This window comes from Oryza glaberrima, chromosome 4, assembly GCF_000147395.1.
Source record: "Oryza glaberrima chromosome 4, OglaRS2, whole genome shotgun sequence".
In the NCBI taxonomy this organism is placed as follows: Eukaryota; Viridiplantae; Streptophyta; class Magnoliopsida; order Poales; family Poaceae; genus Oryza; species Oryza glaberrima.
In genome coordinates, this window is record NC_068329.1 from 25,944,407 (window position 1) to 26,054,876 (window position 110,470).

At 44.6% G+C, this 110,470-nt stretch overlaps 18 protein-coding genes, 1 long non-coding RNA gene and 1 pseudogene across 23 annotated transcripts in view; 7 read left to right on the top strand and 13 right to left on the bottom strand.

Moving 5' to 3' along the window:
- LOC127769863 (helicase sen1-like) overlaps positions 1-1,444 on the bottom strand; it is a 3,861-nt gene extending 2,417 nt beyond the window's left edge. The window contains 4 exon segments of the mRNA XM_052295526.1: positions 1-326; positions 912-1,142; positions 1,145-1,174; positions 1,253-1,444. The exon segment at positions 1-326 is cut by the window's left edge and continues 666 nt beyond it. Coding sequence (XP_052151486.1) covers positions 1-326; positions 912-1,142; positions 1,145-1,174; positions 1,253-1,333 — 668 coding nt within the window. The 5' untranslated portion in view covers positions 1,334-1,444.
- Positions 1,445-4,912: 3,468 nt separating this feature from the next.
- On the bottom strand, positions 4,913-9,612 carry LOC127769936 (uncharacterized; annotated as a pseudogene).
- A 6,378-nt stretch (positions 9,613-15,990) lies between these two features.
- On the bottom strand, positions 15,991-19,803 carry LOC127770919 (uncharacterized ATP-dependent helicase C29A10.10c-like). Its single transcript, XM_052296690.1, has 6 exons — positions 19,681-19,803; positions 19,075-19,584; positions 17,820-18,986; positions 17,358-17,676; positions 16,677-16,854; positions 15,991-16,472 (listed from the first exon to the last, which is right to left on the bottom strand). The coding sequence occupies exons 1-6, from the start codon at positions 19,801-19,803 to the stop codon at positions 16,202-16,204; spliced, it is 2,568 nt and encodes an 855-aa protein (XP_052152650.1). The 3' UTR covers positions 15,991-16,201.
- A 611-nt stretch (positions 19,804-20,414) lies between these two features.
- On the top strand, positions 20,415-25,493 carry LOC127771032 (pentatricopeptide repeat-containing protein At5g13770, chloroplastic). Of its 2 annotated transcripts, XM_052296835.1 has the most exons (4): positions 20,415-20,753; positions 20,993-22,338; positions 22,412-22,506; positions 22,599-25,493. In XM_052296835.1, exon 4 carries the CDS (start codon positions 23,317-23,319, stop codon positions 25,141-25,143), a length of 1,827 nt encoding a protein of 608 aa, XP_052152795.1. In that variant the 5' UTR covers positions 20,415-20,753; positions 20,993-22,338; positions 22,412-22,506; positions 22,599-23,316; the 3' UTR covers positions 25,144-25,493. The 2 variants fall into 2 exon arrangements, with proteins under 2 accessions (XP_052152795.1, XP_052152794.1); XM_052296834.1 differs by having other exon boundaries at positions 22,412-25,493.
- Positions 25,494-25,606: 113 nt separating this feature from the next.
- On the bottom strand, positions 25,607-27,102 carry LOC127771034 (uncharacterized). Its single transcript, XM_052296837.1, has one exon. It carries the CDS (start codon positions 26,858-26,860, stop codon positions 25,856-25,858), a length of 1,005 nt encoding a protein of 334 aa, XP_052152797.1. The 5' UTR covers positions 26,861-27,102; the 3' UTR covers positions 25,607-25,855.
- A 6,006-nt stretch (positions 27,103-33,108) lies between these two features.
- LOC127769877 (protein OXIDATIVE STRESS 3-like) lies at positions 33,109-34,262 on the bottom strand. The gene is made up of 2 exons (XM_052295538.1): positions 33,842-34,262; positions 33,109-33,718 (listed from the first exon to the last, which is right to left on the bottom strand). The coding sequence occupies exons 1-2, from the start codon at positions 34,051-34,053 to the stop codon at positions 33,385-33,387; spliced, it is 546 nt and encodes a 181-aa protein (XP_052151498.1). The 5' UTR covers positions 34,054-34,262; the 3' UTR covers positions 33,109-33,384.
- Positions 34,263-40,264: 6,002 nt separating this feature from the next.
- On the top strand, positions 40,265-43,833 carry LOC127771100 (expansin-A10). Its single transcript, XM_052296924.1, has 3 exons — positions 40,265-40,529; positions 40,804-41,119; positions 43,105-43,833. The coding sequence occupies exons 1-3, from the start codon at positions 40,382-40,384 to the stop codon at positions 43,412-43,414; spliced, it is 774 nt and encodes a 257-aa protein (XP_052152884.1). The 5' UTR covers positions 40,265-40,381; the 3' UTR covers positions 43,415-43,833.
- A 211-nt stretch (positions 43,834-44,044) lies between these two features.
- On the bottom strand, positions 44,045-44,630 carry LOC127771101 (histone H4). Its single transcript, XM_052296926.1, has one exon. It carries the CDS (start codon positions 44,539-44,541, stop codon positions 44,230-44,232), a length of 312 nt encoding a protein of 103 aa, XP_052152886.1. The 5' UTR covers positions 44,542-44,630; the 3' UTR covers positions 44,045-44,229.
- A 4,176-nt stretch (positions 44,631-48,806) lies between these two features.
- On the top strand, positions 48,807-54,019 carry LOC127769642 (PH, RCC1 and FYVE domains-containing protein 1-like). 2 transcript variants are annotated; one of them, XM_052295247.1, is made up of 9 exons: positions 48,807-49,037; positions 49,389-49,475; positions 50,051-50,140; positions 50,232-50,318; positions 50,418-50,612; positions 50,927-52,954; positions 53,083-53,229; positions 53,395-53,798; positions 53,890-54,019. In XM_052295247.1, the coding sequence occupies exons 1-9, from the start codon at positions 48,990-48,992 to the stop codon at positions 54,017-54,019; spliced, it is 3,216 nt and encodes a 1,071-aa protein (XP_052151207.1). In that variant the 5' UTR covers positions 48,807-48,989. The 2 variants fall into 2 exon arrangements, with proteins under 2 accessions (XP_052151207.1, XP_052151208.1); XM_052295248.1 differs by lacking the exons at positions 48,807-49,037; positions 49,389-49,475 and having other exon boundaries at positions 50,222-50,318.
- On the bottom strand, positions 49,483-53,972 carry LOC127769646 (uncharacterized). The gene is made up of 5 exons (XR_008016827.1): positions 53,870-53,972; positions 53,594-53,762; positions 53,314-53,402; positions 49,934-50,583; positions 49,483-49,769 (listed from the first exon to the last, which is right to left on the bottom strand). It is a non-coding gene; the product is annotated as an uncharacterized LOC127769646 (long non-coding RNA).
- Positions 54,020-54,402: 383 nt separating the features above from the next.
- Positions 54,403-56,017, top strand: LOC127769645 (organelle RRM domain-containing protein 6, chloroplastic-like). Its single transcript, XM_052295253.1, has 4 exons — positions 54,403-54,758; positions 54,916-54,984; positions 55,082-55,188; positions 55,325-56,017. Exons 1-4 carry the CDS (start codon positions 54,533-54,535, stop codon positions 55,379-55,381), a joined length of 459 nt encoding a protein of 152 aa, XP_052151213.1. The 5' UTR covers positions 54,403-54,532; the 3' UTR covers positions 55,382-56,017.
- Positions 56,018-56,040: 23 nt separating this feature from the next.
- On the bottom strand, positions 56,041-58,895 carry LOC127769644 (uncharacterized). The gene is made up of 6 exons (XM_052295252.1): positions 58,602-58,895; positions 58,279-58,407; positions 58,069-58,180; positions 57,910-57,971; positions 57,366-57,728; positions 56,041-57,128 (listed from the first exon to the last, which is right to left on the bottom strand). Exons 1-6 carry the CDS (start codon positions 58,614-58,616, stop codon positions 56,421-56,423), a joined length of 1,389 nt encoding a protein of 462 aa, XP_052151212.1. The 5' UTR covers positions 58,617-58,895; the 3' UTR covers positions 56,041-56,420.
- Positions 58,896-62,744: 3,849 nt separating this feature from the next.
- LOC127769643 (probable L-type lectin-domain containing receptor kinase S.5) lies at positions 62,745-66,645 on the bottom strand. 3 transcript variants are annotated; one of them, XM_052295250.1, is made up of 2 exons: positions 66,190-66,645; positions 62,745-64,796 (listed from the first exon to the last, which is right to left on the bottom strand). In XM_052295250.1, exons 1-2 carry the CDS (start codon positions 66,219-66,221, stop codon positions 62,903-62,905), a joined length of 1,926 nt encoding a protein of 641 aa, XP_052151210.1. In that variant the 5' UTR covers positions 66,222-66,645; the 3' UTR covers positions 62,745-62,902. The 3 variants fall into 3 exon arrangements, with proteins under 3 accessions (XP_052151210.1, XP_052151211.1, XP_052151209.1); XM_052295251.1 differs by having other exon boundaries at positions 62,745-64,791; positions 66,190-66,643; XM_052295249.1 differs by lacking the exon at positions 66,190-66,645 and having other exon boundaries at positions 62,745-65,634.
- A 6,372-nt stretch (positions 66,646-73,017) lies between these two features.
- Positions 73,018-73,572, bottom strand: LOC127770920 (probable L-type lectin-domain containing receptor kinase S.5). Its single transcript, XM_052296691.1, has one exon. The coding sequence runs from the start codon at positions 73,570-73,572 to the stop codon at positions 73,018-73,020; it is 555 nt and encodes a 184-aa protein (XP_052152651.1).
- Positions 73,573-74,124: 552 nt separating this feature from the next.
- On the bottom strand, positions 74,125-77,255 carry LOC127769684 (probable protein phosphatase 2C 43). The gene is made up of 5 exons (XM_052295300.1): positions 77,047-77,255; positions 76,500-76,948; positions 75,236-75,600; positions 74,623-74,859; positions 74,125-74,535 (listed from the first exon to the last, which is right to left on the bottom strand). Exons 2-5 carry the CDS (start codon positions 76,810-76,812, stop codon positions 74,284-74,286), a joined length of 1,167 nt encoding a protein of 388 aa, XP_052151260.1. The 5' UTR covers positions 76,813-76,948; positions 77,047-77,255; the 3' UTR covers positions 74,125-74,283.
- Positions 77,256-80,982: 3,727 nt separating this feature from the next.
- Positions 80,983-86,359, top strand: LOC127770048 (putative E3 ubiquitin-protein ligase LIN-2). The gene is made up of 7 exons (XM_052295713.1): positions 80,983-82,590; positions 82,694-82,788; positions 82,869-83,495; positions 83,587-83,734; positions 85,030-85,266; positions 85,352-85,664; positions 85,824-86,359. The coding sequence occupies exons 1-7, from the start codon at positions 81,274-81,276 to the stop codon at positions 85,931-85,933; spliced, it is 2,847 nt and encodes a 948-aa protein (XP_052151673.1). The 5' UTR covers positions 80,983-81,273; the 3' UTR covers positions 85,934-86,359.
- A 3,663-nt stretch (positions 86,360-90,022) lies between these two features.
- LOC127770716 (calcium-dependent protein kinase 13) lies at positions 90,023-94,465 on the top strand. The gene is made up of 7 exons (XM_052296529.1): positions 90,023-91,139; positions 91,666-91,809; positions 91,898-92,050; positions 92,197-92,312; positions 92,788-92,955; positions 93,435-93,659; positions 94,080-94,465. Exons 1-7 carry the CDS (start codon positions 90,413-90,415, stop codon positions 94,200-94,202), a joined length of 1,656 nt encoding a protein of 551 aa, XP_052152489.1. The 5' UTR covers positions 90,023-90,412; the 3' UTR covers positions 94,203-94,465.
- Positions 94,188-97,450, bottom strand: LOC127770715 (pentatricopeptide repeat-containing protein At3g26782, mitochondrial-like). Its single transcript, XM_052296528.1, has one exon. The coding sequence runs from the start codon at positions 97,386-97,388 to the stop codon at positions 94,728-94,730; it is 2,661 nt and encodes an 886-aa protein (XP_052152488.1). The 5' UTR covers positions 97,389-97,450; the 3' UTR covers positions 94,188-94,727.
- An 87-nt stretch (positions 97,451-97,537) lies between these two features.
- LOC127770717 (uncharacterized) lies at positions 97,538-100,796 on the top strand. The gene is made up of 6 exons (XM_052296530.1): positions 97,538-97,737; positions 98,132-98,192; positions 98,321-98,456; positions 98,609-98,936; positions 99,718-99,846; positions 100,052-100,796. Exons 1-6 carry the CDS (start codon positions 97,650-97,652, stop codon positions 100,564-100,566), a joined length of 1,257 nt encoding a protein of 418 aa, XP_052152490.1. The 5' UTR covers positions 97,538-97,649; the 3' UTR covers positions 100,567-100,796.
- Positions 100,797-100,888: 92 nt separating this feature from the next.
- LOC127770718 (protein MULTIPLE CHLOROPLAST DIVISION SITE 1) lies at positions 100,889-103,430 on the bottom strand. Its single transcript, XM_052296531.1, has 4 exons — positions 103,123-103,430; positions 102,471-102,637; positions 101,460-101,847; positions 100,889-101,304 (listed from the first exon to the last, which is right to left on the bottom strand). The coding sequence occupies exons 1-4, from the start codon at positions 103,327-103,329 to the stop codon at positions 101,107-101,109; spliced, it is 960 nt and encodes a 319-aa protein (XP_052152491.1). The 5' UTR covers positions 103,330-103,430; the 3' UTR covers positions 100,889-101,106.
- Between the last annotated feature and the right edge of the window lie 7,040 nt (positions 103,431-110,470).

Sequence of the window (110,470 nt, forward strand, 5' to 3'; positions counted from 1 at the left end):
CAGGCACTACCATCTGAACATCCCCTAACAAGACGGACAATTCGAGATGCTACCTCCAATATGGAAGTATTGGTAGGTGCACAAGTAAGTGTCTTTCGGCCTTTGATGAGCATTGCCCACAATATAGTGCTGATGGTTTTGGTTTTACCCGTCCCAGGAGGGCCCCATATCAGTTTTAGGGAAGACAATTGGTTCTCCATTACTGAGACACAATCTGCTACTGCATTCAGCTGTGAAGCATTTAGGTTTAACTTCTCAAGGCCAAGGAAATCCACTGATCCATGTTTCAAGCACTGAGATACTTGGGATGAGTTGTCTTCCACTACCTTCATAGGGGAATTGGACAAAGGGTAAATAAATCAATCATCATGATTAACGAATAATGTAAATGAGTAAAGTACTCCCTCCGATTCAAAATAGGCACGTTTTGGGTGAGCACAAAGATGTAGGAGGGCACAAAACCAAGAGAAAAGGGAGGTTAAAATAAAATGACAATGCCACCCATACTTAAATACTGTGCAAACAGCTAATGAGATGGTTAGTGAGAGGCTATGCAATAATTTTGCTTCTTATGTTTTGCAACCCAAAAAAAAAAACTGTAGGCCTTATAAAAACAAACAGCGGGAGTAATACATGAAAAAACATCAGCCGGCTATCCCATTCCATATGCAACAATATATGACTTCTATTATTAGCATATACAATATGGGACAAATTGCATGAGAAATGTAAATTTCAAGGAAAATCTACACAGAGAGCCAGAATGGATTTTTTCCATATAAAAAAAAAGTTGCCCCAGCAAAATGAGGAAGCTGAAAGCACATCTGTACATATAGTAATTCCTAAGACTTTGAATGTAAATAAAGTATTAGATATCCTGGACTTTCTTTGCATTTAAAAGGCCAACATACCTTTGGTTTGTATTGCCGCACAAGATTGACCATATTAGTACTGCTTTTGTTCTGAAGATTGGCAAGATTACCATCATTTGCTCCCAATCGAAGGCATTTCCATATACGATTGTATGTCTTCATATTTATGAGAAACACAGCAAATATTGCTCCTTTAGGCATTTTGGTTTCAGGATCTGCCTCAACAGGAATAGAAGATGACAGCTGAACAATGCAGCAATCAGTTGGGAAATCTTCATCATCTCCACATTTGAGAACCGAACCTAAAACATATGATGCTTTATTTTGTGTCAAATCAGAAACATGCTTTGGCTTTTGAGTGGACACGACTATTATATCACCTTCTGTCGGATCATATGTCTCCCTCGATTTCTCATCCTTTGATGGTTCTGAAACCTCAAAACCAAATATAAACTTCTCATTATCAAGCTTCTCCATCCGAACTACTTCTATAAAGTTTGCATGGGCATAGCCATCCAATGACAAGAAGACATCGGCATGCACTTCCTCGATCAGAGGGCAGGTAAATGAATCCAAGTAACTCTCCAATGATGAAAAGGTATCTGGTATCCTCTTGACCTGTGATGAATACCCAGATGGTTGGTTAGCCCTCACTACAGCAAGTAAATAAGCATAACCACCCTTGTGAAAAAGATGCAATGTAATAGACTGTTTAGCTAAAAAATAAAGATGGTATGACACAACACATATTGCTATCATATAACCGAAGTAGAACTAATAATAGTGTTGGCTTGTGAAACAGACTACTTAGTTATTAGCTCCAATACAATATTAGGTTAATGCCTGTTTCTCAAAAATCTGAGCTTGCCGCTCGAATTATCCCAGAATAATAATTTACCAAAAAGATTTGAAACTGAAGCGCACATAGAACCTATTATCCCCTATCTGTGCGGTGTCTAACATACTGTAATCCTGTCATCTATAAATAATTTAGTGGTTCATCTTGCTTGGCAAAACAACAAACACTTGGCGTGCGAATATACAAGCCGCCACCCCCTTTTAGAAGCATAGCTCTCCGCCAACAAAACAAACATAAAGAAGAGACGATACATGGATGGCGGCGAAGCTGGTCGCCGGCCGGGAGCTCATCCCTGTGCCAGGCAGAGAGTGGGGCGGCCATCGGAGCTCGTTCCGCGGCTCCGCCTGCTGCCGGTTTCCGCGGCGACACGAGGTCTCGCCGTCGCCGTCGGAAACGGGTGCGGCGAGGGCGTGGGACTGTGGAGTGGGCCGTGCCGAGTTTGGGCTAGAGCCTAACAGAAGAATCAGATAAGATGGGCCAATGACTCGATTAGACGGAGCTACGCGAGACCATGAGCTCAAACTTGGGCCGTCCAGGGTAGACCGAGTGAGATTCAATTGCTGAACGTTTGGGCCGTTGTACAAAAGAAGGAATAATTATCTTGGAAATAAAAAAAACAAACAATTTCAAATACTCCCCATTTATTTTACATGAAATAGTTTGATTTAAAAAAACAAATTGGTCAAATACTCTTGAAGATTATTAGAATCAAAGTATGACTATATATATAAATTTAATCTCGAAGTTATTATTAAGCTTAATCTCAAAGGTTTTTTAGAATCAAAGTATGACTATATAAATTGAACGGAGTAGTCCCAAATGCATCCCGGACCAGGTTGTTTATCTACCTTTATCATTTTCGCAATGATAATCCAAAATATGAGTTATTTTTTAATATATCAGATCATGTTTATCCGGGTTTCAGGACGAAGCCTGCCGCAGAATAAAATAGGAGTACCCACGAAGAAATCTGTAACTAGCAGAAGAAAAACAATAATACCAGTACAATGCAAAAAAGAAGAAGCAAACCAAGAACATCTCAAAAATCAGAATACATGCATGATGCATCGTCCAGGAGTTATAGGGACAACTAACATTGTTATCAGAAGATCATACATATATTCAGACACCCCTGAACATGCATGGAGAGTTGGAGACTATGAAGTAAACAAAACCATATGGGGACAGACACAGTTTGCATGCAGCTTGATGGCAAACAAAAGCTTGGGATTTGGGACTGGATCGTATCATGAGCAGTCGATCGACGACGGTTTAATTACCTGGTGCTTGAGCAGGTCCTTGTTGAAGATGTCCCTGATCGACCAAGAGAACACCTTGCTCTCCAGGTTGCTAAGAGCGAACCTGTTGAGCGTCGGGTCATCTTTCTTCACGGCAGCCCAGTAGGTCGCTACGGCCTCCATCTTCGCCGCGGCGCTCTGGAAGTCGTCGTCGCTCTCGCTGCTGTCACCCATGGCGCTAGCTTCTCTGTACTCCACTCCGAAATGAAGCAGCAGGGGTGACTGGTGAGTGAGTGGAAGTGGCTCTGGAAATCGCAGGGCAGGTGCATGATATTGGCAGCTCAGTCTTAACACGAGGCCGTTGGCCTTCCCGAGTCGTGGTAGTGTAAAAGTCGGCTCGGTAGCAGACGCTGGAACGGCTGGAATCGTGTGGCTCGAGTAGGCTCTTTGGTTATTGTCCATGACGCATCGGTGCATACACCCCGCCCGGTGATGCACACGTGTACAGCGTGTGCCCAGTGATACAACTGGTTGTCGCAAAGACGCAGACTATTTCAGCAGGGAGAATTTTTACTCACCAGGGCATTCTCTTTGCTAACACTTTAAATGCAATTTGAAGAAAAAAATTTGGACTAATAACAATTAATTCCTATGAGTGTAAATTTTAACTAAATTTTGTTTTTCTATAAGCTGTAGAATTTTCTATTCACTCAAACCTCTTAAAAAAAATTCCTACAGATTGAGGTGTACTACATGCGTTTCTATTCTTCCATATTTTCTATTCCTACAGGTTAAATTCCATAAGCCGAATAAGCCCTCGGAAGGCACGTAAATTTGAATTATAACAGCCTCGCTGTTTAGCTTATACTTGTAAGCAAAATTTTGCTTCACACAGAAATCACGTAAAACTCAATTTTGAAGTTGATTTTGTTTTTTTTTTCATCGCAGTTTTGAGTTATGCAATCACTCTTCCAAGAACATTCAGTTTTGAGTTTGAGTAACTAAAACTGAAGAACATCATAAATCTGACTAAGCAAAATTTATAAGGATCGGGCGAGCTACAATACTGCATTGTTTGGGATTTGGGCACCTGATCAACAATACTGCTTATATACACTCTGACGCCCTGGTGCCAACTCAAGTATAGGGTTTCAGAAATAGTGTAGAATCCTCAACGAATTTTAAGATTACTTAAGCATACGGTGATATCCTCTACATTTTCTTCTGTATCCCCGGGGAAACCACCAATGCCAGTTGAAGTTGAAGGGCTTTCATCGTTCATCCCACTTCGGGATGGCACTTGAACCTGAACAAACACCAGAATTATAAGTTTAAGAATAATTATCTGATTTATTTATCTGGTACATAAATATTTATTTATTATTAGTTGAGACACTTTAAAATTCTGCAGGAATGATCTGTCTAGACAAACAGATAATAACTACTGTATGCAAAACACTAATTACTCGTACATATACATAAGAGTTGGATAGCTGGATACTTGGATGCACTAATAATAGTTCAGCACAACTTGTGTTGTTGCAGTTTGTTCAGGTGGGCTGCCTGAGAATTGGATGTCCAACCAGTGAAATAGTATTTGAACAATGGATCTTCATGATCCTATAAGACAATAGATAGATTGAAAGGGAAAAAAACAAGTTTGGTGCAGATAACAAACAGTTAAGCTGTATATCCATCCCCTTTGGGGCATGTCACACAAAAAAAATGCTGCAAAGTGTTCCTGTCAACTAGGCAACTAGTAGAATCATGGTATCATATTTCAAGAAATACGTAGCACACGATAATGATGCATCAATCAGGAAAATGAACATGAGATAAATGATAAAATTTAATTCCACAACTCAGAGGAGATATATAAAAGTGTAATGTGAGTCAATACCCAAACCCCACTATTTCTGACTTTGAATGGTGTACTCTTTCTATCTTTAACTTTATTGGTCTCAATTTTGTGCTTAGCAAGCACACGGGATATATCCTTATCACTGTTTGCGTTGAAGAAACACTGTCGATCCTTCGCGTCACGAACTAGATCTGCCCAGATAGAGCCAGACCTAGATAAGGTTGTTGCATTTCCCAAAATCCAAAGGCAATACCTGTGATTAAATAAGGTGATAATGGGGATAAAAATAAAGGAGAAAACATGGGTCAAAAAAGGAATTTAACCTTAAATAAGTTATAGAAGATACCTTGCTCGTGTAAGTGACACATTTGTGCGCTGCCGGTTTGAAAGAAAACCTACAGCCCCATCTGAGTTGGACCTCACAGTTGATAAAATGATTATGTCTTCCTCACCACCTTGAAAACCATCAACAGAATTAATTTTTACTATGACCGGGTCAAACTTCATTTTCCCGAGTTTTTGTTGAATTGCTAGGACTTGAGCAGTATATGGACATATGACACCAACTGTAACCTTATTTTTGGTTTTAGAATGGGCTGCAGAGGATGAAAAATACTTAGATTTATGACAAATCATAAGATTGTTAAATAAGCTAGATAAATATTATTTTGCCACAATAAGCTAGATAAGAAATAACAAAATAAAATGCTACATGTTTTGGTGATAAATTAAATGACTATAGAGCGCATGCCTCTTTGGAGATTTCGCAATATTTCCTGTATGACAGAAACCTCAACCACGTTCTTTCTGCTGCGGCCAAGTTCATCAAGATCCTCCTTACCATCTTCAATATTGAAGAAAGAGTAAGGACCAAACATAAGACCTGGAAGGTACTTCTTTCGGTGTTCTTTCTGGTTGACATTAGGAGCATCTAAGAGTTTCCTATCATAGAAGCTGATGTTTGGAAAGATACTAATGGATGGGTGCATTCTGTATTGCATATTAAGGAGATGTTTTTCATGTCCCAGTGAACTCAACCTCTCGAAGAGGCTTCTCCCGAATGACGCATCCTCACAAACCTGCAAAACAGACAGAAATGAAATACGAGTACAGTATAAAAAACTGACGAAACGAATGGGGAATATGATGTTCACTGGATTAAAAGATTCAATGCACTAATAACATAGGTCAAGAATCAACCTTGCTTTTGACAGTTGCTGGCAATTGGCACTCGTCACCAATAAGAATAGCATGATTTAAAGTAGGCAAACGCAACGGGATCAATCCTTCACATTCTTTTAACTGAGCAGCCTCATCAACAACAAGCAACTGTAGTTTTTTATTACTTATTTTGGAAGAGCTAGATACAGTGCAGAAAACTATGGAGGCGCTTTCCATACAGAACTCCCGAATGGTACGTTTGGAGGAAGTTATAGGAAGTTTCAAGCTACTTAATAACATATTCAGTAGCTCGAGACATCTAATTCTGATTTTCCCGAGGCTGATTGCTGTTTTAGAAAATTTTGTCAGACTGGATACACTGGAATCAGATTGATCATCATTATACAGGAAAATTCCCTTTACTTCGTCCTCAATATTTTTGTGCAGGAATTTCTTGTTAAAATCTTCAAGCAGCTCTAGAAGTGAAATGATATTGTTGTAATTCACTTCCAAGATAATGGATTTTGGAACATGGAATAGTACTTCTTTGAAACATCTTCGGAGCTCTGGATAAGTAGCATTAAATCTTTTTCTAGTGTAAGAATAAAAGGTAAGGCTATCACCTTCCTTTTGGTCTTCCAGATATTTCTGATACTGGGAGTAACCATTCTCAAAAAGATCAGATAGGGAAGATAGGCGATGTCTCCATCCAGTCATTGGCACAAAGCATCCAAGCAGCGTCCTTACACGATCATGTAAATAGATCTCTTTGAGATTACCGTCAACACACATGCGTTGTTTATTGCCACAGAGTAGAACATCTCCTAAGCAGGCTCTATCCGAAGACTCTTTGATCACCTTCAAGAAACGCGAAGCAACTTGTTTAACAGCAAGGTTTGTGGGTGCACATGTTAGAGTACCATGGTCTATTTCTCTCATCAACCACAACAGAACACTGATTGTTTTTGTCTTTCCAGTGCCAGGAGGTCCCCAGATAAGGCTAAAACTGCTACTGCTGTTGTTGCTATGCATTGATGAGATACAATTCAAGATCGCATCATTCTGAGAATTGTTAAGATCCATCGTAGACAGTTTACTCCATATCTCCATACTGTCGATAGAATGATCCTTTTTCTGTTTCTGAACAATGTCTGCAACCTGGGAAAATCAGAAAATGGAACTAATCAAACTACCTACTTCTGTACAACCACCCAAAACCTTTCAATAATCAGTTTGGTTTTGAAGTGAATATACTCAGAATCGTTTCTTTTGCAATAACCTGGAGCTTTTCTTTTGCAATGAAATATTCTTGAAGAAAAAGGAAAATTGTAGATAGTAATTTCAAAATAGTCTCCCTTCTTTGATCACTGTCCTTTCATGTTTATTATTGGACAAAATATCAATCATAATAATGTCTTCAGATCAGTACCATTCAGTGTGTACGTACCAGTGGATAATGTGCCATCTCCTGTATGAGGCTTTGATTTCTTCTGACTGCAGTGTTGTAGTCAAGGCAGCGCCATATACGGATGTATGTTACAATATTGAGCAAATAGGCAGCAAAAAGTTTGATCTTTTTCCTATCTTGACACTTGCCATCTTCAGAATCAATTTTTCCTGATGATATGATCACATACTTAGCTGGAGGTGAGTCGTCATCTTCATCCCCTCCTTCTGTGACAAAGGCAATAATATATGGCCTCCCATTGCGAGTTATGTCAGAAATATGCTCCGGCTTCACATCAGACAGGATAATAATATCACCAACACTTGGAACATAACTTTCAGGTTGGTTACATGCCTTAGAATTCTGAGAATCAGCATCGAAAACAATGTCGTAAACTGTGTTGTTGTTCTTTTGCTCGATCCACGAAATTTTGGTAGAAGGCAAGGTGGATATGGCTTCCAAGCTAGAAGACATCTCCATCCGCATCTCCTCCAGCAATGGAGAGGTGTAGGACTCTAAGTAGCTCTTGAGATCACTGAACGTGGACGGTATCCTTTTCATCTGCATTTTTCACACCTCATATTGATAAGCAACCAGGCTAGATAAAGTGATAAACCAACCATTCTTGGTTAAGCTATAATTGTTTGAAACAGAATCCAATGCATGCTAAAATACAATGAAGAACCATGCTTTAAGAGAAACAAGATAATTTGAAATCACTAAATTCTACTCCCTCCATCCCATTTTAAGCGTAGCCATAAGTTTCCGTGTCCAACTTTGATTGTCCGTCTTATTTTTTTTATGATTAGTATTTTTATTGTTATTAGGTGATAAAACATAAATAGTACTTTATGTGTGACTTATGTTTTTTAAATTTTTCAAAAGTTTTTCGAATAAGAATGACGACCAAAGTTAGACATGAAAACTGATGACTGCGTTTAAAACGGGACGGAGGGAGTACTAGGTAAAAACACATGACCTGCAGGCTTCAGCACCTATCTCAACAATCTGATTACTATTATAGGTTGTAGAACGTTGCTCACATGTATTACTGGCTGAAATTGGAGTACTTTTAAATATTTAGAAAGCTTAGGAGGTCTTTAAAACATGAATGTTTATAGCCGAAAGCCAAGCGAATCTGCATCTAAGAGGATCTTTGCTTAAGAGAACCCTCTCCTTTACTTGTTGGCTCCCCCCGGCATTTGTAATTTGCTTTATCCCCATAGTGGATTGCTTGTCCTATCAACGCCTCCTCTCTTTTTTTCTAACAGGAGTAGCTATTCATATGAACCTTTTATTTGGAGCTTCTCCACTCATAGTATTTCAGAAGGCATGGATGAGACTGATACAGCACGTTAAGGTAGTGTTACACCTTACCGTAGCTTAATATGTTCAATGAAATGCTTCCGAGGAAAAAATGGTTTTGCCATCCGTCAGCGCATAGTAGATAGCTGGATAGTTTTACTTGCATCGTCAAAAACACATTTTTAAAGCATAAAAAAATAAAATACACCAAAATGCATTTACATTTAAATATGAAATATTTGGTTAATTTTCTTGGTAGACTGGCTCGTGAATCCACCAACCCAAGTTGAAGTCCCACTTCTAGTCTTCCACCTTGAATCTAAATTTAAGTGGGGCTAAGTGTTATCCCGTCAGATTAGAAAGCATAAGTCCAAAACAACAAAACAACTTGAAATTGGTGAAGTGTTTGTAGATTGCTCTTCTTAAAGAAACTACTACGCCACGATCTCTTTAAGAACTTAGTATTCCATGATTAACATTTGGAAACTGGAAGCAAGTGCTGAGCAAGGCATGCGCATCACGATCGTAGAACGCACAAAACCGATCAAGCACACCAACGGAGGGAGCAGTGGCACCAACCTTGTCCTTGAAGAGGTTCTCGTTCATGACGTCCTCGAGTTTCCAGCCAAGCACCAGATCCACCAGGCTCGGCCATTCCTCCTCCGCGACCTTCCCCCGCGCCGCGCCGCGCCGCCTGATCATCTCTGACGACGAGCGATCGGCCGCGAATCTAATCTAGCTTGCGCGGCGGCGGCGGCGGCGGAGCAGAGAATCGCTTATGCAGGGAGGCAGCCGAAAAAAGAGGAGAAAATTGCGAGGGAAAGCGAGGGCAAAGGCGTGGAGGCCGCCTTCGGAGTGTTCGCCGGGTACCTGCCTTCGCAAATCGCAATAACCAAATTGACCAGTGGTCGTCGTGGCGTCTTGTCGAGAGTTAAGGGCTGTTTACTGCTACTTTTTTCAACTCTACTAAAATTCGACGGTATTTGTGGTATACTGGGGTATGTTTGATTTGGATTCGGTTTAGGCCTGGTTTAGTTTTAAATTTTTTGTTCAAACTTTTAATTTTTCCATCACATTAAAACACATAAATTAGTTGGAAGTTTTCTTCATAATGCACGCACACTCACCCCTATGAAAGCACGCACGCAAACCCTACCCTTATGAGCATATTTGAAGACTGGGCCAGCAAATCTATCCTGGAGGTTGACGAAGTCACCACAGGCGCCTTGCTGTCGACGGTTACGTCGTCTACCACTAAAAGCACAAAGCCGTTAAATCATGAAAAATCGCTCCCATAAGGAGTCGAACCCAGGACCTATAGTGCTACTGAGGCTCTTGTAACCACTAGTTATTTACAAGATTAAAATGTGGATTTTACTCCGTTTAACATTGTATTTTGTGTGAAAACATTTTATATAGAAGTTGCTTTAGAATATCAGATAAATCATTTTTTAGTTTATATATAATAATTAAAACTCAAGCATACCTAAATGGTTTCTTTTTTGTTTTACACTATGTAATTGGTCTTCGTCTTTTGCTAACTCAACGGGTCTTAAGAGAAGATGCTTCCAAATTTACCAAAGTTTACTTATAGTATCATCATTGGCTATATTACGTTATGTTTTTACCTTATTAAAATTTAGATTATTTAAATTTTTTGCAGGGTCAAAAGTGAAAAAAAATTAGATGTACCCTAAATTTGAAACTATTGTGATTGAGAGAGAAGGGGTCAAGGGAACGGTGCGGTGGGTAATTTTCGCAAGTGTTTGCATTGTGCAGATTAAGAATAGCGGCTGTAAGTTCCAATGTAAATATTGGTTATGCTATTGCTCAAACTAAGGAGCCAATGGAGAATAAATTGGAAAGGAATAATGACATCCTAAAAACTCCCAAAAATTTGACAAAATGACTCTTTTAAAAAACTTATTTAAAGATTGAACCGTCCCAAAAACTAATTGCAGAAACGAGCCGTTTAAAGCGTCAATCCCGATGACGCCGAGTTATAACATATCAACGCCACTAATATTAGCGCTGAGGTCTTAAATCGGAAAGTGTAAACATGCACGTGTGTTTAGAAAAGTCATCGTAGCTCGGTGGTGTGTGACTTCAGCGTGGCAGGGTTCGATTCCCAGTTACCGCCCACTCTTAATTTCTTTTTATATATTTTATCTTTTTTTATAGATAAGGAAAGAAAATCGAAAAAAAAAACTAGATGGGAGAAGGAATTTTTTTATATAGGTGCTGGGTTCGATTTCCAGTTACCGCCCACTCTTAATTCTTTCTATATATGTTATCTTTATGTTTATATAGGTGCTGGGTTCGATTCCCAGTTACCGCCCACTCTTAATTCTTTTTTATATTTTATCTTTATAGATAAAGAAAGAAAACCAAAAATAAGCTAGATAGGAGAAGGAAAAAAAAGAGAGAAAAGAGCAGGGGATACAGAGAAAACGAAAGAAAAAAGAAAAGAAATAGAGGATAAGGAGAGAACATGAAAAATAAGCTAAACAGGAGAAGAACAAAACAGAGAAAAACCACTCTTAATTCGTTTTATATATTTTATCTTTACAGATAAAGAAAGAAAACGAAAAATAAGCTAGATACGAGAAGGAAAAAAGAGAGAAAAGAATAGGGGATACAGAGAAAACGAAAGAAAAAAATAAACAGAGGATAAGGAGAGAAAACGTAAGCTAGATAGGAGAAGAAAAATAAAACAGAGAAAAGAATAGGGGATACAGAGAAAACGAAAAACAAAAAGAGGAAGCTATACAGAGAAATCGAAAAGAGGACAAACTGGAGCTCCAACCCAGCCGGAAATGCTACTGGGCGCCTTGCTCGCCCAGGGCGATCGATTCCCCCCTCCCTCCCCCCCCCCCCCCCCCCTCTCTCTCTCCACTTGGTTTTTTTTGGCACCGTATTACTTTCTTATTTTTTTAAATTTATGCACATAAAGTTTATACACCTCAAGTTTACATATTTAAAGTTTATAAGTCAAAAGTTTATATATCCGATTCAAATTTAAATTTAAATTCAAATATTTTTTATATATAGTATTTCTATACATCTAAAGTTTATACACCTAAATTTTATAGACTTAAGCTGAATTTGAATTATATCTGATTCAAATTTCAATTTGAATTCAAATATTTTTCATATATAGAATTTCTATACATCTAAAGTTTTTAGACCTAAAGTTTATATACCCGATTCAAATTTGAATTTTGAATTATATCCTATTCAAATTTGAATTTGAATTCAAATATTTTCTATATATAGTATTTCTATACATCTAAAGTTTATAAGTCAAAAGTTTACATACCCGATTCAAATTTAATTTAAATTCAATTTTTTTATACATAAATTTTTCTAACTTTTTGTTTTTTTAAAATTTTTTTGTGGTATACTGTAATAGGAAGAAAAGAAGGGGAAGAAGTGGGAGGAGTACCTATAGGAGCGGAGGGGGGGGCTAGATCCGATCGCCCTGGCGATCGATCGCCGATTACCCCCCCCCCCCCCCCCCCCAACAACCCAGCACCTCTTTTGCCTCACCCCTATAACATATCCACCACTGAACCAAGCAAACATTTGTACCTAGAAATGCATATTCACAATTTTACCTAGAAATGCACGTTCACTGATTGCCACTAATTGGCAAATCTTTGCCACGTCGAATGGAATCTTAGCACCAATATTAGTGGCGCTGAGATGTTATAGCTCAGCGCCATGCACGATGGCACTGAGTAAAAGGCTTATTTCTGCAATTAGTTTTTGCCACGGTTCAATTTTAAAATAAGTTTTCTAAAAGGACTTTTTTTTGTCAAATTTTCAGAACTTTACTCAATCCATTTTAAATTACCTATTCGTTGTAACAAATCTCACATAAATAGACAGAAAAAAAATCGAATATCCTAGCGCTTGGTCGCGCGGGGGAGGAGGAAAAAATCAGGTGCTCCCCCCACTCCACGCACGTGCTCCCTTGGGGCCCCACCTCGTGTCACGGCCACATGCCGCGTGTCTCCACCACATGCTCCATTGCAACAAATTACCTACATATTTTAGAAACCCTTTATTAAAGGAATTCGTTTTATTTTTTGTTCCACAAAAAATGTTTCACCTAGTGTACTCATAATGTTTCACTATGTATAGATCTAATGTTACAGTGAACTGAAACATTCTTTCACTATTTGCTGAAACATTATTTTTATATAAGGTGAAACAACGCCCGATTTAAACGATTGAAACATTTTCAATCTACTTACTGAATAATTTCGATATACTTGGTGGAACAGCGTGCAACATTTAAAAGTATTTCAATAATAAGCTAAAATGTTTTTTCGTCGGAATATATACATGTGTGGTCTTGTTTAAAAGATTTAATTGCAATGAATTTAATGGTGTAATCGGATCATGATTTGAATAAATAATTTAAGAGAAAAAAATAGTTTAAAGTAGTTTTGCACGCATGCGTCATGCTGACGTCAGCGCCCGATTTTTCCACTCCTCCATCGGGCGTCCGACGCCTAGGCTCCTCCGAAAAAAATACTTACGTGGTTACCCTCATTACATACATTCTAATACTCCCTCCGGGCTGATAATACTTGTCGTTTTAGACAAGGATGATGTCAAATTTTAAAATCGTTGATTATGAATTATTTTTAAAATATTTGTCTTTCAAACATGGTTACTAGAAGAATAGTCTTAAAAAGTACTTTAATAAAATCATATATTTGTTAACACTTATATATACATTATAATAAAAAATAATGGTCAAATTTGTTTTTTTTAAGACCGTGCCCTTGTCCAAAACGATAAGTATTATAAAACCGAACGGAGTACTAACGTTTGTGTCGTATGAAAACGCTAAACTTAAGCAATCGACTACACCAAATACTCCAATTTTTTTCGAGCGCTGCTACAAAACGGGATCCCGTTGCAACGGGACAAGTGTGACATCCCGGCCCAGGGCTTAATAGAATTAATAGAATACTCATATCAACAAGTTGCAACTTCTTTTCTGGAAGCCGATCTCGAAAAAACTCTAAGGTTAAGCGTGCTTGCCCATACGTATATATGAATATGTACGCGGGCATACGGTGCATACGGGATGATCCACGATGTGGTCGTATGGCATGACGTATGTGCGTAGAAAATTATCTGTATATACGTGGTGCTAATAGGGGACATTCCTGGCCTGGGTTGACCGACGAGAACGTCGGTATCTTAAAAGGGTGAGAATGATTCTTCCCGGGTGTGCACGAGTGAGGACAAAGTGTGCAGAAAAGACTAGGCATCACAGATGGTATCAGAGCCGACCCTTGCAGCTATACGTTGACTAGGCATCACAAATGGTATCAGAGCCGACCCTTGCAACTATACGTATATATAAATATGTATGCAGGCATACGGTGCATACGGGATGATCCACGATGTGCGCCGAAAATGAAAAGACTAGGCATCACAGATGGTATCAGAGCCGACCCTTGCAGCTATACGTATATATGAATATGTACGCAGGCATACGGTGCATACGGGATGATACACGATGTGCGCCGAAAATTGTCTGTATATACGTGGTGCTAATAGGGGACGTTCCTGGCCTGGGTTGACCGGTTGACCGACGAGGACGTCGGTATCTTAAGAGGGTGAGAATGTGACATCCCGGCCCAGGGCTTAATAGGATTAATAGAATACTCATATCAACAAGTTGCAACTTCTTTTCCGGAAGCCGATCTCAAATAAAAATCTAAGGTTAAGCGTGCTTGCCTTGAAGCAATTTCGGGATGGGTGACCGACCGTGAAAATTTTCCCAGGTGTGCATGAGTAAGGACAAGGTGACCGACCGGGAAATTTTTTCCGGGTGTGCACGAGTAAGGACAAGGTGACCGACCACGTGGTGCTAATAGGGGACGTTCCTTGCCTTGGAGCAATTTCGGGATGGGTGACCGACCGGGAAATTTTTCCCAGGTGTGCACGAGTAAGGACAAGGTGACCGACCGGGAAATTTTTCCCGGGTGTGCACAAGTAAGGACAAGGTGACCGACCACGTGGTGCTAATAGGGGACGTTCCTGGCCTGGGTTGATCGGTTGACCGACGAGGACGTCGGTATCTTAAGAGGGTGAGAATGTGACATCCCGACCCAGAGTTTAATAGGATTAATAGAATACTCATATCAACAAGTTGCAACTTTTTTTCCGGAAGCCGATCTCAAAAAAAATCTAAGGTTAAGCGTGCTTGCCTTGGAGCAATTTCGGGATGGGTGACCGACCGAAAAATTTTTCCCAAGTGTGCACAAGTAAGGACAAGGTGACCGACCGGGAAATTTTCCCAAGTGTGCACGAGTAAGGACAAGGTGACCGACCAGTAAATTTTTCCCGGGTGTGCACGAGTAAGAACAAAGTGTGCAGAAAAAACTAGTGTTGGTCTGTGAGGGTAGTCGTGAGGGTAGTCTATATCCTAGGATAGCTGCCAGATGTAGAGAGGGCCCGGCCTCGGAGAGTGTAGGGCGTCACAACAAAGTATCACAGGTATCGGGTACCATGCAGCTGGTACCACAACAGGTATCAGGTACTATCTCATACAAGGGTGCCCGGCCTCGGAGAGTGTGGGGCGTCACAACAAGGTATCACAGGTATCGGGTGAGGGTAGTCTATATCCTATGATAGCTGCCAGATGTAGAGAGAGAGGGCCCGGTCTCGGAGAGTGTGGGGCGTCACAACAAGGTATCACAGGTATCGGGTACCATGCAGCTGGTACCACAACAGGTATCAGGTACTATCTCATACAAGGGTGCCCGGCCTCAGAGAGTGTGGGGCGTCACAACAAGGCATATTAACTAACTATCTCATACAAGGGTATCCTGTTCCAACGGATACCGTTGTCTAGGTTTTATGTTATTTTTCACTTCCCATTTTAGTAGGGCAAATCGACTTGCATCCAAAGAAAGGGACAAACATACTGCATATGGATATGGACTTCCAAGTTTCCGGATGATTAAAGTCTCCGGGTCAAGGTCATCGTAATAAAAAAAAATCTGATATGCCTTAGTTGTTAAGTTAGCATCATAATCTCCGAACCCAAAAGCACCATGCTGAAAATTTATTTTAGTACGATTGTACAAGAAAATGATGGTACTAAGTTCACAAAAGTATCAACAAAAGTTGGCAAGTGGATCCCAACTGGAATCTTCTCCTTTTCTTCCGTTTAGTGTTTTCGACAAAAGATGATCATAATCTTGTGAAGAGAAACCGAATCAGCAGCAAAGCACATGTAGACATCACGTTTTTTTGCCCTCAAGGCAGATGATTTTTTTTTTTTTGGAAGGGAATAAGGCAGATGAATTTGAATATACAGCATGTAATAGTAACAAGTTTTCAAGCTGCCGTTAAGCGTAAATGTGGTCTCAACTCTCAATTCTACGCTTCAATTCCGACCAAAAGATCCCCCAAAATCCACACAATCTAAGCTAGTTTCAGGGAGCCTAGCGCGTCGCAGATATCGTCTCCGACCCTGCACCCCGCTTCGTCTGCGAACGTGTCAAACGCCGTAGCGAACTCGACCGCATCGTCCGGTTCGTCCTCGTGTCCGCGCCGAGCAACGCCGAGCAAACCAGCGCCGCCGTCGTCCCAGTCGTAGAAGCACCGGCGATCCACGGCGTCCCGGACTAGCTCCCCCCAGACGGAGCCGCTGCCGAGCAACGTCGCCGCGTCGCCCAGGATCCAGAGGCAATGCCTGCAAAGAAAACCAGAGGCGCGCAAAACGAGACACCGCCATGGATGGACGGATGCCAACGACGAGTTCATGAGAGGGCGCGTTGGCGTTCATACTTTGATCCGGAAAACATTCAGACTGTGCGTTGCGTACCTTGCCCTTGTCAGGGCGACGTTGGCGCGGCGACGGTTGGAGAGGAAACCGATGGATCCTGTACTGTTGGACCTGACGGTGGACAGGATGATGATGTCCTCCTCGCTGCCTTGGAAACCGTCGACGGAGTTGACGCGCACGTCTAGCGGGCGAAGAGCGTTCGCATCTATCCCGCTCTGGATCGCCTCCACCTGGGCGGCATACGGGCATATGATGCCTACGCTAACCCCTTCCCCTGTACCGACGCAAGCTGCACGGTGGAAAAAGTATTTTGAAACAAAACTTACAGGCTACTAGTAGTAGTTTGGATTGGAGACAAAACTTGCCCAACCCATATTTGTTACCACTACTAAATTTAAGGTAGAGTCTATACTAGTCTGAGAAAAATTAGCATCAAACTGAATATTGAAATATCAAAACCGAATATTGAAATTCAAGGGTTTTTTTTTAAGGGAAAGCAGCACATGAATGTAAGGTTTATATAACCCCTAGGGCTAAAGAAAAGAAGAAAACCAAGCTATACTATGCACTATACAAGATGCGGTGTAAGGTTTATGGAGTTACGATACGATGTACTTATATCCGATTTTTTTATCTAGCAAATTCTGCTCAAATGTAGCTAAATATTGTTCAGATTTTATAATATAGTTTGAAATTTTTCGAAATTTCGGTCCTGAAATGGCTTTGCATTCCGAAATAGTTAACCAACATACAGGGATACAAGGATCAAGAGTAGTAACAGGGGATAGTTACCTTTGCATAGATTATGCAGTATTTTCTTGATGGCAGCCACCTCTGCCATGTTTCTCTTGCTGCGGCCAGGATCCTCTCTACCATTCTCAATGTTGATAAAGGAATACGGCCCAAACATGGCCCCTTGAAGGAAGCTACGCTCGTGCCTCACGTGTGTGACATTCGGCCCATCCAGGATTTTCTTGTCGTAGAAACTGAAGTTTGGGAAGATGCTAATGGAAGGGTGCATCCTGTACTGCATGTTCAGAAGGTGCTTCTGGTGTCCCAGTAGAGTTAACCTTTCAAACAGGCTCCTTCCCAGTAAGGCACCATCTGCAGCCTGCAAGAAATAAGATTACTCAAGATGAATATAAGCAACCTACATACAGGAGTACAATGGTACAAACATATGTGCAGCCCGCAAGAAAGTAGTAGCAGTTCATGAACAAAAGGGCAAAGAAATTTTAGGAGAACTGAATGGACCTTGCTTTTCACAGTAGCAGGCAGTTGGCACTCATCGCCAATAAGAACAGCATGCTTCAAGCCAGAGACTTGCAACAGGATGAGGGATTCGCATTCCTTCAACTGTGCTGCCTCGTCGATGAGAAGCAAATCCATTTTCTGCTCGTACAGCTTTGCAGAGCCCGATACGGTGCAGAAAATAAGAGAGGCGCTTCGTAGGCAGAATTTCTTTATCTTGAAAGGAGAGGTTGTTGCAGGAAGCTGCAACCCTCGCAGAAGAGTACTGATGACGCCAAGAATTTGTGTCATGCTCTGCCGAAGATTTCGAACCAAATCTGAATGTACCACTCCACCATCTGAACCATCAGGCTTCTTTTCTTTCATAAAGATGCCAACGAGCACTTCATCCCCTGCTGCACTATTCTTACTAAGCAACTTTCTGAAGTTCTCCAGCATCGTTGTGAGCAAAATAATGTTGTTGTAATTTTTCTCAAGAATCACAGACTTGGGGACGTGAGACAAGATTGTCTGAAAACATCTGCTAAGCTTCTGGCAAATGTCATGAAACCTTGACCTGACAAATGACGACTCCGGTAATGCTGTCCCATCTTTTAATGCAATGCAGGCTTGGATGTACTGACATCTGAGAGCTAACGGAAAGCTCAGAAAAACTTGTAATGAACTCAGGCCATGCCTCCAACCCGACTCCGGCGAGAAACACTTCTTGAGAATCTTAACACGATTGTCCAGGAAGACCTCCTTCAGATCACCGTCAATGCCAATCCTGTCCTTGTTGCCAAACAGCAGAAGGTCGCCGTGGCACAGTCCGCCGGCGGCAGCGGCGGAATGCTGCTTGCTCAGAGCAAGGAGCCGTGACGCGACCTGGCTGATCGCGGTGTTGGTCGGCGCGCACGTCAGGACACGGTATCTGCTCTGGCTCGTCGCCGTCGTCATCAGCATCAGCAGCAGCACGCTGATGGTCTTGGTTTTGCCCGTGCCGGGAGGCCCCCAGATGAGGCTGAACCGGCCGCTGGTGGTGCTCGCGCCGTTGCCCTGCACCGCCGAGACGCAGCTCTGTATCGCACCGGCCTGCGAGTCGTTCAGCCCGAACGCAGGCAGCCTACTGGTTATCTCGTCGGTGCCACCATTCGCCCGGTGAAAAGACGACGATCCCGCCAACGAAGTGGTCTGCTGATCAAGAGGGTCAATCACTCAGGTGAGAAATTCTAGCTAGCTGATGCAGTAAATGTACCAGAACACTGACACGTTCACTTACTAGTGCGACGCCGGCGACGGCCATGACAAGGGGAGGATTTATCTTGAGCGCGTAATCGTAGTCAAGACATCGCCAGATGCGGGCGTAGGGTATAAAGGCGAGCAAACTAGCGGCGAAAGCATACGAGTCTGCATCTCCTATTTTCTTGGCCGCTCTGATAAGGAAGGTACGTCTGTTGACGACATCCTTGACGTGTGCGAGGCAGCAGGAGCGGCCGTTGCTCGCGAGGTCGGACGGCCGTCGCGGCACGGTATCCGTGAGCACGACGATGTCACCGATGCATGGAGCGCAAGCTCCACGTTGGTCGGAAATGGTGACGCGATACAGCGGGCATTGTCGCAAGCCCGTAGGTATACGAACTAGGGATTGTATGTGTTTGGTCGACGAGCTGTTGTTCGGCAACGTCTCCAGGTTAGAGCTCATCTCCGCTCGTATCTCTTCCAGCAACGGGGCCCTGAACGAATCCAGGTAGCTCTTCAGACCGGAGAACCTGTCAGGTATGGCGTTCACCTGCAAAAGTATGCGAGTTCATATGGCCATTGCTCATGCATGTTCAGATCAGGTACGTACCAAACGAATTGAAAAGACGAACGAAATGGATGGAACCTTGTCGGCGAAGAGGTTCTGGTTCATGACATCTTCCAGGGTCCAGGAGAAGATGGTGTTGACGAGATCGTCGTCGTCCGGTTTCTTGTTCCCCTCCCTGGCTCTACCACCTTTCTTCACCATCTCCGGGGACGATCGGGCTAAACACCGGCCGGCTGGATGCTTGGCTGCTCGCGATGCTAGCGGGAGATGGCGCTTCTTCCTTTTATTTTGCAGGTTCTGAAGTCTGAACTTGGTATAGAGCTGCAGTAAATGGTGCTCGCTGCTGTCTCGGCTCTATCGTTTCCCCATGCAGAAATCTGAATGCATACGGGCTCGTCTCGCAGACGCGCATCGTGTGGGTGGCGTCGGATTGCCTGCCTAGGATACGGAACGGTGCACGAGATATCCTGTGGTTTCGCGCGCCGACGACGAGGAGGCGGCCGGCCGTTCGGTTGTGTTTCTCCAAGCATGCTGTGTTGCGGTGACGCGTCGGACTTGGTGTAAACTGTAAAGTGGAAAACAACGACCAGTCGTCTTCAAGTTGTGCAAACACGGAAACAACTCGAATTGACAGGCCTTAATCCAAAGCCGTTTGAAAGCCCAAAGTCTACTCGAATCGAGTCTTTAGCCCAACCTACGGACAGCCTCTAGACCTGAGTAAAACCTAGTGGGCCGAAATTTAGCCCATCGGACGCAGCCCAGCTCAAAGGAACAAACTAGTTGGTCGCCCCCCCCGTGAACAGGGCACCGCCGCGCCGTCGCCAACCCGGGGGATCGCCGTCGATGGCGAGTTCCCCGCCCTAGTTTGCCGCTCCACCCTACCTTCTCCCCCGGCTGCGTTGGGTGGCCATGCTCGCCCTCCACCTCACCGCTCCTGCGCGCCGCTCCCCCGTTGCTTCCTCGCCGCTGCCCTATTCCCCTATCGCTCTTACCGCATCCGGATTAACATGCGTATGTGCTACTGCTTGTATCTTACACGAGGGCTACTGCTGGGGCCTCTCGTGGGGCTTTGATTCAGAGGGCGGTGTTCGCCGCTCATGACCTTGGCCATGTGAGGTATGGTGAGCAAACATGAACGCGACGCATTTGAGGTATGGTGTGGTAGTTCGAAATTTTGTTGCTGGTTTATTTTCGAAGCAATGTTGTCGACGACAATTTACTGTTTTGCAAACGAGAACGCTCAGTAAATTGAAAACCATGGATAATTTCATTGCTAATATTAGGCTACCCGCGTTGCTTATTTTTCCAACTGATATAAGATGGCTGCATTGCATACTTTTCCAACTGATATAAGATGGCTTATGATGCATACTGCATAATTTGTTTGCAGCGGGATATTGGGATGCATACTTTCTGTCGGTGCACTCAACAAGGTGATGTTAAGATGTTTACTTCCAGTTTTTTTTCCTCTTCTATTGATACCTTTACTGGTTGTATTATGATTTGTTCGGTACCGCAAAAAGTTCCAGTTAGAAACAGACTTCCCACAGAGTAGCTGAAACTTCTGTCATACAAACGTCAAAGAGAAAAAACTTCTATCATATAGTACTATTTGTTGTTCCCCTTCTTTTGGTTTGAAGTGTTTGAAATCACTCTTTCCATTTTGTAGAGCAGAAACATTTTACTTTGACACCACCCTCAAATGCAACTTCGACCACAAATTTATATTGCAATGTACTATGAATATAAGGTATGGTAGTACTTGACAAATCTACATATATCTTTATGTCTTCAATAAAAACACCGAGACAAACACATATCCTGAATTGCCACTCTTGTGTGACTGTAGAGGTATCTAAGATTGAATGGTTATGGGTATGGAAGTTGGGATATGCATATAGTTTATTAGACTTGAGATAACCAACAAACTGTTTATATGCATATGATGTTTGCTTTTGCATATCCTATACATTTCTGAATTGTTTGCGGCTTGCAAGTTGCAACATGAAAGGCACGGTAAATTCTTCCTTTATTACTAATGTTTAGGATTTATCAGGGAGCCAGCCATGAACTGTTTACTGCTATTACAGACTGAAATAGAAGGGCCAGCTCAGTTGTGAAGTTCTGAATCTGTGTTGGCAGTAATATACCGAATTAAATTTCATTTTCTCATGGCAAGAATACATTTTTGTTGCAGTGTATCTGGAATCTTGAGTACTAACACATGATTTAGTACTTGTATAATTATTGGCAATTTGACAAGAACCAATAGCTTTGATCTTTTGATTTAACTATATACTGATTCTGCATATGTTAGAAGCTGGATATAGTGCTCATTTCTCTCATGATGTCGCAAGCAATGCCAGATGCCATTTATATGAACTCTGTGGAATGCATTTGAATTTTGAAGCATGAAGGCACTGCAATAATATGATTGCAGCATTTCTTTTCTTCCGTCACTGTATTACTTCTGCTATGGGTATTCTTTGGGTACCGACTTATCTAATAGCAGTTTTATGTGCTGAGTTGGTACAGAAGTTGTGTGTAGCTCTTGAGTAAAGTCCCATGTGAATTAAACCAACGATGTCTATCAAAATCTCAAAAGGCATATATGCCAAAGGAAATCGATATCAGATGAACCAGTTTATCTATTTAGATATAGAGGGCTGGAACGCACAGTAGGCTTCTGTTGGTCAGATGCAGATGACCAGGAAACAATGTTAGTGAGAAGAAAAGGTGAGTGTATCGAGTTTTTTTTTCTTTCCATCTATCTACTTCTCCAAGCTAAGAAAGAACTTACACAATTCAGGTCTGTGGCCAGTTTTCGTCGACATGTTACTCCACAGAAGTAGAGGCGTTTTGTTTTTGACTCGCCAGCACTACCCTGGTGAATGGCAAGTGAAGGTATCAACCAAATTTTCGTTCTCTTTTTGTGTTCTGTTCTTCTGCCTTATTTTTGCATAATGGTTTATGTAAGTTGTTTGTGGAAACTGTAGCTGCATCATCTGATCATCACCACCCTCAAAATGACACTAAAAAGTTATTCTTTTAGCTTGGCCTTCGCAAATTCCTTTCCGTCTTGGATTCTATCTGCATTTCAGTATTGAGATATTGGTATTTGGCATGAACTTTGTTGTGATCATAGAGCCCTGGTCAAGACAGGCCAGGAACGTAAGGAAAATTATTACGTTTCCAATTTCTCTGGTTACTCGGTGGCCACAACATTGCCAGAATCTTTGTGGCTCTCGGAAGAAGTTGCTGCAGTCCGTGTTGTTCCCCCTAGTGATGGTTTCATTTGAAGACAAAACTGTTGGTAGCTGTCATGCTGTCTCGCAGTCCAATTTTGCCTCCAAGCATTTCAGATCTTTTCCCTGATTGATTTGTGGCGTCACAAGTTAACTGGTGGCTGTCCGCTGGGCTTGAGCTACGTGGACCAAACCCCTCCTCCAGAAACCGAACTGGTCAGCGATTTCACCGCAATTCCCCCGAAATTTGAGCTTCTTTCACTTGCAGGGTAACTATACCTCCACGTCAGGGATCTCCCGGAATTTCTTTGCCTATCTGTGTGGCTGCATCTCACCCGTCCAAACTGGACACATCACCGCCAGAAGGCGCGGGTGAAAAACAACCCAATGGAATCTCCATGGCAGGATAAGGTGCTCTCAACCTAAACGAGAGAGGTTCTTCCACTCCCGACCTCTAGTTTCCAGAGTGATGGCCAAATGCTACTCGGAGTGGCCTCCTCTCCCCCCTCTCCATCCACCGAGACGAACACCATCGCAGACCTCGCTTTGGACGATCAGGAGGCAGCTTGCGTCGTTCGTCTTGCACTGCTCCAGGTCGTGTGCTTCCCCTCTTCTTGAGCCCAAGAATTTGCCCGATGAGTTCCATGCTGTGTCTGCCTCGACGCCGGCGCCGGTGCCGGTGCCGGTGTCCCCGCTTCCGGATGCTCCGAAGCTCGGCATATCCAACAAGTTCATCCGGGGCCTCTGCAGCGACCGGCAGACCGAGCAGCTCGCCTTCGAGTGCTACAGGAGGGCTCTGCACCAGCCGGAGTTCCTGCCGGACAAGAAGACGATGAACGCCCTGACCGTGCAGCTGCTCAGGGCTAAGCAGTGGAGCTCGCTGGAGTTCCTGGTTGAAGATTTCAGGGCCTATGGGGTGATGCCGGAGCGGCGGACGTGCGCGCGGCTCGTCGCGAGCTGCGTCAAGGCGAGGAAGTTCGGGCTCGCCGACATGGTGCTCGGGGTCCTCGAAGGCAAGAGGGGTGCACCTGCCGCTGTCGCCTTCAGCTCGGCGATGCAGGCGTACAACAAGCTGCACATGTACCGGAGCACGCTGCTGGTGTACGAGCGGATGAGGGCGGCTCGGTTGTCGCGCGACGCCGACGCCTACCGCGCCGTGATGGCGGCGTGCGGGGCGTTGGGCAAGCCGGAGATGGTGGCTTCACTGCTCAAGCAGTACAAGTCCCACAAATGGTACCCCTCTGAAAGCTGTGTCGAGACATACGCCATCGTCTGCGACGCACTCGGACGAGCAGGTAGAGCCTCGGATGCGCTGAAATGCCTGCGAGAGATGGAAGCAGACGGCATCGCGCCGAATGCCACAATCTACTCTTCGACCATCAGATCTTTGGCAGATGCCCATGAATCTTCTGCAGCAGAAGACCTGTACAACGAAGCATGGAAGAAAGGGATGCTGGGGGATCCGGACATGTTCCTGAAGGTGATCGTCATGCATGTTGAGGCCGGGAGAGTGGAGAAGACAATGGGAGTTGCCAAGGACATGAGGGAGACTGGTCTGAGGGTCACCGATTGTATCCTATCAACCATTGTCAATGGCTTTGTGAAGAGGAGAGGCCTCAAGCCGGCTATCAGAGCTTATGACAAGCTGATTGCTTTAGGATGTGAGCCTGGCCAGGTCACCTATGCATCAGTCATCAACGTTTACTGCCAGCTTGGGCGGAGCGACAGGGCGGAATCGGTCTTCTCGGAGATGATCGATCGAGGCTTTGACAAGTGTGTGGTTGCATATGGTAACATGATCTCCATGTATGGGAAGATCAGTAGAGCGTCGGACGCGATGAGGCTGCTTGCTGTGATGAAGAAGAAGGGGTGCGAGCCTAATATCTGGGTGTACAACTCCCTCCTGGACATGCACGGAAGACTCGGGAATTCGAGGCAGGCTGAGAAGATCTGGAAGGAGATGATGCGCCGCAAGATTCAGCCTGACAGGATCAGCTACACCGCGATCATCAACGCGTTCAACCGGTCGGGAGAACTGGACCGGTGCATGGATTTGTACCAGGAGTTCAGGGAGACAGGAGGAAAGGTGGACACGGCCCTGGCTGGGCTCATGGTAGGGGTGTTCTCTAAATGCAGCCGATTCAACGAGCTCATCGAGCTTCTGAAGGATATGCAAGGCACACGACTGGACAGGAGGCTGTACCTGACCGTGTTGAGGAGCCTCCGAGACGCCGGGCTGGAGGTCCATGTGAAGTGGCTCCAAACTAATTTCAGTTTCGTGGAAGAGAAAACCTGATGGATCCATGAGTTATCTGTGCTGTTCATCTTCAGCACCGAAGCATCGCGACGATCGGGTATCTGCAAAAGCATTGCTCTGTACATCGACAGAAAAAATGGGTAAATATTTGCTTGCCTCAATGCGCTTTGTCGAAACTATATGCTTATGCTGCTGGCTTCCAACCGCCACTGTAAATGTATTCTGGGAGATACACCTTTGTACCAGTAATGATCTGATTACAGATTTATTGGACAAGTTGCATTGCTTAGTAGATCTGCATTTGCCAGATTTATTGAACTCACTTGTAATATAGCCCTCTTCGGCAAATGTAACTTTTGCAGCAGTACTGAACTTTGTACATTTCTTCAGCGCTTAACATCTTTTCGAATCTCTGAGATAAGAAGTTGTCGGCGGTGTATATTTTCAGCGATTATGCTCATCTCCTTCTAGATTGATTCACCCACATCTTTCAGCCAAAACATCAGTATATTCTAGACCATCTAGTTTCTTTTGAATCTGTAGTCCGCACAGTTATTGTGGAATGGGCTGTGATCAACAAGAACAAGTAAAAAGAAAAAACAGAAGAAAAACATTCGAAGCCTTCACGCAGCTGGTGATTGGCACAGCAGATCGTCGCAACGACTGCAAACCATTTGACGGTATACCGGTTAACATGCCATGCTGATCGACACTGAACTCCTCATCGGAAGCAGATGGTTGCAAGCCATGGCTAGTACGTCACAGGCGACACGAGCATTCCCTTGTTACTGCCCGTGCACGTCGCCGTGTCAAAGCCCAAGCAGCCGCTGTTCGCTGCCGCCAGGAGCACCACATCTTCGCCGACGTCGTCCGCCTCCGTCCACCACCCATCAGAGCCTAGCCGGAAGACAGCCAGCTCCCCGGCGCCGCCGCCGCCGCTCCACGTTGCCAACAGCAGCGGCTCGTGCCCACAACCACCACGGCGCTGGACGAGGCACCGGCCGTCCCACGTGTGCGCCAGGGCGTGGAGCCTGTCCCGGCGCGTGGGCACCTCACGCAGCGGCGAGACGAGGTCGAACACCGCGACGCGCCCGTGGTGGCTGACGAGGTGGAACAAGCCGCTCTGGCACGCCACGTCGACGGCCGCGAAGGCTCCCGCCGGGCACGCGAGGGGCGTCCACGACGCGTCCGTCGGCCTGCAGAACACCGCCTCCTCGTCGGCGCCGAGGAGGACAACCACCGTGCACCCGCCGTCGACGACGGACGGGTCCGACGACAGCGCAGCGACGCGCACCTCCCGCTGGAGCAGAGGGCGGCGCAGGCTGCGGTACGCGCAGTCCTCCCACCTCTCCCTCGCGCCGCGCTCCATGAACCGCGGCGGCGCCAGGGCCTCGCCGCGGCGCATCAGGGGCGGGAGCTGGACGCGCTCCCGCGTGGCCGGGTTGAGCAGCCACACGTCGGGCCACCGCTCGAGGACGAGCCAGCCGTGCGACGAGCCACAGCACCGCTTGCCTCTCGTGTCCGGCAGGTCAATCTCGTGCACGGTGCCGTCGGAGGCGTCCAAGAAGCCCCTGACGCAGCTCTCGCTGCATGGGTCGTAGGGGAGCATCAGCCATGGCGGCCTCGACCTTGGGCGCAAGAAAGATCTCCACGACTTGCACACGGCGCGGAGGCGGACGTAGTCCTTGATGCCAGCCGTCCTCTGCGCCACATTGTCCAGGAGATCGTCAGGAAGTTGAGCCCAACCGGAAGCCATTGAAGATTTGAAGCTGACTAGCTGAGCACTGCATTACTTGGTACTGTTGATGTAAGGAACCAGTTCCTTATAAGGAACCAATTCGTGACCGCTGTTTTGTCGAGGACATGATTTAATCTTGAAACAGACACGGTGCTGAGAAAACGTGAAACACCAATTTGGATGGCATGTTAGTGCTGCTATTTGTCGTTCGGCTTGTCAAAGACCAGTCGACGGAGTGGCGGCATTTCTTGGTTAGAGGATGCGTGTATATTTGCTCGACCGGCGCTGACTTGGCAGTGGGCTGCTCCCTCTCCCTCCGATAATAGTACGTGTCATTTTAGAAGCTGTGCAGTCAAGTATGAGATAACTTTGATCATAATCTATCTATCTATCTATCTATCTATTTATCTATTATATTATTAAAGGATAGAAAAAAGAGCATCCACGTTCGCTCTCATGGTCTAGAAATTCTCACATTAATCGGAGAAAAAGAAAAGACAGAGTCCATATAGAAATACAATGTAGAAATAGCTGAAATTCGGAATTAAAAATTAAGGAATATTAGAAGAGGGGACTAGTGTCTATAGAAATAGCTGAAATTCAGAATTAAAAAATAAGGAATATTAGAAGAGGAGACTAGAGTCCATATATAAATACAATTAGGAAATAATAGAAATTCGGAATTAAAAAATAAAGAATATTAGAAGAGAAGACTAGAGTCTATATAAAAATACAATTAGGAAATAACTGAAATTCAGAATTAAAAATAAGGAATATTAGAAGTAGAGTATAGAGTCCACATAATACAATTAGGAAACAATAGAAATTCGGAATTAAAAATAAGGAATATTAGAAGAGTAGACTAGAGTCCATATAGAAATACAATTAGGAAATAATAGAAATTAAGAATTAAAAATAAGGAATATTATAAGTAGAGTATATAGTCCATATAGGAATTTAAAAGTAACTAAAATTCGGAATATGATCTTGAAATTCTCACATTAATCGGAGAAAAATAAAAAGCAGAGTCCATATAGAAATAGAATTTAGAAATAGCTGAAATTCGGAATTAAAAAATAAGGAATATTAGAAGAGGAGACTAGAGTCCATATAGAAATACAATTAGGAAATAACTGAAATTAGGAATTAAAAATAAGGAATATTAGAAGTAGAGTACACAGGACATATAGAAATACAATTAAGAAAAATAAATAGAAATTCGGAATTAAAAAATAAGGAATATTAGAGGTAGAGTATAGAGTCCATATAAAAATTTAAAACTAACTAAAATTCGGAATAAACATAATAAAATGAAAGGTAGTGTTTAGAGTCCGTATAAAAATACAATTTACAAATAACTAAAATTCAAAATTATGAAAAACATGGCAAGAAGAGTTTAAAGTCAATATAGGAATACAATTTAGAAGTAACTGAAATTCAGAATTAAAAATTAAAGAATATTGAAAGATGAGTTTAGAGTCCACATAGAAATACAATTAAAAATAATAAAAATTTAGAATTAAAAAAAGAAATATTAACAGACGAGTCAAGAGTCCATATAGGAATATATATAATTTACAAATAACTAAAATTTGATATTAAAAATAATTAATAACTAACACGTATATAAAATACAAATAAATATTACACATTAGTAGTTTTGTAAAGTTATTGCAAAATTTAAAATTATGTTGTCATTGTAATATATTTTAATAATATAATGAGAAAACATATATGCTATTATATGAGAAAAAATATAATAATGCTAGCCGCGCAATCTGCGCGGGCCACCATGCTAGTTATATTATTAAAACAGGCTTGAAAGGAGACAACATATTCGCTGTGGGGGCTAGAAATTCCCACATTAATCGGAGAAAAAGAAAAGAATTGGACCGTCTGATCACGGTGGGTCTAGATTATAACGGTGGAGATTAATACAACAAATATATAGAATAATAGAAGTACAATTGGTTTTCCATAGATAGATGAAGAGTTAGTATAGAAAAACAGATGATATGTAATTTTGACTAGAATCGGATTTAATTTTTAGATACTATTAAAACAAAGTCGTAGCAGAGTTGGATTAGAGGCAGATATGGCTGCCGTACGTGTGTGAGTCGAGATTTCGCCTAAACCGAGTGGAATAATGATTACCCCTGGTCTCATGTATGCACACACAACAAACAAACCAGCCAATAAAGAAGTGGTGCATCAAGCTAAGCTAGCATGCTATTGGCCCATACATGCATGCTTATCTAACTTTGCCATTAAAATTAAAATCGGATCCACTAACTGAAATCTCTCAACTCCTGTAAATTAGCCTCTCATCTACAAATATAAGCAACATTCCCTCCATATTAAAATATACGAAACATTATTAATTTTATTCCAACATTATTCTTTATAGGTATTTTAAATATTACAATTTTTTATATATTAATATTATATTCTATAATAGAAATAGTGGTAAAAGTGGTACGCTATAGGAAAAAAAAAGAAAATATGTAGTGCAAACCACACATGTAATGAAAAAAAATTACCGTTGGATGTAAAAATACCCATATTAATTTAAGAAAAAGAAAAAAGAGGATACGTACGAATATAATTTAGAAATAACTAATTCTCGAAATTAAAAATAATCAATATTGAAAGAAGACTACATATAAGAACCCAATACGAGATTAATTAAAATTCGTAATAAAATAAAATAAAATCTAAAATTAGAAACAAATAAAAGAAGTTCAAGTAGAAATACAATTTAAAAATAACTGAAACTAGGAATTAAAAATAAGTAATATTGAAAGAAAAGTTCATATAAGAACAAAATACGAGATCAATTAAAATACAGAACAGAAAATAAAAGAAATCCAAAATTATAGTTTATATAGAACCCAATACAGGATAAATTAAAATTAGAAATAAAAAAATAATCCAACATTAGAAAATAAAAGAAAAGAAGAGTTTAAGTAGGAATACGATTTAAAAATAACTGAAATTTGGAATTAAAAATAAGCAATATTGAGAGAAAAGTTCATATAAGAACACAATACGATCAATTAAAATTTGGAATAAAAAAGGAAAATCCAAAATCATAAAATAAAAATGAGAGTTAATACCATTTTGAAACAATTGAAATTTGAAATAAAAATAAGGAATATTAAAAGAATAGTTCATATAGAACACAATACGAGACTAATTATAATTTGAAATAAAAATAAATTATGAAATTAGAAAAAGAAAAATAAGAGTTCAACTAGGAATACAGTTTATAAATAACTAAAATTCGTAATAAAAAATAAAAACTGTTGAAGAAGAGACCATCTTGAAAATATAACGGATTAATTAAAATTCCAAATAAAAATAAAATAAATTCTAAAAATGTAAAAGTAATTATAAGTGTTCAAGTAGGAATATAATTTATAAATAAAAATATCAGAATGAAAAATATGAGATTTTCAAAAAAAAATTCATCTAGAACACAGATGACAAATGATAATAAAGATGGGAGAAACAATAGGGCTGTAAGTCAGTAGAGTGGTGACGGTTAATAGGACATCAAAAAACTATTAACAAAACCCCGAAATAGAATCCCAATGACGATTAAAAGGACGTCCGATAGGCAGGCTGTTAAGTAACATGGTCATGACGGTTGGTAGGACTTCTGAATAATAAAAAATAAACTCCAACGATAATCATGTTTGATTTTAAAGTCTCAATGACAGTAATAAGGGGAGGCAACGGGAAGCCGTAGAGGAATAAAGTGAAAAAGCCGCTGATGATTTAGTGGGACTTTTATAAAGTAAAAAATGAACCCAAACGATAATTATGATCGAATTTTAAAATCACAATGACAATAAGGAGAGGCAGCAGACGGATTGTAGGGGAGTACAGTGGCAGGGTTTGATGAGACTTCTAAAAATTACAAAAATGAAATCCAATGAGACAATAAACTCTGAAAACTACATGATTCAATTTTTAAAGGTTCCGAGAATGAAAAGAAATAGTAGTAGATCGAGCAAGCAAAAAAGGAAGAGGGTGACAGAAGTAAGAGGTAGCAACTGGTGTGACTTATAAAAACTCTAAAATTAGAAACACTGGGATGATAAGGTTTTGGTCTTTTCAAAGTCTTAAGACAACGAGATAGCTATTTAATAAATGTTAAGTAAAATCATATTAAAGATAGATAATTATGTATGCAATTGCGTGGAAAGTAAGAAAAAACCAATAATAATCATGTTCGATTTAAAAATCTCTATGACAATAGAGGGGAGCCAGCGGGCAAGCCAGAGAGGAGTACAGTAGCACAGGCGCTGGCAACCGAAACATGTAATTATATTCGATTTTTAAAATCGTAATGACAACAAAGAGAGGAGGCAACGGACTGGCCGTAGAGGAGTATAGTGCCATTGTTTGACGAGACTTCTAAAAATTATAAAAATGAAACCCAATGGAACAATAAACTCTAAAAACTGTAAGGTCTAATTTTAAAGGTTACAAGAAGAATAAATAGAAACAGTAGTAAATTGAGCAAGAAAAAAAAAAAGAAGGGGTAGAGGTAGCAACTGATGTGACTTTTAAACTATAAAATTAGAAACATGGGGATAATAAGGTTTGGTCTTCCAAAATCTTAAGACAACGAGATAACTATTTAATAAATTTTAAGTAAAACCATATTAAAAATAGATAATTATGTATGGATGCTAGCCGCGCAATTGTGCGGGCCATCCAGCTAGTTTTTATTTATAATATGGTTTATTGGGCACATAAATATGTTGTTACGAGAGTTTTCATAATAGCATTACAGACTACTCTCTCCATTTCAGGTTAAAGACGTTTTGATTTTGGTAAATGTCAAACTACTCTAGATTTGACTAATTCTATATAAAAAATAGTAATATTTACAACACTAGCATAATTTCATTAATAAAATCTATAATTGAATAAATTTTCATAATATATTTGTCTTGGGTTAGTATTACAGACTACTCCCTCCGTTTTAGGTTATAAGACGTTTTAACTTTGATCAAAGTTAAACTACTCTAGGTTTGACTAATTCTATAGAAAAAAATAGTAATATTTACAACACTAGCATAATTTCATTAATTAAATCTATATATAAGTAGTAATATTTTTAACCCAAGACAAATATATTATGAAAATTTATTCAATTGTAGATTTAATTAATAAAATTATGCTAGTGTTGTAAATATTACTATTTTTCTCTATATAATTAGTCAAACCTACAGTAGTTTGATTTTGACCAAAGTTAAAATGTATTACAACCTAAGACGGAGGGAGCAATAGTTATACAGCTTTTTTTTTTCATTTATGCAAAAGAATTGAGTAGTCGGAGTTTGTGACAAGAGGTAAAGCTTGAGCAGACTTTGCTCTGAACTTGCAGTGGAACAATGAATTGTGCTGATGATTGAAAGTTCAAACCAAAATACAGAAGTTCAGACATGCAGCTGTGAAAAGAGAAAAAGAGAGAGAGAGAGAGAGAGAGAGAGAGAGAGAGAATGGTACACGTGAATCCTGATAGCAGCTAGCGAGAAAATGGAAAATTGATATAGTCAGCGAAGGCGTGAACTCAACTAGAGTCCATACAAAATCAAAACGTTTTTTTGCTAAAAAAACGCAGGCAACCAAAACAGCAATAAGAAGCAAAACTCAACGGGCATCTGATAAGTGTCGGACATTTTGTGGAAAATGGGGATACATCAAGTGACTATCTATTACACATTGACCAAAAACATCAACTTGTATTACATAAAAACTTGGGTGTTCAATTGTTTTAAGATTCATGCAAATCACTCCAAACCCTTTTTTTAATTATTTTTTCTTTCCTCCCCACCACAGCACGAGGCGCTCAACATGATGACTCGACCCCGCCTCTCGTCTTCTCCATTTTTTCAGCGGCAAGGTAACCACCAGTCGCCGCCTCCTAACCACAAGTTTACTTTGCACTTGACACTAATGGAGTAATAGCAGCCCATGGCCCCTTCTCCATCAATGTGGCTTTGGCAACGCTGTTCACGCCTTGCCGTGCACTCACATCCCCCACCACGGGGGCCACTATCTTCTATAACCATCCCTATAAGGGTTTAAAGCACGAATTACGAAGTACATGTGGTGATCCAAAATCTATAAGATTTAAAGATGGATTTTTCATCGATGGAACGTAGCAATTCCGTGTCAATATACTCTTCATAAATCTAACAACGATGAACATAGTGAACAAAAAATTTCCTTTCGTCCCACATAACACAGATTTGTCAGGCTGATCTTGCTGTGTTATTTTTTCACACGATATTTAGCAGCTGCGGCCACTATTCGAGACATTTTCACCCCAAATCTCTCTAAAAGTCTTGAAATATTTACATAGCCCATGGGGCAAAGGAACATCGTCCATTTCACAACATTTCCTTGGTCATTTTCACTTCAAAACTGTAATTACAACCGTGTCACCTACTACTAATACTGCTTAGTGCTTATGATGATGATGCTTGACATGAGTGCGTACACGAACCTCGCGGGCAAATCTCCTAAGCAAATAACAGAGCTTGCCCGGGCATCCCTTCCGGCCTCGGCGAGATCGCCGCCGTCGCCGGCGAACGCGTCCTCCTGCTCGCGCCGAGCACGGACAGCTGTCCTCCCTTGGACACCTTCTTGAAGGACGCGGCGCTGGCATTGCCGCAGAGCGGCCGCGGCGAAAGGCGGCCACGGCGGTGCGCGTCCTGCAGCCCGAGCCCGACGCCGCAGCTGCGCGACGTCTTGAGGCGCTTCCTCATCGGCTTCGCCATGTCCTCCAGGCCGCCCACCGCCGCCAGCGACGCGAACGACTGCGACTTGCCGTCGAAGAACTTGGAGAGCCCCCTCCTGCAACACAAACGGAGCAAGCACGCACGCCGATCAGATCACCAAAGCCCAAAAGTTGAAACCTCTCGAGCAGCAGCAGCAAGATCCAGATGAAAGGGGGAGGGTGGGTGCAGGCACACGCACTTGAGCGGGAGCTCCGTCATGAGCGAGGACATCTCGAAGTGGCCCGCCGCCGACGATGACGACCCCGACGAGCTCGCGTCGTCGGCGAGCTCCATCCCCTCCGACGACGACGAAAGCGACAGCTCCGACTCAGACGGGCACCCGATGTCCTCCTCCTGCTCGTCGCACCTGATCATCCCTTCCCTCCGGGAGAACAACATGTACGCTTCCATTCCCGCACACGGATGACACTAACGAACGCACGGACCAACGATGATCGACGATACGCAGCAATGAAAAATGGCGTGAGGCGAGATGGGAAGAGGAGGTGGAGGACGCGAACTATAAAGGTAACGGAAGTAGGAGGATAAGAATGACGACGAGGGCTACTCGGGCTCGAGCAGAGAGAGGAAGGAAAGGAAAGGAAAGCGCGCGAGACGGGATAAAGAAGCCGTCAGCTCGTGGAAGAAAAATATACAAATTCGGTGTGATTATCCGTCTCGTCGTCGGATCGGTCACCATTCTGATCTCCTGTGTCTCTATCCTTTTCGCTGCTCTTTTTTTTTCTTTTCCTTCTTGTCTCATGGGAAGTGGAGTGGGGTCACACTGGGTTGAGGAAGAGATAAGGCTTCCACATGGTTTCCTTGCACGGCTTCGCGTGGTACTCTGTTCCTGACTTCCATCCCTCAAAAGCGTACCGACCAGCCGAACACATCCGGTGGAGCCCGGATGGCATCTGCTTGCAGTTCAAGCAGTGGACCTGGACAATAAATACTTTTCTTTATATGTGACAAGTAGATCTAATGTTTAATTATCAAATATTGTACTCCGTACGATCAAGAGATTGGGTTGAATAACCCTATGTTTGTTTTCGTTTTAGAATCAACCGTGAAATTTGCTTAGGCAATGTTGCGTGGTTGCAGGAGCATCGCTTGCTTTTTAATTAACATATATTACTCACGCCCTCCGTATACCAAAATAACATTAGGGAAATGGGGCCTGATCAGCATATGGAGGTCAACACCGATAAGTAACTAGATTTCCATCAGAGCATATGGAGGTCAATACCCAAGTCGGCAGCAGAAAACATGTTTAAAAGGGTATTATACCTGCCAGATCAGCATAGCGTGTCAAGAGCCAGCGGCACGATGAGATGTTCTCTCCGCGGCTGAAAATTGTCCCCTTGTCCATATCGAACTCTCACAGGCTGATGATGTGGCCCTCTGAGTGGTACATGGTCACCTACTACCGGCCATTAATTAATTTGATAATGTGAGATTTAAGACACTTCAGTACTTGACAAACATAAACCAACTTTTGTACACGTCCAAATTAGTGTATACAAGTTAACTTATTTTAGGATGGAGTCTATTTCGGATTCGTATGTATAAGTTGGTTTATTTTGACACGGAGTATCAACGGAGCATGACACAACACTATTTAATTTCTGTATAAATTTTAATAGCGTTGTAATATAGAAATTACACGTTCGTTAAAAAAAATAAATACAGAAATAAGGTCAGGTTGAATATTATGGGCCCAAAACTGCTCATTGACCATTGGGCCATAACTGTATCTGTAGTGTTTCTACAGGAGGAGTAAGTTCACTTTAGGTCCTTTAGTTTGTTGCTCGGTCTGAAATTCATACTTAAACCGCAACACCAGATATGATAGTCCTTAATTCTCAAAACCAGTATAAATAAGATTGTGTATGTGTATAGGTGTGAGTGTGCGTGCAAACATCTGTGTTTGTACTGTGTTTCTTAGAAAAAAAAAGATCCCAAAACGGTTTAGATGATGTTTTTGGTTGATGTGGCGTTTACGCCACATTGACGTGGCACTTAAAGTCATAGAAAAAGGTAGGACCCACATGCCAGTGATTGTCCAGTTAAAATAAAAAGATGTAGTGGGACCCACACCATCACAACTTTCCTCTCATCCTCCTCCTCCTGAATATGCCCGTCTCCTCCGCCGGCATCAACGCAGGCGCCTGGATCCTGCCACCAAGTCGTCGGATCCGACAAAGGCACCGTGCTCCTCCCCGAGGTCAGGCACGGCCACGCTACTTCCGGTCACCGCCGCCACACTCATCTCTCGAGAGCTCCACGGATAGCCAGGTGCAGAAGCTCGTCGCCTAACTCCTTGATGTCGTCATCCTCGTCACCTTCGTCCTCGTCGCGCTCTACTGCTACAGCTGCACGGCTTCCTTAAGAACTACAAGTGCTTCTCCACTTTCTTTGTCCTCTTCTTCATGGGCGGTGCCATCGCCGCCGCTGCCCTCCACCGCCTCAACACCCCTCTCGACGCCGCCACTACGCTCATGCTCCGCTGTGACGGCATCCCCAAGCGAGGGTGTTGCGTAGAATAACGTGGCGAGGAAGTCACTGAATGGGGCCCGCATGATCGACGGATTTCCAGGGCAGCGACAAGGAGACGCATCCCCGACGCGACACTGCGCATGGGCGGGCTCGGTGCACCGCCTTCATGTATCGCATCCTGTGCACCGCTGTGGGAGGAAGGTGTGAGCAGACAAGCTCGGCGTCGGCAGCGGGACAGACTCGTTGACAGCGCCCGGCTTCACCCTGAGCTCGTCATTGCGGCCTTTCCATTGATGAGCGCACTGGAAAGAGATGGGGGAAGAAAGGGGACAGGAGGAATAGGAAGAAAATGTGGTTTCATTGATATGTTGGGTCCATATTTTTTTTACTTTTTTTTTTGTTTTTGGATCCACATCAGCTTACGATACTGTCTTAGAGCTATGTTTGTATCAGTTTTCAAGTTGAGAGATATGTTATATCTGGGATTGTGGTTGGAGGATATAATTCGAACTCGATGTCAAGTTGAGGGACCTTAAGTGAACTTAGGGTCTATTTACTTTGATGCCATTTTCAACCATACCATTTTTTTTAAAGTTGTCAAAAAAATATCTACGTTTAGTTTGTTGCCAAATTTGATCAATATATAAGAAATCCTGTCAAAATTTTGACAATATTATGGCATTGTCAAAACTTAGTAAGGTTTATTTTGGCTATAATCTGAACAGACCCTTAGTCCTTTAACAGGGCATATGCCCACCCATATTGTCAGCCTGACAACGGTCCATTTGGCGAACGACTCATCCCACGGGCCAACTTTTTCAGCACTCCTCGAGCCAACTCCTCGCAATTCCAGCGCTCGCGGAGGGGGGCTGCTAGCTGGCGCGTGCTCGCTAACAGCGAGCACCTCCCTAACTACTCTATAGTATTAGTTAGCACCCACTTAACACTAATGACAAGTAATTAGGGAAGATTCTCAAGATTTTTTTTCTTTTTTCGGGAGATTTTTTTACTAACAGCTTGAAAACTTTTAAGTCAGATTTAAAAACTTTTGATTTATGATTTAAATTTTAAAGTCAAATTTTGAAAACTTTCCATTCGGATTTGAAAACTTTCAACTCAGATTCGAAAACTTTCAAGTCCAGATTTGAAAGTTTTGAAAACTTTCAACTTGAGATTTCAAAACTTTCAACTCAGATTTGAAAACTTTCAACTCGAGATTCGAAAACTTTCAGGTCCAGATTTGAAAAAAATTTCAAATCGAGATTTGAAAATTTTCAACTCAAGATTTGAAAACTTTCAAGTTGATTCAAAAACTTTCAAGTACATATTTGAAAATTTTGAAAACTTTCAACTTGAAATTTGAAAACTTTCAACTCGAGATTTGAAAATTTTCATGTCCAAATTTAAAAATTTTAAAGTTAAGATTTAAAAATTACTAGTAAACTAATCACTAGTAAAAATAGGAAACTAATCTATCCATATGGCAAGAATAACAAACAGCGAAAAAAAATAAAAATGAAAAAACGGAGGCGTAAAAACAAAAGAGAAACGCAAGGGTGTATGTGCATGGGTCTTAATGGGCCGGCATGCGCGTCGGCAATGCGTACGCGCTAATTAGCCTTTCCGCTCGCGGAGACTCTCCTGTGATCCAGTCCCCACCTCCTGCCGACCCGGCCTGGGTTTCCCGCCCGCGGCCCGCCTTGGGCGCCGAGCAAACTGGCAGTTACGCAGCGCAGCAGCCCACAGTGAGCGCGACCGACCGTCGACCGAGCGTCCCGTGGCATCCCCCCTGCCTAACACGCAGCGCGCGCGGGTAGTGGAGGGAGGCACGCCGAGCCGCGGGTGGATAGCTGCCCGGTCAACCGGCCAACCGGGCGAGGGAGGCGGGCCAAACGCTGGCTGCCTGCCTGACGCTCCCGGCGAGTGGACGGGTGCGTCCGAGCAACATCCTCCCCGTATGCGTTCGCGGTGCGCCGGTGCCGGATCGAATTCGCTCGAGAAACATACTCCCGTGGCGGTGTGGTCACACACGCTCACACTCGCACCGTGTCACACGTACCTATTCACAAGTTACCACCGCCTGCGGCCGTGCTGTGGGCCTACGACACCCGGTGCAACACATGTACACATTAATAGTGCCGGCGAGTCGTCGCGGCCGTGGTGTACGAGTAACATGGAAGAACACAAACTGCACCACTCATCGAAGATTCTTTGACCAATCGTCTAGACATATATATGCCCATCTTATCATGGAGCTATTATTCACTGCTGTTCGCCTACATAACCGGATCTTGCCACTGCAACTGTCCTGGTAGTTGACTGTACCCAGTTTGGATCATCATCAAAATCACCAACATCAATGGCTGGTGCGTGCTTCGCGTAGAATCCCCGCGTCCGCATGAGTCGCCAGGAGACAGAGAATGAAGCGGTCACGCCACCTCACATGCATAGTTCCGCCCTCTCGAACGAAGTCCAAGCTCTGTGCCCGCCAGGCCGCCATTATTGGGTAGTCCAAAACTCCAGAAACAGCCTGAATCTGCAACAAGATGGCCGCGTGCACTGAAACGCTTGGATGGATCAAACAAAGCTTCCCCGGTGGACACCCAGATGTGTGTACTGGACTACTGGCACAAACCTCCTCTGGTTCTTGACTGCACCAGTGGACAGTGGTTGACGAAAGCTAGTTGGATACTCGAGAAACAAGTTCAGCTCTTTGATTATGTTCTTCGATCTTCGAGGTGGTTTGGATCAAGATTTGGTGATTCACAAGCGATACGTAGTAGAAAAATAAATGTAGTAAAACATAATTTATGCACAAATATCTGTGTTATTGGGTTTTAAATGTCAATGGCGGAAAATAGACATGATGAAAAAAAACCCTAAAATTGGGCTTATAAATTCAATTTTAGTTTCAGTTAATATACTAACAAGCAGACGATAAAAGGCAAAATATCTGCAACAGGTAGTCAAATAAATGTGGCAAGCAATTTGCAGTCATATGTAAAATGGACACTAATTCTAATTGTATTGGTTTTTTTTCCTTGAGTGTGAGTGTAGAATTTTAGGGTAACATCAGCTAAATTCTTTTTTTTTCTTTCTTTCGAAAATAGTGTGCACAGTAGCCTGTAAAGATTTCAGCTAATATTAATTGTAGGGTTCTTGGAAGGTGCTAACCATACCTCAGGGATGCCAAGTACTATCAAGTACTCCATCCTGATCTTAAAAAAGTCAAACCATATAGATTATAGATTTTGATCAATTCCTTTTCAACTTATAATCACATTTTATGCTCATAAAATATGCTAATAGACTAACATCTTATGGTTTTTAATAGAAGAGGAAATAATATATAAAATTAAAATGGGTGAACTATTAGCTTATAATTAATTAAGTAATATCCTTTTTGAACTTGAAAAATAGATTAATATGATTTTTTAAAACGTACCATTTAGCACTTTGTGAAGTGTGCGAATGAAAAAAATGTGAGAAATCTTCTCACTTTCATGCATTGCCAAGCGTAGCCTAGCGAAGTTCCAAAAAATTATAGGTTTTATAGCTGTTGAAAGCTCACTGTATGATAACAATCAACGATTAAAGTTTAACCTTGTTTTTTTAAAAAATAAAAGTCTCTATATAAAAATCAATAGATTTAGTGGTATAATTTACTATATCCATTCCCAAATATAATAATTAAGTATAAGATTAGATATAATCTAGTACTATGAATCTGGATAAAATGTGCTACTACGTTGTGTTTAATCCTATATTAGATTGTTATATATATTATGTGATAGAGGAATTAGCAATTACTTCTATTAACAAGAAAGGGCGGTTGGAAAAACTAGTGAGCTGAGCATATTAATTAGGCATCACGTACTCTTTACAAATGTACCCTACCAAATGGAATAAAGCCCTATAATCATGGGGTGTTCTTTTCTCTGCACGGAGAGCAGAAAAAGATTTTGCATTTCATCTAGCCTTTCAATTCCTTTCTATGTCTAAATATCCACCTCCCTTTTCTCACAAGCATTCAAAAGCTACTCCTCACTAAGGGAAAAGAAAAACTCCATTAAAAATACCATTTAAAGCGTCTATAAAAACAATAAGGCCCCAGAACCTGCTACTATAGCCAAAGCAATTCACACTCGCACGGGCTCGAGACGGCAGCACAGCTCCACTCCACTCCACTCTCCCCCACCACACCACACTGCACTGAGGCATACCGACGAACACCTTTGGAGCCATGGCTCCCTGCCTCCTCCTCGTCCTCTTCCTCCTCCCGGCGCTCGCCGCCGGCCACCAGCACCCGTCCACCCTCGGCTCCTCCGCCCTCTCCGAGTGGCGCTCCGCCAAGGCCTCCTACTACGCCGCCGACCCGGAAGACGCCATCGGTACGCATCCAAAGCTAGCTGGCTCTCTTTGGTCATCTCTGCATCTAGGAACGAATCTGTCCTTGCGCTTCTTTAATTCTCCATAACTACCCCTAAGGCCATGGAAGATTTCTCTTCCCGTATGTCCCGCGGATGAAATTTCCCTCAAAGCCGCACGCTCGGTTACTTGAATTATCTGCGCGTACGGTTGGTTCTTGAATTGGTTGCTTCCTCTATCATGGTTTCATCCGTAGGAGCGTGCTTGATTTGTGCCGTGCTGTTGGGCGGATTACAGGTGGCGCGTGCGGGTTCGGGGATCTCGGGAAGCACGGGTACGGGATGGCGACGGTGGGGCTGAGCACGGCGCTGTTCGAGCGCGGCGCGGCGTGCGGCGGCTGCTACGAGGTGAAGTGCGTGGATGACCTCAAGTACTGCCTCCCCGGAACCTCCATCGTCGTCACGGCCACCAACTTCTGCGCCCCGAACTTCGGTCTCCCCGCCGACGCCGGCGGCGTCTGCAACCCGCCCAACCACCATTTCCTCCTCCCCATCCAGTCCTTCGAGAAGATTGCGCTCTGGAAGGCCGGCGTGATGCCCATCCAGTACCGCCGGTACGTTCGATTCTTGGCTGCATCCTTTGATTGCTGCTATCTTTAGTCTACTTTGCACTGGATTCTAGACTAGATCTGAGGTTTATGTTTCCCATTTTCTTAATCCACTTTGTGTGGAAATGTGAAAGTGCTTAGAATTGCGTCGGTTGGTAGAATGTGGGATCCCAGAAAAGCTGAATTATAAGTGGCCGTTGTGAAGGAAAGGAAATGGGCCGTCTTCCAATGCGGTCAACTTCTGTTAGAGCACCCGCAATGGTAAAATAAGGTGCTCTCTATAAAACATGTACATCTCAGCAATAGACTAGATTAATAGTAAACCACCTCAATAGTATGTCTACATGGGTATCTATAGCTCTCTAATGCATTGCCTCGTTTTTCTCTATAGACTATCTCCAGGTTAGTAGATAGCTTTGCTCTCTCTCTTCATTTAATCTCTTTCATGTAGGAAAATATGCTGACATGGATATCTTGTAGAGAGCCTATAGATAACTATTGCGGGTGCCCTTAGGGTTCAGTTGGATAGTTTCATGGTCCTTTATGCTGTAGTGTGTTTAGGTGTCTAGGTTAGGAGAAAAAAGGGAAGTACTCTAAAGCCTTCAGCCATTTGATGCACCATTTTCGTAAGTACTGTTAGAGTTCTAACTGTTTCAGTTGATTTGCTTCTGGCTCAGCAGCACAAGAAACTGGTTTCCAAAAAAAAAAAAAGCAGCACAAGAAACTTGGTGTATGCTTCAGTTAAAAATTCATATAGTTTGGAATAATATTTTGCTGGTTGGAATTAAAACGATGCAACTTACATGCACCATTGATCAGAAAACTAGCAGTAACTTACTATTGTCATCTAAATGTTGCTCAAGAGTGAGAATTCGTTTATTCCATTACTCTACTAGTTTAAGGTTGCTAGCTAGAATCCAGAGGCTGTGAGCTATGGACCTGCAGGTAACAGCAACTCACACCGAATTTATGCAAACAGCCTTCCTCATATCTGAGTTAGTTTACGAGGTTTTCCCAGGCTAATCCTAATAATCGAGACTCAAAAGTACACAGTTCTGGGTAATTTCCAGCAGTTTTTTTAATCTGTATCGGTAGGCACTAAGGAATGTTAGTCTGCTCCATTACATAGACCGTTTTCCATCACGCTTAATTCCTTTCTGGGGTACATTAGATGTTCCTTTAAGCTTTCAGTGACCACTAAGTTAGTCCCACAGGTTGAATTGCTGCATTACTTGTGGACTGTAGCTGTCCTTAATTTGCTTTCTGTACTAGCAATTTATACCAGTTGGTATGTCTTTCAAGTCCTTCAATAATTTGATCTGTTATCAAAACTAAAATAGTGTTAAACAGATCAGTTCATAGTCAGGCATTATCTTTTCCTGCACTAGATTTTTCTTCACATCTTAGTGCTCTAGATCTAAATAGGTTACAATCTTCCAGTTGACGTCTGTAAATTAGTGTACGTCATTTCTAGTAATATTCAAGAATTAATTTTATGAACCTCCTAATGTGATGCTGAATTAGGTTGCCTGTATTACTTTCTCAAATATTCTGAGGTATAGTTGAGTAATGCAATATCCATTATGTGCGTTTAAGTTGGCATCAAATGTGCGTCTAAGTTGGCATCAATTAGATGTTCAACTTCAAGATGGTTTCCTGAATATCATACTGTCATATTTATGTGCCTATCATACTTCCTCAAGATCGATGTTCCAGGACATTTTGTAGAGAACATCAACCTGCAGCGCTTTTAAATTATTTCAGGCTTCACCATATGTTACAGGGCTCAGTTGTTGGCAGGATTTCCATGAGAGTGACAATCTGTTTGAACGGATTGTTTCACTGAGCAGTGAACCATCACAAGGACAGCTGTACAAGGCTATCAGTAACATGATAGCCTGTAGATAGAAAGCAAAATTATTGTAGATTGTAAATTGGTCAGCAAAAATTGTCAATTGTCACTGATCTTGGCGTGTTTAATTTGTATGCAGCGTCAACTGTCTTCGTGATGGTGGTGTGCGATTCGCAGTCGCTGGTCGAAGCTTCTTCCTGACAGTCCTAATTAGCAATGTCGGTGGTGCTGGCGATGTCCGATCAGTGAAGATCAAAGGAACGGAGTCCGGTTGGCTCTCGATGGGCCGCAACTGGGGGCAGATATGGCACATCAACTCTGATTTCAGGGGACAGCCTCTCTCCTTCGAGCTCACCTCAAGTGATGGAAAAACATTGACCAACTACAACGTGGTCCCTAAGGAGTGGGACTTCGGCAAAACATACACTGGCAAGCAGTTCCTGCTCTAGAGAGGAAAGGGTACCAATAGCAGCTTACAGTTACAATTTTTTTTCTGATCCTATGAGTTGGATTGTACTATTGTATATTCCTCTGAGGAACGATAATAGTATCATTAGAGAAAGAAATGTTTAGTGCAGAGCCTCCAATAGTAGTCCAACATAGAAAAGGTGCTCATAAATGTGGCATGTACCATTTGGAACTCTGATAATTGCACTACAGAGGCTTGATGTACCATTCAAAATAGAAGGCTGTACCTGTTGTCTCGATTGTATGGTAATTATTTGTAGCAATTAAACAGTGTCATACCCTTGTCTGTAGATCTTTGTTTTGTGGAGGCTGCATTAAGACTTTATACATGTAATGTGACATGGTAACAAGGAGCAACTGAGCAAAGTACCAACTGTACTACTAGTAATTTGCAAGTTTACATCATGCTAGACCAAACATTGTGTTGTACTACTTCACCAAGGAGTTCACAATATTCAGACTGCAATACTGCATCTCTTCTTCAGGTACACTTTGGTCAGTTTCGATTGGCTTTCAGGAAATTACAGATGCGATGCACAAGGCATGACGCATTGAGAGGTTGGACAGATTCAAACAGATAGCCATGAAAAAATATGCATCAAACCTCCATATTTTCGGTCATAAACAAGGTTCCATTGAACAGAACAAGGTAGTACATCCAGTCGACCAGAAGTCGAAACTTGATGGAACACACCGACGACTAGAACAAGGAGTCACAGACACAACGACACACACGGAGCACACGACATAATAATGCTAGCGCTGCTACGCCCAACACCATCGAATCTGTACTCGTCTAGCCTCCGAAGCCGTAGAGGGTGCGGCCCTGGCGCTTGAGCGCGTAGACGACGTCCATGGCGGTGACGGTCTTGCGGCGGGCGTGCTCGGTGTAGGTGACGGCGTCGCGGATGACGTTCTCGAGGAAGATCTTGAGCACGCCGCGGGTCTCCTCGTAGATGAGCCCGGAGATGCGCTTGACGCCGCCCCTCCTCGCCAGCCTCCGGATCGCCGGCTTGGTGATCCCCTGGATGTTGTCGCGGAGCACCTTGCGGTGGCGCTTCGCGCCGCCCTTGCCCAGCCCCTTGCCTCCCTTGCCGCGCCCCGACATCGCCGCAGCTAACCGCTCCGATCACCGAGAGATTTGGAATTTGGGTGGAGATGTGGAAGAAGCCTTGTGTGGAATTGGGGATTCGGCCATTCGGGGGATGAATATATAATGGGGGATTTGGGAGGGAATGCGAAATTTTGGGTTGGGAATTGGGAGGGCTGAGGCGGGAGGGTGGTTTCGGGGGTTGGATGGATCCGTGGGAGCGTGGGGTTGGAGCGTTGGATTGGGATCGGAGGAGTTTGATTGGATGGGAGTGATCTGGCGCGGATCGATGACGTGGCGAGGGGAGTCGATCCGTGGGAGTGGAGATCTAGGCGTTGGATTCAAGTTGGACGGCGACGATCAACCACTCAATAGACAGCGGATGCGAGGGGGTGGGCTGGTGTTTGGGGACTTGTTACCAGTTTTGATTTGGGCCGGAACAAAGTTTGATGGCCTTGTGGACTTTTGAGTGTTTTCGACTATACTTTCTAGCCCATTTTGTTCTGATGGTAACATCATTGATTGCTCCCATCATAATCCAGTCAGTTTGTGTCTGCCCTTTGACTCGGACCCGTAATTAGGTCTTTTTGATGATGCAGATCAGAGAAGTAGAATGATTTGTGACATGGTTCGAATATGGAGGTACTGGGAGTCTAGGATTGAATCGATCATCATGTTCAAGTTTTCACCAGCAAAAAGTAGCAGCCTTTAGGATCATCTCGCAGGCTCACGGCCATGTGCCTCGTGTATTCTTTAGAAACTTACTGGTTGCAAAAGGTTTCCAGCAAAAGGTTTTTATTTGATACACAGCTAGTATCAGTTTGTATTTCACAACTACTCCCTCCGTTAAACGTAGGCCGTGTTTAGTTCCAAAGTTTTTCTTTAAACTTTTAACTTTTCTATCACATCAAAACTTTTCTACACACAAACTTCCAATTTTTCCGTCACATCGTTTCAATTTCAACCAAACTTTCAATTTTTGTGTGAACTAAACACAGCCGTAGTTGTGGATTTCAGGGCCTAACTTTGATCATCCGTCTTATTTAAAACATTTTTATGTTTAGTATTTTTATTGTTATTAGATGATAAAATATGAATAGTACTTTATGCGTGATTTAACTTTTAAAATTTTTTCATAAATTTTTCAAATAAGATAGACGATTAAATATTGGGTACGAAAATTTATGGCGACACTTATAATGGTACGGAGGGTGTATCAAATTATGATTTGATCTCACTGTGATAGGTGGTGCATATCTTTTCATTTCTTTTTTCGAGTAAATTATACAGTGACTAACCTTATTTTAGACCTGCCTTTTCCCACCAGCAATGTTTCTATTTGGACCAATGTCCCAGCTGTCAGTACTTCCACGAGAAAACAAAATTCAGTTAATGAAAATCCGTTGGTGGCTAGCTCCCCTAACGAAATCCTCCACTAGCAATGTTTGCCCCTATCGCGGATACGGCGAGGACGAAGTTGCACAGGTGCATCTTGAGGTCGGTGGCGTGCTAGTAGCACATGCTCCTTATCGAAGTATATAAAATCAGTATATAAAGCAATTTTACTGTTCTTAAGAAGGTATTATGAGGTATCATATTTTCTATTATAAATTTGATACCTAAATATTATAAGGTACCAAATTTTACATTAAATTTTTTGTATCTCCTCAAGAACCATAAAACTACTCGTATATAAAACTGTTTAAAATTGTGTACCGTTCAGTTTACTACTACTTATCAGATACAGGCCGGCCTTGATACAAACACTATAAAAACTTTTGTACCTTCTGCCTCTCTGTACTCTTAAAATTAATCTCAGGTCCTGTTTAGTTCTAAAGTTTTTTTTTCTAAACTTCCAACTTTTCATCACATCAAACATTTTATACACACAACTTTTCTATCATATCATATCAATTTCAACCAAACTTTCAAACTTTAGTGTGAACATCACAGCCTCAGCACCAAAACGAGCACCGGACCGGTGAGTACTGTTACTCCGACCCGAAAGGCTCAGCCCCAGGATGGCGGATGAGCAGTTAAATCATGGCCGATCAGAATGTAACTGCCCGCGGACGTGCCACTATAGTACTACACATACGTGCGCAACAGCGCACCACGCAACTGCGCAGCGCGCGTACAGGATACTACGTCCAAAGTTGTTCATCACGCACCCCATGTTCCTACCAACCAACCGTCTGAGATTTTGCACGGCTCCCCCGCCCATCGCCGCGGCCCGCGCCGTGCCTACCGCCTAGCTAGCCGCCCGTCTCCCCGCCGCGCGCCCGTGCGCGTGCGTGCGCACCAGCACGGGGGGAAGCGCGCTTGCGCTGGGCTGTCGGTTTCTCCGTCGCTTTGGCCACTTCTGCGCACCGCGGTTGGTCCGCCTGACGCCTCCTCACCCATGCACGGGACGCAGCGCGCAGCAGCGCGGCGCGCTCGTTCTTCTCGCGGCTGATTCCGGTAGCACCTCACCTCCACCACCAAGACGCTTCACCGAGGAAAGTCAAAGAAAAACTCGGAGCGACTACGATGGAGCGTAGTACGTGTACTACTGCTAGATTTTGTTTTTTTGGAGACAGAATCGTGGCACATGGCTAGGCCGAGGGACAAACCAACCGCCCCATGCAAACACTATTACGCTAGGGGGGCGGCGAGGGCTGTGTTACGTGCCTCGAATGATAGCAGCAGCGACCGCCGTTTTAGTTTAACCCGATTCCTCCCAAAACAGATCCTGCTGGAATATGTTCTTCACCTACTCTGGATACGGCCTCACATGGGCGCCCTTTTTATCTGATTATGGGCCTAGCTCAGCGTAATTTCCATGCATCAAATGCACACTACTGCTACAGTAGTACTTCCCCGTCCAAAAAAAATAAACCTTGGGTTTTCGTGTTCAACATTTGATCGTCCGTCTTATATGAAATTTTTTTAATATTAGTATTTTCATTGTTGTTAGATGATAAAACATGATTAATAATTTATATGGAATTTGATCGTCCGTCTTATATGTAATTTTTTTAATATAGTATTTTCATTGTTGTTAGATTTTAAAAGATGATTAATAATTTATACGTGACTTGTCTTTTCATTTTTTTATAATTTTTTCAAATAAGACAGACAGTCAAACGTTGGACACAGAAACTCAGGGTTTGTTTTTTTAGATGGAGGGAGTACACTACTACGCGAGACACATGGCAATGCGTCCCCGAGTTAATTGCTGCAGAGTGCAGTACTTGCATACAGTCATGTCAAGTTTCTTCATTCTCGCGGTGGCATTGCACGCAAAGCAATGGTTGGCTCGTCGTAGGAAAAAGCGACGAGTCATGTGTTTTGGTTGAGGCCGTACAGTGCAGTGGTAGGAGTAGTATCCTTGCCTTCTTTTTCCCCTTGGGCATCATGCTGCCGGCTGCCCACTTTCATGCGCCTCAAATGCTCTCCTCGCTCGTCTTTTCAGCTGCAACTAGTGAGTTCACCGCTGCCAACCAACGACTTATGTCCATCACATGACGTGCCACCGTCCAGCTCTCCATCAGTTCCTTGATGACTGCAGGAACGATCACCATGAAAGTTATTTTATGGGCTCCCCGTTCTCTGCCATTACTAGTGATGTTGCACAATGCCATCTCGATGTATTGAATCGCCGTGTTGCAAAACAATGTTCAGAACTTGAAGTGGAAAGAAAACGTTTCTACAGAGTTACTGTACAGTGCTACAGGCATCGACTGCTATAGAAACAGTCATTAACAAGAACCGATTTCTTGGTACTCGACTTTACTGACAATACCTACGCACTGCCCAACATCTCGTGAGCCATTGGAGACCTAAATAAAAGTGTCTCCTAATGGATTCTTGGACAGCATAATTGATGTAGCCTCTACATGGCACAACCTACTGTATAATGCGAGGAACCCAGAGCAGAGGCTGACATGCATGAAAATCCTACTAGTAGCAAGGACAAGCAAACATAACACATTTCTTAATCCCCTCCTTACTGACTCACGTACTGTTGTCCACACGCTAACCAAACAGTATGAGTAATGGTTGTTTTGTAGTACTACAGTACTAGCACTAGTAGAGGTAGGAGTATACAGACACAAGAATTATAATGGAGAAGGCGATAGAGATAAGGGCTTCAGAGTGTCAGAGCACCAGCTCAAAGAACGCTGATGGCGGAAGCCTTTTCCCAGTCTGAAGTCTGAACTGCACTTCAGCGTGTGTGCGCGAACAGAAGACAAAAGCCCAACGGCCAGCGACTCCTCTCTCCACTGTTTAGCTTTTTCCAGGGTCACTGAATCGCTGCAGCTCTTCTGCAAGAGGCACTTCCCCGTTGAGCCCGTTGAGCTCAAAGCCTCAAACTGCTCCATTTCTTTCCTCCTTTCTCCATTTTTCTTTCAGACGCTGCATTGCCATCCTTGGCTGAGCTACCTGTGAGCAGAGGAGAGTAACAACCTCATCTTGCTTTTGCCATGGCTGGGAGTTTTGATGGGAGGATGCCAACAAGAGGAGTTGAGCAGGTCTGTAAAATATTTCCCCTTTCCCCCCTCCTTTCTAGCCTCTTGAGAGTAATTTTGACGCCATTTATTGATTTATTGGATTTCTTTCGATTATTTTTGGAATTGCAAGCCTTCAAATGTCTCGCTTTTATTGCTAACCCGTTGGACTACCATCGCTACATCTTCTGGGGGAAATGAAATGCATTGTTTTCCTATTATATTCTCTCTCAACCTCATGGAGTCAGCGTTCGTACTGAGAAAAACTGCTCGGATTAAATCCGAATGATCACCCATCAAATCCATGTTGCCCTGAGAGTGGAGGAGTTCTGATTTTTTTTTTCTTTTTCCTTTTGTTTTGTTTCTGCTATCCAGGCCATTGTTGCTCTGAAGAAGGGAGCACATCTCCTGAAATTTGGAAAGAGAGGGAAGCCCAAATTCTGCCCATTCAGGCTATCTTCAGTGAGTAATTCTGCTGTAAATATGCTCATATTATCCACGAATCCTAATCCATAATGGTGGGTTTATAAACTGGGGAGTGGAAATTCTTAAAGCCATGGGAGTGCTAATGACAGAAATACGCTGTTATTGGACCATTAGGTACTTTGTCATTCCCCTGAGTCCCTATAAGATGCATCCATGGAAAATGTTTCAAGTACAATGTGCAAGATAATACGTACCTTTTACCACTATTACGAAAATAGTGCTTGCAGCTAAAACCAGCCGAAGTATGCAATTTGTTAGTGCCTCTGTGGCCTGTCACAAGGAATTCATGAGTTATTTTATAAGACAATCTCAGAGAATTTGATATACTGTTAATCTGTTATGAACAAAACTGGAGTGCTCCATGTTAGTCTATATTAATGCTAATATGTTGGCCAGTAAATAAGTTTTGGACCGATGGGGGTATTTGTCCTTACCTTTTGGAATACCAATAATCTGTTACCACATAGAATTTGGTACCTGCAGCTTTTATGTCATGCGAAAGGATTTCTTCTCTTTGCTGTCATGCCAAAGGATTTCTTTCCTCTTTGCAGGATGAGAAAACATTAGTCTGGTACTCGAAGGACAGGGAAAAACACCTGAGCTTAAATTCCGTTTCCACTGTTGTTCTTGGGCAGAAGACTGTAAGCAATTCATTATGCCCTGATTAAGTTATGATGCTTGTCCCTTCGTCACATAGCAATACAATATTCTAAGGATTTCAGAACTTTACAGATGAATTTTCTGCGTCATCGCTGGCCAGAGAAGGAATCACAATCCTTGTCACTCGTATACAAAAACGGCGAGTGCTCAATAGACTTGGTACTCCTCTTACTAGATCTTAAATCAGTTAGAGCTGCAATCTTATAGTATCTGTTTTCCCTACTCATACCACATGTTTTGAAAATTTCGTTGGCCCAGATCTGCAGAGACAGAGATCAAGCTGAATGCTGGTTTCTTGGTTTGACTGCCTTAACATCTTCTCCTTATAGTCCACTTCCATTGGCTGGCTCAAAGAGCGGTAGACAGATAAACAGTTGCGCAATCAGTCCCCGCAGCTATCTTCAGCGAAAGTGCAGGTTATCAACTGCCCTTGACACACCAAGGCACACCCAGGTTAGTTCTGCAGCAAACCATATTTGGTTCTGTTTTTGTCGAGTAATATGAATTTCAGATTCATAACATGGCCAAATAACAAAAGCTTAAGATTCTACTGATATGTATGTCCCAGCTCTCAACTGCAAGGGTATTGAATGAGATCCACATATAAATTATTATTTGACTTTGAATTAAACTGTACAGGCATATACTTTAACAAGGGGTGTCATTTTTTTTATGTTGCTTATATTCTTAAGTAGACCTGCATTGCTACCCAAATGTTATATGTTATCAAAGAGTTGATTGTTCCTTCAATGAATTTCTTCTTGAAGGTATACCCATCATACGGGAGTCCCAAGATCATACAGAAAAAAATCTTTGGTGGTAATCTGGATAGCTCAGAAGCATTATTTTATCCAAGGCATCCAACCTTTTGTGACATTGATTCTTACATCGAGAAGCTTAACCCCAAGATAGCAACTCCAGTAAAACATGGTCTGAAGGACATCATGGTTGCTAACAGAAGGGCACAGAATATTACACATACACCTAAACTGAAGACTTTTGAAGGGCCCCGTGTGGCATGTAGGTTGGATTCACTTAAGGATGTTTTTCTCTGGGGTAGTGTTCTTGGCAGCATGTTAGGCAGTGAAGACATTCCAAAATCCCTTCCGAGATTGGTAGGCTCAGCTAAAACGCTTGATGTACAAAGCATTGCTTGTGGGGAGAATCATGCAGCCATAATCACTAAGCAAGGGGAGGTCTATACCTGGGGCAGTTATAGCAGTGGGAGATTGGACCAAAAAGTAAATGTCAATGCCTCCTGTCCCAAAATGGTCGAGTCTCTTGCCTCTGTACATGTCAAGGCGGTTGCATTTGGATCAAAGCACACGTGTGCAATCACGGTTTCAGGCGAACTTTTTGAATGGGGTGAAGGAGCTCATAGCTTGGGATTGATGAATGACTGGTATGGAAGGAACCAATGGTTTCCACATAAATTTTTGGGTCCTATGGACAATATTTCTGTGTCAAAAATTGCTTGTGGTGAGTGGCACACAGCTATTATAACATCTTCTGGCCAGTTATTCACATACGGTGACGGAACATTTGGTGTTCTTGGGCATGGAGATACTCAAGGAGTTGCTCGGCCAAAAGAAGTAGAGTCCTTAAAAGGATCAAGAGTGAAATCGGTAGCATGTGGTCCATGGCACACGGCTGCCATCGTGGAAGTAATGAGCAGTTTCAAGGGTAATGCTCCAAGTGGTAAGCTCTTCACCTGGGGTGATGCGGATAGAGGAAAGTTGGGTCATGCTGACAGAAAAATGAAGCTTCTACCAACATGTGTTGATTCACTTACTGCTTACGATCTTATTCAGGTATCCTGTGGGACAGCAGTAACTGTGGTACTTACTGTTACTGGAATGGTATTTACTATTGGAAGTTCTAGGCATGGGCAACTTGGGAACCCCAAAGCAGATGGTGAATCTATTTGCAGTGTTGAAGGGCCACTTAAAACTGAGTTTGTCAGAGAGATATCATCGGGGTCTTCGCATGTAGCGGTGTTGACTATGAGTGGGAAGGTTTTCACATGGGGTAAAGGTGCGGAAGGGCAACTTGGTTTAGGCGATTACAGTAATAGGAGCTCTCCAACTTTAGTAGAGGCATTAGAAGGCAGGGATGTTGAAAGTGTAGTTTGTGGGTTCAATTTTACTGCTGCGATCTGTTTGCACAAGACGATGTCAATGAAGGACCAATCTGTATGCAGCAGTTGCCAGATGGTTTTTGGTTTTACTAGAAAGAAGCACAACTGTTACAACTGTGGTTCCATGTTCTGCAGTTCCTGCACTAGTAACAAGATCACGATGGCAGCACTTGCACCAGACACAAACAGAAGGTACCGTGTTTGCGATGCCTGTTTCTGTCAGTTGCAGAAAGTTGTGGATTCTAGCAAAGATAAGTCTAGGCTAAAGATCAGCAAAGGAGAAATGTTTAAATTGGAATTAAAGGCATACACACCTAAATTGTCACGCCTATTCAAGGAAGCAAACTTTTTTGCAGAAAAGATGGCTTCAGTACAAGGTACTAATCAGAGAAATGAGGAACCTGCCACTGCAGTGCAGACAAAAACTGAAAGATGGGGGCAAGTTGAGTGCCCTGCTCTATTCATATCTGCACAAGACAGTTTTCAAACTCAGCCGGTATCAAATAGTGAGGGGTGTGCTATCTCTTTTTCACAAAGAATGCATGATTCTGCGGTGCTTAAGTCTGACGTCTCTTTACGGTTTACTGACGCTCAAAGAGAAGAAATAGAAATGATGCAAACAGAACTTCAAGGACAAGTGAAACAACTTCATTCACAGGTATTTTTTTTTTCCGGGAATACGCATAAGATTTGCGTATCATAGTATAAGCTTGGAGGGTAATTCATTTATAATATCCATTACCAAATTTGGTAACTGCAAAAGTTACATATTTATTGTTCAAGCAGGTAGCTGTTCTCACAGAGCAGTGTCAGCAAAAAAGTGTTATGGTTCAGCTATACAAACAAAAACTGGATGATACATGGTTAGTTGTTAGGGATGAGGCCGCAAGGTGCAAAGCTGCCAAAGATATCATAAAGGTTCTAACTGATCAGGTATGAGCTCGACGTAATCTCATTGTAGAGTACTGCTGGTACCTTTTTCTTGAGCAACAAAGAACTAATGTAATACAGCATTACCTTATATCGTGGGGGGCTGGGGCGTTCTGAACTTTTGGTTGATATATGACCTATTAACTTGGTGTATTGCGAAATGTGCAGTGCAATGCCTTGTCAGAGAAACTTTCAATTGGTCAGCTGTCAGAAAACTCCAAGATAACACCTAATAGCATCCCAATGCAACCGACGAAAATAGAATTGCAAGGTAACACCGGCCGGAATCTGGTCACACGCAAACTCGGCCAGCTGAACAATACCCAAAATCATGGCAGCAGCATCCAAACAGAAAAGGAATGTGTACCTTTGTCAAATGCTGTTGTGCCAGAAGATGTACCGTTCAGTCAACAGAATGGGGCCAGGAAATTTAGCAGCGATGGGTACACCACGGAAGCACCATTGGCTGCCCCTCCGACTGATAGTGTGACTGAACAAATTGAGCATGGTGTATATGTCACATTTTCTACATCGTCCTGTGGAAAGAAAGACATAAAGCGCATAAGATTCAGGTGAACCCTCTAAGGCCATATTAGTTTTATATGCTGAATTGCTGATTGTCTGTTCTTTTACTTGACATAACCTGAATTCTTGGCTGTGCAGCCGGAAGCATTTTGGTGAGAAGGAAGCTCAGCATTGGTGGGAACATAACAAGACCAGGGTATATGACAACTACAAGGTTGAACAAATGGCAACACCGTCTGTAACTTTGAGCTGCTCTTCAACACGGTGACCAGCAAAAGATTGTACAGGGGTAATCAGTTCTGCCAATAGTTGGAGAGATTGATCAGTTCTGCCAATGTTAATAGAGCAAACTGAAATGCGTAGTCGTCAGCCTAAAAACAACATGACATGAAGCAGATGAAATTGTGTAAGCAACCTAGAGAAATATAACCACTATTCATAATTTTCATAATTTGCTTCTTAGCATGACCAGTACTGCTGTAGATAAAAGCAAAGCATCCAATGGGTAGAGCTGATCAGCTGACTTTGGATGTACAGGCTAGGTTTCAGATCGATGAGATCATGGATGTTGGATCTCGACTGTAATTGATCAGTTTCATGAAGAAAATAATGCCGATATCGGTTTCTGAATTTCTCGTGCCTGCAATGGAAGTTTGAAACGTTGAGGATACGGTTTCTTTTCGGAGGGAGAAAACCTCCAACCCTAACCCTATCCGAAAAGGCGAAAACAACTCCTGAAAGGCTGAAACCATCAGGATACCACCCTCTACGGGCCGGAGCAATGGCGGGAGCTCGCGCCGCCGTCATCCCCGTCGCCGCTCCACCTAGAACCATCAGCGTCTCCCTCGCTGCCTCCCCCTCATCCTCACACCCGCTTCGTCCGGTGGCCTCCTCCGGTGTGTCCTGCAGCCAGCGCCGTCTCCCCACCGCCGCCGCCGCCGCCGCCGCTCGCAACCACCCGCCGCCGAGCGCCTCCCATGGCGCCGCTTCTAGGCTGTACGTGAGCGGTTGGTATCTTATCTCGACGCGCTCCCTCCTCCCTCCTCCCCGCGAAGATTTCGCAACACATATCTCTCCGTGTTCTTCAGCACAAATCTTAAAGCAATCGCTCATCGCTGTTCCTGATTTCTGCTGATTTCCTGGGCTTCTCCCTTCCTCGAGCAGGTCTGTCGTTCCGTACGACCGAGGAGAGCCTACGGAACGCGTTCGAGAGGTTTGGTCAGCTCACTGAAGGTGGAGTAGATCAATGCCATGGCACAAAAATCGTAATACAGAGCTTTGATTCAGAAAATTCTTGGGCTTGATTTGATTCTGCCGTGTGCTGCTGCAGTTAATCTTGTGATGGATAGAGTAGCGAAGCGGCCGAGAGGCTTCGCGTTCCTGTCTTATGCCAGTGAGGAGGAATCCAAGAACGCCATGGAAGGGATGCACGGCAAGGTAAGAAGAGGGAAAAAAAGGCACTTCTGAATTTTGTTTCCTTTTGGCTGAGTTTCATCTGTTTGTCTCTGATTCTTCTGATGAAAGGGTAAAGCTAATATACTGATATTTGCAATTTCTCTGCATCTTTGTGCAGTTCCTGGATGGGAGAGTGATCTTTGTGGAGGTTGCAAGGCAAAGGTCCGAACTCTGAATTAACCAGGTTCCAAACGTTGCCCAATTACTGAATTCACCTTGGGATGAATGAGTTACTGCACATCTACTTTACTAATAGTACCTTAACACTTGAAAACAAACATGGCAAGTCTTTCCTTGTCACAGCTATCGCCTTTCCTGTGGTATCAGGAAAAGGTTTCATTTGATTTTTGATTTGTACATTTCCTTACGCAATGCTAATATCAGCCTTGGGTATTCCAGGCTTAGACTCTGTCCCCCTTGAAATCTCATCCTAACGGATGATCCTGAATTTTCAATTATTTGTGATGCCAAACTTCTCAGATGATGATGCATTCTTGGTACATTTAGCGGTTTCACTTGACATGGTAATTAGATCTAGTCAAACGCTATGTCTGAATTTTATTGTGTATTTGCCAATACAAGCAACAAAAGCAAGCGAGTGCCTTTTCCGGTGCCAGGATACCAACCATCCTAAAATTCACTTCATTGAGGAATTCCGTAGAACACCTGTGCAATTGATATAGTGATAACATATTGAGTCGCATGTAGAAATTTGAAAAGATGTGTCCTATGTCCTAATTCAGCAAAAATCAGCCCAAGTACCACTGTAGCATATGGCAATATGCAAGCAGAATTTGGTTGCACTTTCACGTCAAAACAAGTACTGAACAAAGCTTTCCAACGTTGTTTTCTTTAGCTCGCCTGTTATTGTCTTACAGATAATAAGTTACTGTATAATTTACATCAGTACAACCCTTCTACAACTCTATCAAAATACTTGTCATTGCATGACAGCCATTGACCTCTGAACGCTCCCGCAATGGGAGCGAAATTACAAACACACGACGAGGAAAATGGAAACATAGAATATTTGAACTGTACATGGCCAGACAAGAACCACGGCCACTCCCTGTTTTGTGGAGTACTAGCGCGGTTTCAATCTGCCTCTTGTAACAGGAAAGCAGCCCCTCCTGCAGTACATCAGTTCCTACTCATCTGTGAACAAAATATTAGCAAGCATCTATAGTTGCAGTGATCTACGAGGCTCCAAAAATTTATAAGCACAGCCTCGTCATCTCTCCGTCTGCCTCCTCCTGAGGCGCCTGTGACTTCAGCAGCGCCTCACTATCAGCAACACATCTCTTGTACGGCACAAAGCCTCGCCTGCAGTTGGAACCTGGGCTCACACATTTTCTTGAATCTGGAGAAGGTACCATTTCATCTTCGTTTCTGTTTCCGTTTCTATATGATTCTGTAGTCTCTGAATTATGAGTTGCTGTTTCAGGCACACTGCTTGAGGATGTATTTGACTCCGTCCAAGATCCTTCCCTCTGTATACCCTTGTAATCTACAGCTTCAGAAGTTTGGTGTTGATGCTGTTGATCTGAGGCTACCACCTGTGGGTTTGAAAACTGGGTGCAAGTAACACCCTCATTATGGTAGGTGAAGCATGGGAGAGCAGAATGCACGGAGAAAATTTGTCCGTTAGGAAGATAATACAGAAACTGCTGTGTGTTAGTCAGCCATGGGTTCCATGTATTTGCTTCTGCTGCACCATGGGAAGAGAATTTCCCAGTTCCACTAGTTGGTGTCTCAGCTGAAGCGTCCACTTCCATGTCTGCCACAGTTTGCAGGTTCCCGGCATCAGGGGCTGACATCTGATGTAAATCATTCACCATAACCCTCTTGCCAAATAGCCTAAGGACTGGAACTCCTGATCTGTCACATGTAACTTCTTCATGATCGCCATTGCCCTTGACCTCCTGAAATGCATATTTACTATCAGGATTCAGGATTTAGAAGGCACCAACTATATATCATGTTGTGCAAGGATACATCAAGGCATAACCAGAATTTCAAGTTCCAACATATATAAAATTAAAGACCATGCTGACAAGGTGAAGAATTATTGACTTGAGCAAATAGCTTATATATTCCTGCACGATATAAAGAACATATGCCTTGCAGAGGATACTATATTTTGTCTCCTAAGAATATACCTCGTCATTTGTAGGAGGCAACTCCACAGCTAACTCAGCAGTTGCTATGCTTGGTGTAGGACATCTCTCTTCAATATCAATCGTCGAGGTTGGCGACCCACCACTCTCACTTCCCAGTGTATCAGCACGTATCTGTGGTACTGTTAACACTGACGTCGGCGACCCATTGTCCTGGTCGTAGAGAGACTGCACCTGCAGCTGAGGCTTCTCTAGCTGTTTCAGTGCAGGGACGTTCTTGCTGGCTGTGCTCCCTAGCTTGCGTGGGTACGGATGAACAGGCTTACGCTTCGGCCGCGGCGGGGGAATCTGAATTGATGGTGCAGCACCCAAGCTGTTGCAATTGTCCCCAGATCCTTTGATGACCTGCAGCCGGAGTGCAAAGCAGATAACGGTCAGGAAACATGGTCTCGAGTGTGGCAGCATGGATTGCAAAGCAGCCTGCTCTCCATGATTGAGCAACTTACATCACCTTGCAAGCAACACAATCCATGGAGGTTTTTCAAGTCATTTAGGGAATTTTTTGTGCACGAGAAGGCTGTGAGACCTTGGAGAAGAACTTCTGTGCGTGGCTCCTGATCTGCACGGCAGTCTTGGTGCCTATGTGCTCTGCAACCGGAGCGAGGTATCCTTTGTCAGTAAAATTCTTACCAAACCAGAAACTGTGCTTCACCGTTGCAGCTTCTTGCAGCGGTAAAATTAGTACCTTGGATGCGTCGCCAGGCTCGGCCATGGAGCTGCAGGGCTTCCAAGAACAGCTTATGTTCGTCCTCGGTCCATTTCTCCCTTTGCTTCGTTATCGTGTATGGCTTCCGCGCCTGCAAGGCAAGACCCACAGCGTGAGCTTGGTGTTACAAGATCTTAACTTCACGAAATTTGCCCCTTTTTGCTGTGATTTGCAAGGAGGAGGATTTACCTTAGGAATTCGCGCTTCGTCCATCATGTCCATGCCACTGGAATCCAGAGGATCTGTGAGGTTTTCCATGAGGTTTTGATGCCCAACATGATCAGCAACAGGTCCTTGATCATTCCTCGCCTTGGTTTCCTACAAAAGAGAGATGGAGAAGTCAATTTCAGCAACGTGAGAATAGCAGCTGCTTGCTTTGCTCCCTTTTTCCAACAAAAGATTTATTACTGTGGCATCTTATTGGGGGAAAAAAATCCAATCTTTCTGCCATGAAAAGTGGACTCCAAAGAACAAAATTTGCCACCAGATAGACTGATAGAAGGATTCATTACCTGAAAACGCGCCATCTCCAGACTTGAATCGAAGATTCACCAAAGCCAAACTCCACCGAACACAAGAACTCTATATCTCAGCTCACTATGTCCCAGAACCAGCCATGCGCTTGCGCCAACAAAAGCAAGAACCGCACAACCCAAACCACCAAAAACTCCAATCTTTCTCGAGACAACCTGATGGAAGCAGGAAGAGCTTGGAGAGCACCAGAGAAGGAGACGAGGAGGCAAGGCAGGAAGGGGAAATGAGACCAAGAGGAGGCAGGAGAGAGGAGAAAAAGGGCACAGGCCAGGGCGCCACGTCGGATCGGATTTTTCTACGCTTTTCTCTCTCTCTCCCTTTCCGGCTTTGCACTTTTCGCCTCAATCCTGTAGAGAGCCCCGGAAGCCGCTCGATTCTTGTGGCTCTCGCTGCTTCACGGCACTCACTTGCCCCTTCCTTCGCCTGCCTAGCTGCTACTTGTCCATGTGTCTGGTTGCCACTAGTTGGCTACTCGCACACTGCAGCAACCACACGGCTCGCTGCTCCGGACCAAGCATTACTGCTAGTACTAGCCACATGTACCGTACTGCTACCGCTACTACTACTAGTATGTGGGTGTAGGAGTAAAACCGTGCGCTTTCGTGGGTCTTCACGAATCGATGGCATGTTCCTGTGATCCTATCCACTCTATGCGTGTGTGTTTTGCCGACGATAAGATCGAAGGATGTTAGGCTGCTATTTACTGTGTGAGTGCTCTGGAGATAGTACCATAATTGCCCTGGCAGCTGGTGGAGCATGATAGGCTGCAGTTATCAGAGTTTCAGGTAAACTTCGGTTGGTATAGATCGAATTAACAAGCAGTTCATGTTTTTTTCTGCTGATGATTTTTGGCAAGCAAAGAATGAAAATATCTTGGGGGGTTGAACTTAGTAGTGAGAACAAACTCTAAAACTGTTTTGGATCAAACTATGAGCAGAACTGCGGTGATGTCACCTCGGCTGGCTTTCGGGTACTACACGAATTATTGAGCTTTTTCTCTTCTACTCCCTCCGTTTTATTTTAACTGCGATCATAAGTTTTCGCGCCCAATTTTGATCGTCCGTCTTATTTAAAATTTTTTTGTAATTAGTTTTTTTTATGAGATGATAAAGTATGAATAGTACTTTACTCCTAACTTATGTTTTTATTTTTTAAAAAAAATAAATAAAACAGACAGTTAAAGTTGGACACGGAAAATCATGGCTGCAATTGAAATACTCCCTCCGTCAAAAAATGTAAGCAATTTTAGCTATGAATGTAGACACATGTGTGTCTAGATTTATAGAAAAAGTTATTATATTTTGGGACGGAGGTAGTAGGACGAAGGGAGTACAGGAGACGTATCTGGCGACATGTAAATCTAGAGGCACAGGAGACAGGACTGTCCCTGTTTGGATGGATAGAAAGAAAAGAAAAGCGCAGCGGAGGAGAGGGCCCCCACCCGCTCGCTTTTTGGACACGTCAAAGCCACCGAGGCACGCAGCTGCCAACTCACCGCCCGCCACATGTCGCCCAACCAGAGGCGCACAGCAGGGAGAGAACCCGCTGTTTGTTGTTCTCTTCTCCGTACCACCGTGAGAGGAACAAATGGACGATCCCTGGCCACAAGCTTACGGGTTGGCGCTGCAGGGCTCCGAGACACGCCTCGGCCACATGTTCTGCGCCCAACCGCTCATTGTTTTCTCCACTGACCTTTTTCGGGGGCGATGTGGATCGTGACCCGTGGGCCCGACCTGTCAGGCGCACCATGCCACGTGCACCACTTGGGTAGTACTAGTACTACTCCTACCTGGTTATTCCAAACAGCCATCATAGGAGCATCTCCGGTGAGAAAACCTGATCAGGTTTGAGATGATTGAGGGGCGTCGTCACACGCAATGTGTCCAAAACAGCCATGGACCCATGGTGGCACGATCACGTGCACTCCCGGCTGATCCTGATGTTCATGTGTCATCCGATGGTAATCAACTGGAGTAGTACCCACTCCATTTAGGGCATGCATGTATAATGGAAGACACAAATAGAGTGTCAACACTAACTGAGGGCACTCATATGGACACTCGTCTTTTAATTGAGGCCACAGCTAAGTGGGTTCTTCAAAACCCGAAGTAACTGAATGAAGATTCTCTATCCCACAGTGGGTATCCCAACAAAAAAAAAACTACAGATATTAATTCTCTCCTACCCCTGCCGGCAACGCATCTCTCTCTCCTCCCTCTTTCTTGTCACCCATCTCTATGCTCTCTCCCTCCCTCAACTTGCTATGCTCTCTCCCTCTCTCTCTCTCTCAGCAAAGCGTACGGCGAGCGCCGCACGGGTCGCGGCGGTCAAGGCGGCGGACGACGAGCACGAGGTGGACAGCGAGCGCCGCGAGGGTTGTGAGGGCGACGAAGAGGACCACCGCCGCTGTCGGAGCATCATCGGCGAGGGCGACGAGGAGAGCCGCCTATTCCGCTGCAAATCCATCGCCTCCGTCGCGGATCCATCACCTCCACCGCGGATCCGTCGCCGCCGCCGCTCGCCGCTCTCTCTCTCTCTCTCTCTCTCTTGTAGGTCCGCCTCGGCGCCGTCTCAGCCCGGCCGCGCCGCGCTCTGGGAGGACGCGGAGGAAGCCATCCCGGTCCCGGTGGTCGCGACGAAGCTCCTCTCTCCCTCTTCGTCGTCGTCATCGGATTCTATGGTACATGCCGTTGCTCTTCTTCCGGCGATTCGTCCAGCGACGACTCCAGCTATGCTAAGGGGTGGAATAGGAATACGAGCTAGGGAACCGATGTCCACAGGAGCCCGTCGCCCCTCAACGCATCTCTCGGCTGCGTCGCTCGGCCGAAAAGTGGCGAGAGACGCATCCCTCAGCCGAGGGACGCGCTCCATCATAGGGAGTCGGCGCAGATGGAAAAGCGGACGTTCGTCGGCGAGGGAACGACCAGAGACGCATTGAACATGCCCTTACCGTCCCGTCGATGATCTGACTAATTTGCGGCGGCAGCAACAAACGAGAATACTACTACGAGATTCTTACTGTTACAGATTTACAGTTAGTGGAGTACTACCTCCTTTTTTTTCCCTTTGAAAAATGGGTGCACGACTGCACTGCCTGCACACCTCATCGATCGAGCGTGCTGCATACTGCCCTGTTCCATAGTGTCACCGTTGTGACATCCTGTTGGGCCCTTTGGTTGCTAGTTGACATCATCGATGAGTCACGGCCGGAGAGCTGGAGCATACATGCCAGTAGCACTACAGTAGCAGCCCTACACACTTACGTCACCCATCTATACAAACACAAGAACGCGACGCCGTGGCGGCGATAATACACGCGAAAGTTTACCTAGTTTAGGTCTCGGATGGAGACTCTCCCGTTTTGGTTGGATACGATGACTCCGGCGGTTGCCGTTGCCCCCACCCGTTGTTCGCGAATCGCGACCACGGCAGGCAGGCACGAGGTTTGTCGCCCGCTACGACGATATTGAATGGAAAACCCGACCACGCTGACCTGTAAAGCAAACGCCCCTTCTGAATAAAGTAGTAAAGCGCCTGACCGGCCACTGCCGAGGCAACACTTGGCAGAGAACGCACGGACACCGGTGAGATCTGGACTTGTACGGCGCCCTACCACCACTAGAGGACGAGGCGACGAGCTTGTGGCCGAGAAGAGATCACCAAGGTTTAGCGAGGCCACGTCGCGACCTCATGGGCGCGCACTGACCCAGGCCAGAGCTGTTGGACACGGGGCACGTTACGTGTCCGGGGTTTCCCTTTTGATCTTTGAGTAAAGGTTTGGGGAAGTCGGTGGAGCCGTGAACGCATGCGCGCAGATGCACTAGCGTTTTGTTTGGTGTTGCGGATTAGTCGTTACGGTTCGTTATAGACGTCTAGCGTCCAGTGCTATTTCTTTCTAGATCCGTCAATACCAACGATGATACAGACCAGTAGATGAACACCACGTCGTCCGTCTCCACTCCGCCTGCGTACATGTTATAGGCGTCCACCATGAGGGGGTAACATGGCTGATCACTGAGTTTGGACCTAATTGTGACTTGAAGGAGGAGACGGCATGGCCAAGATGGGCCTCGTTGTTGGACACGGCCCATAAGGTGGAATCATGCTGGGCCTGGGCTAAGTAGCAAGAACTGAACATGTTACACGATACGAACAAGTTACAAGAACAAGAAAGTCGTGCAACTCTGCTACACTTTTTACATACGGCAACAAACCAAATCATCGCGCGGCGGCTCGGCTCGCGGTACGACCGTACGAAGCGTACAACTCTCTGCTATACTCACCTCCCGGTGATGGAAGTGGATGTCATGGAGCAGAAACTGAGCTGCCCTCCGGTGAACAGCACGCCGACGTGCGGCAGCTCGATCTCCTGCCGCTTGCCGTCGGGAGGCCAAACAAACGCAGGCTTCTCGAACGGCGGCTCCGGCGCAGGGGCTCCGCCGACCAGCACCTGCACGGCCGTCCTCATGGACGGCCTCTCCCTCGGGCTGGGGTGGCAGCACGCCAGCGCCAGCCTTGCCGCGCGCTCCACCTGAGCCTCGTCGTACGCGCCACCGAGCACCGCGTCGGCCGCCTCCAGGACCGTCCCGTCGCCGTAGTGCCTCCACATCCAGTCCACGATGTACATCGGCTGGCGGCGGCCGTCGTGGTCATGCTCCTGCTGGCGGTTGTGGTACGTCACGGAGCTGCTCGGGCTCCTCCCGGTGAGCACCTCCATGACGAACACCCCGAACGCGTACACGTCCGTGTCGAGGCTGGCGCGTCCGGTGAAGAAGCACTCGTACGCCATGTAGCCGCGGGTGCCCGCCACGGCCTGCGTCGAGTGGTGCGTCACCTCGTCGAGGTGGATGACACGGGCGAGGCCGAAGTCGCCGAGGCGCGCGCTGTATTCCTCGTCGAGCATGACGTTGCTCGCCTTGACGTCCCTGTGGAGGATCCGGCTGCTGCTCCCGTGGTGCAGGTACTCCAGCGCGGACGCCACGCCGCAGATTATCTTGTACCGTCGCTCCCAGGTCAGCTCAGCCGGTCTAGCACCGCCATACAGGAGCTTGTCCAGGCTACCCATGGGGAAGTACTCGTAGACGAGGAGCAGCTCGCCTCCCTCGTGGCACCACCCGATCAGCTTCACGAGGTTGCGGTGCGAGAGCTTGCTGATCGTGTTCACCTCCGTGACGAACTCCTGCTCTCCTCGGTTGGAACTGGATTTGTTGTTCGCTGCCACCCGCTTGACGGCCACCTCCATGTTCATGCTGCTCAGGTAGCCGTGGTACACGGTGCCGAAGCCACCTCTGCCGAGCTTGCGCGAGGAGCTGAAGTTGGCAGTCGCACTCCTGAGCTCCTTGAGCTTAAATTTGACAGGGCCATGGGCGTCGATCATCTTCTCGAGGTTGCGGTAGGCGAGCCTTCTCTTCCGCGTCGACCTTCTCCACACCAAGAACACAAGAAACGAAGACATAGCAAATAGAATGAAGGCAACGAGAGGCAGAAGCACCTTTCTCCCATGCCTTCTTTCGGTCGTGATATCGTCGTCGATTGTGGCAAAGTTCCAAGACTTTATTTGGTTCAGCTCGGTGAAATCACCTGTTGAACCTGCAAATCCCACATATACGTCGTCGAATAGAAATTGTGATAGATCGACGGACCAAGCTTTGGAACCATAGTGCGCTCCAGTCGTGTCGAACTGGATTAAAATTGCCACCAGTACTTGCTCTGTACTATTGTAAGTGATCCTGACCTGTACATCAGCACCACTCGAGAGGATTAATGAAACATTGCTTAGAGGGTACGGATCCAAAGATCCGATGCTGTCGATGTCGAGCCCAACGTGATTGCCGTCAGTTTCGTTGACGCTCATCCTCGTGTCGAATTCCACGGCTACAATTCGGTTCTTCGGATCGCCATCTGTCCGGTTGTTGCAAATGCCGAGCCACTGCCCGCTGCTGTCGGTAGGCAGTTCCGGGTTATTCGTCAGGATGAAAGCCATTCCTTCTCCTGTCTGATTCCGTGGAAGGATGTTGAGCACGAACTCCGTCCTGAACGATGTCAGCGCCGATCGCCGGCTGTTCCACAGCTTGAGCGTCTCCCTTGCGTAGAGCACTCTTCCCGATCGGTGGCTGATGTCGCCGGTGCTCGGTGTGATCACCAGGGATCCATTTGCTATTCCGGAGCCTGCGCTGAAGTTGAAATCGGCCTTGTTGGGAGTGTCAAAGCTTGGGTAAGTGAACTGTAAGCAGCTACACGTTCTGTCAAGTATGATAAGTGCAAGGGAAGCTACGAAGGAAAAGCAAAAGGTGGTAGAGTGGAGGATTGCCATGGCTAGCAAAATGGTTCTTGGTGTTTTCTGGTAGGCATCGGCAAGAAGGCAGAAGAGATGAATTCATAGTAGTCATAGCTTCTCTGTGATGCAGTAATGCTATGCCTTCAAAACAAAGTTTTGGTGAAAGGAATTTGTGGCCAAATTGGAACTTGGAACTTCGAAGAGTCAGTCAACGGCATAAGATTGTCTAGCTGCAAGGGACTAACCATCGCAAAACATGTGTGCACTAAACAACGAAGTTGAACATAGAAAATACTCAGGTAGAGGAATCGACGTTCACGTGAAGTTTAGAGAAATTAAGAATGCCATTTAAGAATTTTGAAGTGTAGTAGTAAACTAGTAATCCCCTATAAAATAGGACATCCATTGATCCATATACAAAGGACGAGGACTCAAGGAGAAGAAGATAATGTTCAGTGACATATCGCTATTGCCAAGTCTGAACTCTGAAGGACTGGAGAAGAAATTATTGAAGCTAAACAATTTCTTATAGACCAAGATTCGTCATCAATGCGGAAATGGTCTCCCGATCACTAAGGTGTTGTTCTTTTCTACTGAAGATGAAGACGAAGATTAAGTTTTTTACGCAAAACGATGTGGTATTAACGTATGATTGATTGAGTTTTAATTATTACAAACTTGAAAAATAGATTTATATGATATTTTAGAGCAACTTTCATATAGAAAGTTTTCGCACGAAACGCATCGTTTAGCAGTTTGAAAAAGTGTGCCACGAAAATCTTAATCTTCATCCAATTCTTGTTGGAGAAAAGAACGTGACCTAATTTCAAACCGATGAAGATGAGGATTAAATTGGCGTACGTGAAACAAGAAAACTATCAGCACATAATTAATTAAGTTTTAATTATTACAAACTTGACAAATGGATATATTTGATATTTTAAAGCAATTTCTATATATAAAGTTTTTACACAGAACATAACATTTATTAGTTTGAAAAGCATACTAACGAAAACCAAGATAAAATATATATCTTAATGAGAAAAAAACAGTCGCATTAGTGATTCAAGTATAATAATTTGTGGGAACTGCTCCATTTCTCGTAATATAAATGATTTCTCGTCATAGAAATGGAGAGCAATGTCTTTGCCTGGTGGATAGCCACAAGAAAAACTCTAATTGAACCGTAGAGAAGGAAAATGGACACGGTGGTGATAAACTGATAATTGTGTCATGGCAAATTTAAAAGGAGCGAAAAGAGCGTATCTTCTAAGCGATGGCACACTCACCTTCTGAAGTCCTTAACTGATAATTGTGTCATGGCGGAACCGGGGGCTGGATGACAGAGCCAAGGAGGACTGCGTCGGCTTGGCCTCACGGCAGCGGAGGACGAGGGGAGCGGCGGTGGCTCGGCCTCGCGATGGCTCGTCGCAGTGGGCCTCGGCGAGAGCGATGGCCTTGTCGGCTATGGCGGCCCTGTCTATTGCTTGTCCTCTTCACCCTCACGGTCACTAGCTTGGTCTCCGACGACGGCTCTGACCACCGCAAAAAGGCCAACGAGGCACTCTTCCATCTTAGATACCATCGTCAGACCCGTTAGATTTGTGGTGATAGCAAGCGCGGGGCGGGGTGTGGGTTACGTTGGGTTGAGCAAGCAACCAGCTGATTGTGTCCACTCGATGTGCAGTGTGTCCCAGAGTGACAGCGTAACGTGAGGGCGCTACAATGGCTAGAGCAAGGGTCGTTGCTGCTACTGCTTCGGGGAGAAGGAAACGAGGAATACATCAACCCGCATCGTAGTTCTTGCCGGACATGTCGACTTCTCCTCGCCCATATCCTGGGAACCCCACTTCCTCACCGCTTGCGACCCAGGTGGCAGCGGTGGCCTCCTCAGCCATCGCCGCCGCTCGGCCTCCTCGCTGAGAGACGGTGTTAACGCTGAAAATTGGTAAGCATTTAACAGAATTATCACATCGCCAATAGTCGAATTACTGCTATATTCGGTTAAGGAAATTAATCTATCAAAATAAGCTTATTTAGAAGTGACCGAGTTCAAGAAGAATGTGACATGGAAGTTATCTATTAATTAGGAATAGTTTGTTAGTTTTCTTTTATCTTTAGGAAAATGTGTTTAGTGTCCTATAAGGACTTTATGTTTTCCTTTTATCCTTAGGAAACTTTATTTCTTGTCCTACAAGGACTAGTATCCCCTATGGGTATAAATATGTACAGCGGTCATTGTAAACTATCTCACAATAAATACAATTATTCTCGGCGCATCGCCACCCTCTTTCCCGAGGTTTTTACTTATTAACCGGCGGAATCTGGCACCTAACGCGAGACTGCATCAGTTCAGTTCGATCTCTGGCGAAGGGGTAAGCCCTATGTTTCGCCGGCCCTCATGAATCTATTGGCTACATTGTGTTGTTCAAGACTACATTGCTTCGATCTCTTGGATCCCTCTGGTTTGGTTAATATATTTGCTTGCCTGATGTAGCGCCCGTTCCGTCGTGGCGCCTAGCGGGAAAACTAACTCTTAAAAATCCTAATTGCGAAATCCGTTTCTTGGCTTGTTGTCTAGTGTCCGTGCCATCTCAGATCTCAAATCCCCGATCTATCGTCGAGTTCAATCCCGAATCCAAATCCTTCCCAAATTAAATCCCTCTGCAAAAGTCTAATTCGCCTCCCTAGGGTTCGATGGGCCGAATCCCTCTCGGCCAATCTCCCCCTCCCTCCCCGGCTCTCTCTCTCTCTCTCTCTCTCTCTCCCCCGCTCTGCCCGAGCGTTGCACGCGCGTGCGCGCGAGCCGCGCCGAGCCGAGCCCTCCCTCCCGCATCCCGCTGCCGTTCCCGCCGACGCCGCCAAATCGTCGCCGCGCACCGTTGCTTCCCGCGCGCGCGCGCCGTGGTGGCTGACCGGCTAGTCGCCGCCGCCGTCAGCCTCTGCCGCGCCTGCCCGCGCCTGCCGCCCGTGTCACCGCTCCGCTCCAAGCCGTTTCCGCCGTCATCGCCGTCGTCATCGACTCGGCCCCGCCACTCCCCGCGCATGCCCCCAAGGGACGGAGGCAGAGCCCTCCGCTCCCTCTGCCGCGTCGCCTTCTCTCCCTCCTCCTTTTCCCGAAACGGCAAGGAGGCAAGCCCCCTTTTCCTCTCCTCCTTTTCCCCTTTTCTCTCCCCGCCGGCGTCATCCTTCCCCCACCTCTGCGCCGCTTGACCGCTCGCGCCACCCGCCTCATTTCCCTTGACCGCCCAAGGTCGGTTTCCAAACCGACATCGCCGTCCTATAAACCCAAGCGCCTCCCTTCCTTTTCCCCTCCCAAATCTTCCCCGTTTTCACCCGCGCCATTGCCGTCCCTCCATCTCTCTCGCCGACCGCCGCCGTCGTGTGTGCCGGAGGAGCCGGTGCGCGCTAGGACGCGGAAGGGGACTCCGGGCGCTCGTCTTCTTCCTCTTCCCCGGCCCGAGGCCGGAGAGATCGCTCCCGCGCCGTCGGTTCTCGTCACTGCGCCCCTTCCCCGCACGGTAGTGTCTCCCTCCGTTCTCCCTTCTCGTTCCATCTCCTCCCCTTAGACTCGGGTAGTAGCACGAGTAGTCTCCCGTAGCTAGCTGGCGCCGCCCCGACCGTTGCCGCCGCTCGTTGTGTGCCCGCCGCCGTCGCCGCCCGTGCTCCGTAGCACCTGCTCGTCGCCGGCCTCGCTCGGCGTAGCTCCGCCCAATCCGACGCTAGCAACGGATTCCCGTAGCCGCGTAGATGCTCTCACCGCCGGGAATCGACCCCTCGTGACCTCGTCGCCGTTTCCCCCTTCCCTCGCCGCCGGTTGCCGCCGCCGCAATCCGCCGCCGTCGAGCATCCCCCGGCGAATCCGAGCCGTTGGCTCGTCTCCCCTCGTCCCGTGCAACCTCCCAGTGTGCTCGCTTTCACCTGTATCGCCGTGGTTCGCTCCGCCGATCGCCACCGCCGTCCGCCGTCCATTCCGGCCGCCATCGTCGTCTACCTCCCGCCGGTCCGCGTGGCAGCCACGTAGGCGCCACGTCGGCGCCACCTCGGCCGCGACCGGACCGACCGACCAGGCCGGCCGCCCCCTCCGTTTCCCTCCCCGTGCGCGTGGTCCACCGCGAGCCGTGAGGCTGCGCGTGGGCCCGCCGCACCGCGCCCTCCGCGAACCGCGCGCATGCGCCGCGCCTCCCTCCCAAAACCCTAGCATGCCCCGCGTGCGCCTCGCTCACGGTGAGCCGAGTCGCTGACAAGCGGGCTCCACCTGGGACCGCGCGGGATAGACCCGGCCCACCGGCTCTCTCTCCTCCCCGCCCCCGCGCGCGCCTTGGGCCGCCTTCTTGGGCCGGCCGGCCCATTAAGCTCGGCCGAGCCGCCCCTTTCTCTCGGGCCGCGCCCTAGCCGCCCGAGGGAAGTCTAATTTCCCTCCCTCCTTCTTTTCTTTTCTTTTCTTTTTCAAAAAGGATTTAAATAAATCCTTTTCCTTTAGACCAAAAATCCAATAATCTTAGAAATTCAATATCTTCCCAACCGTAAGTCCGTTTGACTCCGTTCAACTTCCAAAATTCCTCAAATCTCGAGATCTATCTAATGGCATGCTTGGAGGTCAATAATAGGGCTTTATTTTCACCGTTTGCTGAGTTGTCCTGTTTCACGTGTAGTTTCGGAGCCCGAAGACCCGCAGTGCGAGGATTTCGAGGATCAAGCTCAAGATCTCGAGCAAGGCAAGCCACCCTTGAACATTTTGAGCCTATATTTGAACTTAATTATATTGCTTGAAAAATATTATGCATAGGTAGGATTGCACTTAATCTGTTTACATCGTCTGCAAGGCAGACCGGTGTGCCTATCTAACTTATTGCATCTGATCCTTCCATTGTTAATTGTTATACCATGTTCCCTTGTAACCACTTAGTTGCGTCTCGGTAATCGTGCACTCTGCACGAGTATCGACGGTCGCCTTCAAACTTAAAATCCGAGAAACATCTTGGGTAAAACATGGGTTTTACAAAAGACTTGGAAAACCTGACACTTGGGTCGGTGCTTGCGAACCTAAGTGAATTTCCAAAATCGCGGACCGGGGAACGTGCCGGGTGTACGGTTTCCCACTCTTGCACTTAAGGACCGTTTCCTTGGAATTTCATCCGAACATAAGACAAGTACGACCACATGGGTGGAATGGGACACCCCTGGCTGAGTAATTAGCTAATCAGGGGAGCCTTGATGCCAAGAGACATGTGGATTCGCCGGGGTGGTGTCGGGGAGGACCCCTGGGCTTCCTGGCACAGTATGGTCTGGGACCTAATCTGGTGTTGGTCTGGGACCCCTCTCGTTGGCATATGGTGAACCTGTGTCGGCTTTCGAAATGCCTTGTCATGAAAGCCTTAAGGTCTCTAGTCGTGGCCGTTCTGCACGGGCTGGATGATCTGGGTTAGTAATGTCGTGTGGGTAAAGTGTACCCCCTCTACAGAGGTTATTAAACTGTTCGAACAGCCGTGCCCACGGTCATGGGCGGATGTGAGGTGATTCCTAGCGTAGATTTGTTTGACTACTGCCTTGTGAAATTTGCTGTTGTGGAATGGGTTTGGTGTTTGGAAAATCTGCGGCTGATGGGATCAGCCAGGCCCGGGTGGCCGTTTGAAAGCTGTTGGCCGGGTGCTAATCTTGATCAATTCAAAAGACTGATACATTGCACATACTCCGACCGGACGAGACGCACTGTCTCATCCGTGTTGTTTGAGAAGCACTCACTTAGTTGTTTCAGGAAAAAGTTCAAATAAAATCAATTGCAAAAACAACAGCCTTTCCTTGAAGCCTGCATTAAACACTTATTTCCCATGGCTTGCTGAGTACTCCCGTACTCACCCTTGCTCTATATAAATAATCCCCCCCAGTTGCTGAAGAAGATGAAGCGGATCCCGCTGACGAGGAGTTCTTCCAGGAGCAAGCCGGCTACGATGAGTTTTAGGGTTTCGGCCTAGTTCCCAAGTCGCGCCTGTGATGTTTGGTCCCAGTCTTGGCTTCCGTTTCCCTTTTGTAATGCAGTTGTGAGCTCGGGATCTGTCCGCAGCCCAACATGACTGTACTCCTACTCTATAATAAAGAGACCTCTGTTGTTGTGATATTCTGTCTTCCTGTGATACCAGCACTGTTTCCTAGGACTGGTATCGATTAACAGGTTAATTTGGAGCGTCACGGGCTAGTTCCGCTCGGGACTAGTTCGGGGCGTGACACCTGATATCTCAATTCCATCTCTAGTTGCATTGTGTTTAGAGACGCATCGGTTTAGTTGGGACTGTCTCGGTTAGGTCCGATCTTCTGTCTTAGCCAATATATCTCTACAATCACAATGCTGTTATAAATAGATTTGTTATATCCATCACATTAGACAGATCTATCGGCTCATCGGGTATTAGATTATCATATACAATCTCGTGCTGCATCGGTTAGGTTCGACCTACTAGATTGTTGTTGATAATATAAGTCTTATTAAGCCGATAGGTTCATACTAATGTTTTATCGGGACGCTAACCGATAAGTTATCTGGACGTTGCATCGGCTTATAAGGATAGCATATACATATAAGTTGGATTTAGCCGATGACAACAGATGTTTCATTCATCTATCTAATCTTGTGGATTTTATGACATCGGACCTCCAGCCGATGTATTCTTTAACCTTCGGATCAGTGCTTATTCTATCATATTATTGTTAGCTGAATAGTTTCTATTGGATCATATTATTGCTATATTTTATTATCATCAGCCGATTGTCTTTATATCATTATCTACATTGAACATATAGCCGATAGCTCAAAACCCTAGCGCTATCGGCTGGTATCGGCATCGACTGGAATCGCTCCATCAGCTTGTTAGCCGATCGGCTCATTGATCTGCTATGTGCATATCTTGTCAGTTGCAAGATCAAATTGACTGGCACGTCCACACCTCATCAACCTTTGAACCTACACTGGAGCTAAACAGATCTCCCAGGCCAGTGTGTGTTTTTCGCGTAAACAGACGGCTCCACCTCGGGCTATGTCGGCGCCCAGCTCCTGAACCATCGAAGCTGTCGACCGCCCTCCCCCCTCCCCCCCCTCGAGCTTGTCGGTGTCATCGTCGGTGCCACCATCCTCTCCCACCGACGAGGTACTAGCTAGCTCCGACTCTTCTTTCGTCAAGCACCATCCTGATCTTGTCGGTCCTCGCCGTCGCCTCGGCTACAAACAGAGAGCAGAGAGAGAGAGAGGAGAAAGGGGGAACAAAGAGAAAACAATCACTTACCCATGAGTCCCATGTATTATTTTTATTATTTTCGTTATTGTAGTACCACGTCAGATCACAAAGACTAAGTCAATGCAACACATAGACGCCACATCAACGAAAACCACTGGGGAGCTATTTTACACGGTTTTAATAGTTGAAGGGGTCAAAATACCCGGTTTTACAATTAAGGGATATGAATCGAATTCGATCTATAGTTAAGGGAGTCCAGGTGGACTTTTTCCAAGATCAGATGACGGTTGGAAGTTTACCAAAGCAAAGATAAGATGTCCCGTTTCAAAATTTCAAACATAGCTTTGAAACGCTGATTTAATATTCAGATCAAATCTGATGTACACATGTGCAGAACATGCGGGAAGATATTACACTGTGGAGTATTATTCAGATCAAGTCCGATGGCGAGACATATTAGTACATTGATGGCACATAGTTCTTCGTCTCAATCTGTCTATAGGCTAGGATTCTCCGTTGTTCAAAATTTCCCCACATGTAGAGTGCAAAAACCGTACAAGCAAATAACACAACCAACATAAACCAAATCGCTTCTGTCACCTGTGACCTGTCCACTCCTGCCTGGCTGCCTTACTGTCGAAGTCGCCAGCCGTGATGAACTTCCAAGATTTGATCTGGTTCAGTTCAGTGAATTCCCCGGTTGAACCCGCAAACCCCACATATATCTCCTCCGAAAGATAGCGTGATAGATCAATGGGCCAAGCCTGAACAACAACATGCAGTCCTCTGGTACTCAACTGCATCACTTCTACTATCAACAATCGAAACCTGCTTTTGTAGCTGATACTGACGAACAAATCGAAACCACTCGAGAGGAAGATAGAAACGTTACTGAGTGGATACTGCACGCACGACGGATCTGATGCCGTTGACGTCGAGCCCGACATGGTTGCTGTCAAGATCCTCGTCGTAGCTCTTCCTCGTGTCGAATTCCACGGCCACAATCCGGTTTGCCGGCGACCCGTCAGTCTGCTCGTTGGCGATGCCGAGCCACTGGCCGCTGCTGCCGCGAGGCGACGAGAGGTTGCTGGTGAGGATGAAGGCTAGGCCTTCACCGGTCTCGTTCTGCTGCTGGTTTGGGAGGATGTTCAGCACAAACTCTGTCCTGAAGGATGCTACTGTTCTCTTCTTGCTATCCCACAGTCTGAGTGTCTCCCTAGTGTAGCATACTCTCCCGGATTGGTTAGTGATGTTCCCGGTGCTTGGTGTGATCTGCAGGGATCCATTGGCGATCCCTGAGCCTGGGCTGAAGCTGAAATCATCCACGCTGGTTGTGTCAACGTTGGGGAAATTGAAGTGCAAGCAACTGCAGGTGCTGCCTAGGATCTGAAGAGATGTTGAAGCTAGCAGAGAGAGGCAGAGGATGCTACTGGGAAGTTTCATGGTTCTTCTGATCAGTACAAGACGGACGGAGGAAGGAATTATATAAGTTTGTAGGAAGGAATTACTTCTCAAAGGAGGGAATTGCAGGAGTGAAAAGGTCAATCAGGGGCAGTTCTCGTGACAAACTGATCACAATCAAGTGACACAATTCACAATGGAAGAGGTCCAACAGTGCGAATTAGTGCTACTGGCAGATTGCCCATCGATGACAGAAATGAATCATGCCCATCCAATAGATGAAGGGGAGTTGTCCATCAAGTAGGATTGCATGTAATTAATGTTAGGTTAATCCCACTTGGGAGGAATTGAAATATTGCGAGTCTTTGACAGTGCCCAGCTTTGAAGCATTCAGATGGCAAAAATGTGTTACTGTAGGAAACAATTTTCTTGGTTGTTCATGCTTGATCTCTTGGTATCGATGGGCAGTTTACCACAATTGATGATCAACAAACACGTTAGAAAACAATAAAACTCAGATATATTGATAAACCACCAATCCCAACTCCCATCTGATCGGCCTTCCAATGGGTGTGCTTATTCTAAGGAGAGTACTAACAGAACCACTAAAATGTGTAGGCCAATTCCAAGAAGGCATAGGGTTAATATGTGCAAAGTATTATACTATGCAAGAAAAAAGAACCATTGGGAAACTTTGAAGTATATGATTACACTGGAACGAAAGGCATCAACATAACTAGGTTAATTAGCATGTCAAGAAATGCCATTTAACCCTGAAAAGCTCGAGGGCCCCCCTGAGTCAACAAATCCGCGAACTGAAATTTCAGGAGTAGACTCATCCCCATCTTGTAGGAGCTCATGATCAATGAAAACAACCACAACCGTGATGTCATCATGGAAGAAGCGGCGTACTCCTTTCTCAAGTTTCTTGATATCATTGTACTTCATTTCCCTCTTCCGGGCAGCTTCTTTCAAAGCTGCTTTTACTAACCTCCTTGCAATACCCTATAAAATAAGGAAAGAATAATTTAATATCTGCAAAGAGAACAAATGTCATCAGCATAACAACAAAACAAAAAGGATTGCACATACTTCTCGTGGATTGTTGTGGACAATTTCAACTGCTTGCTGGTTTGTCAAGTGCTCCCATAATCCATCCGATGCGAAGATAAAGAAACTATCTTGTGAATGAAGAACTCTCGTATATATAGACGGCTCTGATGTTAGAACAGGCCGTCGTAGAGGCTCAGAAAGGTGGAAACGGGTCATAGATGGATCAAGAGCGAATTCTTGCTTCTTCAAGTATGCATCACCTATAGACCTTGAAACCTAAGAGAGTAAATCAGAAAAATGTTTCGAAGAAGAAAATTTAATGAGATAAACAAATAAGTTTCATATGGCTATTCCATAAAATGTACTATTGAACATAGAAATGCAATTTGATGATCAGTTGATCACCTGCTACTTGTCACAATGGAATAGTAGAGATACAGTTTTAGTAACAGTTTAACATAGCGGCAGCAAACAGGTTAAACTGTTAACACTATTTGCAGCCCCTATGTTAAACTTACTAAAATCATATGAAATTAACTCTATTCCACTACTATAATTGAGTTTATTTTATCTGCCTGCCACTACAATTCTTGCTTTTACCACAACAAATAAGCAGTCATGAACAGAAACATTCCATAAAAGTTTTGCCTACCTGTATTATGCCTTTGATGCGCCATACACCATTCTTAAGAACAACAATTTGCGAATCGTCGGGATGAAGGGATCGAAGTTCCTGCCTCACTTCTTCCATGCTTGCATTGTGGTCTCTTGTTAGCTGCTCAGCAACAATTTTGTTTGACCCGGTTAAACAACCAACAACTGCCCGAGAATCTCCAAGATTGGCCAGGTAGAGTGTTCCTTTCCATATGATACCTACTAGACAGCAAGACCCAATAGAGGCAATAGAAGGCTTTATTAAATGTGTCCTGCGCACAAGTGACAAGAAGCCTTCCTCTGTAGCAGAAAAGGCATTTCGAACAATATCCTCCGAAATTGTTCCACGCTCTTGAGCCAGACCTGGAATACAGTAACAACATGAATAAGTCAAGTTCCTTAAGCACTCCGTCACAAGTAGCGAGTTGAACAAAGAAATGAAGGACAGAGACATACTCGACCACTCCTTTTTTTTTCTTTTGGTTGGAAAGATCCGATTAGTCACATTACTCTATGAAGTATAATGATAGAAGTCACAGAACCAAGATAGTATATTCCCTTCTTTTTAGAGTAAAGTTGGTAATAGAATTACATTAGTAATTGCAGGGGAACACAAAGAACAAACATAGGTCATTTCATTACCCGTTGTATTCATGATAAAAGGGTATATTACCTCTGGGCCAGCATAAGCCGGACAAGTTTTATTAAGAAGGGAAGGGTTTTAAATTGACATGTGGGCAGTCCCACATGTCAACGATAACTATTGCAAATACAATACTGCAAACAATCTCCACCATGATAATTCGGACATAAGGAATATCTACATCCATTGTGCATTTAACCTCAAGATTAATAATGACATAAATAGACAAAGTTTTGACTTTTAAGAAGGTTTTTTTTTTTAGAAACGGGACTTTTAAGAAGGTTTGACTATATAGATACACCAAGACACCCCTCTTTTTTTTTTAACTGCCGGAGTGTATGGTACACTAAAACAATTGAAAATTCAACGCTAATGATCCAAGACTATCAAATATGACAAATTTAAACCTATAATTCCAGAAAAGAGGTGTACCAGTGCACATGCAACCCTGAAAAACAATTGAAGAAATGAACTATACTAACTACCAAAAATTCAACGCTAATGATCCAAGACTATCAAATATAACAAATTTAAACCTATAAGCCTGTGAAACATCCTGCAATCTACACCCAGCTGAAATGAGTAAAGTGGATTCATCAGGAGAGAGGAGCAAACGTACGGACGAGGTGCGCGGCAAGGTGGTTGGAGATGAATCGGGAAGCCTCCGCGCCGCCGTGGCCGTCGTAGACGCCGATGAAGGTGGCGGCGGCGCCAGTCTCGACCTGGCTGTGGTCCTCGAGCACGTCGTTCGCCTGCACCACGGCGAAGGAGAACTCGCCCGCCGCGTGGCGCACGAGGTCCCGCGACCACAGCAGCAGGTCGTCGGCGTCGCCGCCGCTGCCGCTGCCGTCTTCCTCATCCCTCCTCGTAAGCGCGTACCTCCGGACCCGGTCCCAGCACGCGGACGCAATCCTCTCCAGCCACGGCCACATCCCTCATCTCCCTGCTAAGCTTGCCCCCTGTGTCACCGCCACCCCTCCCCAAATCAACTCGGAAACCCCCCCGCAAAGATGCGATGTTTTTGTTGCCTATTGCACAATTCCAAGACCAAGAATCACTCAATTTCACCTGAAAAGGTAGCAAAGAATTGTACATTCGGTTAGATTTCACCACTCAATACGAAATGCGGCGGAAACCCTGCGTTAAACATTCAACTCCTCTCCCACCTTTAGCAAGTGAAATTTGCACCTAACGGCCAAGAAGAACAATCGCAAACTCCTCAAGACGCGCCACCTTTTGTGGCAGCAACCGCCGCTCGGTTCCCCGGGATACTACGTGAGTACGAAGGATCTAATAAGGATTGGCCGGAGAAGCCGTGGGAATCGGTGGTGCTCGGATGCGAATCGCGAGACGAAGAGAGAGAGAGAGAGCTCCTCCCGTCCTCCGCTCAGTGTGCGTTAGTGGGGGCCCTGTACCGATTTTATATAAGAGTTTCGCGAATATGTCCCTGAGTTTTTAGCTATTTTTGGAGAGCTTCACTGATAAGAGAAAGTGCAAAAGGCACAAGGAAAAAAAAAGGGTAAAAGTGCACCTTCTGATCGTGATTGGTTCAGGATGCCTTTGACTTTCGCCTATCTTTCACCTTTTTTTTCTCCCTTTTGGATAGGACAAGCATTTGCAAAACACTGAAATCCAGTGATTTTCTTTTTTGCGTTTTTCTCACTTTGGTGAACTACATCGTTCATCAAAGAATAGTCAGCAGGAGTCAGGTGATTTCTCTCCTACACATCTCCAGATACTGTAAAGCGAGATTACAGCATCAAAAAAGCTCAGGAAAAGGGGTTAATGGACAGCTACATTAATCCAACCAAACCGTGCCCACTCCATGGTAGTCGGAAGAAGTAGTAGTAAAAAAACACGAAAAGCAGTTCTAGAACTTGGCATACAGATTGACATCAACCGCACCGAGGCAGATGAAACGAGAGGTTGTATATATTCGCGCCCAGCGCACAGTACAGCTCCGTGTATCACGATAAGTACGTAATCGATCGATAGCATATCTCGCTTTACAGATAAAAGGCGCAGGAAAAAGCTGGCCGAGGGGCGCGCTGAAAGATCAGTCAAACAGTTTGCATCACTGAGAACCTGTGACACCGTTGCGCTCGCGGCCGGACCGTCTCGATCGCTAATTGTATGCCGGCCAGAGCGATCAGCACTAGCTGATGTTTACATCAGCGACCCTGCGTGCGTTTCCCGGTGTTCTTCAATCACGGTATCGATCCGTGATCTCTGTAGTACGATCTCTTCGCTGCAAGTTCAGGCTTAGAAAGCACGTTACTTCGTCTTTTCCAAGCGGGGCGAGCTAGTAGCTAGCTAGCTGTATGATGCTCTGATCCTCATGCATTAAAAAGGACAGCCAAGCCAAGATTGTGGAATGTGATCTCCGATCATCAAAACCGACTATAAGCGCGTTCGTCTTTCACTCACCTTGTGTCCTTGTGTGACAATTGAATGCGGATCGATAGAATCATTGCACATGTCATCAGCGACCGGTGTGCGGTGGGGCTATACCCTGGCCGAGTTTAGCTCTAAATTTTTTTTTTCAAACTTTCAACTTTTTCATCGCATCAAAATTTTCTTACACACACGAACTTTTAACTTTTCCGTCACATCGTTCTAATATCCACCAAACTTCCGATTCTAGCGTGAATTAAACAAACCCCCTGTTTGCCGATGTAGCATATGCAACCAGCACTCAGCAGCCAATCAGCTTGACTTCCGGCCTTCAGAGTTCAGAAAGTCCATATCAAAAGTCCACGCATGGCATGAAACCCTCGCCTCCCGTGTGCTTTTCTCTCTTTTAGGTAGGTATCAGGTGTGTGAATATGGATGGTTGGTCGCGCTTTTCACGGTGGCGGAGAAGCGCGCCTGCCGATGATAAGGGTGGAGAGATCGATCGATCGATCGGTGATGATGTGTAAGCCAGGATCAGAACGTGGGTGGGGTGGGTGCCGTCAGAAACCACCACGGAGTCTCGTGGACTTCCTCACACATGGCACGGCCGATCTCTCGAGGAGGCTGCGCAAATCGTGCATCAACAGGAGGATGCCGGCTAATCGCCGGCGTGGTGGAGGTGGTGGATGTGTGCGTAATTAGGTCGGCAATGAGTGCTCCAAGTAATAAAGGGGGCGAGATGACACGGAAAGCACTACCGGCGGCGGAGAGTTCGGGGGTGACGCGCAGGGCGGCGGCCCAACTGGCTGGAAGGACTGGCTGGTGGGCGTCGTGGGTGAATTGGGCCTTTCGCATGCTTCGCGGCCCATATTTACCCCTAACTCGCGTGTGATCCGCAACTGAATAAAGCCCGTAGTGCAGTGCAGCCTGAACAAAAAGGCCGGAAGAATCAGTAAAGCACCTGACGCAGAGAAATCATACAGGTTCTCAAATCTGAACCTGCTCTCTAATCTCTATGGTGGAAAAGGTCCGGGGATAACCACTTTTTTGTAATTTTAGTGAGAGAGCGACGCTCATGTGAATATATATGGCTGTAGCAATCAGGATTAACGACATACAATAGAGAAAGGTTGGCTAGTTTTGGCGCCATTGGAGCTGTCAAAGTCGATACTCCGAACCTGCAATCTCAACAAGAGGGATAATGGGATATTCCGGATGGGATCACCCCTTCTCAGGAGTCAGGATGGGATCATCTGCAGACGGACCGCTGTGCGAGACATCCATTATCACCAACCGCGTGGCGGATTTAGAAATTTTCTTAAACTCGGACAAACTAAATAATGGATAACTAGTACACACGTTAATCCATATAATTAACCGTTGACATGAACACATCCGATGTAGTGAGGCTTAATTGCTTTGCTAATTTCATTGATAGCACGGCTTCTTTAGATTGTACAGGGGTTTGATTAGCTAGTTTTTCTAAAAAAACTACTGAGTATTACATACCTGCCAAATGGTTGCATATAGCGGAGCCCGGGCACATTGCCCGTGCTAGCCGGGCTTTGGCTCCACCATTACCACCGCACATACACCATCCGTGCAATAAAAATGAACTTCTGACAAAAGTTAGTTTTTTTTAACGAGGGGAATACATCTTACACGCCCTCCGTCCTATGAAACCTAATCTTACTTATGAATCTAGACGTGTGTGCCTAATTTATTGTTAGGATTTGTTTTTTCTTTGAGATAAATTGTTAGGATTTGTTTTTTCTTCGAAATTGTTTTACTATATATAAGCGGTGTAAATTATTCACTACTCTCTCTGTCCCAAATTATAAGGGCTATATTTTTTTCACAAATTTCAATAACATACTTTTGACTAGTGTCTTTTTTGGCAAAATTGGTTATATAGTATCGAAAGTTCACGTTTTTGGTTTTATAGCACTGAAAGATACCCGTTCACTTTAATAGCACCTAAAGTTCACCATGTTCCCATTTTTAACACTTCCGTCAATTCTCGATCGTTTTCCGTCCGTCTTGATCAAGCCACACACATGATATGACGTTTCTACCCCTCACAAGTACAAGTATAATGCATGTCAATGAGGGGTAGAAATGTCATATCATGTGTGTGGCTGGATCAATAACCATCAAGACGGACGGAAAAATTGACGGAAGTGCTAAAAATGGGAATATGGTGAACTTTGGATGCTATTAAAGTGAACCGGTAACTTTCGGTGCTATAAAACCAAAAACGTGAACTTTCGATGCTATATAACCAATTTTGCCTGTTTTATTTCATTATATGATCCCATCAAATATAAATTAGCATCACATGAAAGTACTTCAAAATATAAATCTAGTGATGTAACATATATAATACTTAATATAGATATACTTTCTCCATTTTACAATGTAAGTCATTTTAACATTTTTTACATTCATATTGATATATATATGTCTAGATTTATTAACATCAATATGAATATGGAAAATGCTAGAATGATTTATATTGTGAAACGGAGGGAATCGATAGTATGGTTACTAGTCAAAAGTTATCGAGTTTGAATTTGGGACGGAGGGAATAGTATGGTCTACATGTTCAAATTCACGTATTGTAATTTTTACCGTTGTCATACGACAACCATTTTGCCTGGCCAAAAATACGACAGCCATTTTGACCCGTGATGTGACAGCAAACATTTGACGCAGTAACACAGCCAACACTTTTGAGCGTCAAAGTGGTGCACACAAGAAAACGCCTCTATACTTTCGTAACGACCAAATCAGAAAATCTTAAAACTTCGCCGGCCGGAGAGGCGCCGGAGCTAGGCGCTGCGTGCCAAAGCACCATTTGGCACGGCCCGCCTCGTGCGACTTTTTCCTCTTGTCCCCTCGACAAATCTATGCACGGCCCGTCACCATGCAAACCACAACGAACAGTGATGTGCCACTAGCAGCAGAGACCTGTCATCCACACGCCCCCGCCGGCGACAATGGCGCCGCCGCCGTCGTCATTGCTTCGCGACCTCCTCGCCGCTGATGGCTTCAGAAACCGTCGCAAGCCGCCTGACAGTAACCCTCCGGCCGCCCCAAGGACCACGAGCATGCCCCTCCAGCACCGGCGGCCGAGTAGGCCAGCACGGTCGCAGTCCGACGTCCTCACCCGCAGCCGCCTCAGAGAAACAAACAACGTCGGTACTAGCGATGGCGACGGAGTCGACGCCGGCGAGGAGCAGCGGACCGCCACACGGAGGTCATCGGCGTCGCTGATGAGCGCGAGGAGCTACAACAACAACAAGGACAGCGGCGGCGGCGCCATGAGGGGCGGCTCAGCTGCCGCGGTACCGGCTCTCGACGAGTCCGTGCTCACCGCGTTGATCTCCCTGGTCGCGGGAGCCGTGAAGCGGTTCGTCAGGGACGAGGGCTTCCGCGCGTCGCTCCGCGGCGGGTGCATGTCGTGCCTCGGCGGCGAGTCCAACCACCGGGCGGTCCTGGACCTCCGCGTGATCGTGCACACCGTCGAGAGGGCCGCGAGCGAGGGGCTCGACGACCCGCGCGACCTGAAGCGCGCGTCGCTCAGGCTGCACGCCATGGCGTCCCTCGACGCGAAGGAAGCGGACGCGGTGACCGCGGCCGGCGTGCCCTACCAGCGCCTCGCCGCGTGCGCGCACCTGTACATGTCCGTCATCTCCAAGCTCCAGGAGAAGGACCACTCCTCCGCGGTGCACGTGCTGGAGGCCTTCTGCTTGGCGCCGCACGAGGCCCGCACATCCCTGCTTCCCGCGCTCTGGGACAGGCTCTTCCGCTCGGGCCTCTCGCACCTCAAAGCGTGGCGTGACCGCGAGTCGGCGACCGCGGCGAGCTCGGATACGAGGGTGAAGGACGTGGAGAAGATGTTCGTAGAGGCAGTGGACGATGGCACACGCGCGCTCGCATGCTACTACAGAGATTGGCTTCTGGGGCGCAGCCAAGCCATGTCTCTCCCGGTTGTTCCTGCTCCTCCCAGCACCGTTCTTGCCAGCGCGCTGAGGTTCTCGACGTCGACGTCCTATGACATTGGCTCGGATGTCGCTTGTAGCTCCGGGAGTTACAGTCCAGCTGTAAAGTTTGCGCTCGACGAGACTCCATCACAATATGATCGAGAGATCGAAGAGGAAGAAGAAGCAGAGGTGGACGAGAAGACAGCAGATGCAGAAAGCGTGTTCCATGAGTGCGATGGCACTGAACCGAAGAGCTACACTCACTCACTTCAGACAGAAGAAAACGAGCTAATGCCTGACAAGCTAGCCAACGAGGCATCTGAACGAAAGGTCAGCATTTTTTTTTCTGTGGAATTAACTTTTCTTGCATGCGCAATTGATCATGCGCGGGAAAAAGATCAAAATTCTGATGGTTTACGCCTCAAAATCTTAGAGTGAAGATGAACGGAGCAGACAACCAGATGAGTCAACGAGTTATGTGCCAATTTCTGATATCACGGCTATTGACCTTCCTACACTCGAGTTCTGGTGCGAACCTCTCTTTGCATTTTCCAATCTTTTCATGCATGTCATACTGATCTTTGCATAATTTCGTGTAAGCTTCTCAGTGAAGGGCCTGATCTCCAGAGTGACACAGATGGCAGTCAAATATCCATTTTTGCCACCATTCCTAGTGATTTCCTCTGTCCACTGACGAGGCAGATCTTCAACCGTCCGGTGACAATCGAGACAGGTCAGACGTTCGAGCGGCATGCTATAGTGCAGTGGTTCGATAGAGGCATCAGAATGTGCCCAATTACAGGTCAAGAACTTGAAAGCCTGTCGATTCCAGACATAAACCGTGTGTTAAAACGCTTGATCGATAACTGGAAGTCTGAACACTGCAAAACTCTGAACTCTGAAAGTACATGTCCTGAAAAGGAGTTAACTGTAACATTCGTAGAGAATGTCCTTTCTTCTGAATGCGAGACGTCTGAAAAACTTGAGAAGGCAAGGCGTCTTATGGCAATCGGTGGCATAGACTTTCTTCTGCATAAATTTCATGGAGGAGGAGAAGATGAGAAGGCACAAGCAGCTGATCTCCTTTTGCTCTGCATCAGGGCAGAAGGAAGCTGCAGAAACTACATGGCCATAAGGATTTGTAACTCAAGTGTTGTGCAGCTTCTCCACAGTGAGGTGATTTCAGCAAGGAGTTCTGCAGTTCGTCTGCTTGTTGAACTGCTCTGCCTGAAAAGGTTCTGTCTCCTGTTCGTAACACCAAATGCATCCAAATATGTCTTGTATGTACATGCGCTTCCATCTCACAAAATATTTCAATTGTCACAGAAGGGAAATAGTTGAATTGTTCCTACGTGGATTGCGCACAGAGTTGACAATGGAGACTATGAATCTACTACTCGAGCATCTCCGACGCTCGCCGAACGAAGAACAAGCTCTGGGTGCTGTTCTACTCCTGCATTTTGATCATGCATTGGTATGCTGCTTTAGTCCATCTTCTGTTGCTCCTAATTGCATTTGAAGTGCTACTAACATAGGATAGAATACCAAAAACTAAAAACTTTTAGAGGAATTAAAAATTACCTTCAAACCTTATGGAGATCGGTCTGATCGGCATGTATGCACCTGTCTAATTGCGCCTGTTCCACCAGTTTGACTGGTGTAGAAGATTCGGCCTGATCGCTCACCGAGTCACCGTCATCGGTCTAACCGTTGTGTACTCTTCGGTGTAACCGTTGAACCTAAGCAAAAACACAAATCGAAAACATCTTGAAAGTAGATCAACTTTATTACTTCTAATTATGTTTACAAAGTACAATAACAATATTTTTCTCTAAAAATTCGACTACTATTTAGGTTAAACCTAATTTTCTCTCAGCAAAACTCTCATGAAAATCGAAACTAATAGGTCTCAACCCCTCTTCTATTTATACCCTTAGGTGGTTGCACAGAAACCATGAATCCAACTTGTACTAATGTCTTAATCCACTAAGAATCCTTCCAGTACAAGTATCCAACTTATCTCATTAAAATTCAAACTCCAATCTTCTCAAATTTGAACACCCCACAAATCTGACTCCGCTATCCATACACACAATCCCTCTCGTATGCTTTATGGAATCTTCATTAACCACGTATATTGTTTTTTAGCTTAAGCGTCCGCATAATCTCCCAATTGTCCAGATATCAACTTCTCCCAAGTTAACTCTAGACCCATCGCCAGCAACACTCTCCCAAGGCACTAGGACACACATACACATGAATCAAACAAGAAACAATATCTGAGCACAATTTTTTTCCCCAATTTGACTTCACAGTAGCACACAATAGTATTACACATATATAAAAATCATCTAGAAGTTATAAACATGATAAAATCACAAGTATTCGAAGAAACAACCGAAACCGATTCCGAGCAGGAGCCAGCCGGTCGGATCATTGGGGCGGCCGATCTGACCACACACTACACGCTGGTCTGACCGGCCTACTCCACCCAGTCTGACCAGTCCCACACAGTCAGTACAACTTCACCAATAAACCACTAATTATCTCACAAAGTCAATTATTTATCATAATAAAATAATAATCAAAACACTCTGATTTCACACTAACCACCTAAATTTCTTGCCTACTTTCTCTGCGTGATCTATGATATTGCTAAATTCCTACCCTCGGAGGAAAAATGTCTCTGAATAAATAACCAAGACTGTTACACAATTCAACTATGACAAAGCAATATACTGAACCTGTAGTCTGTAAATAATCTGGCAGGTGGAGCCACACAGAGATAGCGTATACAGAGAAGAGGCTGCCAAGATCATCACACATTCTCTGAGATGCTCCCTGTCTGAAGAAAATGTCGTTGCCAACACCAGGAAAGCACTGCTGCTGCTGGGAGGGCATTTCTCCTTCTCGGGCGACCTCCTTGCAGAGGACCGGATGCTGAAACAAGCCGGCTTCGTCGACGGCTCACGTGTCACGCGTGCCGATTCTGACGCTGCCGTACAGGTAATGTATCGCACAGATACAAACAATAATATATCCAACTAAAAATTTTCCAAGTTGCTCAGAGAAATTCCTCTGCGTCGATCAGGACAAGGGAAGAGACGAAGACGAGGTGTGGCTGAGGGATGTGACCGCGGCGCTACTCGGCAGCGGGAGGAGGCCGTTCCTGGAGGCGCTGTCCATGTGCATGAGCTCTCCCAACCACGACCTGGCGGCCGCGTGCCTGACGACGGCTGCGTGGCTGAGCCGGTCGCTCGCGTCGATCGACGCCGCCGACGTGCAGCTCGCCGCGTTCTCGGCCCTCATCCCGCGGCTGAAGCAGCGCCTCGCCGGCGACCGGTCGCAGGCTCAGCATCGGGTCCTCGCGTCCGTGACACTGTACAACTTCAGCAAGATCCCAGGTAATGATGCGAAAAAACTTAGCCGCACCGGCACGGCATGGAGTATAATCCGTCTGCGACGCGAGAGAAGTCAATACTAGTCATTAGTCAATGCCTGCATTGATTATGAACACGAGAAATCCAGTTAGGCGGCTAATGATGGATTTGGATTGCGCGCAGACTGCAGGGCCCTGCTGATGCTGCTGGCTGACGGCCTTCGCGATCACCTGGTCGAGCTCGCGGAGCTGACATGGACGGCCGGTCAACTGATCACCGAGCTCCAAGAGTGACGTTAACCTCCGCCACGACGCCCAGCGTACGCTACATGCAAGTCGCCGGCGCGCCTCTCGTGTTCGTGGAAGATTCAGCGGATGGAGCCCGCTGATTTTCTTGCCCCCTTCAGAGTTCAGAATCGTCTCAGCTCCAAACAGTTATCGGACAGAGACGGCACGCTATGTAAATGTTGATGCGTACGGTAGATTATACTATACCTTGTTTAGTCGTTTTCTCTCTTCTTGGGTAACATATTCGACGAGCCGGCCGCTGTGAATATAATTTGATTATGCCTGACGGAGTCCTTGACGTTTGTACTTCTGAATATTTTTGGGGGGCAAAATCCAGTCTTTCAATTGGTTATTTCCACTTGCAGAACTTTAGTGGTGGATTAGGATATTTTTGTCAGGCACTTATCAGTGATCACAAGTCCCTTTAGGTGCTAAGATTTTGAACAGCAGCACTTGATAAAGGGATTTCACTAAGGTGAGACCTATAAGTATGTGCTATGGGCTAGGAGTACATGGTTTTAGTGTCCCTGTCCTTTGCGTGCACGCCAGTTTAATCTATTTAGCTTTCATAATATTGTAAGCCTACGAATTTCGTGTTGGTCCTGAACTCCTGATTACCTTTAAGTAGTGTTAATCCTTTCTTTGCGAGGAATTAATTAGTGTTATAATCCAAAATTTATCGAGCAATTAATTCAAGCATAATCCCGTTACAATTCGTCAAGCAAAATTGGACGCCAATTTGCAACCCCGGTAAGGCATTAATTCAAGCTTTAATCTGCTTTTCAGACGGTCATGCTTTAATCTGCGAGGTTAATTAAGCTTTTTTAAGAGCATACAAACATTATTAAGCGGTTAGTTTAATGCATTTTCATTAATGTCGATCTTTTTGGCGTATACTCTCTACAAATATAGCTTGAGATAAACTGGAGCACGTCATGCCTACAGCCTACTTCTATCCACAACACTATTCGTGACAGATTCGAACCATACTCGACAAGAGGCTAATATGGACGAACATACCTAAGCAGATACTAGTGCGTGCCAGCAGATAAATGAAAAGAAAAAAAAAATCCAACCTATCCCAAAGACTTGGATGGCTGTCAGGCTGTTCGTCACCGGGTGATTGATTTTCCTTTGTTCGGACTAAGATTCAAAAAGGAATTTTTGTACTCTCTCTCTCCCAAAATAAATACAGTTTTACACTATTCACATCCAACGTGTGACCGTTTGTCTTATTTAAAATTTTTCTATGATTAGTATTTTTATTGTTAGTAGATGATAAAATATAAATAGTATTTTATGTGCGACTAAATTTTTTAAATATTTTCATAAAATTTTAAATAAGACGGACGATCAAACGTTGGACGGTCAAATGGATTTTCACAGCTGCACTTATTTTAGGAAGGGGTGGTACAACCTAGATTCAGAGAGAAATTCTTGTTCGGACTCTTCACATGCAAGGCCTTGCTTCAAGCTAAGCCTGCAACGGTCTCTTTCTCTTCAGCAGCTCAATTTGCAACAACTGGACGACTATTTCGTGAAATTAAGCCGGCCAGCATGACAGGATTGTCAGCCTATTATCAGCGTATACAGGACGGGCAAATTTTCGTGGGATGGATTCTGCATACGGTTTGCAAGTAGTAGTGTAGTACTAGTACACGATCCAGGAATCCATCTTTTTCGGCAGCAACGTCTAGCGTCAGTTGCTGCACATGGCGTGGTGCATAATCAATCCATGTGCGAAGCCGCAGCGACGCCGGCCACGATTTGCGAGCATGATTTGGAACACAGGCATCGCAAAAAAATTAAAAGAAGGCCAAATCAGAATCCAAGATATGGACAGATCGTTGTCCGTCTATACAAGCCAAGATATATTCAGCAGGGATAATTGCTAAGCCGCTGTCAGTTGAACGGTTGGGCATGCCATCCTTGTCCATCATCGGCTAGAGCGATTCTCCTGCAGATGATGGGTCAACTCCTGAGCCGATTTTTGATTTTATTATCACTGGGATTTCTTGCTCCTTAAACCTTAAGCTTGTCCGGGATATTCCTTGTGCAAATCGCATCAACAAGGAATCCAAAAACTGGATAGAGTAGATGGTGAATTCGCATGTTTATGTGAGCAAAAAGTGCCGTGTCATCCTGATCCCTGAATCTGACACAAGCACGAGCAGATAACCCTCGTGCAGTGCTGGTGCATCATTCAGCGCATGGGAAAGTTCCATCTACTGGTAGCTTTGGCCGGCATCTGGAAGCAATGGAACCATAGGCTACTAGCCAACACTCGTGGAGAGAGAATCCAATCAATCCAGCAGAGTCCATAGTGGTAATGGAAAGATGAAAAGTTAACGACAGCAATACGGAAAGGAAGAAATTGGGAAAGGCAGCGCCGGACCTACGTTCCCGCGGAAAAGATAACATGGACTGTTAGTATTTACTTTTGGGAAAGTGAATATCCTGCAACACGCACGAGTGAGAGTGAAAGTAAGTGGGAAAACTATTTTAATCCCTATTTTTTTTCATGTCACATAAATAGTTATAATTTTTTTAAAAGAAAAATTAAAAATGCGTATTAACATATGATATAACACTTCACAACCATGTAAGTTCAAATTCAACTTCTACATTTCGTAACATCAAATTTGTTTTTTTACGAGATATAGAAGTTGAATTTTTACTAGAGTGATATATCACGTATTAATACATCCCCTCAATTTTTTTAAAAAAATGTTTTCATAACCATTTGAGTAATATCTAAACAACGAGGGGATACGGATCAAAATCCTCTTCCAAGTAAGTGTGTGGTCTTGATTGGCAGAAAGCGCTAATGCATTTGTAAACAAAACAGTAGTGATCGACTAGCAACGGCCGAAATGGGCAAGAAGACGTGACCTTGGGGTCGTTGGTGTTCTTCTAGTAGTGGGCAATGCTCATTAAAGGCCTAATGGGACAGTTAAGGATACGTTCACATGCTACCACATTATATATCCTGTAGAATGGGAATGAGCAGGCAGCAGCAGTGAGTCAACAAATAGTACAAGTCAAAAGTCAGGGAGATGAGCTTTCAGGCAAGTAGTACATTTCTGCGCACAGTTTTCCTCGATCCGTTCGTAGATCTGATGATCGGATGACAGATACTTGTGGGTTATCTATCCAGTTCCAAACAAAAATTCGTCCAGTCCCACGCATGCCTAAGAACTCAGAAGCTTCCTCGCAGTTGGAGTGATGTCAATAGAAAACGTGCGCGAGAAAGAGTTTTTTTCTTTCCTGTGGTGTGCGTGACATCGGTTTTTCTTTCTTGTGGTGTGCGTTGTGACATCCTCTCTGCTCGCTCGCTTTCCTCAGTCACACACTCTAGTAGTACTCTACAGTCTACACTCACACTTGCCTTTTCTCCTCTAGTCTTCTCAATTCTCATATCTAGCTGTACGCAGCTCTCAACAACAAAAGCGATGCAGACGCCGCAAACGGCAGCCATATGGGCAGTTGGGCACCGAGCCACCGAATGGTAAGCAGGTGTGCAGCACGCTACTCCGTTCCTCGGACCCGCGAGACAGCGAGAGGCTCCGGGTGAAGGCGGATGTGGGGTGAGAAGCATCCCCGCAGCCGCGCGCGTACGTTGCCCCTCGCGACAAAAATGCCGCGCCGAGCCGCGCCGCGAACCGCGGTTGGCAGTTACAACAGGCGAGCGGGGCTACCCAACTCCGCGCGGCTGGCGCGCGGGCGGGTTGGTTGCCCCGGTGCGTCCCCTCCTCACCGGCTCGGCGGGTCCACCCCCAACCCACGCCTGCCCTGCACGGCAGAGTTCAGTGTACCCATCCGCTTCGCAGAAGCCGATGCGGGGGCAACGAGACGAAACCCGCTGCCGACTTCGCCTCACCTTCCCCGCTCCACCCCCCCGTCCTTACGTGCAAAAATCCAAAATCACGCCAAGTACTCCCCACAAGCCCATCAACGAGACGGGGGAGCCTCTCTTTCACCCGCAGCCGCACGGCTCTCGCCTCAGCGAGTCGGCGTCTCGCGTCGTTTGATGGTATCGCACTGACCGCCACGATACGAAGCATAAAATAGGTCGTAGCGTCCAATAATTTCTAGCCTATCTACTCATCAACCGCACACGAAAGAACAAGGGCCGCCAAGTTGCAGTTAGCTAGCTGTTGCGCTCGCTTTCCCCCAAACGTGACCCGGCCGGGATGGAGAAGTCGCCATGAAGCAGCCTCCCGCTGCTGCTTTCTCTCTCTCGCCTCGTTAAAATCTCTCTTCCACCCCGAACCCCATCCAGTTCAGTTCCCTCTCGATTGCTTCCCGTGCTCTCGCTCTCTCGCTTGCTAGATCAGAGATTCCCCTCTGCGGCGGTTGTGAGGTTTCCGCTTCGGCTCGCTAGCTAGCTCTGCCGTTTCTGTGAGAGCCGGGAGCACCAACCGCGCGTGGGGTGGGTGCCCGGAGGTTTGATGCGCGTGGCCGCCGGTTTCTCCCCGTCGTTTGATGGGCAACGCATGCGGCGGTTCCCTTAGATCCAAGTACCTGAGCTTCAAGCAGACCGCGTCGCAGCGCCACGACACCGACGACAACAACAACGCCGCCGCGGCCGACTCGCCGAAGAAGCCCTCCCGCCCTCCAGCAGCCGCCAAGACGGACGACCACCCAGTCTCCGCGTCGGCGCCGGCCGCCGCCATGAGGCGCGGCCAGGCGCCCGCCGACCTCGGCTCGGTGCTCGGCCACCCCACCCCCAACCTCCGCGACCTCTACGCCATGGGCAGGAAGCTCGGGCAGGGGCAGTTCGGCACCACCTACCTCTGCACCGAGCTGTCCACTGGGGTGGACTACGCCTGCAAGTCCATTTCCAAGCGCAAGCTCATCACCAAGGAGGACATCGAAGACGTTCGCCGCGAGATCCAGATCATGCACCATCTCTCGGGCCACAAGAACGTCGTCGCCATCAAGGGCGCCTACGAGGACCAGCTATACGTGCACATCGTCATGGAGCTCTGCGCCGGCGGCGAGCTCTTCGATCGCATCATACAGCGCGGCCACTACAGCGAGCGGAAGGCCGCCGAGCTCACGCGGATCATCGTTGGGGTCGTCGAGGCCTGCCACTCGCTCGGGGTCATGCACCGGGACCTCAAGCCAGAAAACTTCCTGCTTGCCAACAAGGACGATGACCTCTCGCTCAAGGCCATAGATTTTGGTCTCTCAGTCTTCTTCAAGCCCGGTAAGCTACTTATGCAGAACACAAAGGCTTTAAACTGTGTTTTAATCCACTATTCCGATGCAAAATTGGTGTTGCGATTCGCAAATATTGTAGCGTCACATTAGAGTTAACATGCATCGGTTAATCCATTGTCTGAAGAAAAAAAAATGGAGGCAACATGCAACTGCAATTCTCAGTTTCTGAATAATTAGTTGGGCATATAGTGGAACATTCAAGGGTAGCACTACAGCAGTGGGAACATTGTTAATGAGTTCATTGCATCCTGCAAGGTCTGAAATACACGTTCGTTGGGGAGCAGCTGAATGGCAGAGTAAACTGATGGAAGCTAGTTCACTGGGAGGATTTCTGAGTTAAATGTAGTGGAAAACGATGGAAGCTGAACGACATCTTGTTCTAATAAACATCTATAATGCTGTATTCTGTATTGTGGGGAATTTGATGTTTCCATAAGCTAAATTAGGTTACTGTAGGCATATTTATATGAGCTTGTTCCTCCTTTTATTCTTCGTCTTCTTTTCCATCTCAGGTCAAACTTTTACCGATGTTGTCGGAAGCCCATATTACGTAGCTCCAGAAGTGTTGTTGAAACACTATGGACCAGAAGCTGATGTATGGACTGCAGGTGTCATTCTCTACATTTTACTAAGTGGTGTACCCCCATTCTGGGCAGGTAAATTTTGATTTCCCCCTTCAATTAACCTGGGAAGCTTGTTTTCTGATGATTGTAGCTTGACATTTTTCGTATGTATACAATGCAGAGACACAACAAGGAATATTTGATGCTGTACTAAAAGGTTTCATTGATTTTGATTCTGATCCTTGGCCTGTGATCTCTGAGAGCGCAAAGGATCTTATAACAAAAATGCTCAATCCTCGCCCAAAGGAACGCTTAACAGCACATGAAGTTCTATGTATGTTTCTTTTACTATATTTTTTTTTGACAAAATTCTTTTACTATGTTGTACTCGTGGTCTTATTTTTCTCTCTAATGCCTATCCAATCACTTGACACATTTGCAACTGCCGGGAGAAAATGTAACACTTCAACTCTTGCTCAGGCCATCCATGGATTCGTGATCACGGAGTTGCTCCAGATCGGCCTCTTGATCCAGCTGTCCTATCTCGCATCAAGCAGTTCTCTGCAATGAATAAGTTGAAGAAGATGGCTTTGCGGGTACGCATGATAACTTTAAGCTTAAGTTTTAAATTACCAGCTTTGTGATACATTGGCTTTTTTTTTTCTCTACAATAGACTGTTTATTTTGCTCTATGATAAGCTTTTCGCCTAATCTTTCAACTTGAACTGAATGCATAGAAGGTGACCTTTTCACTGCCAGCTGTTGACAAGTTTTTGTAGTGACTTTTATTCACTAAAAAATAGTACTATACTCAAAGTGGTTTCTTTTGGGGGCAATACTATGTCTTTTTGTTGTTTCTGTTGAACGGTCACCCACCCACCATATTTATTAAATGTGACCGGATTTGTTATAACACTAGGGAGGTATGATGGTTTGATCATTTCTTTTCAGTCTCCCCTTAATACTAGGGAGCTATTGAAGCAAACCATGTTGAATTTTGGAACCTGTACTGTTGGTGAAGCATAATTAGTGGGTTTTGCATTTATGAACAATTTGTGTTTATCCTACCAGGTAATAGCTGAGAGTCTCTCAGAGGAGGAAATCGCTGGGTTGAAGGAAATGTTTCAGACTATGGATGCTGATAACAGTGGTGCGATCACATATGATGAGCTTAAAGAAGGCTTGAGAAAATATGGCTCAACACTTAAGGACACCGAGATTCGTGATCTTATGGATGCAGTAAGTTAACTTCAACCTATTTGAATGCTGCTTTCGATTTCTTCTGTGTTAGTGACTTATATTTTGAAGATACTTAAGGACCTTGAACTTAAAGTTACCTTAAAACATTCTGAATAAAATGCCTTTTGGTGTCATATTACTTATAAGTCGGTCGAGACTTGAGAAACTCTTGGTTAAAAAAAGAAAGATATGAGAAACTCAAGCTGCTTCCTGCCTCACAAGATTACTTGACTTCATGGAGAAGCTTGAGCGCTCAAGAGAGAAGTCATTACCCATGCATTTTCCTTTTTGTTGGCTGTTTTCTTTAGAGTATCTATGATTAGAAAACATGCAGCAGGCAGATCTTGCCTTCTTAAATTTCTTTGTAGGCTGATAACTTCAGCCTCATGCTTGTCTTTCTACTGCAAACATTTCAAAAACAGGTTAACATGGTAAATCAAGAAGCTTACATTGTCCCTTTTGTTCTGTTGTTTCATCAGGCAGATATAGACAACAGCGGAACAATTGATTATATCGAATTCATTGCTGCAACATTGCATCTCAATAAACTGGAGCGAGAGGAACATCTTGTGGCAGCTTTTTCATATTTTGACAAAGATGGAAGTGGTTACATCACAGTGGATGAACTGCAGCAAGCTTGCAAAGAGCATAACATGCCCGATGCTTTTCTTGATGATGTCATCAATGAAGCTGATCAGGACAATGTAAGTATAGTGTTGATACCTCCTGATGTGCTATATAACTATGTTATATATTATTCTGGTATAGCTGGGATGTGTACAAAAATGAATGTGCAAGCAGCGGATGCAATAAAGTTTGTTCAATTAGTTAAGACAATTAAAGGCTTTGCATTGGATTGTTTAGTATTGAGGTGGAAAACCAACCATAGTACCTGAACTACCTAGGTCTTGAAACTCTTTCAATCCATTATTGGGATCACATATGCTCTAGTAGGTGGTTAGCTGTCCAGTCATGTGCTTTACTTAACAAAGGCCTAGGGACTTCTCTTCAATAACCAGCAGAATTCATTTTGTTACTTCATTAATGAATGTTTATGGTTATGTTAGTAGCAAAAAGAAGTTAGTGCCATGACTTGTTTGCCTAATGTTGCTCCCTTTTGTCAGGATGGGCGCATTGACTATGGAGAATTTGTTGCCATGATGACCAAGGGCAATATGGGAGTCGGACGAAGAACAATGAGAAACAGCTTGAATATCAGCATGAGGGACGCACCTGGTGCACTCTAGACTTCCACGATGTACAGCTTACGGATTTTAGCTTCTTCCTGTCTTCCTGCGATTTTTTAGCGTTGTCAGATGTCCGCGGGTGTGTTTTTCTGGTGGTTCTGATTTAACTTGTCAATTGATTCCATGGAATGCATAACAAGATGTCCATGCCACGCTCAAACGAAGCTGGGTTGTAAATCTCTCGTACGCCATTGCTCAACTCTGAAGGTGTTCGGTGAACTAGCTCGTATTCTTTGTGTTGCAATGGATGAACTTATACTGGCTGTGTTGGGTGTAATTGCATTGCCAACATTTACAGGGGCATGTGAGATCCCGCTTTATCCACCGAGTATTCTTTGCGCATAGATAGCTTCACAGACTTCACACTATAAATATTTTTTCTGGGTTCCAAATGGGGCGGAGTATAATAATCAAAGGTAGAGATAAATAACACGAGAAAATGAAATTTCCAGAATTGCAGATTATGTTACTTCTCTCAATCAATTTCTGGGCTACAAAAATGTATTCCGGAGAAAAGTTCCGTGATCACCAATAGTCCCCGCAAGAACAAGAACCACTTTTGAAGTGGTGAAACCGAACACCATCTCGGATCACAAACTCCCGATCAGTCACAGAAGATATCAGCTTGATCACCGTGTGGCAGTCCCCGCAAATGCGCAGGTTCTTCATGATGTGAATAGGCATCCAAGCAGGCAAGCTCATGATCCCAAACGCCACAGCCAGCTTCTCGCTGTGATGAATCTCAGACCGTGGCGACTCGGTCCTCACATAACCGAGATGTGCAATCTTTTCCATGAGTTCATCCAGCTTGTTACGAATTGCAATCACTTGTGGGTGGTTCACATCATCTGCTTTGAAGACGTGAACCTTGTTTTCGACTTCCATCCAGCTATAGCCCGGGTTTTTCTTTATCCCTTTGTCCCTCATTAGCTTCCTAACTTGTGCAGAATCATCTGACTTCCCAGCATCCGAATATATCTTGGCTAGAAGCATGTAGCTACCAGAATCAGGTGAGTCCAGCTCGAACACGTGCTTCGCTGCCAATTCTGCAAGTTCATCGTTGCCATGTATCTTACAGGCACTAAGAAGAGCTCCCCAAACCTCAGCAGTTGGTTTCATGGGCATTTTATCAATGAGATCCTTGGCTTCAGTCAAATGCCCTGCACGGCCAAGAAGGTCCACCATGCAGGAGAAATGCTCCAACCCTGGAGATATGCCATGGACTCTTGTCATCATATCAAAGTAGAGTTTCCCTTCCTGCACAAGTCCAGAGTGGCTACAGCCTGACAGAACTGCGACATAGCTTATGTAGTCAGGTTTTGCACCTTTGCTCAGCATATCATCAAATGTCTTTGCAGCTTGCTTCCCCATGCCATGTTGTGAATAACCAGTGATCATGGCATTCCATGAAACCACATCCTTTCCATTTAGGAGGTCAAATAGTTTTTGCGCCTCAGATATCCTGCCACATTTGGAGTACATTGTGATAGCAGCATTTGCGACTGACACGTTTAAAATGAGACCTGCCTTCACAGTATGACCAATAATCTGATCTCCAAGTTTATTTGCACCTATATCTGCACACCCTCTGAACAATGTAACATAAGTAACCCAGTCAGGAGTGACATCCTTCTGACTTAGCATTGCACTGTACATCTTGAGGCCATCTTCCTCAGCTCCATGTTGTATATATGCCCCCAACATTGCATTCCATGTAATGGCATTCCTTGTGGCCATGCCATCAAAGAATTCACGAGCCTTAATGATGTTCCCAATTTGAGAATATGCAGTAATCATGCTAGTCCATGATACAATATCCCTTTCAGACATTGAACTGAATACAAATTCAGCATTCTGGAGATCACCGCACTTCGCATACAACGAGATGAGAGAATTGGAGACGACGATAGCTCGATTGTGTCCACTTTTCAGACAGAGTGAGTGCAGCTGCCTACCGAGGCACAAATCCATCCTGTTGAAACAGCCACTTATTAGAGTTGCCAGTGCAAATTGATCAATTGCCATCAACTCAGCTCTCATCTGATTGAACAACTCGACAGATTTACTGAAGCACTCATACTGCAAAGATCCCCCTATAAGAACTGTCCATGATACACTGTTGCGATCTTGTAAAGAATTGAAAACTCTCTTTGCTTCCTTGAAACTGCCACATTTTGCATATAGTTCAATTAGAGCACTGGCAACATAAGGGTCAATTTGTGGTAGGCTACGGATAACCTTAGCATGGAGTTGCTTACCCCATCCCAAAGAAAACAATCTAGCACATGCAGTCAGAGAACTAGTGTATGTTGTTGAATCAAGACGCACACCTTTTCTGTGCATTTCTACAACCAAACCAAGGGCTTCTCTGACTCGCCCGCTCTGGGACAATGCTGCTATCATCATATTCCATGAAACAACATCTCGTTCAGCCATGTCCTCAAAATACTCAATAGCATGATCAATACCATATAACTTGGCATACCCTGCTAGCATACTGTTCCGACAGAAAATAGTTGGCCTCTCAATCTGACTGAACAATCTTGAAGCAAAATCGACATACCCACATCTTACAAACATGTCAACAAGAGCAGTCTCAACGTCCGGGTCACCCCAGAAATCAAACTTCCAAAACAACCCAAGCAGCTGCGGTGCTAATTCACGGCAGCCAAGAGCGCCGCAAGACTTCATAACACAGCAAAATGTGAAGGCGTTTGGCAACGAATCCCCACTTCGATGCATTGAGACGAAGGTTTCCAGACCATCCAAGAACCGGCGGGCCTGGAAGTATCCGGACATGAGCGTGTTCCACGAGGCGACATCCCTCCTAGGCATTCTGTCAAACAGTTCCTCGGCGTCGCTCAGACTGCCTTGTTTGGCATACCCGTTCATCATTATGTTGTGCGTGATGACATTGGGCTCCTTGATATCCGCACGCAGCAATCGGCGAGCGTCGGAGAGGGCTCCGCAGGAGAGGTAGGCATGGAGGAGGGTGTTCTGGAGGAAGACGGCGGACGCGAGGCCCACCGTGACGAGGCGGCCGTGCAGAGCGCGCGCCCCGGCGAGCGCGCCGCGGGATCCACACGAGCGGAGCGCGTCCGCGAGTGCCTGCGTGACGGCCATGTGGGAGGAGGCGGCAGCGGGAGGAGGAGGAGGAGACGGCGGCGGCCATGGGCGCTCCACCATTCAAACGCGTCGCGGCTTGGCGGCGGGAGGAGGGAGGCAAAGCGAACTGTGAAACGCACGATGACAAGTGGGCCCCGTAATTGCGTGATGTGGCTGTGTATTGTTAGGGTGAAAGCGTAAACCTGTTTCCCTGGCTGCTTACCGCCTTCTACTCCGTCTTCTTCCTCCTCTCTCTCTCTCTCTCTCTCTCTCCCTCGTTGCCGTCGCGACTCGCGAGGAAGACTGGTGTTTTGGGGGTACAGGGTTTGGTTCATCGAGGCGATGGAGAGCGGAGCCGGATCCTTGGAGGCGCGGCCGGGCGTCCTCGTCGTCGGCGCGCCTGGCGTCGGCAAGAGAACCATCCTCTCCCGTGAGATCTCGCTGCCCTTTTTTTTATTATGCCTTTGACGTGTCTTGATTTGGATGCAAAAATATTCGACCTGATGGGATAGCAAAATATGAGGGGGCTTGCAAATTCATCGCGTCGTTGAGGAGATATTCGTGTGATCCTTTGGTATTCTGGGTGAAAACGGGAGTTAATTTCGAGTAGTTGGAGAAGAAGAGCCCCAAGCATGATAGTTTTAGACACTTGTAGATGATAAAAAAAAAACAGCATGCTCGTTATGCATCAGATTGACGAATTATTGTCGAAAAGATAATTGAAAAATTACTTGTGAGTTGGAGATATAGATTTATATGTATATATACTTGGCCCTTTCCTGTTTCCATCCTCTTAGTTTATAATAATTTTACATAAACTGCAGGACTGCTTGCAGCTGAAATACCGGACACACATGACTTGTCATCAGGTGTGCTGTGTCAGGGGTATGTGACTGTACTAGCGCAGTTTATTTCCTTGAATGAGTTGCAATACTTAGAGAAGTAGAGGACATAATTTTGAGCTAGCCTTTTGATACCTAACTGGATCTCTTTTGCTATTGATTGTTATCCAGGTGGAACATTGACACAAAGTACTACTCAGCAGATCTTTCTGTTTGGACGGCACATCTTGGGCAAGGGTTTTCTCTTGATTCCCTCCCTCATCTCGACCAGTTGGATGCTCTTGTTATGGTCTTCGATATGAGTGATGTCCGAACTGCATCCCTAATATACATTCTTACATTCTGCTGTTCCATTTTCTATCTTCTATTTTTCTAAAATTTGTGAACTATATAATTTCTGTATCTTATTTTTTTAATCTTTGATAGTACAGTAGGCTAATTGTCTTTGAAATGATGCAGGAATCATCCTTCCTTACTCTCCAGAACTGGGTTTCTAGTGTTGATGTTCAGAGGTTTGAAATTCTGTTGTGCATTGGAAATAAAGCAGATCTTGTGCTTGGCCATGGTGCACACGTAGAATATAGGAGGCGTATGCAAAAGATTGGCGAGTCAAGTACTGATCCACATCCTGAATATTTGGATTTTGGGATAAACGAAAGTGAAGGTTGTGGATTGTTATCAGAGGAAGAACCACAAATAGAGATCAGAGACTCCGCTTCACATTGGTGCATTGAACACAATATTGAGTATGTCGAAGCTTGTGCTTCCAATGCTGACTTTGATAAATGTAAGTAAGTTGTATTGAGGCTGTGATTCTTAAGTGTTTTCTCCACATCGTTTTCTACATCAACACATTTTTTTTAGTTATATGTATGCTACCATATTGAACAGTGGTGTCGTTTAGAAATAATTTTCTGTATGCCATTCATCTGCTTCCATCATAGTGTTTGACTAGATTTCTCACATCTTTCTTTAGTAATGTAGAAGATGCAGGTAGGGCCGAACTTCTGTTAGTAACATCATAAGTTGCACATTCTTAGTTGTTAATGAAGCTGAGTGAGGACATTGAACTTCTTAGTACAAAGGGGAAAATAGTTTCAGCTTCTTTGTAAAATGCTTCAGGCTGAACCATGTTTGGGTTGGTTTAAGTCTTCAAACTCAAATGCATCTAAAATAAAGCTAAAACCTTTCCATGTGCTGATCCTTTTTTTTTTTAGTTTTAACATATGTTAACCGAGACTTTGAGATTCTTTCTGACAGTTTGGAAACCGAATTAATTAACAGCTATATTTTATTTGATTGAATTGAACTGTGAGTTGCTCTAGTTTGGGCAGTTAAGTTTCACTTTGTCAGATTATTTCTGTTATTTTATGAAGTTATTGTGCAGACCTACATGCTACAAATTAGCCCCATCTATGGTTGTTTTTATTTGTATTCTTTAATGAAAAATTATCATTATTGTGTTGATAATCTCCAATGAAAAAGGACTTGTTCTGGCCAAAGTCGAATATTTACTGGATGTTGGAATGTTTCTTTCTTAATTGACTTATATCCGTGCCTTGCAATAGGTCTATCGGTGAATGGAGATAGTCAAGGCTTAGAGCGACTCCTTGGAGCCCTTTCTGCACACATGTGGCCTGGAATGATTCTGAAATCTGGAAACAGAATAACCGTTCCATCCTTGGTTGAGAAAGAAGGTGAGTTAAACCAGACCATTGGGATGAGTTGACGAACCCTGTTTACTTTGTAATATAGAGCAACTTAGGGTGCCATGCTAAGCTGTTCCCTTGCTCAGTAACTTTAACTCTTAAAAGATGCTTACCTATTGAGCAGAACATTTGTTGTTAGTTGTCCAACTAAAATGGTCTATCTTGCCTTAACCATTCTGTTTCCTTTCTACAGAATCTACAGATGATGAATCCAATTACGAATTTGAGTACGAAGTTCTGTCCCATGGATCTGATGAACAATGGGAATTCATTGGTGAGTCAAGTACGTCAAGAGACTTGGAGGGATTGAATGAAGATACAGCTACTCATGATAAAACTAATCAGGTTGTGGATGCTGATGCTAATTCAGTGGCATCCAATCCTCTTCCAAATGGCAGAATGACAGAAACTGCTGAGGAAAAACTGGTACCTCAGAGCCACAAAAGCGAGGTTAGTAATGATATGGATAACACACAAGCAGATGCTTCAGAGAAACTGCAAGCTGGTATCCCAGAGGGTAACAAGCTATTTGAAGATGAGCATTACGGTGTAGATGATCTGGAGCGGCTAATGTCAGAGATTGGCAACATGCGCTCCAATTTAAGGCTCATGCCTGACTTCCAAAGGAAAGAGATGGCTGCCAAGCTTGCCATGAAAATGGCAACCATGTTTGGTGATAACGACGAAGAGGGCTCTGAAGATATCTGATTCAATTCACGGAGCCCACCTTTTGCATGTCTTCAAACATATGTTCCCAGTTTATGGCGTGCTGATTTGTACAGGCAGATGGGCCGCAGGCCGTGTAGGCATTTCCATCGGATATCATAATTCTCAGTGAAATTTTGTACCTTAGTAGTTCCATATTTACCATTCTTACTGCTGTAAGTTGTATACTGTATTATTTGAAATTAAAGTTCTCTGGAATCGACTTGTCTGAATCTGAGTGTCATTTGTCAAATATTATGCTACAAAGGAATTGAGCAAAATAACAAATTAAAGAATCAGGCAAGCTGTCGTGCACTCGTAGTCGTAGGCAACTGGGGTGCATCTGGAAAACTTGAGAAAGAAAATATCCCTTTACAACATACGAAATACATTCCGTAGCAATGCCCTATGCTAAGTCACTACGTAAGCCTACAGGCCCAAAATTCTTCTATCTACAGCTAAAACCTGAGTCCTCAGTACACTACACAACGAAGCTGACAAGCTGTTGAAGCAGGTGCTAAGGAGTTGACACAATTCACAAATTTATTGTTCTTCCAGACTTTTTGATTGTGAGTTGTTGTCAGGGCTACGCTTTTCAGACTCCAAGGTTGGTTGACCATTTTGGTTCTTCACTGTGCCAGATAACGAGTTTTGCCGACTCCCAGATGACTCGTTTGATGATAATCTTAGTTGCCTGTCACTAAGCTGCATATTCCTTTGGCTAGAAGAGAACTTGTTAACCTGCAAAAGATAGTAGAGATTCTAGAACATTATTATGAAAGACAGGCGATAAAAGGAAAGGTCTTTGATTGAATGGGATTCTAGCTTCAATTGTTAGAACGAGGTTGGAGCTTTTGAAATAAAGCCGTAAATCCTAACAGGTAGGGTCTACTCACATTATTTGAAGCCTCTAGCCTTGTCTGCAAAGCTTCATGCTCAGCTTTGACACGGGATGGGACCCCATCCTTTTGATAAACATTTTGTTTAGCAGTCTCCTCATCCACTTCAGTTGAAGCAGCAGCAAATGGGTGGTTTACGGGAATCCATCTAACTGTATCTGGATCAACATCTGGTGGCAAGGAATCACCTTCTTTAAGAAAAACAGTGGGCCTTTTCCACTGATACGTACGTGATCTCCTTTTCTGATGCATTGCTTGTTGTTCTTTTGTAAGCCTAATGGGAGCAAGCCGGTACTCCTTGCCAAACACTTGAGCGGTAGAAGTATCCTCATCAATCTTGACTAATGGATTATTGAAAGGATCATCGTACACTCGGGGTTTTGCTCTGCAGTAGTTATTTGTCAAAATATTGCTTGATTAACAAATTCTTACGGGTTGATGTGATAGAAATTAAACTAAAATTCCACATCTGTACAACGGTTTTTTTTTATCATTTATGTTTTATTGAACATGACCACTATCACTTTAAAGTAGCATTCTACTGGCTGTACCACTCAACAAGATTGTGGTGTAGGAATGTAGTGTTAAAATAACATTAAGTAAGTAATTAAAGACAGAAAATAGCTGCAATTCCTCACACAATACATAACAATATCATAAAGGAAAATGGAAGGCTATATAATTGGATATTATGGCACACTAGCAATCTAATGTTAGACCAAGTATATAGACATGAACAACCTATATCAGTTCTGAATGCTTTGTAAACATTATGCATAGACACAGAAATTGTGAAATGTGTCTTCAAAAGTTCATCAAGATAAATGTATAATCCTGACAATCAGTGCTAGGTAATTGGTTTATCTGAACACTATGGTGAACTAATAAACATGCAGACTAAACAGTGAAAAGCCAAATCCAAATGGTGCACCTAGTATATTTCAGCATATAGCTTTGGTGGATATTGTAGATGGAAATGCAAAAGTTAAGTTCTAGGTAGCAACATACATCCCACGTTGTCCTGATTTTAATTGTCCACGCCTTATTAGGTCAGCAACAGAGCCTTTATTGTCACGCTCATGAATCCTAATGATGACCTGTCTTGCAACAGCAGCCAAAAGTGTGATGCCGAGACAGAATCCAGCAATAAAGTTTAGTCCAATGTTTTTCTTGATCTGCATGCAAAGAGAAGAACAAGATATGAAAGTGCCTAAAATCTCGTAAACTTCAACAAATACCCTAATGAACTGCAGATTGCTCATGAGCAAGGAACCAATCAACCAACTGAGCAACAAGGACAGAGTAGCAGGGCTTATGGGATAGAAATCTCATGCAATTTTCACATTAATTTATTAGTGTTATGACAAAACCATATACTTAGATCCAATTCCACTATGTTCATAAATAATCTCAAGGGACATCTATATTGTACATTCATGCAAACTTACAAATGCTCCGCATAGGCTGCATTTTCTTCTACTGGCCAACATTATCACAACGACAGCCCCATCTTTACACATGCCTAACAGGTTCACACAGACAGCTTAATCGCCTTAAACGCAGTAAAACCAACTCGCAATCACCAACTCATTCTCACACTGACAGAAACTAATCCATAATTCGAATGGACAGAAATACTAACTACGGAGGACGCCCTTACCGCAGCAACAGCAGGGGGCACCGAGGCGACGACAGCCCTCAGATCTCCCACCCTCCTCTCCAGAGCCCCGACCTTCCGGTCCCCGTTTGCGACGCCACTACCGTCGCTCGAAGCCCTAATTGGCCGGGGCCACCTCGCCCGCAGGCGGCAGGGCCGAGGCGGGACGACGCGGAAGGAGAGGGAGACGGCGACGGAGGCGGGCGCCATCGCCGCCCTCGCATGGAGGAGCTGAGGCTAAGGGAATGGGGATGTGCTCAGGGCCCGAGGTAGGAGATGGAGACGGAGGCCATGGCTAAACAGCTTCCCCCTCTGCGCAGTGGCTGGAGTATACAGTGACACTCGCGGTCTCGCACACCGGATTATGCGGGCTTCAGAAATAGCCCATGGGCCTCGACTCCGAATCCTGCCAGGCCTAGCAACATACAGAATCTGAGATGTAGCCCATCTGGAAACGTACATATACACACAAGCTTCTTTTTTTTCACACCGTACACACCAACTAACGAATTTCAATAAATATTCTGATAGTTTTAGGAGTATAAATGTGAAAAAAAGATTTCTTTTTTTTCTCCCTGTACGTAATAAATTTAAAGATAAAACTTTATATACAGATGTAATTTGATGAAATTTATTAGTTGATATGCACGTGGTATACACGAGAATACTTCTTATGCCTAGCATATATCATATATGTTCCTCATCAAAATATCAACAAAGACAACAACGACTCCTCTCGCCGTATTCCCGTACAACTCGTCTACTTTGCCTGCCTGCCACGGCTCGGGCCCCCCTGCAAACGAACAAATCCCACGTCTCCTGGACTTTGGATACGCAATGCAACTCTACCGACGGCTGGCCGACCTAGTGCACCGCGTACGCGCCGCGCGCATGTCACTCTCGCGCGCGCTCACGGCCTCACGAGCCGCGGGGTCGCGCGCGGTCGCGGCAACACACGATAGGAAGGCGACGTCCCGCGGACCACGACACCCACCGGTACGGCGCATGAGCGCCACCACACCGCGCGCGCGCCGATCGAACGAGACCGGCCAATAGGACGGGCGGCGCGCTGCGGGTTTGGCGAACGAACGACTCACGTCTCCGTTCTTTTGCCAGGTCATCAACTTGCCGCCGTGATATCGCTAGCGGATTCAGAGTGCCGATCCGTTCTCGATTGACTGATTGATGCAACGCTGTCAACGGCGGTAGGCAGGCACTAACCAAGCACGGCGGGTGCGATAAGCATGCGGGTTATCTTGGAGTCGACTACTTTAATCACCATATCACTACACTACGGATTTGTACTACTGCTACTCTTGGAACTTTTAGCAGTTTTTATACTAGTATAGTCTTCAACATGGAATACATTAGTCCTTAGAACGCCTTCAGAAAGAAAGGAAAGCAGAGGCTCTTTGTATGAACAGAGAAAAACGATGGCTCGAAGAAGTTCGTTACCACGAACTTTTTACTACCTACACGTTAATAGCATGGCCATACGAGAGTTAAGGTCGTTTTGTCTGGCTTTGGCCCCACTAGTTCTTGGTTCTAAGTTTCTAACCACAAACACCGATTCTATCCAGCATAACCTTACTAGTGCGGCCGGCCCACGGGTGCCAAAAAATGCGGGAAACTACTCGTATCTTATCTCCTGCAAATCTATGATTAAACTAGTTTGCTGATTGAACTTTTGGATCACACACACAACGTGCTCAGAGATTAGCTTGACCTGACTGCTCTCGCAAGATCACTTATTTTGGGGTTTCTTTTGCCTTTTGCCGACATGGTTAGATACGTTTCTTTTTCCAACGGATTTACGAGTTTCATGTGTTCATTATAAGTTAAGCGGATTAGTACATGGGAAATGGAGAATTTGATGGTTGCCCCACACTAACTATTAACGAATTCTTATATTTGTGGTTGTGGGTGGCAACTGGTAAATGATTGACAGCCCCATTTCAAAACAAATTGGGCATGTCTGATCTCACTTATCTTGGGTCGATCTTTGGGTAGTGGAATGCAAATGTTTTGTGATTGGTTGCATTGGTGAAGTATTTGTAGGTCCTAGCACAAAAAACTTTGAACTCATTCTATGAGTGGAATCGGATCTGAAACAGTCGGATCACAATATTTTAGTATTCTAACCCATATTTTCTTCAAATTCAGGATCATGTAGTACCAGATAACATATCCTTCATATCATATTCAATTTTTCCCTTCGAAATGTGATTGGGAAACAGATATATATTTATAGCTCTAACTCATAAAAATTAAATCTATGGAGACAATTAGAGTGTTAAAAAAGATACATCAAGAAAAAAATTATGTAATATTACTTGTAAGCTCGTAAAATAGTGACTAACCAATCTTTTATTATATTTATAGGTGGATTCCGTAATTTGTATATATGTATAATAATACGGGACAAACATGTGGATACAACTTTTCACATATCCTAACCAATAACCTTTTAGAGTGAATTGTAGTTTGGGCCACTTTTTATTACCGTAATATGGCAACAAAAGGTGGCCCAAAGTACAATTGACTCATTATTTTTATTTAGATTTGAACTCGGATAGCACATGATATCCAGTTTTCTCTTCTATGGTAATACTTTTTAAGGGAAGGTTATGTAGTAGATGTTGGTTTGCTTTTTCTTTCTAGATTGCTCTGAAATATAACATAACCCATATAAGTTGTTATCATTAGATTTCAAGTAATACTTTCTAAGGGAAGGTTATACAGTAGATGTTGGTTTGCCTTTTCTTTCTAAATTGCTCTGAAATATAACATGACCCGTATAAGTTGTTATCATTAGATTTCAAATTTATGTCTCAGCCTTAACAACAAAGAATATGGCATACGTCCCATCAGCTCATGGTGTGTAAAATACTTCACACTTTTTTTCTAGAATTACACACATAGGCGTCTCGTTGTCGACGGGTACATCGCCTACCACTGAAAGTACAACGCCGTTAAATCCTGAAAAATTCGCTCCCATGAGGAGGCAAACCTAGGACCTCAGGTACAACTGAGGCTCTTGTAACCACTAGGCTACATGTCCTTTCGCATACTACCTCCACCTTTGAAATATAACAACTTTTGTAGTTAAAACTTTGTCCAAAATTTAACAACATATTCTCTCCGTTTTATATTATAAGTTATTTGATTTTTTTCTTAATTATTTTTTAAGTTTGATCAAGTTTGTAGAAAATATAGTAACATTTTTAATACAAACTTTTTAATACAAAACATACATATTATCAAAATATATTCAATATTAAATTTAATTAAACTAATTTGGTGTTACAAATGTTGATATTTTTTTATAAACTTGATCAAACCTATATAACGTTGACTAAGAAAAAAATTGAAACAACTTATAATATAAAACAAAGAGAGTAATAATTATAAAATTTATTTTTTACCATTATAAACTACTCATTCTACCCCTTAGTGTTATTATAACCCATATTAATTCAGGTCTACACCTCACCCATTCTAACTGTCGAAACAAGAATTCGGCAATAATAAAAGGTGGTAGCGCATGAGACCTAAAAGTGGATGGATGCGGAGACAAAGATTTAGACAGGTTCAGGCCCTCTCGATGAGAGGTAATACCTACTCCTGTTTGGGGATTTGAATCCGCCGGGTGTATTATAGATCTGAAGATCTGGTTGTGTCTCACGCTCCCTAGAGGGCCTCCTGCCCACCTTATATAGGATGGGGGGTAGGATTACAAGATAGAAACCGTAACCAATACGGTATCGGTTTCCTAAATCTACTTTACAATATTATTAAACCAGGACTTTAGGCCGTTTCATAATATATAAGAAAACGTAATACCCAAGTCATGATTCATTACACATTCTATAGATATAAGCTATCCCCTATAACTAGTTGGATAACTATGCCGTGTGGGTATGTGGTACTCATAATCTCCACACTAACAAAGCAACTAAGTTTTTTTACTTCTCCTTTTACTATTCGTGTCGAAGGTTAAGAATTAGAGTACTACTCTTTCCGTTTTTTAATAGACGATGCCATTGAATTTTGAATATATGTTTGACTATTCGTCTTATTTAATATATTTATGCAAATTTATAAGATATAAATCATGCTTAAAATATTTTGAGAGATACAATTTTATATATATATATATATATATATATATATATAATTACGTATTTTTTTAAGTAAGATGAATAGACAAACGCGTGATAAAAAGTTAATAATATCACCTATTAAAAACGGAGATGTTATATATAAGATTATTGTGTACTCCAGCTTATACCAGCAGCTCCACAGTCCACCCATCTGTCCACCTCCACGGCCCCCGCCAGCGGCTATCTCCCGTTCGCAGGCCAACTGCCTGGACGACAGCGTGCGGGCAGCGGGCGGGGGCGGGGGGCGTGGCGGCGCGCGGTACACGACCCAGCCGCAAGATGGCACCCGCCGGTTTCAGCCACGAAGCTAGCAGACGTCACGCCGAACTCTCAGCTCACCAGTAAACACGACCCCCCGACGGGCGTACGTTGCGGATTCGGCAGCAACGACGTCTTCATCCTGCTCTGCCCATTCCAGGTTCTCCGCACGACCGCACAAGTGGAGTGGCCAAGCTGCCTGCCGATCGTACAGACCGTTAATTCCCGTACCCGGGGCACGGACGCGCTCGCCGACCTCAGGTGCGGGAGTCAAAATGCCATCCTGGTCCATACCTCCAATTAGTCCATCGACTCTTGCGCGTGCAAAGCGAGAGCACGGAGGCGATAAGCATGTGCTGCTGCTGTGCGTATGCGCGGTAATGCTACAGGTTGCCACCCGGTGGCGAGCTACCCGGCCTCCATGCCATGTCAACTGTGCGGTATCGTCAACTTGTATATATCTTATCACGGGGAGTGGCCAATAATGTTGGGACCCAAAAACTGAAAGTGCAAGATATATTTGTTTTAAAACTTTTTTTTATTGAAGCACTACAGCGAATAGATATTTACTCCTATCTGAATGAGTTTATTTTACTCATATATCCGTATAGTCGCTGCCGGCCGATGGGCATCCGTTATCTAGGGTGTTGGATCCAATGACTTTCCGGTTCTTTTATTGGATCAGAAAAATAATCTTTGACTTAGCTGTTGGTTTGGCCACAACCACAGCCAGTTCTCTAGTTCACAGTCCCAAAAAGAAGTCCTCTTTCTACCCCCATTTCTTCTTTACCAACAAACACAAACCCAATCCAAGGATATCGTTCTTAATTAGTGCAACCCACGAGTGCAAAATGCGGAAGAGCCAGCACTTATCTTATCTCCTGCTCCCTAAACTAGTGTCTGAATTGAGCTTTTGCGGCACATAACACGCTCAGAGATTAGTTTGACCATGACTGCTGCTCCTGTAGGATTACTTTTCCGTTTCTTTTGCCTTTTCTCCGACTTGCGCTCTTTTTTTTTTCAACTGTTAAACTAGTGCTACGTTTGTGCCGTGCGCATCTAAATTACAATTAGTAAGCTATAGTAGTAGCATTGCTTACTCGGAGTTAGGACTGATCAGTGACTGGCAACTTGAGCAGAATGCGCCGGTATTTTAGAAGTTAAGATTCTTGAGCCAATCATAAGGTAGTGTGACAAGGGTAAAGTAATCAATGTCGTTCAACTCCTTTTGCTGGGATCTCGTTTCACATGTTTTCAATTTACTTTTTGTAAAAAAGTGAGAGTTTCAGTTAAAATATGCTAAACAGCTAAAGGAAGTCACGCAAGCAACCAAAGCGAAGATAGGGCAATAGAATAACAGTTCTTTGGAGGAAGATCAACATCTCAAAGTACCGAAGATAACTGGATAACACATACTCGGTTTAGTGGAATAGAAATTGAGGATCTGTCACCTTAAGAAAAGGCCAATTCACACGTTTGAAATGGGCTGTAAAAAGAGCTTCCATCTTAGTAGTAACATTATTTTTTAAAGAAAAACAGAATCTTAGTAATAATATTCTGAGCAAGGTGCTTATCTCTGGTGCTTGTTAATTTGGTAGGTATTTTCCGTATATCAATATTATATGCCGACAGCGAAGGCAGCTAATACTGTGTACGTCTGATAATCCAGCACTGACAGAAAGGATTTTCACCCGACGCGCAAGGACATCTTATTATATGGCAGTTGTTAAATATAAGGACGGTGTACCGTTTGGACGGTATACCTCTCTATACACCCGTGAGCACAAGATTCCCCTAGACTCGGAGTCCCGCGTGTCCAATCCTGGCATGACACTCACAAGCACCTCGCTGGCAGGCTCTCAGTGCAGCACGCAGCCAACCCTTGGACACGTGCTCCTGTCTTTATTGGGTTTTGATGGTAGGTTTGTATCTATTGTTTTTAAATTTTGCAGTGCATATATTTGACTAATAAAATGCTAACTATTTCTTTCCGTCTAAAGCTACGTACTTTAGCTAGACGATTATATGCTAGATGGTTGTGCTAATATATAAGATGACAATAAAATCTCTGGGATATTTTTGCGGTACACATCTAGTAATGTTGAGATATTATCCGATACCCTTGAGCTAGCTATCATTATGCATCCGATACTCTCAAGGTATCATTTGATAGATATCATCCGATACTCTCAAGGTATCACCGGTACCAATAAGGTATCACTCAGGCCCGATACAATCAAGTTATCACCATATATCAGGTACCCTCGAGGTATCATCAGGTCTGGTACCGTTAAGATATCATCATATATCCGGTATCCTAGAGTGATACGAGTACCAGATATATAATGATACCTTAACAGTACCGATTACCTAGGTGATACCTCGATGGTACCGGGTGATACCTCGAGAGTACCAGATATACGATGATACCTTAAAAGTACCTCAGAAGTACCGAGTGATACCTTAAGAGTATCAAATATACGATGATACCTTAACAATATCGAGGGCTAGGTGATACCTCGATGGTATCGAGTGATACCTCGAGAGTACCAGATATACGATGATATCTTAAAAGTACCTCAAGAGTACCGAGTGATACCTTAAGAATACCGGATATATGATGATACCTTAACAGTACCGAGTGCCTAGGTGATACCTCGATGGTACCATCTGATGCCTCGATGGTATTATCTGGTACATGTACTCTTGAGGTATGATGATACATCTGGTATATTCGGATGGTACTGTGAAAGTATCACGTGATCTGGTATATTAGGATGGTACTGTGAAAGTATCACGTGTATCACATACATCCGGTATCCTTTCTTAAAAATTGTATAGAAATACTTAATTTTCAGTTTGTTACTGTGATTTCACATTAGTATTACAAAGCTATCTTCAAGTATATTTGGCCTGGTCCAATGAACAAG

Bases quoted from the DNA above. Each gene is read 5' to 3' on its own strand.
- LOC127770919 (XM_052296690.1), bottom strand. From the start codon at position 19,803: ATGGTGAAGAAAGGTGGTAGAGCCAGGGAGGGGAACAAGAAACCGGAC. The intron at 19,585-19,680 runs GTTCCATCCATT...ATACTTTTGCAG, and splicing joins AGAACCTCTTCGCCGACAAG to GTGAACGCCATACCTGACAG. The intron at 16,855-17,357 runs GTAACTATCCCC...TCCACCGTGCAG, and splicing joins ACTGCATAATCTATGCAAAG to CTTGCGTCGGTACAGGGGAA.
- LOC127771032 (XM_052296834.1), top strand. From the start codon at position 23,317: ATGGCCAAATGCTACTCGGAGTGGCCTCCTCTCCCCCCTCTCCATCCA.
- LOC127771034 (XM_052296837.1), bottom strand. From the start codon at position 26,860: ATGGCTTCCGGTTGGGCTCAACTTCCTGACGATCTCCTGGACAATGTG.
- LOC127769877 (XM_052295538.1), bottom strand. From the start codon at position 34,053: ATGGAAGCGTACATGTTGTTCTCCCGGAGGGAAGGGATGATCAGGTGC. The intron at 33,719-33,841 runs GTGCGTGTGCCT...TTTGTGTTGCAG, and splicing joins ATGACGGAGCTCCCGCTCAA to GAGGGGGCTCTCCAAGTTCT.
- LOC127771100 (XM_052296924.1), top strand. From the start codon at position 40,382: ATGGCTCCCTGCCTCCTCCTCGTCCTCTTCCTCCTCCCGGCGCTCGCC. The intron at 40,530-40,803 runs GTACGCATCCAA...GGCGGATTACAG, and splicing joins CGACCCGGAAGACGCCATCG to GTGGCGCGTGCGGGTTCGGG. The intron at 41,120-43,104 runs GTACGTTCGATT...ATTTGTATGCAG, and splicing joins ATGCCCATCCAGTACCGCCG to CGTCAACTGTCTTCGTGATG.
- LOC127771101 (XM_052296926.1), bottom strand. From the start codon at position 44,541: ATGTCGGGGCGCGGCAAGGGAGGCAAGGGGCTGGGCAAGGGCGGCGCG.
- LOC127769642 (XM_052295247.1), top strand. From the start codon at position 48,990: ATGGCTGGGAGTTTTGATGGGAGGATGCCAACAAGAGGAGTTGAGCAG. The intron at 49,038-49,388 runs GTCTGTAAAATA...TCTGCTATCCAG, and splicing joins CAACAAGAGGAGTTGAGCAG to GCCATTGTTGCTCTGAAGAA. The intron at 53,799-53,889 runs GTGAACCCTCTA...TTGGCTGTGCAG, and splicing joins ATAAAGCGCATAAGATTCAG to CCGGAAGCATTTTGGTGAGA.
- LOC127769645 (XM_052295253.1), top strand. From the start codon at position 54,533: ATGGCGGGAGCTCGCGCCGCCGTCATCCCCGTCGCCGCTCCACCTAGA. The intron at 54,985-55,081 runs GTGGAGTAGATC...GTGCTGCTGCAG, and splicing joins GTTTGGTCAGCTCACTGAAG to TTAATCTTGTGATGGATAGA. The intron at 55,189-55,324 runs GTAAGAAGAGGG...ATCTTTGTGCAG, and splicing joins TGGAAGGGATGCACGGCAAG to TTCCTGGATGGGAGAGTGAT.
- LOC127769644 (XM_052295252.1), bottom strand. The intron at 58,181-58,278 runs GTAAATCCTCCT...CTTGCCTTGCAG, and splicing joins ACGAAGCGCGAATTCCTAAG to GCGCGGAAGCCATACACGAT. The intron at 57,972-58,068 runs GTACTAATTTTA...CTCCGGTTGCAG, and splicing joins AGCCTGGCGACGCATCCAAG to AGCACATAGGCACCAAGACT.
- LOC127769643 (XM_052295249.1), bottom strand. From the start codon at position 64,936: ATGGCAATCCTCCACTCTACCACCTTTTGCTTTTCCTTCGTAGCTTCC.
- LOC127770920 (XM_052296691.1), bottom strand. From the start codon at position 73,572: ATGAAACTTCCCAGTAGCATCCTCTGCCTCTCTCTGCTAGCTTCAACA.
- LOC127769684 (XM_052295300.1), bottom strand. From the start codon at position 76,812: ATGTGGCCGTGGCTGGAGAGGATTGCGTCCGCGTGCTGGGACCGGGTC. The intron at 75,601-76,499 runs GTACGTTTGCTC...ACTGTATTCCAG, and splicing joins CCTTGCCGCGCACCTCGTCC to GTCTGGCTCAAGAGCGTGGA. The intron at 74,860-75,235 runs GTAGGCAAAACT...TTACTCTCTTAG, and splicing joins GCATCAAAGGCATAATACAG to GTTTCAAGGTCTATAGGTGA.
- LOC127770048 (XM_052295713.1), top strand. From the start codon at position 81,274: ATGGCGCCGCCGCCGTCGTCATTGCTTCGCGACCTCCTCGCCGCTGAT. The intron at 82,591-82,693 runs GTCAGCATTTTT...TCAAAATCTTAG, and splicing joins ACGAGGCATCTGAACGAAAG to AGTGAAGATGAACGGAGCAG. The intron at 85,665-85,823 runs GTAATGATGCGA...GATTGCGCGCAG, and splicing joins CAACTTCAGCAAGATCCCAG to ACTGCAGGGCCCTGCTGATG.
- LOC127770716 (XM_052296529.1), top strand. From the start codon at position 90,413: ATGGGCAACGCATGCGGCGGTTCCCTTAGATCCAAGTACCTGAGCTTC. The intron at 91,810-91,897 runs GTAAATTTTGAT...TATACAATGCAG, and splicing joins TGTACCCCCATTCTGGGCAG to AGACACAACAAGGAATATTT. The intron at 92,313-92,787 runs GTACGCATGATA...TTATCCTACCAG, and splicing joins TGAAGAAGATGGCTTTGCGG to GTAATAGCTGAGAGTCTCTC.
- LOC127770715 (XM_052296528.1), bottom strand. From the start codon at position 97,388: ATGGTGGAGCGCCCATGGCCGCCGCCGTCTCCTCCTCCTCCTCCCGCT.
- LOC127770717 (XM_052296530.1), top strand. From the start codon at position 97,650: ATGGAGAGCGGAGCCGGATCCTTGGAGGCGCGGCCGGGCGTCCTCGTC. The intron at 98,457-98,608 runs GTCCGAACTGCA...GAAATGATGCAG, and splicing joins TGGTCTTCGATATGAGTGAT to GAATCATCCTTCCTTACTCT. The intron at 98,937-99,717 runs GTAAGTAAGTTG...GCCTTGCAATAG, and splicing joins CAATGCTGACTTTGATAAAT to GTCTATCGGTGAATGGAGAT.
- LOC127770718 (XM_052296531.1), bottom strand. From the start codon at position 103,329: ATGGCGCCCGCCTCCGTCGCCGTCTCCCTCTCCTTCCGCGTCGTCCCG. The intron at 102,638-103,122 runs GTAAGGGCGTCC...CTTTGCATGCAG, and splicing joins TGCCCCCTGCTGTTGCTGCG to ATCAAGAAAAACATTGGACT. The intron at 101,848-102,470 runs GTATGTTGCTAC...TAACTACTGCAG, and splicing joins AAATCAGGACAACGTGGGAT to AGCAAAACCCCGAGTGTACG.